The sequence below is a fragment of the Cynocephalus volans genome, chromosome 8, assembly GCF_027409185.1.
Source record: "Cynocephalus volans isolate mCynVol1 chromosome 8, mCynVol1.pri, whole genome shotgun sequence".
NCBI lineage: Eukaryota > Metazoa > Chordata > Mammalia > Dermoptera > Cynocephalidae > Cynocephalus > Cynocephalus volans.
Window position 1 is genome coordinate 124121302 of NC_084467.1, and position 115454 is coordinate 124236755.

General features: G+C 40.2%; 2 protein-coding genes across 3 annotated transcripts; one reads left to right on the plus strand and one right to left on the minus strand.

Moving 5' to 3' along the window:
- Positions 1-236: 236 nt before the first annotated feature.
- On the minus strand, positions 237-56036 carry ILDR2 (immunoglobulin like domain containing receptor 2). The gene is made up of 10 exons (XM_063105902.1): positions 55502-56036; positions 39107-39439; positions 38050-38169; positions 20079-20135; positions 17164-17310; positions 15792-15968; positions 7174-7287; positions 3263-3479; positions 1516-2194; positions 237-272 (listed from the first exon to the last, which is right to left on the minus strand). Exons 1-10 carry the CDS (start codon positions 56034-56036, stop codon positions 237-239), a joined length of 2415 nt encoding a protein of 804 aa, XP_062961972.1.
- A 15813-nt stretch (positions 56037-71849) lies between these two features.
- MAEL (maelstrom spermatogenic transposon silencer) lies at positions 71850-95378 on the plus strand. 2 transcript variants are annotated; one of them, XM_063106903.1, is made up of 12 exons: positions 71850-71981; positions 72230-72322; positions 73613-73712; positions 75097-75249; positions 75769-75810; positions 81520-81644; positions 82414-82468; positions 82593-82734; positions 91278-91340; positions 92078-92210; positions 94618-94693; positions 95260-95378. In XM_063106903.1, exons 1-12 carry the CDS (start codon positions 71850-71852, stop codon positions 95376-95378), a joined length of 1233 nt encoding a protein of 410 aa, XP_062962973.1. The 2 variants fall into 2 exon arrangements, with proteins under 2 accessions (XP_062962973.1, XP_062962974.1); XM_063106904.1 differs by lacking the exon at positions 72230-72322.
- Positions 95379-115454: the final 20076 nt, after the last annotated feature.

The window sequence follows — 115454 nt, forward strand, 5'->3', positions numbered from 1 at the left end:
GGAATATTTTCACATGTTGTTTTCTTGGTAAATTTCTTAAACTAGGTAGATGGGTGCTGAGGTGTGGCATCAGCCTCCCTTAAAGGCTGCCTCCCATCCCTTGCCAAAGCAGAGATCAGCAAATCTTCCAAGGTGGTGTCCAGAGAAGGTCCTGGGCCTGCTGGCTCTTGGGTTTGTGGTTTGTCCCCGTAGTCGGCATCTGATTTCTAGTCATCCAGAGAGACGTCTTGAAAACATCAGACCACAAGGGACATCCTGGTTGGAAAGTCACTCTGGAGAAAAGCAGAAAAAGCCCAACATTAAATCACATGCTGGTTAAGGAAAGCAACCAATAAGCAATGGTCCACTGTGCAGAGTCCACAACCTGTCCAGAGCCAAGCACACCCTGACTCTTAGGACATTTCATTAGACTTATGATGATTGTTTCTAAGCTTAGATTGGTGCTGAAGCCAACACACATCTGATTCCATAGCCACAGAATAACTTCTCACCCCCTTAAGGATAATGACGTTTATGGCTCCACAACAGCAAATGTGGCTGGGGAACCATAAACCTGAAATCATCTGAAACTTTCTTCCCTACTGGTAGTACTTTGGTCATTTCATTTTTCTATTTAAAGAACACTTAATTGTTTCGGAGGGATTAATAATAATGTCAAAACCTGATTTTGTTCATATTGTCTCCCCCTACTACACACTAAAGTAAATATCCAGCTTGGAATCATGAAAATCAAGTAATTGAACAGAGGGCAGAAGCCCTTGTGCTTGGAGAGTAGTCTCCAAAGCATGGGGGTCAGAGGCACTTTGGTACCCCACAATGGTAATCTTCAACTGTCCCCAACATTTCTCTGAGGTCCAGAGATCACATTTGGGAGCTGAAGGATGGAGAGGCTGCTTCTTGCCATCTAGAGAGAAAGCAATAAAGTCTATATAAGGCCTTGTACAAAAGAGATGATGAATGGGAAGGGGCCAAAGGATTTCCTTCACATACACAGGGAAGAGTGCACAGTTTACATTCAATAAAATGCCAAAGGAAGAAAGAAGTCAGCTGTCATTTGTAAATAGCAGTGGCTCCTAACATTCTCTGGGATGAGATTCTTTTGAGAGTTTGAGGCAAATTACAAACCCTCACCCCGAGGGGGGACGGGGAGACATGCTCATATAAGCACGCACAGAACATCCTGCACACAGACCTCAGAAGCCCACCTCAGGGCCTGTGGTGGCGAGGGCGCCTAGAATCCCTGGCGCCAAATGCTTCTCGAAGCTGGTCGTTAATTATCGACCGCCCTCTGTAAAGCCATCTACACACCTACTGCTTTATGCCTTTCTTCCACTCTCTAGGGCCCCACGTTTACTTCCTTCACCCGGCCCTGGACAGAGTGCGGTTGAAAATCGCCCAGCGTAACCTCGCCGACGAATGCCCCGAGGCCGGGCCGCTCGGGCCCCCTCCCCCGGGCCCCACCCGGCCTGTCCGCTCCGCCCTCCTTCGTCGCCGCCTCCCCGGCCGCGGCCTCACAGTTTTCTTGGCGGCCTCCTTTTTCCTCCTCTTCTCGGAGTTGCTGTGGTAGGGCAGGTCGCGGCTGCGGTAGGACGGGCCCCGGCTCAGCTCGCGCTCGCTGTAGGGCGGCAGCGCGTCGTCGGGCGCGTCCTCCTCGTCGCCCTGCGGCGCGCCTGCCTCGTAGGTGGCCGTGGGCGACCAGGCGTAGTAGGAGGCGCTGCGCTGGCTGAGCTGCGCGCTCAGCTTGGACGGCGTCTCCAGGCTGCCGCCGCGGCTGGCGCCCTCGGGCCGCGGCTGGCGCTCGCGCACGCTGCCCAGGTACGAGTGGTCGTACTTGGGCGCGGCTCCGGGCGTCCGGCTCACCAGGCGCGGCAGGTGCGCCTCCTCGGCCGGCCGCCGGCGCGGGGGGCTATAGGACCAGCCGCGGTCGGCGTCGCTCAGCGGCTCGCGGCTGCGGCTGCGGCTGCGCGGCTCGTAGTACTCCTCCAGGGAGCCGTCCTGGTAGAAGGCCCCGTGCGCCCGGGACTCGGCGCGCTCGAAGCGGCTCCCGCCCCGCGCCTCGTGGCTGTTGCCGTCGGCCCGGCGGGGCCGCGGGCCGTAGGAGTCGGCGAAGGCCGCCAGCTCCTCCATGGAGACGGCCGGCACCCCCGTGGCGAAGTTCTTCCGGGACAGCATCTCCGACTTGGAGCGCTGCTGGCTGCGGGCAGAGAAGTCGTTGGTCAGTCGACCGGTGAGCGCGCGGGGCCGAACCCCTGCCGTGCTCGAGGCGGGCAGCTTGAGCTGGGCTATAAGAGCACCCCTCGTTCTGGGGCTACGGTCAGATCCCGGCCCGAACCTCACCTCTGCTCCTGGCTAGATGAATCAGCTTGGGCACCTCTCATGCCCCGGAATCACAGTCAAGTGAGGGCAACCCCGTCTATGTCAAGAGTTGTGTGGCTAAAAACACTTCGTGATCTATAGAGTGCTGAAACACGCCTGGGGCCTTCTGATTATTATGATGTGACCTCTGATTGACAGCCACACATCTCACTCCACCCACTCAAAGCCAGCGCAGGTGGCAATACACACAGCTGTGGCCCCAAGAGCCTCTGTAACATTTGGTGACGCAAGAGAGGACTTTTCTTCCCTCAGAGCCCAGGGACAGGAAGTGAGAGGGACCCCTGAAGTTGGTAAAAGAAAGGCAACATTTACTGTCCTTCAAAAAGGACAGGTTAGTGGTGAAGGTGCTATTCAGGGGTAAGTGGTCACATAAAACTAAGTTCAAATCTTGGCCCCCCACATGACGTGGCCTTATCACCCTGGGTAAGTTCCTTGGCACCTGGAAGTTTCTGTTTCCCCAATTTAATATGGGGACATTAATAGTAGCTGTCTTTTAGAGCTATTTAATGCAAAAGTATAGAGCGTTTGACATTTTACCTTTCACGTACAAATGATCAAAAATGATAAATTTGATGGGTGGGATTTTCTAGAAGTTATAGGATAAAATACAAGCAAAGGGCAGAGATATGTGAGGGTTCATTATGGGGCTTAGCACCCATTTCAAAAGTCCTCAAATGATTACTTCTACACATAGTGTCACAAGTGTTCCTTTGCTTAACAAATGTGAGAAGGAGATGTTCAATAGCTTGAAGAAAGAGAGATGTTATGGGATAACCTAGAATGGCAGGCAGAGATGCTATTGTATAACAATGGCCTTAGATCTACCCTGCCTTCCAGCTCCTGTCCCCTCATGCCCAGCACCAGAGCTGCCCCTCACAGCTGTCACCTGTGCCTGAAGCTCTCCCGATCCTCTTTGTTATACTCCACGGCAGAGGGCCCCCGGCTTGCCCCACTGCTGCCTCCCATGACATCTGACCAGTAGTCAGCATTGCTCTCCAAGTCCCCGGACACGGGGAACTGCTTGCTTCGCATCTGACGGTAAGGCTGGTGGAAATTGCCATCCTCCTCATGCAGGGAGCTCAGTTCTGAGATGGTGTTGTTATCTGCAAGGACAAAACCAGCCATGACAGAGCTTTTTACATGTTAGACAGGAAGGAAACTGTTAAGAGCTGAGACCACAGTGTCCAGGAACTCCTGCCTGAGGGCCTCAATCCTGTCCAGTGTGGGTTGCAGACATGAACTAGTGGTGTTTGTGTTGTTAGCTCAGCAGGAACTGGCCCCAGTTAGAAGCCTAATTGCTTAAAGAGAGGGAGGCTTCCTACATGCTCAGTTCTTGGAAAAGGAGAACAATTGTTACTGTTCCACCTGAGGCAGGCTTCTCAGAACTTGGCCTCTGCAGCTGGCCTCCTCTTAGTACACTATTGTCCCTGCTCAAATGTTTTTCTTTTTCCTGTATAATTAATTCTGTGATGAGCTGTGATGATTCCAAGCCTGTTGAACCAAAGGAGCAAAAAAAAGAAAAGGAGAGAGAGATCAGCATCTTCTCTACTGTTGGCCCAGTTCCAAGATAGGTCTTTTAGAGTCAGTACTGCCACATGCTTTAGAGGCACCCTATCTGGCCTTCTTTGGCTGTGCCTCTCCCACACAGCAAGAAGTGCAATGGGTCAAGGGGAAGTACACACCAATGTCCATACACCCCCTGCTAGACCATGCTCATCTAGGAACCAGGAATATCCTGCCCAGCTGGCACCAGGTCTACTTCCAGGGTAGACCTCTTCCCCTCCCCAAAGAGTATTCCAGATTTATGTGGCCACAGGTGGCCAGGCCAGCTCTTTGGAAGTATGGAAAGAACAGGGGGGTGGGCTGCACTTGTGGCCTGTAAGTGTCCAATTGTACTCTGGCCCCAGCCCCAATGTAAGAGGGGTACCTAGCCACAGCTTTCTCATTTCCTAAGGTGGCCTAAATAGCTTTTGCAAAAGCACTTGTGAGCAAGGACCAGAATTGCAGCCTGGAAAAAAAGAAAAAAAAAAAAAAACCCAACTATTTATTTATAGAATTTTGAAATGTATTGAATTTCTTTGTCCTTAAAAAATAAATTTAGTGTATCTATTTGCAATGTAACTGAATCCATTTGTTTTCTAAAATCTTTTCATTAGAGCTTCAAAATATTATCAAAAACAACATTAACCACATTGAAGGCCTGGCTGTTGAGCAAGAGGTAAGCCAAAATAAGATGTGGGGAGCACAAATGTGTGTCTCATGTTCCCTCAACTTTTTTCTCTCCCTATCCCCAACAGTCCTGGGAGGAGCAGGGAATTTTTGCACAAAAGATGGATGGCTTCCCCATCCATGGCATAAACACAGCCTCCTACTCTTCTTTCACCAGGGACACAGAATTTACCATGAATGCCATTCAGTTTAATCATTAGATCAATTGGTTTTGAATTATAATCTAAGTTTTAAATTTTTTCTTCCTTCTTATGAGAAGGAACTCTGCCTATTTTAAGGAAAATAACTCACATACTGTTGAGTAACAAAATCTAGAACTTTCCCTTTCTCATAAGCCCTGTGAATTCCAATTTCCCAGGAACCACACAGAAGAGAACTTTAAAATGTGCCAAATGAGACTACTGGAGAATAACATTTTTGGCTCAGAATTTTCCTTAAACTTCAGGGAATACTTGATCCTTTTCATTTCTCCATATAATGAGGGCTAGCTCTGTTTCATCATTCAATGATGGATTGTCCAGGTTTTATGTTACACTAAAATTTCTGCCAAGTTGAATGTGAACATCAACATCCCTCACCTCAGGGACATTTAGTAATGTGACTCTAGGGCAGGAGTAGGCAAACTTTTTCTGTAAAGAGCCAGAGAGGAAGTATTTTAGGCTTTGCAAGCCCTACTGGCACAACTATTCAATTTTGCCATTGTAGCATGAATACAGTCCTAGATGATACATAAGTGAATTGGCATGGCTGTAAGTGGAACATATTTGGCCCAGGAGATATAGTTTGCTTACCTCTGCTCTAGGACTTCCCAGATTAAAAACATCCCCCAGAGCAAACCCCATTGACAAGGGCAAGGCAAATGAAGACCATACTGGCTAGCAAATTCATGAGCATGGGTCTCAAATTCCCAGTTTGTGCAGAATCTATTACTCTCCCTCATCCTGAAACCACAAGAGTAATAATAAGATTTTCAAGACTGTCCCACTTCCATGATCCACCCCAGGTTTTATTTTGCTCTTCAGGAACAGAACCTCTCAAAGTAAAGTGAACTATATTCCTACATCATCTCTATGTAGTTAGTGTAATGTCAACCTGCAGGTTCCAGGAGATCTGGGTTCCAGTTCTGACCCATGCTGAGAACTGAGAACTGGCACTGGTTATTTTGCCTCTCTGCCTCACTTTCCTCCTCTGTAAAATGAAGGAGGTGAATTTGACAACTTCAGAGTCCCTTCCAGCTCTAGCATTCTAAGGTCCTACAAGCTAAGAGATTGTGGAATCTGAACAGAAACTGCTGTTACAGCCATGGAGCCATCCACAGCTTGCTCAAAAGTTTCTTGTGTAAACAGCATAGGACTGGGAGAAGTGTTGGGTTCTAGTCCCTGATTCTGTCACAGTACCTCTCTGGACTCTGTTTCCTCATCCATACACTACAAAGATTGACCTAGGCTATCTCCCAGGTCCACTCTGACTCTAAGATTCCATGACCAGCTGGCTCCTGGAGATCATTTTAATCAAGGTAGACAGACAGGAAACATCACCTAAACCAGGATCCATCCTTTAGTTTTAACCTTAGTTGTTAACTCCCGGAGAGGCTCCTCCTTGATCCCGACTCTCTCTGTCCCTGGCCTCTTACAGGAATCCATGACAACACTGTTACAACTAGCTTGTCAAGTACAGTGACATCTGCATTCCTGACATTCCAATCTGGAGATGGTCTTTTTATAGTCAGTGCAGTGGGAGGATGCAGCAATGGATGCAACACAGACAGGATGAATTTAGAATTGCAAACTGGGTGGAATATGTTGTCCTTAATCTGAATAAAGCTCCTCTAGTCTGGGACTGTTTCCCCAACAATTCCATCAAGTCTCTTGTTGGTTCCAAGAAGAGGAGGGTTCAAAAAGAGAGCATAGTGACCTCACTACCACATCTGCCAGCACCCTCTGATAATTATCCCAGCTGTGTCAGTCCTGCACTCCAAAGTATCAGCTGTGTCAGCTGCAAAGTCTCCAAGGACTGTGGGTGAGTTAGAAGTAGGGGCCAAAAAGTTCTTCGGACAAGAGGAGAGGAACAGCCTCTTTGCAATGGCTCCTTAATCTCTGCTGTTGGGCATCTCAGAAGAATGTCAGTCTCTTTTTCCCAAATTCATTTAACATACTTGTTCTTTCCCTTGCATCAAGGCCTCCATGCAGCAAGTCGGCAGCTGGACTGTTCAGTGCTAAGGACTTTTACACTGGAAAAACTGATATTCAAGCTTCCACATCTTAAGTTGTTATTTTAAATATACTTTAAAGGGAGTAGTAGGGAAAGATGGTGTTAATAAAATATTTCAAATCCCAGGGAGACACAACATGAACCAAGGTAGTACACAATTGCTCTGCTTTTCACACGGAAGCCCTTTTTTTCTCCCCTCTGTGCACTCAGGGCTACTTTTTTCACTGGTGTCACCAGCACCCTTACTAGTTCTCACCCTGCAAGCTCAGGGATGCCCAAGTTTGTTAACCCCCCAATTCCTTTGAGCTACTAACTCCTGCATGGAACACAGATCACATAAAACTAACAGATGCTCACATCTGCCTCTCATCCTTCTGGCTGGATCAAACTGAGCCAGCTCCTTCTCCACATAGTACAGGACCTTCATGGAGTCTCTCTCTTTGTCAGCTTGGATCCGGTAACCTTTGCGAACTGTCAAGAAAAGCACAAGAAGGTGAGTTGAAAAAGGAAAATATCAGGAGATAGAGGCCTCCATTTATTTTACCAAATAGAAGACATGGATCCCAATTATAACAACTCTTTTTGGAATCACCCCAAAATAATAATCTATATTTATGTATCTGGGACTATACCTGATATCCCCTTTATCAGATGGTGCCATTGGAATGGAGGACCTAAAGGTCAACAACAAAATCCCATTACAGTACATTTTTAGTCATTTGTTAACCTCCACTTCCTATCTTCTGACCCCCTGAAGTTCCACTTAAAGCTCATCTTCTTAAAGCTTTTGAGCTCATTGGAGGAGAATACTCTCACAAAAAAAAGACCACTTTCTGTTGAGGACACATGTCACTCTACAGTCTGAGGCTTCACATAGTGGAAGCATGATAACTTTAAAACAAAAACCCAACATCAGGGACCTTGACAAAGGTGGCCTGAAAGCTTCTGGTTGCCTGACAGATGGTGCAAAAATTCCTTAAACTGGGTAGTGCATAAGAGCTAATATTAGATTCTTATACATAGCAGTACAAAACAAGACACAAAATACATGGATTTCTAATCAAGGTTCCATTTTATTTCTTTAGCATTTTTCCTTTTAAGAAAAGGAATACCATATTTTAGACATGATTAATTCAACCTGCTGCAATGTAGTTACAAGCAGGTGTTATTTTCAGGGCTTAATAAGAAACAAAACTAAAGGGCCGGCCCGTGGCTCACTCGGGAGAGTACGGTGCTGATAACACCAAGGCCCCGGGTTCGGATCCCATATACGGATGGCCGGTTCGCTCACTGGCTGAGCGTGGTGCTCACAACACCAAGTCAAGGGTTAAGATCCCCTTACCGGTCATCTTTAAAAAAAAAAAAAAAAAAAAAAAAAGAAACAAAACTAAAGCCGAAGAGATTAATACCATCTCCTCCAACCCCATCACTCATATTGTCAGGGACAAAGGCAGTTTAAGCCCCCTATCACTTAGGTATCAGTCTAGCCCAATACCAGCCCCAAGGGTAATCAGACACCATCAGGCCTAATGCATTGATAAGAAAGAGAAAAAAATGAGAGAGAGAAGAGAATGAGGAGATGGGGACAGAACAGTAACAGTAATTAGACAACACTTACTGGGCACCGAAAATGTGCTAGGTACTGTGCTAAATGCCTTACATGGACATTTGTTACTCATACCGCCTAATGAAGAACTGTTACCTGATGAATTTATGGTTGGGAAAACTTTGGCTCAGAGGGGTTTCATAACTTGCCTGGGAAAAATTTGGCAGCATGGAGGCTGGAACCATGTAGTCTTATTAAAGGTTAATTCTCTTAGGTGCTCCATGGGTTAAACCATCTGCGGCATGGTCCTGCCTTCTGGCAGGTCAGGACTATATATGGGATGGAAGAGAGTGACCTAACTAACACTATCTGTTGCCAAAGTGGGGCAAATGCCGTAAAGAAACCACATAACTGCCTGTGCCTCCATGGAAAACCCTGCTTTATACTCCCTGGTCATGTTACCCTGGCTGTGGACAAAGGCTCCCCACCCCCATGAACTATTTTCATGGAAGATTAAAATATAAAATTCCACAGCACTCTAATCACAACCCAGGCACTAAAGACAGAGAAGTTGCCCATACACCCATTTGCAGGTGCACTGATTTCCTATATGAGAACACACTGGGCAGTCCTCATTCATCTCAAATTGTGGACTGACATAAAAAAATTAATGAATCTCAGCACGTGCTTTTTAGTGGCACTTCCTCCCTGAGGTTAGATCCCTAATCCTTACAGGGAAGCAATTATCAGCAGAAATGACTTTATTTATCAAGATACACATTATTCCATCTCTGCAGAGGCGTTTACAGAGTAGTACAGACAGTTCAATTAAAATGCAATTATCCCATGGAACTGCTTTGTCTGTTCTGAGGCAGTTAATGTCTGATGGATGAGGCACAGGCCTTGGAAGTGGGGAACTGGACATCTTGTAGGCATGCTGCTTCTGGTTTATTGAGGGACCATAAATCAATGATAACCTATCTAGAACTCTATTTCCACGTCTATGAAATGCAACAAATACATCTCAGCCTTTAAATAATCTCTTAAAGAAGAGGAGACAACTAAGACCAAATTGTTGAGCACTTTGAGTTCTTTGTTATTATTAGGGACAGCTCAAATGCTGCCTCATCCAAAGGGCTTTCTTTGATTCTCAAAGCTAGAAAAGTTCTGCCTCTGCCTCTCTAATTTACAAATCATTTAGTTTGAACTTTTATGACAGCCCTTTTTGTATTCTGGTTTGTTTCAACTTATTTGTAAAAATGTCTAATCTTCTCAGATTCTTGAAGGAAAAGAATCCCTGTCATTCTGGATCTCCATGTGCCTAGGACTGTGCTTTACACATAGTGGACACTTAAATCTTTGTTGAATTGCTGCCAGTCTGGGGATGGAGGTGGGGTCAATGGCTTCTTTGGAAAGAGTATTTTATTTTTTGGAAAGAGTATTTTCAGTAGAGTTTCCTTTTCTAGACTAAACTTTCTAAGGACAAGGACTAGGCCTCTCTATTCACGTCTGTATCCCTAGCACCTAGCATAGAGCCTGGCACATTGTAGACAGTCAAAAACCTGTGTTTGTATGAATGAATGAGTAAAGGAATGAAAAAAATTGGAAATAAAACATATTACAAGGAATTACAAAGTATGGCAAATGAGACCATGTGGGTGGTTTATTGGAGAACTTTGATCAAAAGGGAAAGGCTTAAATGGTAGCCTGAGGAAGCAGTAAATTTTAGGTAAATTTTGTGATCATTATTATTGATGATTATTTTTTAGGTAAAGAAAACTAGCATGTTTGCAGGCATTAGGGAAGGGACCTACTCTACCTGCAGCTATGGATTGATCTAGGTGTTTTTAATATGCTAAGCACTTTTATGGTAAATAGTAGTATTGAGATAAATGTGATGGGGGGGGTCTGTTGCTATATGGAACCATGTAATCAGTTGTCCCCTGGCAGTGAGAGATGGCTGCTACCCCGAGCAACAGCTGGAGGATCCGTGGTTAATTGCAACTTGAATTGGAGCTTAGATTGTCTTCTGTGTCATTATAACAAATTAGACTCATCATTATGATACAGATTTGATTGTGTATGCATGGGTTATCATGTCCCTGAAAAGTTATAGTAACCATTTACAGCATCAAATGAAGATGATAGTTTTGCCTTTCAATACTGGCATTATAAACAGACTCCACTATACTAAATACTTTCAGCTTTGACTTCTCCATTTCAGCAAGCCCATGACTTCAGAAATCTAAATTCCTCTAATCTGTCAAAAAAAGACAGAGGCAGAATATTGATCTGTAGACTTTAGGGGCATCATCCATTTGGTTTCAGTAGCTAAAAATCTAGGCAATGCTCCCTTTAAAAGGTGTTGGGTTTTTTAAATGGCAAGATACAAGTCTGATTATGCAGCAGACTAAACTATTCTCTCATCCTGGCAGAATGTGGCACTCTGTCATGTATGTGCTCAGGAGCATGTGAAACACCAGGAAACCTTTCTTGATCCCTCCTCTCCAAGGATGAAATTTTCCTCTCTGAGCCTGCATCATAGAACAGCCTTATCATATACTGCTTTGTATTACTTACTCATTTTATTTCCGTGCACGAGCCCCCAGCAACCACCCTGCTAGACTGTAAACTCCTTGAAGGAAGGGAAAATTTATTTTTTGTTTTTGTTTTTATTTTTATTTTTATTTTTTTAAAAGATGACTGGTAAGGGGATCTTAACCCTTGACTTGCTGTTGTCAGCACCACGCTCTCCCAAGTGAGCTAACCGGCATCCCCTAAATAGATATCTGAACCCATGGCCTTGGTGTTATTAGCACCACACTCTCCCGAGTGAGCCATGGGCCGACCCTGGGAAGGGAAAATTTATAGGAGTTCATTAAATTTTTCTTTATTTGAAAACAAACAGAATGGCATCAGATTCTTATCTATAATTTGTCTGAAAAATCAGAGAAGTCTCTGATGTGTGGTGATTTTAATAAGAAATGTCCTAGACTATTGGCCAAAATTTAGCATATTTGGAAACTGACTTTTTTCCTGGTGATGTTTCAATGTAAGGTTGATGGATGATTTATTTCTATTTTCACATTCGGTCTGGTGCAAGTCCTTGGGTTTGTGTGGCTCTTCATACTTCAGCTCCTCTAATTTATTAGCCTTGCCAACTTCGATTTTACTGGAGAAGGAATATTAGGATATTCACTTGGATGCCAAACTATAATTTCAAAAATTCTTATTGTTGAAGGATCTGAGCTGATATTTTTGACACAATTAAAGCTCAACTATTTTTCAGCTAATTTCCCCTTTACAGAAAAAATCCAATTCGTAAAACTTGCAAAAGAAGTCTCTGAGGTAGATACCCACGTATATAGCCTTGTTCCTCCTGTCTTATCTTAATGAGCTAAGTAAGGCTGTTTATGGCTGATGGAACAGCTGCCAGATTCCACCCCCAGGGTGACAGCAGCTCAGTTGTGGGAGAAGTGATTCTTAAAATTTGCATATTCTCTGTATACATACAGAAGGCATATATATAGAGACACACATCCTTATTAATTTGGAAAATGACATTTTAAACCCTACTTGCCTACTCAATTCTCTTGCACAAAGGATGAGTGGAGGCCAGGTAGATGTGAAATAAAATGGATTGCAGCAAAGCAAGAGTAGACATAGAAAGACCAGATAGGAGATAATTGCGTTAAGCAAGATGAGAGGCAGTGAGAATTAGGACAGTTGCAGTAGAGATGGAGAAAAGTAAACCAATTCAAGGTTATTTTGAGGTACAATCTGAAGGTCTTCGTGACCAATCGGATAAAGGAAGGAAGAGAAAAGGAAGAGAGAAGGATGAAGTCCCTGTTTCTGGTTTGGATTACTAGATTGACAGTTACGCCACTCACTGAGATAGGATATGTAGAAGTGAGTTTGAAGCAGGTTAACTAAATTTCTTAGAGGCTGGGTTTGAAATGGCTGCAAGACATCCAAATAGAGATGTCCAGAAGGCAGCTGGATAAATGGGACTGATGAGCAGAAGAGAGTGGAGATAATGTTTGGGAGTCACCAGCATATAGATGATGGTGGAAGCCACGGAAGTGGATAAGATTCCCAGGGAGAAGACCTCAGACAAGACAGGAGCGCCAATATCTGGAGGATGCACTGTGGAAAAACACCCAGTATAGAGGGAGATAGGTAGGAATAATTACAAAGTACAGTGTTGAGAAAGGCGAAGATGAATGGGTCAGGGTGGCAAATATTTCTGGGAAGTCAAGGGAGGTAAGAATTGGAAAGCATCCATTAGATTTAGCAATGAAGTAATCTGGGCAAGAGCTGGTTTCTGGAGTGGTGAAAGCAACAGCAAGATGGAAATTAGTTGAAAAGTTGGTGATAGCAGAGGAAATAGAGACATTGAATATTCAAAACTCTTTCAAGGGGTTTGGCTGTGAAGAGGAGAAAAGGGACAGGGAAGCAATATCAGAGAACTACAGGGTTTTTTTGCAAACTATTTTACTAACGGGAGAGATTTGAGCATGTTTTGAATGCTGATAAGCAGCCATGGGAGAAGGAAAGGTTGGAGATGTGAGGTGGGAACAGGGAGGAGTATGGATATTCAGAAAAGAGGGAACCTTGACAAAGCTAAAAGGGGAGGGATGCAGAGCAGCACAGGAGGAGACAGTCTTCTTTCATTGTAACAGAGATGGTCTCAAGTAGCTGCTATGAAGAATGGGAGAAGGAATCAGGGTGCCTCTTATCTCTCTCCTGTTCAGTAACCGACTGGCTATACTATACATAGCTCATCAAAAATACCTTTTTCAACTACACAGTGTTCAAAAGAGTATTGTGTACAAATGTAATCTGAAAATTACTGTTGCTAGATGATTACCCTAAAACTGAAGTAGCATATAAATATTAAATAGTCTAAATTTTACATTTTTATAAGTCAGCATTTCTTAACATTTTTAACTTTCTTTAAAGAATAATCTACATGGAACATTGGCCTAAGCCACCTTTTTTAAAGGAGGGCAAGCCAAACACTGTATCACTAATGCTGCCGATGGGAACACAAGTACAGAAATGTGCCCAATAGGGATCAGAAAGGACTCTGTCCTGGTTCAGCCAGCCAGATAATGATGACGTGGGCCAGACTAGCTGTGGTCAACACTGGTTGCCACCTTTCCGTTTTTTCCTTGCTAACAGAACCCTGATTTTGTTTGTTTCCAAGGTGAATAATTGTTTAGGCCTAAGAGGAATTTTGATTAGTTCAAGCCAGTCTGGTTCAGGAAAGCACACGGGACACAGTTCTTGCCAATAAGACTGCAATGAGAAGTCTGCTGGGTGGGGACAGCGCTCCTGGAAAAGTTTTCCTCACTCTTGAGAAAAGTGTCACGAGGACGAAGCGCATCTTTTCCTGTCTATGAATGCATTTAACACCTGGAACTATGGCAGTCATCAACGGATCACGAAGGGAGCCAGCCAAGAAGGACAGAGGATGTGCTCAGGATGATGGAACAAAAGATGAAAAGAACTGGATCCTTCAGTGTTGCCACCTGAACTGTTAAATTAACCAACTCTGGAGCTACCTTACCTTGGAATTTCTTGTTATGTGAAATACTACATTTTCCTATTTTAAAAGCCACTTCTAATTGGAGTTGGTTAGTCTGGCAGGAGGGGGCCAAAATGACAACTGCAACAAGCAGGGACTGGAAAAAGGTTGACAACAGGAGAGAAGAAGAATTTGCCTTTCTATGAATAAGAATGACTTTTTTTAAAAATCAGAATCCATTAAATAAAAAGTAAGGGGGAAAGGGTTCTGGTGGGAAGGAAGGAGAAAGAAGATCAGGAAAAAGGGGAATAAAGCAGCAAATAAAGAGTATGAGAGACAAGTTCTGTTAATGTCTCTTTTGCCCACTTCATTCTTCAGGGAAATGGACTACATTGTCTTTATCTCTCTAATTCCCTGTGTGTCCTTGATGATTAACTTTTACTTCTCAGTCTGTGACTCATTCCTAATCTCAGACGTCAGAATTCTACTAATAGTTCCAGGGAGAGAAAAACACAAATACCAATTACTCACTGAGGATATCCACTCCTTCCAGTCAGGCAATGGAAGTTCATTAAGTGGACTATATACCCTCCCTCACCTCCCACTGAAGGCAGTCCAGATATCTCCAGGGAGAAATGTCTGTTTTACCAACACTAGTGGCTCATCCACGCCTAGGGACTTAAAAATCACCTAAATCTACTACACGTACAATCTTAACCTTCACTACCCTGTAATCCTGTCCAAATGCCTCCAGGAAAGCTATATTTTAATGTTCCTCCACCTCTCCACCACATTCTGCCCCTCCATCTCAACCCCCTACCCCTGCCAATAACCACAAATTCATCATGCCCCAAACAGGGCTAATCTTCACCCAAATCAACCCTCCTTACTATTTATTTCATTTCTGTCCATGATCTGTACCACTAGACAGCTTAGAGTCACCTTGAAGACTCCCTTTCCTTCACTCCCTAATAGCTCCTTGCTTCTTTCAAAGTATCTCTCAGATTTACCCATGCCTATCAACTCCCACTGGCTCCATTGTAACCCAGAAGTTCACATATCACACCTGAACCACTCCAATCAGATCTTAGCTCGTGGTCTCTGGCTCCACTCTCTCCCACTCACCACTCACCACCTCTGTACTCAGGAATTTGCTTGCAGTGACTCTCACACAAGCCCCTGCTCTTCTGGACATTTCCAAGGCCTTCCCTAATTTGTCTTCATCATATCACTCCACCTTCTTCCAGTCGGTCTGCCAAATTGGACACTGTCAAACACTTGCACTGGGTTCATCCCAGCTCCAGAATTTCACCATGCTGGCCTTGCATTTGGAGTGCTCAGCATTCCTCACTCTGCTTTGCTAGATTTTACTCATTCCTGTAGGCCCAGCTCAAATCTCAGCTCCTCCCTGAAGACTCTGTAACCATCCCAGTACTTTCTTCTTTGAACTCCAAGTAGTATATTCTTTAGGATCTAATTGTCTTCAAAAAGGTCCATTCTCTCTCCCCAATGAGGCCATACTGCTAGAGAAAACATGCCCTACACTTCTTGCTGCCCCTCAGGGTACCTAGTGCAGATCTGAGTACTAGGTAGGGATTAGGATGAAGTGACTATTTATTAACTGAATAATCAACATTCAAGGAGTACCCTGTCTCTTTTTCTTATAGTTTTAGTTATTGGGATCCTAGGAAGAAAGCAGGGGTCAGCAATGTCCTGTGGCCCTTAGAAAGCCTGACATGTGCTCCAAAAGATATCTAACATAGCTGGAAGGATCCCATTTCTGGAATGCAGATAACCATTTTCCTAAGATGCATCACTGAACTGATTGTACTTGTCAGCATGGGACCAGAGTGGGGGCCCAAGACAAGCACCGGCAGGGCAGTCTGGAACTACATTTACCACTGTGGCTTCCTCCAGTGGAGTCACTTGGTGCCAAGGGAGGTGGATGCGGCTTGTCCGTCAGCATGCCAGATGAGGGGGCTCCTCCCAAAGGGACAGAGGGGATGGAGTAAGGACCGGGGACACCGGAGACAGAGGGAGGGTACCCGGCCTTTGCTGCTTTCCCTGCTTCATACACTGTGGAGGGAGATGAAGAGCAAGAGAGATTATGTTGTCCCACCCACCATAACCCTTGCACCAAAAATCCCTGAGGATGGACTTAAGGGAGCTCCTGGATGTGTGTGTGTGTGCGTGTGCGTGTGCGTGTGTGTGTGTGTGTGTGTGTGTGTGTGTGTGTCTGTGTCTGTGTGTCTGTGTGTGTGTGTGTCTGTGTGTGTGTCTGTGTGTCTGTGTGTGTTCTCCAAGGACTGAATTGATTCATCAGAACCACTCTTCCCCACTCCCTCAGACTCCTCCAGCTTCACTGAAAGGCAACACATAAGGAATTACAGCATTTAGTACCTGGCAACTGAGTAATTAAGCAGTTCTTGGAGCTGTCACAGCAGCATCCTCAGTGACAGAACAGCCCACTCTGAAGCACACCATCTACAGGCTGCCTCAGCCCCTGTGGGGGAGGCCTAGCACAGGAGCTGCCCAGGGCCACTTCCAGGGGGATCCTGAACCTCTTCTAGAGAGGCAAAGCAAGCTATAGGCTTGCACATGCCCCCTCCTTTGTGATTTCAAAGGCAGAGAAAATGATCCAACTTCTAAAAACTGCTTTATTCCTAAGGATTCTAAAGATACATGGCGTGCTTCTTTCAAGATGTATTTGGTTTATGGTTGGGGTGCCATTCTTAATGCCTACATAGGCTTGGCCAGTAAGATTAAATTGTGATGCCCCAAATGAGGACTAGTCTCTATTATGGCCCTTTTCATCATGGGAGTAAATAAAAGTCATCTGTGGCTGGGTGGTGCCCAAAGGCTGCAGTTGGCACACTCTGGTTATAGAACGAGGAGGTTTTCTACATAGGAGGGAATGACCAGAGAAAGTTTCCTCTAGTTTGACTGCCCCAAGGAGAGGGCAAAGCCTTACCCCTCAACTTCACCATCCTGAACCTGCCCTTCCTTTCATCAGCAGTATCGATGAGAATTCCAAATGCATGGGGTGATAGGGCTGGAGGAAAAGCATGAAGAGGTGCATGTAGGTGAGGAGGCAAATGAGAATGGTCATCCCTGAAGCCCGAGCTCCCAGCAGAAGAGAGAGTCTAGGAGGAACAACTTTTTGGGTGGAAGGAAAGGGGGTGGAGGATGAATTCAGGGCACACAGCTGTCAGATGGAAAGGTGATGTTTCTTTTGATCACTCAATGTCTCCCCACTGGTCACTTTACTCACAGGCCTGAGGGCAGCAGCAGGAATCTGGGCAGCACGGACAGCGGACGTAGCAGCAGCAGCTGTGTGGGCAGCACTGGCACCAGCAGATCCCCACCAGGACGAAGAAGAGGAAGACTCCCAGGATCACCAGGCCAACAAATACCCACTCTGGAAGGACGTACAAAGAAATCCACACTCAAAGTGGCCCACCTCCGGCACAGAGTACACTCTGACCAGTATCTCCCTGTGAAAGGAGGTGAGGGGGAGGGACTTGGGGAAGAGAGCATCTCTTAGCAGGGGACAGAGCCCCCAAACTCAGCAGGAACTCTCAGAGGGAGAAGTGCAGACCCCACCAGGGCTGGGGTGTACAGAAAAGGGAAGAAGGTTACCTATGTCATATGGGCAAACATAATGATTGGCACAAAGCAATGGGGAATTTCAGGGTCCCCTACTGGGAAAAGGGTTTACTAAATTGATTGTAGCATCAGAACAGGAATGGGACAAGAGCACAAAGACTCCTGGCTCGGGGGAGGTGGGGACCTTGCCCGCTGGGCTATGAAGTGGTGGGATCTGTGAATATTTATCTTTTGTGGTCAAGTTCATCTTATGTATAAAAGTTTTAAGTCCTGAGAAAAAGGTCTCAATGTCTACAAGGTCTAAATGAAGACCATCTTTAGGTAGTCCAGGCCCCCTACTATGTATTCATATGCTTTCCCTGCTGATTGCCCTATAACACCTTTCTTGTACTCAACACCAGTGCGAAGATCCAAACCTTTTGCTTATACGTGGACAATGCACGGCTAGAGAAAATTACAGACCAATAGAGAAGACACTGTCCCATCCCCAGAAAACGGGTTTGGTTTGATCACACTCACACTGACCATGCTGGACAGCCAGCACAGCCAAGGGCTAAAGCGGCTCAGAGGTTTGATGAATGTCAAGGCTGATGTGTGTATCTGAGTATGTTTGTTAACTTCTGCTACTTTTACAGCTCTGCCAGAGGACATGAATTCTACTTCATCTGCCCATCCAAAAGATTAAGAGAAAGGAAACAAATTCTACGTGGCTTAGGTAAAAGTGACTGTGACCCTCAGGTGACTTGTCTCAATGTCATGCTTTTGGGACTTGGCTATAGGATGTAACTTCTCCCTGGAGGCTTGGACAGTTTGGAGTAAGCCATGCTTTACTTTAAAAACCAAAAAGACTAAAGCAATTCATTTTGGTTGAAAGCCATCTACCAAAAATCCCTTTACAATGAACCTCAAGTACACATCTTTTTTTAATATTTGGGTTATTAAATATTCCTTCAATTAAATTGGCATTCAGTTCATAGCTTGAGAATATGACACTTTTCTTATATAAAGGGTTCTGTGATAATGGTAAGATTATTTGACCTTTGTTTAGAACATAATTTCCAAAGAGAGAAAACAAACCACATATGTTTTCTGAATTTCCCTCCTCACTTATCCATCTAAAATACATTCAAATTAACCAGGGTAACCTCTCTCCAGTGAGGGAATGAGAAGGCCTTGTGCCTGGCTGGGACGGTCTGGAGAGCCTTAATGCTGAGGACAACAGATAGCAGAAGGCTTCGTCCTAGGCCTTAGCAATAACATAATAGGATAACATAGCTGAGACGGATATGAGCCCTGAGGTTTAGATGAGCTGTATACGGTGATGGCTACAACTTGGGTCAGGCAGTCCAGGATAAAAGATCGGCTGGTTATATTTGAGAAACAAAAGAATTATCTGTGAAAGGATTCCTGGAGTTGAAAGGGAGGGAAACTCGGGTGTATAGGCCCAGATATGAACAATACAGTAACTCTTTCTTGGGACTGGGAGATTTAACATCTCATTTGAAGCGTTGAAATGTAACATTGTCTTTTTGTGATGAACAAATGCTTATAAATTGAGGGAACTCTAGATAAGGGAGAGTCACAAAGAGATAGCTCTTTGTGTCCTTAGGAGCAACATCGGTGTTTAAGAAGAATGTCTGTGTTTGGGTTAGCCAGCTAATGGGAAAGGACTAGAAGAATTCACAGAAGAATAATTGGTGAAGCTCAACTGTGAAGACTTTGAATGTTTCTGAAAATGTGAATCAAGCCAAAAGCAATGGCCGGGAATATTTTGAATTTCTCTGTTGCTATTAGGCAGCTCTTAAAATCCTGGAAGAAACCCTCCAAAGCAAGACTGAGTCATACCCTTTCCTATTTCTTGAGTTTGGACATGTTCTCTCCCCTAGTTCATTCTTGCTTCTCTCTGAGCTTCCCTCAGTTATAGACTATAGTGCTGCACCAACTGATATGAGCTTGCCTAGTCTGTTGTGTTCAATTGAAGCTATATAAAAAGACAGAGCTATGTATTTGGGGCAGGTGTCCTTGACATATGGTCCATGGACCCCTACGGACTCAGAGATCCTAATAAGCTCCTAAAATTGTATACAAAGTAATAAAGGTCTGTAAATGTGTATTTTTCAAGGGGGGGTGGGTGAATAGCTTTCCTAAGGTTTGAAAAAAGGTTTTTGATAATGTTGTAAAAGGCAATTCATAGTAACATAGTTGTACAATAATGAATTGGTAAACATATAACTTAAGGAATAAGTAATGCAGATAAATAGTGACTCTGTTAAGGATACTTATAGCTGTCTGGGTACAGTTGAGATGAAATGGGCATGGAGATTGCAAAAGAGGCTGCAGGCCTGACACTGAAGTACTGGATCCTCCTATCTCAGCCTGTTTTTAATTATCATTATTCATTTAGAACATTGTAATAGAAGGCACGCAATTTAAAGACTCTTCCAATGGGCTTAAGTTCATCCTGGAAAAGATCACAGGCATATATAGACAAGTGCGCCAATAAATTAAAGGAGCAATTAGTGACTAACGCAGAAGCAAGGCAGATGGAGGTAGCAAATAAAGAGTTAAATGACTGAATACCTGGCATAATCTCCACAGCAAAACTGGGTAAGAGATCAGCAAGCAGCCCTGTCCTGCCTAGAAGAAGTGGAAGGAAAAGAAGAAGGAAAGAGGTTACTCCAGAGGAAAATACAGCCTGAAGCCTGGCTCCAGTTGGTACTATCTTAACACAGGACCATCAGTCCATGTACTTTGTGGTAGGACAGGCACATCACCACGGCTGGGCACAGTTGAGAGAATGACCTTCTCCATCAGTCTTTGGCAGCCATCTAAATGAACTCTGCCCTCAAGCTAGGTGGAAGCAGAAACTTTCTCTCCAACCTTTTACAGGAGGAGGAAATTCCTGCTTCAGTATGAAAGACTCTGCTTGAGCAGAGTGATATGCACCATCTCCATTCATTTATACATGTTTCTCCATACACTTCAGTGGAAGGTCAAACCCATCTGTATCCAAATGCTCAATCTACATTTTCATGATCCACACACAGTCAATGTCCATATAAAAACACAAGTACATATTTGGTTTTAACTCAGAATTGTCTCACTACATGATTCTATTTATGGCTTAAAGATATTTCAATGATTAAAATGTTCAAAGACAAGGAAAGATAAAGCTAGATCAGTTACACACTCCCCTCCACTCCTTCTGGCTTCAGAAATACTCTGTACATATGTTTGGTATGGCTTTCCCAGATGGCACCCACAGCTGGCATTGTATGGACCCAAGTGCCTTCTGCATAATATGGCACAGAAGCTGAAAAGCTGGTGTCAGGGGTTCTGGGAAGGCAAAGAGCTGTGCAGGAAACAAAATGCTAGAAGATGTGATGGGAGAGATTAATCCTGCTTAAAACTAGCCCGATTTATAGAAAGACAGGCTGAATGTTTTCACCATGTTCTCAAATCAAGGTAAGTGTAAAGGCTCTGTTATGAACTTCTGTCCCTGTACCAGATATTTCTACCACACTGAAGCCTTGCTAACAAACTAGTAAGCTGCACAGGAAACAACCAGTAAACATCCCTCCTTTCAGACTGGTGATGGTAAAAGGTCACTGTGGCACTAAACATGCAACTAAATCCTCCTTCATTTAGGTGCGTGATGTGCACCTCTAGAACAGCACTGTCCAATAGAAACATAATGCAGGCAACATGGGTAATTTTACCTTTTCTTGTAATTACATTAAAAAGTAAAAAGAAACAGATGAATTAATTTAATACTGTTTTTATTTTACTTATTTTTTACGTATCACCAAAATATTATCATGTCAAGGGCTCGGTAACCACATTCAGCTATTGGACGGCACAGCTCTAGGGGTCTTTTCAGGCATATCAATTTGGCTCATTTAGAAAATAACTTTTTTTATTTAGAAAACAACTTTTTGTTGAAGTGCATTAGAGAAAAGCTTACCCACGTGTGCGGTTTATATTTGAGTATAAAAGTCATAGTTGGTTGCTGGTCTCCTCTTCTATCAAGCCACCCCACAGAAACAAAGCTCTGATGAAGGTTAAAGAAAAAGGGATTCCTCCAGGACCATAGGGGAGGGTGCTGTAGCTGGAGTAAAAGGGGTCTTTGTTCACTTTACTTGTCTTGGCTCTTCTCAAGTGTATGAGGCCAGTGTGGTAACATACATCCTTGTCATGTCTCCTGCATGGTGATGGTCCCATGTTTGGAAAGCTAATTGGGACCAGACTATATTCCAAGGGAAAGGAAGCATGGGGTGACAGGCCAGCTCTGGTTTAGGCTTTGGCAAGAAGGGCTACCTTCTTTCTGTCCTCCATCTTATACAGCTGACATGGTAAGATGGGGCATTGGAAAAAGATGTCCTGAAGATTTTTCAGGCTAGCCTTTGGCCTAAGCTTTCAAAAAAGGCTACGAAGTACGCCTGAGGCTTACATTGTTCCCTAAAGTAGGAGACCAGTAAGGGATTTAGGACCAAAGTATGAGAAAGTGATTACGAGCAAACATTGGTCTCATCTGGAGTGTTCTCTGTACAAATGTCTCTTGGAAACTCAACAAGGCAACAGACAACTAGTCAAAGATTTGGGGATTTGGGATCTTGGACACGTCTTAAAGACTGGCAATAGCCAATAATAAAAAAGTCAATATACAGTGTATTTTAGCAATCCAGTTATCAGATACTTACTTAATGGTGGATTTCTGTTGTTTTTTTCCCACAATCTGGACAGTTAGCATTTCTAAATATATCTCTTGCTGTATGTATCTAGTAAAATGAGAAGCATTGCTTGTGTTTACTTTCTAGTTCTCAAGCATACCAATCTTTTAAACATCTCTGGATGTGCTATGGTCCAAATCATTAGGTTCATAATAGAAATGCCAATGATTACATAAGCTACCAATCTGTAGGCTCTCACAGGAAGTTAGTTATGTGATAATTATTAACTATAAAAAATTCATACATTCGAGAAGGACATGGTGTTATGAGGAACATGTTATATTGTAAAAAGCAGTGAACTGGGAGTCAGGGTACTTGAGGCAGCTTTGTCATTAATTCACTTGGTGACGACTATAGGCAAATTACTTCCCCTTTCTAGGTCTTGGTTTTCTCATTAGTAAAATGAAGGAGTTGAATGAAGTGGTCCATCAATAGGAAGACCATATATGTTGATTTGTCTGGACAGAACTGGCTTATGCCTATAGTCCTGCTGTAATTATTTTTTGTTATTGTTGTTTGTTTTTGGTTTTGACCGGTAAGGGGATTGCAACCCTCAGCACAGTGCGGTCTGCACCACACTCAGCCAGTGAGCGCACTGGCCATCCCTATATAGGATCCGAACCCACGGCCTCGGCACTACCAGCACCGCACTCTCCCAAGTGAGCCACTGGGCCGGCCCCTTGTGTAATTATTAATAGTACTCCTTTCTACTCTCAATGTTGTCCTAGTCTCTCATTGTCCTAGTCTGGACAATTAATTATATGGTCACTTTAGCTATATCATTTTTAGTTCTCAAATCTGATACTCAGTGATTGAAGTTGGAAACTGAAATGTCTATGGCACCTGGCCAGATATATACAACAAGGATTAGTCAGAGGTGTGGCAAATGGCAGATTATGTGTTTTTAGGGGGCAGCTACTACTCACCTCTAGCTACTTGTTGCCCCACAGGATGTGTCTTTAGGGTTGCACGTCATCCTATTATTCAAGATTTAACAGAACTCAGATTTTATATGAAATATCCTGATTTTAAAATGTTGGTAACTAATTCACATGTTTTAAAAACACTGGACAAGCCATACAAAATATGTCTGTAGGCTGTATAGAGCCCAGAAATCATGAGTTTGCAAACTCTGAGGGGTATATACACGCAGATATATTTATGGGCAAATAAAACACAAAAGCTGAATTTCCCCACAGGCTATTTGTTACCTTGATGGTGTTCTGACATTGCTTCCACACACAGAATGATAGTGAATATAAGCTTTAGGCACCTACGTTCAAATTAAAAGATGAAAGCAACAGTATTAGACACCAAATTGATAGCCCTTATTTCTGTGGAGCTAGAATGGGCATCACGGAAGAACAATGAAGGGGTTTTCATTATTTACTTTAGACTTTTTTACTTTTGTAATTAAAAAAATTAAAATGAGGACAGGGTGGATGAAAAATATAGACAGGAGATTCACAAAGCCTGTCACTCCAACAGAAAGACATACTTCAAGTTTCTCATTCTCACTGAAGCAAGAGCCAATAGCTGATGTTTCAGAAGGAGAAGCCTTCCCCCAATGCACTTGTGTAGTGTTAGCCCCAGGGTGACGTGTAAAGTGGGTGAAAATAAATGTTTTCTGAACTCGGAACATAGGAGTTTGGGGAGAGCAGACAATATCACTATATTGTATCAATAGCAGAGAGAGTGCAAAACTCTCTGGCTTTTACACCATGACATATTTTATTGGAGCTAAACGCATTTTAAAAAGTGGATTTATACTGGAACCCTATATTTTTGAAAAGCATTTTGCTTTCAGCTTCCTCCTTAACAATTCCTAAGAAATGTTATTGCCAGTTAGAAATGCTTTATCTTTTCTTCTATCACATCCCATGAAGGGCTGATCTTAGAGCATCTAAACAATTGCAGTAAATACATTCCAGATTTCAGCAGCACTTTACCAACACTTGTGAATCACTGTCATTCTTCCAGGATTCAATTTAAGAGTGGCAATTACAAGTCACTTTAATGTCTGAGAAAAGGATGGAAAGCAGACCCTGCAAATAGAAGGCCCCATTTACTCTTCAAACCACAGCTCAAACTATCAGTAGAAAATAGTTTTCATGTAAGCATGCCAACAGTTTTCCCAAACCTTGCAGAATCCATTACTTTTAAGAAATTTCCACATGAATAGACCAAATGAATCAGGCAAACTAATAGTTGGTACGTGCGCACATACAAGTACCAGTTTCATACCATACTGTCACAAACTCCATAGCCAAACACATCCACATACCTTGGGTTGAAAGCTCAAGATAGAAACATTCACTGTGAGTAAAACAATTTGTATATCTTACCTATGAAATTCTCTATTTCAGTTGTTTTCTGCCACTGCCACCTTGAAGTTATCCCCAGCTGAACTCTCTGTACCTATTCCTGGGAATCAGCTCACTTCTGGAATGTCTCCAATTCATTCATTCATAATTCATTCATTCATTCATAATTCATTCATTCATTCATAATTCATTCATTCATTCAACAAAGAAATGTGTATTGTGCCAGGTGGAGACATGGAGAAGAACAAGACCTGATCCCTTGAAATACTTGAGAGGCTCACAGTCTTGCTCCCGCAGCTTGTCCAACAGCATGAGTATAAGAATTCAGTTTAAGTTATCCACTTCTGTGTCACAGAACTTACTAGAGCCAAAGGACTTTCTTCCTGCCAAATCTGTTGTCATCAACCTTCTTTGCATTTTTAACATCAGGTTCCACCTGGTCATAGAGCCTTTCCCCAGAGGCACAGTCCTTGCCTGGTTTCCCACTTCTATTCAGAGCATTATCTTCACACATTTCACAACAAACCATGTCCTAGTGGTATTTCCCCAAGGTTTCATTACCCTTTTCTTCCTAGGCCAACCCCCTTAAGGCAGAATTTACTTACCTTCTTTTACTCAGACAAGCATTTGACCTGCTTTGTTCAAATTCTTACCACGCACAGTCTACAAGACTCTGAGATATGTTCTGACAGAGCCCTTTAAGAATGCTGCACTGAGAAGGTGCTTCCTCCTCCACACTCCCTAAGCCCACTGCACATGTCCTCATTACAGTACTGATCTTGTGGCTGCAATGATTCCCTTACATGGAATGGAAACCCATCCAGCACAGGGACTGTGCTCCATGCTTGGCATCCCCAGCAACCCCACCTCACCCACTATTCAGAACCTTGAAGTGTTTCCAGTAGCAAATACCCACTGTACAGTATGTTGGACTTCTGATCCACTGCTCATTATAGTGCCTTTTATCCACCCCAGATGGAAGTAGGTTCTTAATAAAAATACGATGGAACCATTCATTCATTCTTTCAGCACTATTCTGTGTACTGCAGAATATATAGCATCTGGACTCAAGACTCAATGCCAGAAGCACCCTCCAGTCATTAGAACATCCAAAATGTCATCTTGCTATCTAAACTTATGGAAGCACCACCCCACCCCACACCCAAGAGCTGAGAATCACCAGTCTAGGGTATTTTTAAAGAAGTCATTACAGAGATACAATACACATACAAGTTTTAGCCAAAAAGACTATTTTTGTCTCTATTCTTAAAACTTAAATTCAAGCTCTGATGAGTAGTCCAAGTCTTCAAAGTATGGTAAAAGGCACAGAAGTTCTGGATTTAGGACAAACTCATTTTCAAATCCTAGATCTGGCTACTCAATGACTTGATGACAACAAACAATTTGTTTAACACATTGGAACTTATGAAAAGGAGGGACAACAACACTTCATCCTTATGCCATCACTGTTGACAGCGTAGTTATCTTCATTCATTTCTTTGAACTTATTAACTTGGAGTCTTCCAGGGGGTTTGCCAATACACTACACAATGAAAGGATAATGAGAAATGCCTTTCTTCCTCCTGGTGAATCCCTTCTTCTTCCTTCTGTTTATCACACGTCTCAGCTTCATCCCACTTCCAAGCTTTCCTCAGATGCCCTAGATCCATTTTCAGGGATGCACTGTATCCACCCCCTGTTCTTTCAGCTCCTAACCCTCCAAAATGTTTCTCGCCTATGTCTTTGAGGATAGCAGATGCCTTTCTCTGGCCCTTTTAAGTGTAAAGACATTTCTATGACTATGCTTTTAAGTGTTAAGTTGTTTCTATGGCTATATGGAATCCCAAATAGATTGGAAATTTCCCAAAGGCACACACATCCCTGTTTTTATTCTATATTCCCATGGCAACCATACATTCAATAAATATAGTTTATGACTACCTATCATAAATGTGGTGATAGTTTCTTTCTTTTATATACATTTATAAACTATGTATTTAAGCATTTCATATGTTTACTTTTTCTTTTTGTGTCTTTTACACTTTTGTTCACTTTAAATTGTAGTCTTAAAGGAGAATAATTCTGACAGCCAATTCTCTCCATAAAATGACAAAAATTGCACCATCTGTAATTAACTGTTAATAAGTGCTTCAGGCTTTTTGGTAGTGATTATAAGCTTGGCCTAAGCTACTGACATCTTTTATTCACACAGAATTCTAGAATCAGATTTTACAGCTAGAAAGGATCTCAGAGGTCATCTAGTCTATATCTCACCCTATGTTTTCAGAAACCTGAGGCTCGGAGAGATTAAGAATCTTACCCAAAGTCACACAGCTGACTAAACTGAGGGTGTAAACCTGGGTCTATTCACCCCCATTCCAGTATTTTTCCCCAATATCTCACTACCCCTGAGCATTTGCTTATCCTTAATTTAGAAATGTGCAGCAACTGCTTTCTAGTCTCCAATTATTTGCAGTGAGCGTCCCTGAAATTTGTTTGTGTTTGTAACATTATTACTCTACTTATATTTCTGGATGGAGGAAATGTTGTAGATCACTGAAATTCTCAGCACCTTTTAAAGTTGCAACTGTAACATGATTACTGAATACATCATAACACAGTATGATCTAATTAAAAGACATTCACCATGCTGCTACAAATTAATAAACAATAATAAAAATGATTGCAAAGCATTCTGCCTTTGCAAACTGCTATAGTGACCCAATCCTCTATCCCCAGAGAGTGGATAGAGGCAAAACATTATTAGTAATATAACATGCTCTACTTGGCCTGAGATGAAATGCAGAAGACAGCTAGATTTGACTCAGAAATGATGTGGAAGGGGTGAGATGTCATGGAAGGAGGAAACTGAGTTTCTTGGAGCCCAGTGTGATTTCTTGAACTCACTGTGTTCCATCCATCAGACTACTGTGGATACAAAGATATCAAGAATGGCTACTTTCCTTAATCAAAAAAGGCCCTGGCGGTCTCAAGCAGACAGAGTGGTACAACAGTTTGGTAGGTCTCGGATTGTTAGAGTTCCTGCCCTCTGCTCCGTGGCCAGCCCCCTCTTCGTGTGAGGGGGTTCAGTCATGGAGCCTTTCCCAGATCCCTCTCATGAGAATCCAGTTCAGCCAAGCAGGAGGCACAGCTCCCGTGTGAACGCCAACCTGCACGCTTGAATAGTGGCAGCTGGCTTCGGAGGAAAATGGAACGACTGTCTCCCGCCCGGCTTTCACGGGCTGCCATTCTTTCCTCCCAGGGGCTGAGCCGATTTCTCGGTGCCACCCACCCTCGCGCTCAGCCCGGTTTCCTCCCCCGCGCAGGCCGGCGCGGCGCCAGCCCGAACTACAATGAAGCGCGCGGGCTGACCCAGCTGCTGCAGCGCCTGCGCGGGGTAACCACGGCAACCGCGGCCGGCAGGAATGCGCACTCATTGAAGGCCGAGTTTCCTCCCACAGCGATGAGCAACACGCGAAGCAAAAATAGAGCGGCGGGAGGACGGAGGGGACGAGCGGGCGCAGCGCGGGACTGGGTGGCTGGGGCACTAGAGAAGGGGGATAGCGCCTGCAAGTTCTCGTTCGTTCTCTCAAGCTCGCGGGGCAGTGAACAGCCGCAACCGATGTCCTTTACTTCAGGCAAAATTTTTAGTGAACTATTACGTCAAGACACCATCTCTTTGCTGGACCCCTTTGCCTGGTTCAAGTAGATGAATGGAGATGTATGTGCACATCCGTAGGTCCCCATGAATGAAATGCCAGCTAGCATCAAAGGTTCAGCAGGTGAAAGCGAGCTGACACTAAGTTGCCCTCAAGTTATTTGGATCCACAGTTCTCTTCAGTCAACAGAAGACCCTTCAAGGTGGTCATCATCTAAAGATGGGTGACCATCATGCTAGTTTGCCTGGACAGTCCCAGTTCATACCTGTTGTCGCCGTAAATTATTAAAAGTCCCCCTCTTTCGCTCTCAAGAGTGTCCTGTTTCAAATGATAAATTATAAAGTCGCCCTATCTAAAGTCTTCCCAGATCCTAATCCAAGTCTTAGATGTTCTCCAAACCCCTCTAGGCTTCATCGAATGGCCTGTGTGACCTAATCCTTGTACTTAAATTAGGCAGTAAGCACCATGTAATTAACTAAGGGTCATCCAACGGGAAACAGGGGCTGCCAATAGCAGCCAAAAGATGGCAACCGAAAGATAGCATGGTGGGACAGAATGCCCTCAAATCAACTAACCAGGAAGATTTCCACAGGACTGCTTGGGATTACCACTGGCAAGGCACAGTACAGATGTCTTTGAGAAAATGTGAACCTATTAATAATAGGATTGCCAATTCACAGATGACCCATTAAAGCCTCTGCCTATGGAACAGGCTAATGGAAAATCAACTCTTTAGCAGGCTCCCTGAAGAGGGTTCCCTCAGATCAGGATGACACACTGGCAATGGAAAGGACTGGAATGTAGGGTGGGTTGTGGGGAATGGGAAGGGTTGGAAAAAGGGAACTCATATTTCTGAATTCTTATTATGTGCCATTTAATCTTCACAACAGGTCTTCCATGTAACTTTTATTACCCTTCCCTGATTTTTACAGATAAGGAAACTGAGGCTCACAGACATTGACTTGTCCAAGGTCATATTGCTGCATTGAATCCAGGGCTGTCTGACCACAAAGCCCCCACTGTTCACAGTGGATCTTATCCAGTATCCAGACAGAACTTTGGTCAAGATCAGGATTTCACAACCTCAGCACTACTGACATTTGGAGCCAGATAATTTTTTGTTCAGTATGAGAAGGCTGTCATGTGTATAGTAGGATGCTTATCAACCTCCTTGGCCTCTGCCCACCAGATGCCATAGCACCCCCCCAAATTGTGACAACCAAAATATGTCTCTAAACATTGTCAAATGTCTCCTGGAGGGCAAAATTGCCCCCTTGAGAATCAGTGGCCTAGATACTTAATATTCAAATGCAGTTTTAATCTTTTCTTATATTGTTCTCTAAATGCTCCAGAAACATAACTTTTATCTTTACCAAAAGGTAGTAATCTTTAAAGGGATAAGACTGTCATTTTTTAATTTTATATCTTCACTGTGTTACAGACATAGTGTGCAAAAAATAGTAGTTACATTTAAATCATAATTTAAATATAAATCATATTTGAAGCAAAACTGACTCCACTCCACAGTGCCTATCAAAGAGCAAGATTGAGATTATGCAGTAGAGAAGTCTGAAGGCCAAAGGAGGCTTCTTGCAGAGTAAAAGGCATGACGCCATGTCTTTGGAGGAAAACCCCCACTCTACTCATCATTCAGTACAATGCTTGTTATTGACAGTTTACATTAACTGCAGTCAGATTCTAGTAGATGTCTGGCTAACTTTTCTGGCTCTTCTCTATCCTATCAACACACTTTTCTGGTTCTTTTTAAAAACAAGGCGAACAAAGGCATCTAGGTAAGCTCACAGCAAAGCAGCTCAGGGATAGGAGAGTGCTGGGAGAAAAGGCAATGGGGCTGAGACTTAGAAGATCACTCCTCATTTGTTTTCTGTCTCTCCTTACACAGGAGCCTGTGGAGTCATCTCAGCTCTTCTGGAAACCTGAAGACAAAGGTGTCTGCTGAAGACAGAAAGATGATTCTACCCTCTTAAGGGAATCAACCCCACTTTAAGACTTTCACTTGGGGCCAAGACATTGGAAGCATGATGGAGTGTACAAATGAACACATGGGCACAGCCCAAATCAGAAGATGTTCCAAAGATGTAACTTCCAAATTAATGGCTAGAGTGTGGCTCTAATTAATTTCTTCTCTCCCTTCTGCCAGGTGTAAACTTTTTCTTTCTTCTCCCTCAATTCTCTTTCCCTCTTTCTCTGTTTGTAAATCTTCCAGGGAAACAGCAGCAGCCACTCTCAGAGATCAAAGTTTTAGCAGGCAACAAAGACCTCCAAGGAGGCTGTTACCATGGGAACTCTGGGAGCTGAGGCCCTTTTAATCAGCAAATCTCCTTGGTTAGCCACACCAGGCTGGGGCTGGCAAAGAGGAAGAGAAAGAGGAGAGGGAGTCTTGGCAACAAGTAGCCTTTCTGAACACCCTGAATAAACTCACGGAGGTGGGGGGCGGACAGGATTCAAATTGAAGCTGCAGTACACAGGGCTGGGTGCTAGGGCATTTCTGCACAGCCTTAGGAAACGTGCTCCATCGAACATCCTTAACATCAATTGCAGATTCTAAGATGTCCCTTCCCAAGAAAGAATTCACAGATTTCGTATTAGATTCTTAATGGCTTTTTAATGCTAATGGGCAGAAAAGTTTATTTTAGACCAGAATGACAATTGCAGGCACAGTATTGTGAGTAGCTTGATTTAACAACAACAAAAAAATCCATGCCCACCTGATCTTTCACCGCTTGTCTAATATATGCTGTATTACCAGGTAAGTCACAGGAGGAGAGGCAAGGAAAATAGTAGCATGACAGGAAAAGGAAGGTAAGTCGGTGGCATTACATTCATGGGGAAGAATCAATCCCAAATTAGCGCCTACTCACAAGGACCTGCTGGGAGCATACCTTTTTCTGGTCTGTTGGATTAGCACTGCATTTGGCCCATAAAGAAGCAGAAACTAATAACTTCCACAAAACATTAACAGAGTTTATTTTTGCCTGTCTGGCACTCTTTTCTTCTTCATTTGGAAACAACTACCTGGTTTTCCTTTAGGAAGCTACTCCTTTTCCCTTCCTGTGGTTCAGTTGGGGCTGGTGGTGTACTACATTCCTCCCACAACACACACGCCATTTCCAACAACAGGACTTTTGCTGAAACTATGGAGAAAGAGGCACTGATGGTAGGTGCTAAAGACCAGAGAAGCCTGGACCTCCCGCGGGCCACTTTGCTCCATGTGGAAAGAGCCTGCCTGAAGATGAAGCTAGCACAGAGGAGTGCAGAGCCAGGAGAAAAGGAGACAGAGATTCTGTAACACATAATCTGAACACCAGGACTCAATGCCTGAAGCTAGGAGTAGCCCTGGACTTATCCAATACCTAAGCCAAAAAGTTCCCCTAAGCTAGTTTGAGCCTCTGTCCCTTGCGATCAAAAGAGTTCTGAGAAATACAACAGTTAGCTCTGGATAGTGAGATTTTAGAAGATATTTTCTTCTTTTGTACTTTTCTGTTTGGTTTGTAGTTTTCATAAGAAGCATGTATCATTTGTTCTGAAACGGAAACAATATTAAAACAAAACAGTAATATTTGAAGCATCACCCTCTCTAGAGAATTAATTCTGCAATATCTGGATCTCTTAAATAAAGCTAAAATCATAGAAAGGACTCTGAAAAACCACCTCATTTATCCCAATATCCTAGCCAAGAACTCCTGTTCCATGTTAAAAGATCATCAGAGAAGGAGTTTCTATAATTTTCCTCAACCACCCATAATTTCCAAAACTTGTTATTTACCATTAGGAATGTCTTCCTTAGCTTGAATCTAAACACCCCTTGGCTCATGTCATCTTATTCTATTCTGGGTCTAGAGGCAGGAGTGTTCATCTAGCCACATTTCCACCAGGGCCCTTTCCCCCTTTTTCTAATTAAAGGCCCTTAAAAAATAAGCTACCACATGAGACATCAGAAAGAAGGGGTCAGGTCCTCACATTGTGCATAGAAAGAAGAACAAGGTGAGCTGCTTTTAGATTTTAAAATAATAACTTCTTTGCTTGAGCTTTCCTGAAATGGTGAAGTCCTTTTCCTGCCAGCTGGAGCTGCCCTAGAGAACTTTATTCCTATCCAAACAGTGGCATGGTTCCAGGTTATAAACAGCCTGTCCTTGCCACTGATCCCAGACCAATGTCTAATCTCAGGGTGGCAGATTTCTGGACACTCCCACCTTCTGTGACTATGTGCTGGTATGGCCCTATGATCCCAAACATCTGTCTAAATATTTCTAAGGTACCTGTCACTGTCATCTCAAGACACTCAAAACACTGTGTGCATTTCCAACTTGAGAGTGACTTTATCTTCTGAATCATCAAAAAGACATTAAAGGGTATTTGGTATAGTTTTCATGTTTAATGTTGAATCAGTAGTTGTCCTCCCATTTCTGTGGATCACATGTCTTTGGATATTTCTGAAACCTCTGAAGGAAGCATCCACAGTGATTTGTGGATGGTTTAGACGTATGGGGTGGAAAGAGGGATGAGTCATGCTCAGTGGGGAGATATGCAATCTAGACTACAACAACTATGCCTTTGAAGTGAGGGCCTAGGTCAATGGTTGTCAGCAGTTTCACTGAGAAATAAAGTGAAATACTGAAGCAAACCTAGGGCAAGTAAAAATCATGATCCACGGCCTAAAGCAGCAACCACATTTTTTTTTAAACATAGTTTATAGCTTCTTAATAAAGACAGGTTTTGTGGTGTTGTGAAGGAGATCAGGTTAGGAATCAAAACACTTAGGTTTGGTCATTAACATTGTTTTGTTTTGTTTTGTTTTGTTTCCTTTCTACTTGGGATAAGTCAAAACCTAGACATTAATTTCTTCATTTGGAAAACTAGGAAAATAATGCCTGCCTTCGCACCTTACAAGATTATTACAGAAAAATTTTGTGAACTACAATTTATTATCAGTGTACATTAATGTTCGTGGTAGATGAAGTAATGGCATCACTTTGGTGGACATTTACTGCTTTTTCGGCATTCCACACCTATTCTTCTTTTTTTTGTAATGGTATCCTAATTTACTTTGGGGAATTCTCCATATCATGATGGACTAGCCACTAAGAGCCCCTGATCACCCAAGGCTAAGCGGTGGACCACTAACCAAACTGAGCCAATTGGACTCTCTTCTGAGACTTTCATTCTTGTCTGGGAAAATGCAAGAACAGAAGAAAACAAAAGTTAATTTTTTCTGGCTTTGGAGCCCTAAAGATGTTGTCCACTAATTTCTGCTACATAGAACTTGGAGTATCTCTGGCAGGGCAGAGACTGTGCTATGTTCAAACCATTTTTGTTTTCTTCCTAGGCACATACAAAATGACAGAAGTGATCCATGTCATTACCAGATCTGGCCCCTAAAAAGTCCCACATGACTTTCCTCACTCTGCGCAGCTGGGAGCAAAGGTCTCCAACATGGCAGAGCCAAACAATGGGCAAGTCTAGACCCCCACACCACCAGGTGAAAGAGAGCTACCCAGGTGAGCCTCCCGACCCACATCTGACTTTGATAAATGACATAATACACTTTTAGCGTAGTAAGTCACTGAGATTTGGGGGTTGTTTGTACGGAAGCTAACAAGTGTTACCTTCATATACTGTCCTTTTCTGAGACTCATTCTCCAGGCTTCCTTTCAATTTTGATATCCTTCCAATGAATTCCTTTTCTGTTTAAGTTAGCCAGAGCCCATTTCTGTTGCTCTCAACCATAGTCCCTGATAGATCTATCCCTGATAATAATTTAAATAAGCAGATAAGGCATTATGACCAATGAGATTAAACCACATTATGTCACTTGACACTGTAATGCTGATTGTGTTGACACTTTACAAGTCAACAAATATATACTACTCAGCATTGACTAACACTTAAGAGGCACAAGGTAAGCATAAGTCACAGATTCTGCTCATTTGTCATTTAAAAAACATTCACTGAAGCTTCTTTATTCTAGACACTCTGCTAAGCACTGCAGATAATAAGATAAATGGGAGGAGCTCACAGTCCAGTGCCATTAAGAAGCTCCCAATTTTGTAGGGGAAACCAAGACAAGTACACACGCAGTGCCGATGTTATCCCTCACAAGAAGTGAAACTAGAACATAAGACCAGTGGGTTCTGTCCTTGGCCTTCTTAACTTTATATAATCTTCCTGGGTGACTCATCTACTCTTTCATGGTTCTGACTATCACTCATGATTCTTAAGTCTTTTGATCTCTAATCCTCACTTCTCTACTGAGTGCCAGACCTATATTTCTAATTGTCAGCAAGACATCTCCACCTTGGTGTCCAACAGACACCTTATATTCAATGTGTCCCAAATCAAACTCATTCTCCTGCCTCCCCAACCTGTTTTCCCACCTGTGTCCTCTCAGTTGATGGGAGAGCAGTCTACTCAGCTGGCTAGAAATCACGCTGTCCTCTTTTGACTCACTCTTCTCTCATTGTCTTTTAGACATTAGTCATCAAGATCCATTGCTTCCATCTCAGAAATGTTTCTGCATTGTCTCTTCTCAACTGCCTCCTCTGGTTCAGAATCTACCCCTTCACCCATGCTGCTGCAGCAGCCCCATAGGTGACCCCTCTGCTCTGGCTTTTCTCTCTCTGATGTGTCACCCACCCTCATGCTAATTATTGTTTTAACCCTGAGAGCTAATCTCGTTCCTCTGTTAGCGTTTCTTCCCTGGCTCCCTCCCCTAAGTCTTCAGGATGCAGTCTAACCTTCCCAGTCTTACATGTAAGACGCTTTACAATCTTGTCCCATAAGCTTTTCCACCCTTACCTCTGTGAGTATCATGAGGAAACTAAATGCTTCTTAACTTTGCCTCTTATTTATCTCTTTAACTTAAATTTCCTTACTAATTCATCATCTCAAATTCCAAACAGTTTTCTGCTCTCCATTTTGTGATCATCTCCAAGAAGAGCTAAGGTAGTCAACTCTTTCAAGCCACCCTCAATAATTTCTTTTCTTCACTCTGGTGGGGTTAGTCAGATTAGCCCTGACCTACTGCAAAAGACCACAGTTTATTCCTTCTGCCTTCCTTGTGAATGAGCATCAGCCTCTATGTTCCTGTAACCAATCTGCAACCCTGTTTATCTCTGTCATGAGGACTGAACACCTGGGAGGTCATTTTCTAATTCATCAAGTTAGTCACATCACTTATGTTCATCTACTTTTTAATCTAAAAATTTTTGAATCTTAGTAAAGCTCAAAAGTAACTTAGTTGAGTATCTTTTCCTATGCTTAAGTGCTTGATATAGTAACTCTGATAAGACATTTTCCACCCTCTTAAATACTTCCAGGGACATAGAACTCACTACTCCTGAGAACACTTATTCCATCTTTAGATGTCTCCAGTTGTTAACAGTTCTTCCTCTACACTGATATAGACTGCCTCCCCCGTAACTTCCAATCCTGGTTCAGTTTTACCTAGGCAGGCAGAATTTGTTTCCAATACCTCTTCTACACAATTACACTTCAAATATTTAGAAACACTTTCCATTCTCCCTATCCCAAATCCTCTTTCACTAGACCAAATCCTCCAACTGTTTCTCATATAAAATTCAATGACTGAACCAGGGGCTTGTGGATGCTGTAATTAGCAAAGTGTGGACCCCAGTTATCTTCCCTCTGAGGTCTTCATCTTCTTGGGGGTGGACCTTAGAAATCAGGTTGCTCCCCTGGTCTGACATAACAACAATACCTAACAAATAGGCCTGCCGGATATAACAACCAAACAATTAGAAGTTTTTAAACTGTGGCAGTATATTGAAAAATTTTATAAGGGGGTGTCAAGGCAAAGAAGACTCATAATATTGCTTTTGGAAAGTAAATACAGTACTTTGTGCACCCAGAAAATGTTCATAGATTTCAAATTAACCTCTTTAAATAAGTAACATAACTAGTGTTGCCCTTAAAAGTTGCCATGACAAATTGATCATGCTTCGAACATTTCTAACTAATGTGTGATATAGCTAATTAGGTGCTCTTCTTCCCCAAGAACCCTAGCATGTATCTGTTTATCTCATAGATATGCTGCTTCTACTGTGAGGAGTTTTGATTTGCAGCCTCCCCAGTTTTCCTTTATGATACTTTTCAGAGTAAAACTGATTTCTGTTCTTCATGTTTCTTCCCATCATTGGTGACCATTGTCATCTGAGCTTTCCTTTCACCCACCTCTCAAGTGCTGACCCCTTTTTGTCCTGAGGGTAGCATCTTCACCCAAATTGCTTTGTATGTTTGAGTCAGAGGAATGCCCTTTATACACTTCAGCACATGCTCAGATGACAAAGCTCTCACTCTATTCATTTCCCCACAGTTGCAAAACAACTAGAACCAAATTATTTAAAGTGGTTTTTACCTGGCCTCCTTTCCTGCACAAGCAATTACTTCTGTGCAAATGGCTGCCCCAGCCAAATAACTGTGTTCACAATTAGCTAATTGCAGGCTCAATGAGCCACTTGTTCCTTCAGACTTGGCTATCAGAGTTGTGTGATTAAGCAAAAATCTATCTTTTTATTCCCTTCTGATTTACAGGGTCACAGCAGATCCCAAATCTGATCTCCCTGTGCTCTTGTACAATATCAATATAAATAAGCTTTTTACTTCTTTATTTCCTTTTGAATATGTCATATTTCCTTTCTTTTACAAGTCACAGCAGTTATACTTTATATACTGGACTCAAGGATTATGTTTGAATCAAGTCGGCCTCCTAATAAGATAGACCATTATCACCTTAGTCCAATTTGTAAAATATGACTCCAAGGCATCACAATGGTTGTTTTGCCAAAGTTGCACGATCATGTTAAAGACTAAAAGCCCTAAATAGCAAACGCCACTTTTTCCCCAGGGATTTTCTCACAGGGGGTAAAAATCAACCTTCAACCTCATTTGCCCTTGTATATTCCCCCAAATTGCTGTCACCTGGTTTCTTGGAAGCTACAAAAATGTAATTTCTTTTGAAAAATGGCTTCAAGTATATATCCTGAACTACCTTTTCTCCTACAATTGTTGCAGTGTCTTTTCTTAATTTCTGTGTTTTATTCTAATTTTATTGTTCAACCAACACATGTAGAGTATAAAATATATGCTCAATTTTCAGTTTCATACAAGAAAGTCAGCACCCACTGACATTCCTGCAAATCTACGAAAGAGGAAAAGTAGCCAAAAGTAATGAGTTTTCATTTATGAAGAAATTAATATTAATAAGGATTAGCTATACTTGCTTTGAGAACTTGGACACTTTTAGGTTTCAAGAAATTGCTTCCAGTTAAACACTAGCACATCTTCCAAACAGCTCTTTCCACTGGGCACCTTCTACCACTAAACTCTCCAGTGTACAGCCGTCTTTCCTTATGATTGTCTAAGTGGAGGTAATTGAGTGGGAAAAGATTCCTGCTGTCTCTGGAGATCCTGACACACGAGTGAATTCTTATCTCTCAGTAGTCTCTACCCTGCTTCAAAGCCCTCTGGCATTTTCCTCAACAATTAGCATATAAAAGGACAAGTAAAGAATAACTGAAGAGAGAAATAAGGGTTAAAGGTGAAAGTGGAAAGGAGTGGGAAAAAACTAAGAAAGCAGAAGAAACATTCAGGACAACGCTTAAAAAGGGGGTCACAGCCTTCAAGAAATAGACATAATAAATGCAGCTGCTGCTTATAAAGAGCATATTCTAAAACAGGCTCATCTGTGCACAAAAGATAAAAACTGTATGCAACCTGCTGATACACACAGGGAGGAGAGGCAAGAAGGACACCATGCAAGCAGACGAAGATGAAAACGCTGCCTACAGTTTTCACTTACCCAACACCAGCAGTTCCACTGAGTCCTCATTTTTGCCCTCCAGGTCATCAGGAGTAGTGATAATGCAGTAATAGAGTCCACTGTCTCCCCACATGAGTTTTCCAATTTGAAGATCTGCATCTATTATGACACACACACACACACACACAAAAAAAAAAAAAAAAAAAAAAAAAACGGAAGAAGGAAAAAGGATCCAGTCCTAAAACGCTGTCCTCTGAAAGAAAAACATTGAACAGTGGGGGGTTGGGGAGGACAGACCCCTTCTGGAGTGTCTGCAGTGTTCTATTTCTTTACTTGGATGGTGGCTGAAAGATGTTTGCTTTATTTAAAACAAACAAACAAAACAATAACAAAAACTATCATCCCTCATGTGAGAGAATTAAAGCACAGCCAGAAACCAGTCTAGTTCTTGTTCAGTTTTAGGAGTAGAAGATGGCTTTGACCAGATAAATTACACAATTATTCTGGACTCCTGGAAATAAGCTGACTTCACAGGAGTTCCTCAAAATTTGAATAATGAAATAGGTTATATCAGACTCTTGGGTCCTCTTTTCCAAAGCTTTAGGGAACAGGAGAAAGAGTAGAAGTAATACAAATCTACCTGGGGCTATAGGCATGGCATCTACCTGGCTCTGTAACTTGTATTCATATATCCCTTCTCCCAGCAGAGGAACTTCTCAGGAAAATCTGCTTTCCACATTTAGGAAAGGGCCATGAGGCTGATGTCAAGGTATAGGAGGTTTGACTGAAGAAGTTCTTCAACTAGAACCCACTTCAATCCAGTTCTGAAAACAAGCTCCTCAGACTCTAGGTCAGGCTCTGAAAAGACTGTTTCCAAAGCTCATCTCTGTGTGTTCTCTAGATAAAAACAATATCCGTTTTTCCTCCCCTCACCATCCCATCAAAGCAATTTTGTAGGTCTCTTGATGCTCCCATCTCCTATAAAATGACAGCCTTGAGAAGCTGAAAGGGTGAAAGGCTGACCTCCCCATGTGTCTGGGAAGAATGGAACTAACCTCCCTCCCATTCCCTAGAATCAAAACAGGGTCATCATTACCATGAACAATCGTGATCTCTCTGCCCCTGTAGAAATCTCCCAGGGTGACAGTTGAGCCCTGTTTTGAAGCTACTACTCGAACCGTCCTCCTGCTGTCTAAACAATCCAAGTAGGGGTCCCATTCCAGGTTTCTCTTGCTGAGAGATTGGGCCCGGGGAGAGGACATGCCCAAGGATTCCCCCATGCGATCCTGGCAGTAGGACTTAAACTTCCACTGCACGACAGCAGGCTGATGAGAGGACGTGGAGAAGTGGCAGCGAAGCACAGTAGGCTGGAAGAGCATGGCCACCTTCTTCTTGTCAGGTACTGTGACCTGAAGGCCTTCCACCACGGCTGCAAAACAGAATGAACGTGTCTAAGTGGCATCCATATTCTGATCTCACCTCCTACCATGCCTTTCCACCTCACTTCCCCAGCCGTTCCTTCCCCGTTTTTGCCATTACAATTAGAGATATCAATAGCCATCTGGTTGCATTATCCAGAAAGCTGCCCTCATTCCCTATATCCAACCAGTCACTAACTCATGTAAACTTGGTCTCTTAACATCTTTAATATTTCTTCCCTCTTCTTTAACCCCACTACATCATTTTTGTTTAGATTCTCTTCATTTCTTGCTTATAATATTACAATAATCTCTTGTCTCGTCTCCCTGCCTTCAGTCTGTCAATATCCAGCACATTCTCCTTGCTATAGTTCAGGTAATCTTTCTAATCTGTTATGGCTCTTTCTTAAAAACCTTCACTCATCCTCCATGGGCTTCAGGATGAAACTCAAGGCACCTGGGAAGGTGCTCTGTCATCTAGCTCCTCTTACCTCCTCAACCTCACCACTTGAAGCATCTCTACTTGAGCACTGAGCTCCAAGAATATCAAACAACTAACAGTTTCCCTAAGTGGGACATGCTATCTCGTACCTCTAGGTTTTTGCACATGATGTCCCCTATTTCTGGAATGCTTTTTCCTTATGTCTTTCCTTGGGAAAATCTTCTCCATCTTTTGAAACCCAGTTCAAAGGCTCCTTGTAAAGCCTTCTCTGAACAACCAATCAGTTCGTCACTTCCTCCTCTGTGCCATCAGTACACCCAGTATTCTCTTCTAGACATTTATTATAAGTTTACAGGTATTTATTTTCATGCCTGTCACCATTGTCAGACTTGTCAGGTAAGGAATGTGTCTCATCTTGCTGCCCTAGCTTGTGAAGCCCATAGGTACTCAACAAATACTTGATAAATAACGACAATGAAGGCAGGAAGCATGACTTCAGGAGGAAGTGACTTTCCCTTCCAGCTGGTGACCAAGCAAAGGGGGCAGAGATGAAGGGGGAAAGAAGTCTTTGAGAGAAACGGAGGATTTCAGATGAAAAGCAGTAGACTAAGTTCAAAAGCTTTGAAGGGTAATCAAAAAAGGGGGGGGGAGTCTAAAAAGCAGATGAGGAGTTTAAGTAGTAAAAATATCCAACATGAGGCTTGGTGACCAAGGAAGTGAGGGATATTTCAGTGAATGAGAGGGGAGTGTCTGAGAGGCAAAGGGCCTATATGAGTTCAATGGTAAGATCTAGAAATTCCAAGTAAAGAAAACATAACTTTCTTGGTTAAATGGGAAAGTCAAGACTTTCTAGCTTATTATCTAAGGTTAGAAGTAGAAATAGAATTGCGATGAGAGGCAGAAAAAGGAATACGAAAACATGATAAAGAGGTTCTAAACTGAATACAGGAACCTGCCAAGGCAGTTTCAGGTAGCTTGGGGAGACAGTTTCAACCTAGAACCACAGCGTAGACTTCGGACATGTAAGAACTGACTTCTTTCCCTGGGATACTTCCTGTCCTTTATTAGTGCCAATGTTCACAATGACATCCTGTAATGCAAACTAACTTTCACAGCTCAAACATACATTTATTTATGAATATGCCTCTTTACTGACACATCCTTGACAAGAGCAAGATACCATATTTGTATTCATGTCTTCTGATATCCAGACCAATGAAAAACTAGGTTCCAATTCCTGTTAGGAGAAAAAGGGTTCTGCACTCTGTGGAATTTGGAAGTGAATGCAGCAGTGTGTTTGAGATTTATCAAATCTCAGAGTGTTTTGGACCTATCACATGCTCAATAACTACTTATGGAAAAGATGAAGAAATAGATGAGCAAATGAATGACAATGTGGGAATTTCTAGCACTGTGCAGAGGAAACTGGTTAAATGAGTCATAGACAGCATGGCGTAGTAAAATAGTGTTGGCATCAAGTAGGCAGGGCTTTGAATGTCATCTGGTCATATACGAGGGATCTTCAAAAAGTTCATGGAAAGATTCATACTATCTTTTATTTTTAATTCTATTTTTCCATGAACTTTTTGAAGTTTACTAGTGGTGAGGCCTTAATGAAGTTTCTTAAACAACCTGAGACTCATTTTCCTCACTTATAAAATGAGCATCATAATGTTGACTCCCAGGGGCATTAACACGTGTTATCTCATTGGGTACCTTCCAAGAACGGACTCAGTAGAAGAGCACCATGACAGGTAAAGAGCAGATCTCAAATACTAATCTTCCCTCACTTTTCCTGCCTTTCCCTCACCTACCATTCTGAATCCTGATGACCATCCACCACCAGCTTTGATTACATCCAGATTATGTACATCAACCCCATCAAGGGGCAAATAATTCCATCTGGAAGTTCACTGAAGAACGACAGTTCCCACACTTCCCTTCACCACCTCCAGATGTTGATATGGCTAATTCCATTCTCCCTGCCTCATGCAGCTGAATTAGGAAAATAAACTTCTTTACAGTTTTTATTTAAATTCTATTGCATTAATTTTTTAACTTGGTAATTCTTTTTCAAATCCTTATTTGCACCTTAATTTTTCAGGTAACAAAAATGGGACAGAGATGTAAAGTAAATTCAGTTAGCAAGGGTTGAGGCTGGATAACCAATCACAGGCACTGTTCCCAGTACAATGCTGTGTGCTTGACCACACCGTTCTCTGTTCTGCTACCTATTCAGGCTGTACTTGGGACATCACAATTCCTAGCCCTTCTATGATAAATAAAACCAGCAAAGGAGACAGGTGCTATACAAAAGTGCTGTGGGGTTTCTTTTTTATTTGGATTTTTTTTTCAGGGAGAGAATTAAGTTATGAACTTAATTAATTATGAACTCAGAGTTTTGTTCATTAGATAATTACAAAGAATAACCACTTTCCCGGCTCTGTTCTCTGTTAAAGAGAGTAGCCACTTGACCAAGCCATTATACCAATTATCAATTATTAATAGAGGTTAGTCAATTCTCAGCTTCTTCCATGATATACACATAAACTCATGCTCCAAAGAATAAGGAATACACTGTCAGAAACATCCCTTTTCATAACATGGATTTTGGAGACAGTCCTAAATTACCTCTTCCTAGCTACATGACTTCAGGCACATTACTCAACTCTTATGAATTTGTGTTTCCTCATGGGTACAAACAGAATAACAGTAACTACCTTATGGAGTTGTTGGAGGGTTAAATGAGATTTTATACTCATAAAGTATTATATACTCAAAAAGTATTTATACTCATAAAGTACTATAAACCTGGTATATAGTAAGCACTCAATAAATGTAACTGCTGCTGTTGTTGCTGTGGCTGTCAAAAATATTCTGTTGACTTTTGTGACACTACAAACCTAGAGCTGGGTGAGCACAGATATCAAGGTGTAAGATACTAAGTATATACAGGGCAGAATGGGCAGAAACTGCACAAGAATGCTAGAATATGTCATTAGGAATTCAACAGTGACAGTGCCTGGGTGTGCTCATCACTGCACATCACTTGTGACCTTCTGGAAGTCAAGTGGAGAGTAACCCTGTGTGTGTGTGCACACATGCATAGGCATGTATACAGGGGCAGGTATGGTGGGGATCCTGAGACTCTAAGCTAAGGATAGATCTGGACAGCTGGAGAGGACAGGCCTAAGAATTCCAAGTAAATGTCAGTTTATTGGATCTTTGAGGAAAATAAGAGTGACGAGTTAGGATAAAGCTAAAAATGCCAATCTCTGCTTCAACTCTATAGGTTTCAAACTGTAAGATGAATGCCACCCAATTCCCAAACCTGCCTCAAGCAAGCTTATCAGGAACCACATTCCCACTGGAGGGTGGGTCTAGAATTTCTCTTCTGGCCATAGCCCTGGACCCTGGGTGGAAGCTTAGGTTCCCTCTGCTCACTGAGCAGCATGTCTTTCTTTCAACCTGTGTCTGCCTTATACTGATACTGTTTCCACCTTAGTGTCTTGATTTGCAATCCAGTCGTTCCACTGGATTCAGGGCAAGAATGAAGCCTTGCCCTGAACTCTAGCCTGCTTGCTTGGGGCTCTAACATCATCCCCTTCTCCTGAGGGTTGGATATTATTTCCGATACCCTTCATGCATGGCTTATCCAAATCTGAATCTGTAATGCTGCTATCCACCCAACTTCAAAAGTTACCTCTCATGGGACCCAAACTCCTACCCACAGATCAGGCCCCTCAGAGATGGTAGCTAACTGGGGTGGAGACCAGGACTGTCAGTCCCTCACTGACACTAATGGTTGACCTGGAGACATTCTCCCTCTGACTCCCATTCACACAAGATCTGACTGGGGCTAGGACAGTATAATGAGCTGGGGTCCTACTTCTTAGGGTTTTTGTTTTGTTTTTCTATTTTACTATTTGTCAGATGCCAAAAACCTAGTGTTTCTTATGCTGGAGCCTATATAGGCTAATAAGAATATACAACTATAATTTGAAATGCCATATAAGTAAATTAATACTTCTCAGCTCCTTTGTAGTTTTAAGCAGTCATTTGATCTCACAAATCTTATTCACTGTCATGGTTTCAACTACCAGTTATGTCTCAGACCCTCAACTCCTCTAAGTCTCATCTGCGTGTTTAACAAACACTTCGAATTAAAGATGTCTAAGACTCATTCATCATCTCTTCTCCCACCCAATTCTTGCTTATAAACCCGTCCTTCCTCCATCCCTAGCTCATTTACCAGTATACCACCTGTCCTATTGCCCCAAACAGAAATTTTAGCTTTAATGATTTCGTCTGTGACCCTAAACATATTCGGCTGATGACTGCTGTGGATTAATTGAATTGTTTCCCCCAAAGTCCATATATTAGAAGCATCATTCCCACTGTAACTGTTGAGGGTAGGAAATTCTATTATGGTAATTGAAAGGTGGGGTCTTGAAGAGGTGATTAAGTAGATGGTTTAATGGCAATGTTGGGTGTGGTTCTGAGGACTTTAAAAGGAGAGCACGTGAGAATCTCTCTCTCTCTCTGCTCTGCTATTTTCTGCCATATGAGACCCCTGCGTTGTGGTAAAGCCACCACCAAACAAGACCTTCAAGAGATGTGTTCCCTGGACTTTGGACTCCCCAGCCTCTGAAACTGTAAGCAATAAATATTGTTTCTTTATAAATTATTCAGTTTCAACTATTTTGTTATAAGCAACAGAAATGGACTAATATAACCACTAAATCTAAATATCTCTCAAATCCGATTCTCTTCTATTCCCACTGTCACTCCCTTAAATTAGGTTTCCATTCCTGCTACTAGATAATAGTTGTAAAATGCTTTCTATGTGTCAGAGATTGTGCTAAGCACTTTTCATATAGCATCTTAACAAGTTCTCTCAAAAATCCTATAAAGTAGGCATTATTATTACACTCATTTTACATGTAAAGAAACTGATGCTCAGAGAATGTACATACCCTGCTAACATCTCTGGGTTAGCAGGTGACAATCAGGTCACTGATACAGGTTCTCATTATCATCTGGGTTTTAGAATAGTCTCCTATGTGGTCTCCTTACTTCCAGCCCAATCTACTCTCCACATTTTTTGAGAGTGGTCTTTTTAAAACACATATCCAATCATGTCAGTTCCCTACTTTAAGGTTTCCATTGATTCCCTATCCCCACCAGGATAAAATTCAAATGCCTTGAAATGGCCTATAAGGCCTTCTCTGTGACTTGGCCCCAAGCATGCTCCAGCCATACTACAATATTTTCCATAGTTTGATTATAAGTATGTTATTCCCTCTACCTGGGGAAATATTAGGGCGTGTAACTGAAGACATTTCTGGGAGTCAGACAGAGAAGCACTAAGAGTGGGTCATGCACACACGAACAGGCATGGGCTGGCATAGTGGGAAGGTTGGGACTCTGAGTCCAGGAACTGGTAACATCATATGGAACTTGAGTTTCAAAGCTCTTATAAAGAAATGTATAGAGGTGCAGAAAGAATCTGTGCTTCATCCTATAAACTAAAGCACGTATTCCAGAAAATTGGAGAGAAGCAGCTTAGGGAAGAGAGCAAAAGAGTAAAAAAAGTGAAATTAGGTAAGAGATTATATTATATAGAACACACCTGTAAAAATTAGACCTCTTAAATAAAGATAAAATAAAAATAAAAATAAAGGATTCCTGACTGAAAGGAGCACTGGATGGAATACTGAAGATCATTACTGTTTTCTACATTTGCAGAGGAGGGAGTAATCATTTCTAGAAAAGCAGACTATTCTCTCAATATTTTTTGTGCCCTGATTGCCAGGAAATCTGCCCTTGACTATCTAATTTTAATTCAATCAAAAACATATTTTAAAACACTATGCTAAGTCCTGGCAAAACAGATTTAAAAAACCAGTCTCTGATCTTGGGATATTCAATATAAACTTGGTTTCTAACAATAAGATCCCTGAAGCCAGGGACCAGGATTTGGTTGACTTTGGATCCCTAATATAAGTAAAGGCATAGAATATAGCTGAAGCTCAAAAAATGTGGAATAAATCAATGAATGGATGGACAATTGAACCTGCAAGTCTGAGGGGCCTTTCTTAGCAGGTAGGTCCCAGTTCAAAGAATGGGTTCTGGCCAATAACTAGAAAAGCTGCCTAAAGGTAGAGTGACGAGTGGCAGCTCAGAGCAGCAGCCCCCATCTCAGCTAGTCACCAGGGGTAGGTACCTAGTCACCAGGTGCTATCGTTTAAACGTCCCCTCCAAAACTCAATTTGAAATTTATTTGCCATTGTGGCAGTATTGAGAGGTGGCGCTGTTAAGACATGATTAGGTTACAAAGGCTACACCCCAGTGAATAGATTAATGTCGTTATGGCAAGAATGGGTTCACTATCACAAAAGTGGGCTATTATAAAAGCAAGTTTGGCCCTCTCTTGCTCTCCCTCTAAAGCATACTCCTTTGCCCTCTTGTCTTCCACCATGGGATGACGCAGCAAGAAGGCCCTCACCAAATGCGGGCCCCTTGAGTTTGGACTTCCCAGCCTCCAGAACTGTAAGAAATGAGTCTCTGTTCTTTATAAATTATCCAGTTTGTGGTATTCTGTTATAGCAGCATGAAGCAGACTAAGACACCAGGCTAGGGAAGATCTGCTCCAAGTAGAGACAATGTCTCTCTGCATGTGGCAAAATAAGGTCCTGCCCCAATTCTTATGTAAAGAAAAGGATTCTATATATGACAAACTGTGTTCTTGTGAGAATAACAAAAGCACACTTTAAAGCAATGCTATTCTTATTTTTAGCACTTTCATTTTTTTCAAAGCAAGTTCCTTTTCCCTACTAGTTGTAAGCTATTCCTGCCAGCATCATTGTGAGGCAGATCTATAAGCACAACCCCATTTTAGAGAAACAAAGATTGCTGCTAAAGGTCATGGAAAATTATCATCATTAGAGACAGTCATCTTTAGAAATTTTGTACAAAGCTTACCCATCTCTTAACTCTTTAAGTCCCTAAAGGAGGATTTAACTTCAGAATTGCCCATTCCACGTTATAGCTTGGCCTTCAGACTCCTGAGGTTTTTCTTCATTCACTATGACAATACAAATCTTTCTTTTCCTGCCTTCAAGTTAGGTTTTCCTGAAGAAATTCATCTTTTCTTTTCACATTTTTAACATGTTGTCCCAATTTCCTAAGATACTTTTTAAAGACTAGTTGGCAGTTTTTCTAAGTATAGAAGATAAATAGAGGTGTTCAAATATCTCATCTACGTTTGGTGCATAGTCCAGACAAGGAAAGAAAACTTGTCCATCCCTTAGCAGCATTATCAGGATAGCAGCAAAGCATTTTTGGAAATGATCACCTACAGGCAAAAGGCTTAAAGACAAAGAAAATGCACCTTGAATCTTTTTTTTTTCTTCCAGAAATAGGAACCATTCATCTTCTTGATACACTTGGCTTAAAAAATAAAATGAGAAGGCTTTACCAGGAATAGTAGACATTACCTTGGTATCTGCCTATTTTCTGAGCCTTGTTCTCCAGCTTTCCCATTGATTCTATGAGTTAATCAACTTCCTTCCAATAAATTCCTTTCTTACTTAAATTGGCCAGAATCAGTTTCTCTTGTTTGCTACCATGGTACTTGATCGCTTGATCCACTTTAGGGTTAGGGTGACCAGATATTCCATTTTGAGATTTAAAAAAAATTATAGCATTCTTGTATGTTTTTCCCCCAAGAGTCCCAAAAGGCAGCAATATGTCCCCCTTTCCGACAGGGCTATGGTAAATGCCAGTGCTGCACTTGCCCAAGTGGGCTTTGCTCACAGCCTAGTTATTATTTGCTGCCAATAACTCCAGTGCTTGTGCACACAGCACTTGCCATTCTTTAAGCATATTTTCTGTGTCCAACTGTGCCATGCTTTCCTATTCTCTGCTGGATAAAAGCCAGAAACATAGCTTCTTTATCTGATTTGTCTCATCTTCCACAGATCTGAAATGAACTCATGGGTGATGTCTAGCTGGCTTACATGCTGTTCCAATAGGACCAAAGTGGTGCTAAAGGAAGTCAGTATTTACCCTGCAGTGTTGAGGTATTTTGGAAACTCTTGGTTCATTCGGGTGGGTCAGATTTCTGTGATGGACCAGCCATTTGGATAGAATAAACTCTAAAAGAGCTCTTGTCAAACTTTAGCAATTTGTTGTCTGTGTTTCCTGTCTATATCTCTCTCCTGAGCCTGAGACCCAAGTACTTAACTTCACTCTCCTCAAACTCATCCCTCTGTAGATGGAGACACTAACCATTTCACTCTTCCTTTTAGTGATAGAACTTCCCAGGTTTTAATTTGGCCAGCCAAGCCAGCCAAGTACAGTCCTAGCCTCTCTTGCAGATAAGTGTGGGCATGTCACTAAGTTCAGGACAAAGGGATGTGAGAAGAAGAGATGTGTGCAACTTCTGGGTCACCTCTCTAAAGACAAGATGCTGGCCCTGGAACTCTACTATCCTTGCTCCTCCTAGCTGAGAAATAGCTGTGACTAGAGCATTCTTGGGATCCACATGTTAGAAATGGTAGACTTATCTCCACAGATCTGGATTGTTACAGGAGAGAGAAATAAATTATTTTGTGTGAGTTATTATATTTTAGGGTCTCTTAGTTATAGCAGCTTAGGTTATACTTTAACTAATATAATGAAAAAAAAAAAGAAAGAAGAAAGGAAGGAAGGTTGGTTCATCTCCCTCCCTTAACATGTTTCTCCTTTGGGTTAGTTCATGTCCATGAATGGTATCCCTAGCAACCCCAAGCCAGAAACCTGGAGGCACTTTGATATTCCTTACCCTTCAACTTTCATATCCAACCAAGCCAGTCCTACTTCCTCCATTTCTGGCCACTTGGTCATCTTCTCTCATCCCCATTATACTGTATGAGTTCAGGATCTCACTGCATCTTGCCTCACTTTCTGCAAGGGCCTCCTAGTTGGTTTCTGCTGCAAGTCATGCCCACATCTAAGCTACTCTCCAAACTGAGGTCCAAATGATATTTCTAAAACACATATCTGATCATGGCACTCTCTTGATCTCACTTTAAAGACTCTCTCTCGCCTTCAGGAGCACAGTCTCCTTTCAGATGAGGCCACTCCCTTCCATTCCTTCTACAGCCCTAAATGCTCCAACCATACTAAAGTATTTGTAGATTTCAGAAAACATCATGTCCTCCCTTTATTCTTGGCCTTTACACATGCTGTTCCCTATGCAAATTTCCTTTCCCCCATCCTACTCTTCCGCCACCTCCTACTCATCCTTCAGGACTTGGGCAGCCATCACTGCCTCTGGAAGCTTCTTCCTGCTCTTACTGCAGTCAGAGTACCCCAGGGAATCACATCACATATTCTAAGAATTCCCTATTTAGTCATCTCTCCTCCATTAATAACAAGCCCCCTTCTGCAGACTATTAAAGACTCTGCTACCTAGTAGGTACTCTTGTTGAATGATTCAACCCAGTTTATAGATTGTATTATTTGTTACCAATTATTTGTTTACTTCCTACCCTTGCATTGGTCCCTGTAGGCAGAGTATACTTACTGCTCCATAGACTACGGGCTTAGCCACATGACTTGCTTCAGTCAATGGAATGTGGGCAGATATGACATAAGACATGTCTAATCAGCAGCTTTAAAGGCATAAGACATGTCTAAGCAGCACTTGTGTAGTTTGACTCTGTGCCTTCTCCTTGCCCCCCATGTGTGTTTTCCCTCCACCATGAGAACAACGTGCTGAGGAGTGGCTACTCCCTCACCTGGGTCTTGGAGTAAGAAGACAATTGGAACTCAGCCAAGTCCACCAAGCCTAGCCAATCCACAGCTACCTACAGCTGACTGCATCTCTCATGTAACATGAGCAAGAACTAACTGTATGTTGTTGTGAGCTATCGAGATTTGGGGGCCGTTTGTTGCAGCATCAAAATGCTGACTAATATACCTAGTTTGGGTTCATAATAAGTATTGAGCACCTACTATGTGCCAAACATTGTGCTAGGAGTTTTACATAATTTCAATTATCACAACAACCCTGTAAGGTAGGTTAGCTTTCCATTTTCAGCCCAAATAAAATAAAACAAAATATTAAGCTAGCATTCAAATCCAGGTCAGTTTGAGTTTAACCCCCTCCCCCACTGCCTCTGAGTCTGCCTCCTGATGAACCAAGGACATGGAAGAAGTGATGATACAGGGTCTTAGCTGAATGTGAGCCCTACTTCTAACTCAGCGCCGCTTCCTGTAGGGCTCCAGACGCTGAAGGAGAACAGAGGAAGCAGCATGTTCTTCTGAGTTCTTCGCTGTTTCTTGGCCCATAAAGAACTCTAGACATCCAAAATGCCTTCTTTCATTTTCAGAGAGCCAAAAACTATCTGGAGGACCAAGATATTCAAGCATGCATATGTCACAGCTACATCCTGTGTGGTTCCTGGGTGCACAGCACCAGCCCCTCAGCCCAGATGGGCTCTGACATGCCAGCAGTATCTGCTCTGTCACCGGGGCACATGCCCTGCTCTCCTGGGCCCTGCTGGAGAACTCCTCATTCATTCCTTTTCCATATGTCTTGGGATTTAATCAGGAAAAACTAACTGTCATTCTTTCTCACTTTTTTTGCAGTATTTCCCTGAGTTCTAAGAACTCTGAGCCTCAATATCCAATGTCTCATAATAGATACCATGTATGTCCACCTAAATTAGGAGTTCTAGTTTGATCCACCTTAACCAGAAAAGACTGTTTCCCTTGGATTCAGACAAATGAAACAACTGAGGCAGTGACACTATGTCTTATTCTTCTGCTCAATATGACATGGAGTTGAACAAGTCACTTATTTCCTTGATCTTCCTATTTATAGGTTAGGTAGTACCAGCTTTACCTGCTTAGAAAGATCAAATGGAATAATGTATACAAAAGTCATTTAACACATGGAAAAGCATTATAGCATGGAAATAAGCAAGAACAGCAACAATAACCACATCATTTCTTTCTTTATGTTCCTGATTGTGGAAAGGAGGCGTAAGAGCTAGAATACTAGTTGGAAGGAGTGAAGAGGTAAGTGGGTCCTGGAACAAAAATTTGAGACTGTAAGGACCATTATGGGTCCATATTGACTAGGGTAGGAATAACCTCATCTGGTCCAAAGTATTTGCCTCGCTTTACCAATCCCCAATTTAACTGCATTTACTGTTCAGAATGGACCCCACCCTGCCCACCAAGCACTGGACACCACTCCATTTGTTCTTCTGAAAATCCTAACAAGAACTCTCCCTGCCCAGCTGATGTTTTTCATTCCAATCATTAATGGTCTGGGAAAGGCTGAAGAAAATCGAGACTCCCTGATGGCTCTTTGCTGGGTGAATTATAAAGGGAAGAATGGGTCTGTCCTCTTTAGCTGTGATTTCCAACTCATTAAAATTAAATGGAGAAAAGTTCAAAACCAGAGGATCTCAGAGCTGAAAGTAACCTTAGAAATCACCTCATTCAACAGCTATGAAACCAAGATCCAAGCCTGCCCATGATTATACATTATTTATGGAGGAGCTGGGACTAGAACCCAACCCTCAACTCCCAGGCCAGGGTTCTTTCCACTAACCAAGTCCTGGTACTAACCTTACTAAGACTGTACTAAGCTCTAAGTACTTGCACTGAGACTATTAGCATAGTATTAGCATAGTGCTTACACTAAGACTACTAGTACTGACACTCAAGTCTGTATAAAGTAGCCTTCCATCAGAATCGTGTGTCTAAAATGTAAAGAGTGATCAGGCTGCTGAAACAACCTCCCTCTCCTAATCCAGAGAGAAGCATCCAGACTGGGGGATGGAAGGGAGAGTGGAGGGCTGTGATAAAGTGTTGAAAGGAGACACTCTGGTGTGAGCAAGGCCACTTCCACTGAGAAAAGTAGAACAGAGGGAGAGAAAGTGGAAGGTATATAGGACAGGTAAGGAAGTACAGAAGTCAAGATCTCAGCAATCTCTAAAAGTGCCTCTTCCTTCTCCAGGACTAATAACACTTTAATTCTCCATACCCAAGCCTATCCTCACAGTCACCAGGTGTCTACCCGGATTCAAACCGGATCAGGTAATAAATAGTTTCAGATACCTCCCTTCCCACAGCAGGCTGGGTTAGGCACTCTTTCAAGGCACCCCACAATACTTAGCGCAGATCTCTATTATTGCTTTTGCACAATGCTACTCAATAACTGGTGTCTCCACCACCAGACTGAGCTCCTTAAAGGCAAGGAGGTTGTGTCTTATCCATCTTAATAGCCCTAGCACAATATCTGGGACATGGTGGTAGTTGACTAGCTGACCATGCATGAATATGTATCTTAACTCAGCTATCACCTCTTCTAGGAATTCCTTTCAAAGCTGCTCCACCTCCACCCATTTGGACCAGGTGTGCCTCCTCCTCATAGCATCGATGTGGCTCTTGTCATAGGAACTTCAACCAGCATATCAATACTACCCGAAAACTTGTTTGACTCACTGACTAGACTGACAATTGTTTGAGGGCAAGGACCATGTCTTTTAGTGCTCTATTCTCAGCACCTATCATGATACTTAGAAATCACAGGAATTTAATATGTGCTTGTAGAATGGATGAATAAATAAATGAATGAAACCAAAAGGGTACCACATGAAATGCTAATAGAGCAAGCAGTCTTCATCACAGATACCCAAAAGAGTCTCCAGGAAACACATCACTCGCTCTGGGAGGGTGTTTCCAGAGTGTCGACACAGCTCCAGTGTCTCCAACAGCCTCTGCTGCCAGGAAATGATGAAAAAACACCCATACTCGGGAACAAAGACAGAGTGAACCCTCCTTCAAGTCTTATTGCTAGATGGCACCTGTTGCTAAAATAGCAGCTGGTAAGCATTTTGTTTTGTTCAAAACAACAACAACTACAACAAAACCAATCTATTACAGGAAGCAGCATCACAATGACAATAAGAAATCATGAGGCTAAATATACAGCAGAAAGAACGATGGAATTTTAGCAATGAAAGACAAGGAAGGAGCGAGCTGCTAGAGCCTGAGGAAAAAAACAGAAGTGTTGATTAGAAATTGCTCAGCCTGCATTAAAAAAGAAACAGGGGGAGGGGAGAGGAGGAGAAAAAGAGAGAGGAGAGAGATGGGGAGGGGGCAGAAAAAGAGAGAAAAAGCGAGGGAGAGGGGGAATGAATGTGTTTTTTTCCTGGCTCTCTGTCTCATTTTTAATCTGTCCTTTCCTGTCTCCCTCCCTCTCTACCACCCCCTCAAGAGAGAATTCATTGATTGGGCTGGACTAAAATTTCTCACCTTTCCTCAGATGATTTCTCTGTGAAGACTGCGTCTGAATCCATCTCACCCTTGACTGCTCCTCCCCCCACCTCCAGCCGCCATTGTTAGCTCTCTACTTGGCTCAGGCTGACAGGCAGCTTGTTCACCGGCACCTCTGACAGCAGTGACGGGATGAGGAGGAAGCAGGAGCTGGGAGCAGAGGATGCCAGTGGGTGATCACTGGGATCTCAGGAATCAGCCTCACTTGTGGAGCAGAGCAGCCCTGCCATCTGACAGCTGAGATGCCGTGATAACTAACCTGTTGCCTGCTTCTAGGTGCAGATGGCAGAAGTCACAAAGCATCACCTCCTTCAAAACAAAAAGCCCTCCAACAAAAAACCCACAGGGGCAGCTTAGTGGAGTATACATAGGACTGGTCCAGGGTTTGAGGGAACACTGGGATCTAATCCCTGCTCGATCACAAATGTGCTGTGTCCATACTGCCTCTCTGGGTCTCCGTTTCTACAAACTGAGAGAGTTGAACTTCACTTTCTGTGGTGCCCTCAGTGATATGACTCCATTTCATAAAAAGCTGGTAGCCATCTAGAGAGGGCCATATGTGCCCCTTCTACTCCTACTCCCTGCAGATCCTCAGAGACCCGGGGGTGTCTGAAGGAGCAACTCTGACTCAGGGACCCCTCCCCAGATGGCTGGCTGACTTCAGGGAGGCAGCAGTACAGGTTCACAGCCTAAGTTCCCCTGGAAGATGACAACTGAGCAGTAGAGGCAAATTCAGGACGTTCAGAATCAGTGAGGGTGGAAGTGGAAGGCACTGGGAGGCCAGGGGAGGGGGGAAGGCATGGATCAGCCAAACCCTGAAATTAGAGATGATTCATATTTGAATAACGTGGGAGGGATGAACTCAAAGCAGCCAAGAGAAGAGGCTAGCTGAGGGGGTCTCCCCCCAACCTAAATCCAGCAGGTACACAAGAACAATGTTAGGGGCCTTTCATTTGAAATAGGAAAAAAATTAGGCAATCAATAATCTTAGTCTGAAGCTAAGAGAAGTGGGGTATCTGCCTTTCCTCCTAAATGTATTTTACCCTCTTTCAATGACTTGCCTTGGATATTTTAAGCTTGTTCCCCTTTTCCAAGTGACTTGACTTTTCCCCCAGATCTTCTGGTTGGTGCCCCCAGAGGGGACAAAACTTCTTCCTTGTGGTGCTCTCTTCCCTTTTCTCTCCCGCCTTTCGCTGCCCTCATCCTGCCCTCACCTTTCTGAGCCCTGGTTCTAGGGCCTCCACCTCTATCTCTACCTTGCTTTGAATGGTTGCCTCTGACCCTGTCCAAGCTATCCAAACCTTCCTCACCCCATCCCACTGCCCTCAGCGGGGCTGCATTGTGAATCTGTCAGGGCCAGCCACCCCTGGGGCCACCTGTCCCTTAACCTCGAAGAATTGTGGAGTGGGGCAACCTGTTAAGAACAAGAGCCTTTCTTTCCTGACCTCAGGAGGATGAGGAGAAAGTTCACAAGAAGGGAGGGTAGGACACAGAGCTAGACCAGTGACTCAGGTCTGGGGAGATGCCCAATGCCTCTGAATCTCTTTGCAAATTATCTTTGTTGGAGGAAAGGAAGTGCATCTATTAGAAAGGTTCTTCTCCTTCCTAATATCGTTTGGGACCACTCCCCAAACGATATCAAGAGAGAGAGCCAGGCCCTAAACTCCACGACCAATCAAGCCTCCGCCCCCATCCCAACCCCTCCGCCCCCGCACCCCCCGAGGGAGCCACAGAGAGAATGCCCCTGGGTCTCCCTCCTTCCCTAGGGAAGGAATTAAGCAGACTCTCCCCCACCTCCACCTCCAGAAAACCAGTTCTTTATTAATCAGCCCCCTCCGAGTTTTCGTGTTTTCCAGCCAGGCTTTTCCCAGGACTCACAGCTTTACAAACTCAGGGTAAGACGGAGGAAGAACCGTTGTATGGAGGGGGAAAGGCACATTCCAAAGAACAACCTCATAGCGCCAATGAGTCAAACACCTGCATTTGGATCCGTCTGACTTGTAATCGGGCTTCTTCCCCCGCCACCCCCGTCATCCTCACACGCACACGCACCCGCACACACACACACACACACACACACACACGAGCGCACACACACGCGCGCGCACACACACACGAGCGCACACGCGCACACACACACACACGCATGGTGCCCCCTCCCCCACTTACCACCAGCCCGCTAAGCAGCTTTAAACACAGTCAATAAGGAGGAAAATGGGGGTGGGGTGAGAACAGTGCCACTACGGAAATATACACAAAGTTATTCGTCTCCGTAGAAAATGACACCTACCTGTCAGCCAGAAGACAGCAATCCACCCCAGCACGACCCTGTCCATTTTCCCCAACTTCCCATCCAGAGTACGGAGTGGGGAAAGTGGGAAAGGGCTGGAATGCAAGGATCCTTCTAACCCCGTGGCCGCAGGCGGCGGCGAAGCGGCGGCCGCGGGTGTGAGCCGGCACCGGGCGTCCCTGGGGCCGCCGCCCGCCGGGCCGGCCGCGCAGGCGGGGCCGGGGGCTGGACGGCGCCGCCAGCGATCGCGCGCTGCCGCGGCTCCCGGGGTCGGCGCGGCGCTCGGCGGCGCATTCCCCGCCGCCGCGGCGCACCCGCACGCCCAGGCAGCGCGGCGCGGGGCGAGCGCCTCCCCGCCGCAGAGCCCGCCGCGCGGGGGAGCTCGGCCGCCGCGCCGCCTCCCCGCGCCTCCGCCCGCAGCCCGCCGCCCCGGCTGCCAAAGTTTCCCCATCACGCGCCGCCCCTGGCGGCCCGAGGTCAGCGGCGAGGACCAAAGTACACCGGGGGAGGGGGAGAGGGGCAGCGGGGCGGTCATCACGGAGAGGCTCCCCGCTATGCCGGCCATCGGGAACCCAAGTGAGAACGTGGGCGGGGAACTCGAGGAGGGGCCGTCTTGTATGCATGTGGCAACAGCCAACCTGCTCTGGGAGGGAGGGAGGGACAGAGCGACAAGGGTGGGGGACCTGCGGGGACATGGCATAACTTCTTATGGGACATGTACTGGCGAGTCCTCGAAGCGAGGGTGTTCTTTTTGCAACACTGCAAGGAACCAGGAGGCTCAGCAGAACTGAAAAAGGTAGGCAGGAATCCCGCGTCCTAACTTTTTTTCTGTTAAAATATTATGAGGTGCAATAAAGGAATCCAGCCCTTTAACGGAAAATGTGTAAAACTAGAATGAAATAAACAATTATAATGGTTTAAGTCTGTCCACCGCTTTATAGTTTGCAGGGCACATCCACATGGATTATTCCTATTTTTTACACAGATTTGTTTCATGTCTGTAGGAAAGGAGTCAAAATGTGCATGTTGAGAACTGAGAAATGTAGGCTTTGCTTAACAAATATATATTAAGCATCTACTAAGTGCTTAAGAACCCAGGCTACAAAGATGAATAAGACAGACTTCCTGCCCTTAAAGAGCCTCATCGTGTGTCCAGGAGAGGGAGGGAGGTGAGACCACTAAAGACATAATATATATTCATAGTAAAGTGGGGCAGATGCTACAATAGGGACAGAAAAAGTGCCTCGGGAACACAGAGGAAGGAGCAAGTTAGTATTGAACGGGGAGAGGACACCACAGTAAAGGAGAGGTAACATCTGAATTGGCATTTGCAGAATGGGCAAGATTTGAGCTTGTTCAGGGATTGGTGGTGGAAAGGGGGTGGAGGGAGGCATTCTCCACACAGGAAAGAGAGACAAAGCAGAAAGGTCTAAAATAGCCTCTGAAAACAGAGTGGTGCTAGGCTTGAGGAAGTTCCTGAAGCAGAAAGACTCCACACCTAAGAGTGAAAGTAAATGTAAGCAGGGGTGATATGTGAAAGCGTGAGAAGTGGTGAGACTAGATCCTGGACAGTGGTCCTTTATGGATACCTGACATCTAAATTCTGTTGTTACTTTTGAGGCATTCCAACTACAGAAGCCAGAAAGTCTAGAGCCACCTCCCTGACCACCCCTGGCTGCAGTGCAGGCCTGGGCCCCAGGCATGGACAGGCTGACCTCTCAGAGCTTTTTGAATCTGGCGCTAGTGATGCAAGAAGCAGGGACAGTGGAGAATGGGTTTTGCCACTGAGGTGGCAGTGGTGTCCAGTGTCCAGGATTAGCCGTGGCAGAGGCCAAGCCACCAGACTGCTCTGAGGTGTGATTTTGGCTGTGGTCTTGGCTGTTTAGCCTCTCTGGGCTCCAGCCCATCTTCTGCACCTGGCTCTTCAGCTTTCTTTTCATAAACTCCCTCTTTGCTTATTTTGGCCAGGATAAGTTCTAATACTTGCAGTTAAGAACCCTGACTAATATGCTGTGTGAGAGAAATTTGAGGACTATTTCCTTTCCTACACAAGAAAAAGAAAGAAGATTCCTAACATTTGTGTTTCCTATCAGGCTCTAGATGTTTTACAAGTTTTCTCATTTAATCTTAATGAGGAAACTTAGGCCCAGAAAATTTAATTAACTGCTCTGAGATCAGATAGCTAATATTGGCAGAGCTAGGATTTGAATTCAGATCTTATAGACTCCAAAGCATATGTCTTTTGCACCATAAAAGGGACACCTATACCAGAGGGTTGAGATGATGATGTATTATGCTCTGCCATTTACTACATGAACGTGTGTGTGTACAAACAGCACACAAAAGTTTAAATATTGTTTAGTATCTAAGCATACATTATAACGGTATTTCGCGCAAAACTTGGAAATAAGAGCAAGTTTATATAGGTGAAAAATGGGAGATGGACCGAGTGAAGAGAGCCTGGATGTGCAAATAAAGTGGAAAGTGAATGCCCACAGTAGTGAACTCTGAATGCATGCTCAGAGTGTGTGCCCGTGTGCACTTCAGTAGGAATCAGGAGACTTGCAGAAGAGCTTGTGCCAGGGTGTATCAGAATGCAAGTGCCTTGTCCACCATACCAGGAATTCGTTCTCTGTGTAGCACCGTGCATATCTACTTTATAGCTAGAGAGGCCCAGTTGGTCTATCCTGAATTCTCCTTGGGGCGAGGGCGGGGGGGGGTGCCACCGGGCCATTCCTAAGGAGATGCTAAACTGGAGTAAATCACAGTGTGTGCCCCTCCCAAACGCACATGTTATTACCAAGGTGCCAGAGGGTTAATATAAACTTAAGCGTACACCTAATGATTCAAAACATGCCGCCTAAGGGATGGAGGTGGAAGGAGGATGGGGCAATGGTATTATTTCGTTGAATTGGTAGTGGGTAGTGGGGTGTGACACCCAGAATCCTGGTGTTCTTCAAAGTGTTATTTTTGAACTTCCGGTATCACAATCACGTTATGGTGTTTGCTTAAAATACAGATTCCCAGGCTGTACTAACAAAGATGGGATCAGAAACTCCAGGTGGAGAATGGAAATCTGCACTTTAACTGCCTTCCCCAAGTGCTTCCCATTCATGTTAATGTTTAAGAAGTAATACCTAACTATCTTTTCTCCTGGAAAGCTGTTGAGTTGATGTTTGCGAATGAACCTCGGATCCAGTTAAGCTCCAGCTGTCCATTTATCCTGTCCAAATAGGACAGGACCCCAAGTAGAGATTGCTTCATTACAGCCATGGAGGGTGTCAGGATCCCCAACACTTCAAGCTTTCTCCTGCAACCAGAGACAAACACGTCAGAACAAGGACCTGTGTGGGACCAGAGCAGGATTCTCAGGATGCCACAGCTGGGACTGTATGCGGTGGGGAAGTGGGTGGACTAACAGGCTGCTTCATCAAAGCTGTACACTTTAGAACAGAATTAGGACACAGAAAAAGAGGAATGAACCACCACAAGGAGACATGCTGGTAGCTGGTAGCAACCACATGGTTATAAATATAATGCAGCTGAATCCTCTTTAAAACATGATTTCATTGCAGACACACAGGCATGCATGTACACGAATGCTGCTTAACATGGGTCTTTATAAAGCACACAGATAAAATCATATTTCTAATTCTCCTCTCTGATCTTGTGTTCCAGGAGGAATATATGAGGTATGACTTTAAAAAACAGATACCATGTTTCTTATCTAAGTTTGGTTCATCTTTTTTTCCCCTGTGTTATCTTTTAGGTTTGTTATCTTCCCCACCCTCCATACCTTCAAAACCACCCTCAATGAATTATAAGTTTTAAAAAATCTAAATTAAACCAAGGAACTAAAAAAACTGAACACTCTAAGCACCTTCTACTGAAAACTGGAAACATTTTCAATCTGGAAGCCCTTTCATATTGAGGAATAAATTGTTTCATTAAGAAAATGCTTTTTAAAGAAAGGAAATGCAAATATAAAGTGCATGATGCCAAAACACACACACACACACACACACACACACACACACACACACACTCACACACACACAAAACTGAACTGCCAAGAACAGTGGTAAGTATATAATAAGTAAAAGATTGGAGAGTGTGCTGAAAATTCCATGTATTTGCGGCAGATTTAACCCAAGAGCCTGCTGTCTCAGGCTTCAAATCTGACTGCAGTGGTGCTGAGTGCTGAATGAGGTGATGCCTTCTGTATCCCATCCTGAGGCCAGCCCCCACTCAACAGTGGAGCAACTTCTGCCTGAATTAGCTCTCTAACGACCTTTCCCCAAAAAGGTCCATCCAAGGATAATGTGTGGAAGAGCAGCACATAAAAGTATATTTAAAGCATGGTCTCAAATATGGAAAATGCATTGAAGAGACAAAGGAAACAACAGAAGAATAATAATGGTTATCTCTGGGTGAGAGGGTCATTCATTTATATTTTCTTCTTTATATTTTGTATACACTCTAATATTTCTACAATGTAGAAAAAGTTGTTGTACAAAAGATATTCCTGTCTCTGGGACATCCCTGGAGGAAGAAAGAGGCAGAGGGAAGGGGTGACAGGTGTTTTGTCAGGCCTGTATTTTGGCAAGATACAAAGTCCCCAAATGTACAACTGCTCTCATTATGTCTCATTTGTGAGAAGTTAATAAAGTCAGTGATGAGCAGTTGAAGCCCTGGGAGGCCTCACTGACCGATAGTTCAACCTATAATTTCTTTGTAAGTTACAGAGCCAAAGATGATATATGGCTGCTTCTCTCTGATGAGCCCTGTCTCTGGTTTTTGCTGTTGTTTCTCTTTTTGTTTCAATGTTAGCATCCTTTGTAGACCAGAACAGTATTGACAACACCAAAATGAGCAGCAGAGCAATTCTGATTCCAGCGTCCTACAGCCCAAAGGGAAAGAGGACAGGGGCCTCTCTGCCTGTATTTCACAAGACCAAGCTGCCTTGGCCACTGGGTCTTGGTGATTAAGCCAGAAGATTGTTTCTTGGAGCCCTAAGCATTCTCTCCTAGAGGCCTTTTTCCCTGGCACAGGTCAAAGACAGAACCTAAGGGAGGGAAGTCAGCCAAAACAAGTATGTCATCCGATGACCTCACCCTCAGAAAACGGGCAGGGAAGGGAGCTGGAATGAGAAGGCCAGAACACTGAGCATCATGAAAAGAAGTGGCACAAACAAGAGAAGGGTCATGTGGGCTCTCAAAGGCCAGTGTCCAAGAATAACAGCCTTGACCTTTGTGTTGGAATTGTGGGGTGAGGATCTCTCAAAGAAGTGTTGATTCTGTACCTCTTCCCCAATTGTGACTGGGTGCCTTACACAGAGAGATGATCAATATGTGTTTGTCTAATTAATTACATACTGCTCCAGGGTATTCACTTTCCCTTTCCTCCATCTTCTCTTCCTTTGAATTCCTTCATTTATGAAACACACATTTATTGAGTGTCTACTATATTCTAGACACGATGCTATATAGAAATTCAAAGATGAATGAATGAGTCACAGCCCCTACATCAAAGAGCTGACAGATGAGTTGTAGCCATATGCATGGAGAGGAAGGGATGGAGGCAAATGTGGTCTTTAAGTATGACAGTGTGACATGGCCTATGTTAGGACATGTACCATGTATAGTAGGGGAACAAAAGAGGAAGGGTCAATTATTTACATGGGGTGCTGGTCAGAGATGTCTTTATGAAAAGGTGGCCCCTGAGCTAAGTCTTAATCATCATCTGGACAGAATTTCTAAGGGCAAAAAGGGAGCAGGAGGTAGTGCAGATGCACAAGCAACAGGCAGAGGTGGCAGTGGGACCTGCTGTCCAGAGCAGGAGTTCACAAAAGGTGGAGTCAGCAACAAGGCTGGAAAGGCAGGCTGAGGTCAGATCAAGGGAAACTAGCCTACCAGGCCTGGACTTAATTCCATAGGCAATGGACCACCCATGAGAATTTCTAAGCAGAAGAAAAGATCAGACCTGAGTTTTAGCAAAGTTATTCTGGCCACAGGATGTAGGATGAATTGGTGGAGAGGCAGATGCCTCTTCCAGGGGAGAGCTCACTACGAGATCCCAGGAAGGGGCAAGCACCCAAACTATGCTATGGGGAAGCATGAATAGGAAGCAAATGTGAATCGAGAGAGAGATTATAGAGAGACCTAAGAGGTAGAATCCACATGACCTGAAAAGAGGTTGCATGTATATAGAGTGAGCAAGCAGGAGGAATCAAGCAGACTTCAGGTTGCGTTACTCAAGAATGTGGTAGCACATTCAGGCGATGTCTAGAAGGTGCTCGGAAATTCCTCTTTTTAATTTGGCAAAGCACCAGTTAATAAACATCCTTGAGCATCTGTGATGAACAGGTTGGAATAAGAGTATTAAACAAGCAGGGATCTCACAGAGCTCAGAATCACTCACAGACTATGTGGCCTGGGGAAGTCACTTCATCACTCTATGCTTCAATTTCCTGTTCTACAAAATGGGGATAAACATGGAACCTATTTCATAGAGTTGTTATGAGAGGCAGATGAGATAACCCTGTGGAGTGTTTAGCAGAGCGTTTGACACAGTAGCTTCCAATGAATGTTACCTATTATTACTATCAGTAGTACTAGTACAGGGTAGAGTATGCACTCCGAACAAGGTCAAGGCTTTAACTTAAACTAGCACCAGGAAAAAACTCAGCCACATTTTCCAAGAACATGCTGTAGTGTTCTGAGGTGGTTTTCATAGCACTTACTCAGCTGAAAATCACACCTCATATTTCATATTTTTTTTTAAAAAAAGCAGAAGCCATCCAAATCTCCAATGGCTTCCCCCCATTTAGACTAAAATCTAAAGTCCATAGGGTAGCTTTATAAGTCCTACATAATTTGGCCCTAGCTCCCTCTCTAATACCCTCTCTACCTTCCCCTCACTCACTTCGTTCCAGCCACAAGACTGGCTTTGCTGTTCCTCAAACACACCTGACTGCTCCCACCTCAGAGCCTTTGCACTGGCTATTCCCTCTGTCCGGAGTGCTCTTACCCCATATCATCATAGTTTACTTCCTCACTTCCTTCCAGTCTGTGTTCAAATTTCATTTCTTCCTTAAGTGCCTTTTCTGACCTCCCTAAAATTGCACCCTCCACCAGTCACTATTTCCTTACCCTGCATTATTTTTCTTCATCGGACTTACTGTCCGATAAGATCTTCTAGCAACTTATGATTTACAATAATTATTCATTTCTTTATTGTCTGTTTTCCTCATTATAAGCTTTGTTCTATCCAACCTACTCTTGTGCCTAAACTGGAGGCTAGTACTCCACAGGCTCTTAAAAAAATATGTATTGAATACGTGAAGCACTACCTACTGGAATCACTCTCCTCTCTTGGTTTTTCTGCTTTTCTTCCTACTTCTTCATATATTCCTTCTTAGGTACCTTTACTATATCTTCCTTCTGTGACTTCTAAATGCTAGTGTTCCTCAGGACTCCATCTTGGGTCCTTTTTCTTTCTTTTTACTCTCTCCTTAGGTGATCTCATCCATTTCCATGAATTTAAATACCATTTTTAGTGGCTTACTTCCAAACTCTATCTCAAGCCCAGAACTCCAGACCTATATGGCCAGTTGCCTGCTTGACATCTCCACTTGAATGTATAATAAGTATCTCAAAATTAACATGTACATAATAAAAGTCTTGATCCCCTGCTCCCCCAGCCCCACACAAACATTCCCCAACCGAAACCTGCCACCCTTTAGAATTTCTGAATAGGAAAATCAATCTGTTTAGAAAGTGAGAAAAGCTGTTCTTTCTCAATTGTATCAGAGAAGGAGAGGAGCAGATAATATAAACTATAAGGGAGCTTTGGACCCTGAATGGCACTGACACTGCCTCCCTCTGCCCCCCAGTCCTCCCTATTTTGTAAAAGCACTAGTTGCCACTGGGTTATTCAAGTCAAAACCCCAGGATAACTCCCTTTCTCTCACTTCCACATCCAATCCATTAGCTAGTCATATTTTCCCCTAAAATACAATTTGAGCCTATCCTTTCCTCTCCATGTCTGCTGCTGCTCTCTGTTCTAGGTTCCCACCTTCTCTCACATGGACTTCTACAGGAGTGTCCTACCTGGTCTCGCCATGCCCATTCTCACTGCTGTGAACCCATTCTCCAGATATCAGCAAGACTGATCTTAAACTGTAAACCATGTCATGACATGCTTTTTAAAACCCTTAAATAGAGTAGATTTTAAGTGTTCTCACCACTAAAAATATGTGAAGTAATGCATATGTTAATTAGCTCAATTTAGCCATTCTACAATGTATACATATTTCAAAACAACATGTATATAATAAATATACACAGTTTTTATTTTCTTTTTTTTTTTTGTGACCGGCACTCAGCCAGTGAGTGCACCGGCCATTCCTATATAGGATCCGAACCCGCGGCAGCAGCGGCGGGAGCGTCGCCGCCCTCCCAGCGCTGCACTCTCCCGAGTGCGCCACGGGCTCGGCCCCCACAGTTTTTATTTTCAATTTAAAATAAATAACACCCTAAAATGACCACCCATTGTGCTTACAGCAATACTTGAACCCTGTACAATGGCCATGTCCAAATCCCTGTTGATCACTCCAACCCCAGCACGCCCCATTCTCCACCTGACTGGATACACTACAGCAACATCAAAAAGTCTTCCATCTGTTCTGAGGACATGCCCAGCTCTTTATCACCTGAGGCTTTTACATAAACTGTTCCCTCTGTCTGGAATGCTCTTCTTTCAATTCTTCACATGAATAGCTCTATTCTTTTCCATCCTTTCTCATTCTTTTAAAAGTCACCTGCTCTTCAAAGATGTTTCCCCTGATCACCTATCTAAAACTTTAGTGGTTAAATCTAAATATTGTTTACAAATGTTAAAATAAGAATAAGCCATTTGACCAAGATGAAATAACAGGGAACAGATTTACCCAGCAGCCTGAAACAACTAAAAAACCTGGTCAAAATACATAAAACAATGTTTTCAGACACTGGACATCATGGAGCAGAGGTGAGTAATCTTTCAAAGAACAGAAACAAACAATGTGAGCTCTGTGATTGCTGCCTGGAAAGAGTATCCAGAATGCAGTATCAAGACAGGTGTATTATTAGTCCATTTCTATTGCTTATAACAGAATACCTGACACTAGGTAATTTATAGAGAAATTAAATTTATTTCTTACAGTTTCTGAGGCTGGGAAGTACAAAGTCCAGGGAACACATCTGGTGAGGGCCTTGTTCTTGGTGGTGACTCTCAACAGCAATGCAGGGTCTCACATGGCAAGAATGGACTAGGCAAGAGAATTAACCTGATCACTCACTCTCCTTATAAAGCCATCAGAACAACACCCACGACCACGCATTAAACCATCAACTCATTACTCCATGAATGGATCAATGCATTCACTAGGGCAACGTCCTCACAATCTAATCATCTCTTAAAGACCCCACCTTTCAAAGAAGACATAGAAAACCCGAACAGACCAATAACAAGCAACAAGATTGAAGCAGTAATCAGCAGTCACCCAACAAAGATAAGCCCAGGACTGGATGGCTTTACTGCTGAATTATACCAAGCCCTTAAAGAGGAATTAATACCAATTCTCTTCAAACTATTCCAAAAAAATTGAAACAGAGGCCATTCTTCCAAACTCATTCTATGAAGCCAGCATCACCTTGATACCAAAACCAGACAAAGATACAATTATAAAAGAAAACTACAGGCCAATATCTTTGGTGGACATAGACGCAAAAATCCTCAACAAAATATTAGCAATCAGAATACAGCAACACATCAAAGAAATTATACACCATGGTCAAGCAGGATTCATCCCAGAGATGCAAGGATGTTTCAACATACACAAGTCAATCAATGTGATACACTGCATCAACAAATGAAGGAGGAAAACCATATGATTATCTCAATAGACACAGAAAAAACATTTGACAAAATTCAACATCCCTTCATGATAAAGACTCTTAGCAAATTAGGTATAGAAGAAAAGTATCTCAACACAATAAAAGCCATATATAACAAACCCACTGCCAATATCATCCTGAATGGTGAAAAGCCAAGAGCTTTTCCCTTAAGAACAGGAACAAGACAAGCATGCCGACTCTCACCACTCCTATTTAGCATAGTATTGGAAGTACTAGCCAGAGCAATCAGGCAAGAGAAAGAAAGGGCATCCAGATTGGAAAAGATGAAGTCGAATTGTCCCTGTTTGCAGATGTGATCCTATATATAGAAAAACCTAAAGACTCTACAAAAACTTTTAGAACTGATAAATGATTTCCATAAAGTTTTAGGATACAAATCAACACGCAAAAATCAGTAGTGTGTATATACTCTAATAATGAACTAGCAGAAAAAGAAATTAAGAAAGCAGACCCATTTACAATAGTCACCAAAAAAATAAAATACCTAGGAATCAATTTAACTAAGGAGGTGAAAGATCTTTACAATGAGAACTACAAATCACTGCTGAAAGAAATTAAAGAGAACACAAAAAGATGGAAAAACATTCCATGCTCTTAGACTGAAAGAATTAACATTGTGAAAATGTACATACTATCCAGAGCAATCTACAGGTTCAATGTAATCCCCATCAAAATACCAATGACATTCTTCACAGAAATAGAAAAAAAAAATCCTAACATTCATATGGAACAACAAAAGACCCCAAATAGCCAAAAAATAAAGCAAAAAAATAAAGCCGGAGGCATAACACTACCTGACTTCAAATTATACTACAAAGTTATAGCAACCAAAACAGCATGGTATTGGCATAAAAACAATGGAACAGAATAGAGAACCCAGAAATCAATGCACATACTTACAGCCAACTGATCTTTAACAAAGGCAACAAGAACATACATTGGGGAAAAGACTGCCTCTTCAATAAATGGTGCTGGGAAAACTGGATATCCATATGTAGAAGAAGGAAACTAGATCCAAACCTCTTGCCCTGTACTAAAATCAACTCAAAATGGATTAAAGACTTAGATATAAGACTTGAAACTATAAAACTCCTAAAAGAAAACATAGGAGAAACACTTCAGGTGTAGGACTGGGCAAAGACTTTATGAGTAAGACCTCAAAAGCACAAGCAACAAAAGAAAATATAAACAAATGGGATTATATCAAACTAAAAAGTTTCTGCTCAGCAAAAGACACAATTTAATACAGCAAAAAGAAAACCTACAGAATGGGAGAAAATATTTTCAAACTATGCATGGATTAATACCCAGAATATACAAAGAACGCAAACGACTTAACAGTAAAAAAAAAGTAACCTGATTAAAAAACGGGCAAAGGAGCTGAATAGGCATTTCTCAAAGGAAGATATACAAATAGCCAACAGATACATGAAAAAATGCTGAGCATCAGGGAAATGCAAATCAAAACTACACTGAGATATCATCTCACCCAAGTAAACTGACAATTATCAAAGAGAGAATAACAAAGGGTGGCAAGGATACAGAGAAAGGAGACCTCTCCTACACTGTTGGTGGGACTGTAAATCAGTGCAGCCATCATAGAAAACAGTATGTAAGTTCCTCAAACAACTACAGATAGAACTACCATATGATCCAACAATCTCACTGCTGGGTATACACCCAAAGGAATGGAAATCGTTATGTCAAAGGGATACCTGTACTCCCATGTTTATCGCAGCTCTATTTACAGTAGCCAAGAGTTGGAATCAACCTAAAAGTCCATCATCAGATGACTGGATAAGAAAAATGTGAGATATATATACTCAGTGGAATACTACTTGGCCATAAAAAAAATGAAATTCTGCCATTTGCAGCAACATGGATGAACGTAGAGAAAATTATGTTAAGTGAAATAAGCCAGGCACAGAAAGAGAAATAACACATGTCCTCACTCATAAGTGGGAGCTGAAAAATAAATAAGTAAATAGAAAGAAAGAAACAACAATTACAATATACATTGAACTTTCAAAAAAAAAAAAGAACCATGGTTATTAGAGATGGGAAAGGGGGAGGAAGGAGGGGTTAGTGAGAAATTTGTTAAGGGTCACAAGGATTGACTATGTTTTATAAATATGAGTATATGAACCATCCTGATTTGATCACAACATATTGTACACAGGTATTAATATTCAAATCTGTACCCCACAAATATGTATAATCAATTGTTTCAATAAAAAAACTCTCAAAAAAAAAAGAGATGCATTGAAAGTGGCATGAGTATACAGAAGAAAACAGATTGATTGTTTTCCTATATACTCAAAAAAAATCCCAAAATTGGATTTTCCACCCTGTTAACACTGTTACAATGGAGATTAAGTTTCCGATACATGAACTTTTGGAAGACATATTTGATCTATAGCTACAGGTAACCTAGGGAGACGCACGGTCTCCCTGGGTTGAGGAGATGGAGTTGAGCATCAAGTTAAGCCGTAGTTGTTACAGCTTGCAGGGCAGAGTGCCAGGAAAGAGGGAGCAGCACAAAGAAAAAAAATCAAAAAACAAACAGCTCTGAAGATCTGGTTAGAATCATCTCCCTTGAAGCTTGAGCTGAATACTGACTAGTGCGTGTAGGGGAGGGAACCACACAGCAGCAGGGAAAATACAACCTGAAAAGATTAGAAGGGGCAATCCCTGGAATTCACACAGGGCTAGAAATAGTTTGTGTTCTCATCAGTCAAAGTGGAAAAACCTCCAAACTCATGGGCTATCAGGTAGAGTGCTCAGAAGGATGTTATATCAGGAGAAGAGAAAATTAGTCCTAAAGGTTGCTCTGATCCTCAATAACAAAGCATAAAAGCAAGTATCAAAAAGATCAAAAACCAGCCTCAAACTGTTTCCAAGTAACAGAATTGTGTCTAGAACAAAGCACAAGAATATTTATAAGAATACAAAAATATGTAGCATTCAACAACATTGTAAAATTTACAATAAATAGCATCCAATCAAATATTACCAAGTGCACAAAGAAGCAGGATAACACAACCCAATAAGAAGAAAAATCAATGAGTAGAAACAGACCCAGAAATGACACAGATGATAGAATGAGTAGATAGGGACAATTAATAGTTTTTATAACTATATTACATATCATAACTATAGTCCATGTTAAAGAAGGTAGAAGAAAGATGGATCATATCAAGTAAAGATATAGAAGATACAACTTCTAGAGATGAAAACTAAATGATCTGATATGAAAAATACACTGGATAGGATTAATAGCAGATTAGACATTATAAAAGAAAATATTAGTAAAAATAAAGACATAGCAATGGAAACTACACAAAATGAAACCAAAAAAACTGAAAAAAAAATGAGTAGAGCATCAGTGAAATTGGGCACCTTAGCAATGTAACGGGGTGATGAGGAAACCTTCAGGGACAGATGTGTTCATTATTTTGATGGCAGTGATGGTTTCACAGTTGTACACATACTCATTTGTCAAAACTTATCAAATTGCATATTTTAGATATATTCAATTTATTGCACTGCAATCTATCTCAACATTGGTATAAAAAAAAAATCTTGGGCTAAAATCCCAGGTGACATCAATGTGGGAGGTAGAAGTGAGAAGGTGGAGGGGTGGAGTGCGGTGAGTGAGAAGAAATAATTTTCTAAGCTTCTTGTCTATTTGGAACGAGGGGATATGGATACCTACTAACTGTAAAAGTTGTTATAAAAATATAAATTTTAAGACAAGAACTGTAGAACTTAAAATCTTTGGGTATCTATGGAACAAAGAAAAATAGAACGTATAGCTTTGAAACCAGTGGAAAATAAAGGAGAGCAAAAAATACTGATCAATCCAACTAATGCAGAAAAGGTAAAAATAAGAATACTAGAAACATGACTAGTATTCCTGAATTAAAGCTGACTTCCATTTTCACTCAAAAAAAAAAAAAAACACCTAGAAACATAGTACATAGACATTAAAAAGAAATGAATGAAGCTTTTTATTCAACAAATTGGAAAAAGGAACAAAAAACAGCCTGAAGTAGAAAGAATGAATTAGTAAACTAAAAGCAGAAATGAATGAAAAAACAAACACTGTAAAGTTGATCAATAAAACCAAAACTTAGTTTTTTTAAAAGATCAGTAAGAAATAAAGTTTGGCAAGTATTAAGAAAAAAACCCAGTAGGCATAAATAACATTACGAATGAAAAGAATGGGGACAATATATATTTTTTTAATTACAAGCAAATATTACATTTTTAATGCCAATAATTCTAAAACCAACTTTAAGCTATAAGTTACACAATAAAATGCACATATTTTAAGAGTACAGTTTGATGAACTTTGACAAATACATACTGCTTGTAACCACCAACACAACAATCAAGGTATAGAAGAATATTTCTGCCAACTCAGAAGGTTCCTTGTGTCAGTTCTCAGTCAGTCCCCTCCGCCTACCTCCTGGCCCCAGGTAACTAACTGCTGATCTGATTTCTGTCACTATAGTTTTGCCTTTACTGAGTTTTGTATAAATTGAATCATGTAATATGTACACTTTTATGCATGCTTTCTTTCACTGAACAAAGTATCAAAATTCATCCATGTTGAATATCAATAGTTCAATTATCTTCATTCCTGAATAATAGTTAACTGTATGGAAATACCACAATTTGATTATCAATTCATCTGTTTATTAACACTTGGATTGTCTAGTTTGGGGCACTTATGAATAGAACTAGTATGAAAATTCATCTACAAGTCTTTGTATGAATATATATTTTCGTTTCTCCTAAAAGAGTGGAATTGTTGGGTCTAATGAGTATAAGAACTGTCAAGCAGTTGTCCCACCAATAACATACAAAACGTCCGGTTGCTTCATATCTTCACTAAATTTTATACCAATATACTTGAAAACCCAAATGAAAAAGACAATTTTCTAGGAAAGTATAAATTACAAAAACTGGCAGAAGAAAACTAGGAAAACTGAAAAGATAAATAACAAGATATTGAAATAGTAGTCAAAGGTCAACTCCACCCCACCCTCCAAAGATATAGCAGGATCAGAGAGTTTTACTAATAAGTACTACCAAACTGTCAAGGAATGGGTAATTCCCATTTATTATTCAATCTGAACAGAGGAAATGATAGCAATTCATTTTATAAGACTATCACAACCCTGACTCAGTAAGGAAAGCCCCACGAAAATCTATAATTCAATATCACTACAATCAAGGAAGCAAACATACTAGATTAAGGATATTTTTAAAAAATAAGCAATGCCTCACGATCAAGAAGAGTTTATACTAGAATGGTAGGATGCTTCAACATTAGAAATATCTAGCAATATTGTTTATTATATTAACAAAAGATAAAACCATGTGATTATCTTTAAAAAGGCAGAAAAATAATAAATTTTCAACTGTCATTCTTGATTTTAAAACATATACATATCCCACATATACACATACACAGTCTACCGAACAGAGAAGGGAATTTCCCGTGGGAAACATATCTAACTAGAAAATCCAGGAGAATCAACTGGCACTATTTGAACTAATATGACAGTTCAGCAGTGTGACTAAATACAGAGGACCAACACTAAAATAAATACCTTCTCTACACATCGGCAATAACCAACCAGAAAATATAACAGAAAAAAGAAATCCCTTACATAGCTCCAAAAACATTGTTACCTAGGAATGAAGCTGACAAAATTAACCAGACCTTTATGTGGAGATCTATAAAACTTTATTCAAGGACATTATTTTAAATCTCAACCTCTTGCTGTATGTATATGTTTCCTTCCTAACACTTATTTTAAAATGCATTAAAAAAAATTTTTTTTTGGTTGGTTCACTTGTTTTTGTCATCCTTTTCCTCCATTCAACTGTAAACTTCTTGAGGGTAAGGACCTTATTTCTTATGTTCCTCACTCTGTCCCCACCCAATACCTTTCACAGTGCTCGGCACAAACTTGGCCCTTTAAAACTGTAAAAGACGGAAGTCCCGGGTACTCCGGAAGTCCCGGTTACCCCTCTTTTCCTCTACCTACTCTGCCTCCTACTACGCAATAATGTCCAGAAATTGCCCCAAGCCTTCCACGTGACCACACCCTCACCTAGACTCACCGCAGCCAATCAGAAGGCTTCGCATCTGTGACTCTGCCTCGCCCCCACGAGCGCACGAGGTGGAACCTTCCCGTCTCAGTCTGGTATTTCCCCAGCGAGGCCAATGCGGCTGCGCGTCACGCCCTGATTGGCCGAGAGCTGCGCGCCTGAGCGCGCAGGCGCTCTCCTCAGTTACTAAGGGCGAGAGTCGGGTGAGGGGGCCGGCGGCTTGTGCAGGCTCAGGCTCACGTCGAAGCCTGGCAACGCTCACCATGCCGAACCGCAGGGCCAGCCGTAATGCCTACTACTTCTTCGTGCGGGAGAAGATCCCTGAGCTACGGCGGCGAGGCCTGCCCGTGGCTCGCATAGCTGATGCTATGCCCTATTGCTCCGCAGACTGGGCGGTAAGGCAGGAGTGGAGTGAGCCGGGCCGAGCCGGGCAGGGCAGTTGGGCAAGTGGTAGGGCGACAGGCCTCTAGGAGCTCAGTGACCGCTTGGCCCATACAGGAGGGAGAGTGAGACCCCTGTACTTGGCCCTGGGAAAACCGACGCAGGAGCCGCCTCCCTGTAATGCCGAGGCATCTGTCTGCGGGGTCCGGGGCACCTGGTTCTCACCGCTGCTTCTCTTGTCTCTTCCTTTAATCTCCCAAAGCTCTTGAGGGAGGAAGAAAAGGAGAAATACACAGAAATGGCTCGAGAGTGGAGGGCCGTCCAGGGAAAGGACTCCGGGCCTTCAGAGAAGCAGGTAAAGTTAGTTAGAGAAGAGCAGCCACCTGCCTGGCACATAGGCACGTTCAGTAAGTGCTGGATGAGTGAATGGGTGAATGTCAGGGGTGGACTAGCGGGGGATTTGGGTTAGTGCAAAGAAGAGGTTTGTTTGTTTGTTTGTTTGTTTGTTTGTTTGTTTGGTGTGTGTGTTGGTTTTTCGGGTTTTTTTGTTTTTGTTTTTTTCCTGGTGTCGGAATGCCTGTTAAAAAACCAACAGGCTCGGTAACTAAAGCACACGTTGGTAGGAAACCTTTAGACAATAAACTTGATCAGGAATGGGAGTTGGTATTTAAGGGCCATACTAGATGACCTCTGAATGTCCCTTTCAAATCTTTTATGATCAAAGAGTCTTTCTTTGGATGCTTAAAAGAAAGTAGTTTGGACTTATCTTTTAAAAAGGCATCTGGAACCGAGCCAGTTGCTGCATTTAAAATGTTGGAATAACAAGACTTGGAGATGTTGGTGTTTGTATGGCTTACAGTGAAAGAGATGAATAAATTTAATTTGGGTAAATTTCTGAGTAGTAGAGTGTTAAAGTACTAAATAAAACTTGTTTTCTTGCTAATTTGCGTCAGGAAAGTGCAAGGTAATTGGGGTTTTTCTCCTCCTCGGTGTTCTCTTCATTCTTACATGTAAAATTCCATTCTTAAGTTGTCAACATTGGATTGAAATTCAAGAGAGTTATGCTTGCTTTAGGTTTGAGAGATCTTTACTTTGTGTATTTACGTTTGAGTGGAAGAGCTAGTCAGTTGGATTTGTGCTTTAGTTATACTTGCAAGCCTTGATTTTTCTTCTTACTGTAATTTCTTAAAGACATTTTCCCCCCCAAATTTAGGCTATGTTATGTGTATACTTCATGTGAGACTCGAAATACCTCATGTGAGACTTGAAGTCAACATGATCTGGTTTTTACTTTAAGTGAGAAGAAAACAGAATATCAGAGCACTTTGGGTCATGGCGTTCTTTTGGCCACAGGCCTGGCACATAGTAGGTGGCTCAGGAAGATTAGCTTAGATAATCAGTAGTGGGCAAATAGCTTTCAGTAGTAGTTGAATTGGTTATTTACCACTCACCTGATTCAGAGTATTTATAGTTTTTTCTGTTGTCTGCCTTTGGGTGTTGATTTTATTGACAGGCATTTATTTATTCATTGGTTTTGTTGCCCTTGAGAAGTTACTGAAATAACTGTTTTGTTGAATGTAATTATATGGTCTAAAGTGCCCAGCAAGAGTTTAAGTATGCGGTCAATCATTCTCTTCCTCTTCAGAAACCTGTTTCCACACCACTGACGAGGCCTGGCATGCTTGTACCAAAGCAGAATGTTTCACCCCCAGATATGTCAAGTTTGTCTCTAAAAAGTGATCAAGGTAGAGTAATACTGAAATACTTTGCTTAGATAAATTTGGTTTTTTTGTTTTTTTGTTTGTTTTTTTAAAGATGACCGGTAAGGGGATCTCAACCCTTGGCTTGGTGGTGTCAGCACCACGCTCAGCCAGTGAGCGAACCGGCCATACCTATATAGGATCCGAACCCATGGCCTTGGTGATATCAGCACCACACTCTCCCAAGTGAGCCACAGGTCGGCCCTGCTTAGATAAATTTGGATGCTCAAAACACTATATTGATTAGTAAAAATATTTTCTGTCCATTTTGATCCTCCATTTCGAAGTACTGACCACACATGTTTAAGTATTATGCCACCAAAGTTATGAAAGATCAGGTAATTTGCATTTGTTGAAATAATACTGCAGAGGCTTTTTTTTTCTTTATGACAAAAATCTGGTCTGTTGGTTTCTACTTCTTCGTATGTCATATATGCTTCTTAGACTCATTTATACCTCAACACTTACATACACTTGTTATAAAGGTAGACAGGAAGAATAAGTTTTTGAGATCTGTTGTATAGCATGGTGACAATAGTTAATAATAATGTATGTTTCAAAATCAAAAGAGATTTTAAATGTTTGCACCATAGAAAATAAGTATGTGAAGTGAGAGATGTTAAATTGATTTAATCATTCTGTAAAGTATACATACATAAAAACTGCATTGTACCCCATAAATATATACAATTATTATTTGTCAATTAAAAATAAAATTTTAAAAATATCCTGGGGGTGGGTAGAGTAAGAGTAAAGATGAATTATTGAGCTAGCTTAGAAGAGCTAATAAAGGTCCTTGCTGTTCCTTCGGGCTGTTTTTATTAATTATGTTCTGCCTTTGTTGAACACTAATAAACTTTTAATTGTCTTATATGTGGCCAATCCCGATAAATAAGAACACTTCACACATTCTCACATTTATTTCTTTCTTTAGTGAATTTATAGATGTTCTTGTTTGTATTGGAAAAATAAAAAAGGTAAAAATTGTCCATTGTTTATATTAATTTTTCTACACTAATTCTGCTTAGCTTTATTTCCCAAACCTTTGTATTTGTTGGATATAAGTCACAACTTTTCCTATATCATTCCATATAGCTGAATTACGTAGAGCTGGCTGCAAGTTTGAATAGTTTGTTGCTTCATGCCAAGAGTGTTTACTACTTGAGTACTTGATAAGTGTAATTATAAAAATTTTGATTTATCTGGTACAGCTAAGTTTTCTCTTTTCCAGCTCATTTAAGAATATAGGAATACAAAGAAAATGGTTCTAAAATTTGTTTTTCTCCTTGAACTAAAGAGTCACTTGTGGAAGGGGTAAATATGAGACACTCATTTGTTCATTTTCTTTTATTTATTTATTTTTTTTTAGCTCTCTTTGGAGGTGTTTTTTATTTTTTGGACATTTTTAGCCATGGCGAGCTACCTCATTGTGAACAGCATTTCCTCCCTTGTGAAATTGGCTGTGTTAAATATTCTCTTCAAGAAGGTATTATGGCAGATTTTCACAGTTTTATAAATCCTGGTAAGTAGCCAGTTAAAGTAGATGCTAGATTTTAAAGTGCATATTTTTTATCTTAACTTCATTTGATAATAGTATTTGTGACTATTGCTGCCTTGGACAAGTCAAATAGCTTTTTTTCATATGGTTGTAAAATATTAAAAAGTTAAAATTTGGAGAATTTTTTCCCTCTAAGAAATGCATATACACCTTGGTGCGTCAAAGGCCTCATGACTCCCTAAGGCCTATTCGTGGACCCCTGCCTAAAACTCCTTTGGTACAAGCTTTCTTTGTCTAGTCTTTCCTTCTCTGTAAGGAGTAACTTGCTTTTAAAAGTAGCTTAGACAACATACCAACATTTTTTGATAGTCATCATACTTTTGGTTTTAAAAAAGAAAACCACAATGGAAGTTTTATCTTTTGTATCTTCACATAATAAAAATTATCTATGTTATGACTTGGTTATCTTATGGAATGTTATTGTAGCACAACTAGAGAACTTCCAGATTTCTGCGTCTCTCAACAAAATATTTTATGTTATAGGTGAAATTCCACGAGGGTTTCGGTTTCATTGTCAGGCCGCAAGTAAGTATAAAGGAAATGGAGTAGAATATAGGAATTGAATATATGTACACCTGGTTAAGACTTATTCCATTAACACATAAAATGTGAGTTGGGGGAAGAATAATCTTATGTTATTGTTGGCCAATCATTATAGATTTGGTGGATGGTGTCTGTGATCTTTAAAAACTTTAAAACTTTTATAGACTTAGTGTATAATTTCTCTTTTCCTTTCAGGGGATTGTGGTTTGGTTTTCTGCATGTCTTTTGGCCTCAAGGTCAGCTGCTTTTAGTGGCCAGGTATTTAGAAAAGTCTTTTAAGAGGTCTCAGATTATCTAGATTTAGAACCATTTACAGGGATGTCCATTCAAAAAGTTTTTTTAAAAAAGTCAGTGCTTGAAAACTAATAGTGGTAAGCAGACAAAACAGCTCTGACTTTTTTAGATGAGGAAAACAAGTATTTTGCAACTAAAGGGCATGAGTATATATACCTAAGCTCTTGAAGTCCTTTCTAGAAACTGGGTTTTAAGCAGTTTCCTGTTTGACTAGAATGAAAATCATGGTACCAGGTTTTGTTTTTTTAAAAATTTATATTCGAAAGTGTCCTTGTTTGGAGACCATTTAATGATTCCTGTATCTAAAGTATTTTTTTCTTTAAAAATGTGGACAACTAGTCTGTAGAAGTATTTAAAATTAGAAACTTTTCAAATATGCCATAACAAGTAGCTGTACTTTAATACTTACACTGTTCTTTATAAGTGAGAATATTTTGGGACTCATTTTTGGTTACGTATTTTAAATTTTTTCCAGTCTTAGCGAAAAATATATACTAATCCATTTTTTATTTGTCTGGAATTGGGGCTGTGGGCTGTGAAATAAGGAGTTTAAGGGAAAACTTTTTAATAGGTCCCCTTATATAATTTGGAATTATATTGTAAAAAAAGTAATAAAACAATATAAAAGAAAAATTCTTAGTTGCTTTGAAGTGTGAACATACCTTATCTCCCCAAGCACTACATTGTCTGAGGTTATTGAACCAAGTAGATAGTAGTAAAAAGCTATTAATAGAAACTTAGCTAGTGAGTTAATTTTCACATTTTTACTTAAGCTCTATTTCTGGTTTGTTCACGTATTGAATGCATTGGAATTCCTACTATGTGCCAGACATTTATGAGAGTGTCACTGTCTTACCGTTTCTTTGCTATTTTGATTCTGATAAATCCTTTTTTAAAAAGACTATTTTTAAAAGCTTATTTTTGCAACTTTTTCAAACTAACCAGATTAACAGAAAGTATGGTTCGTTTTTTTTTTTTTTTTTTTTTGTCTTTTTCGTGACCGGCACTCAGCCAGTGAGCGCACCGGCCATTCCTATATAGGATCCGAACCCGCGGCGGGAGCATCGCTGTGCTCCCAGCGCGACACTCTCCCAAGTGCGCCACGGGCTCTGCCCAGAAAGTATGGTTCTTTAAAACAAAAAAATTTAAAGATTCTAGGAATGTTTTCTTAGTTTATTATTCAAACTAATTGAAACTGAGCACAATGTTTCTCTTTCAAGGAAACTTAACATGTTTGGAACTTACCAATTTAAACATGTCTTAAATTGCCAATTTGATAACCCTGGGAAATGTTCCAGTTAAATAAGATAAATGACTATTAGAGTGACAGCTGCGTCAACATAATAACTTTAAATGCATGTGCTAATGTAATCGAGCTGATTTGAAGACCATGTTTCATACAGTAACACACTGGAGTGTATTTACATGTGGTTGTGATCAATTTGAGTAGTAGCTAAGATCTTTCAGATGCTTCTGTGCTGTCTGATCTTTTATGAAGTAACTGTAAGTGGCATCAAGTCAATGCTTCATGGGCATTGTAGTTTAGCATATTAGAATTTCAGGATTGGAAGGAATGTCTGCGTGGAGTCCAGTGATTACGCTCTCCCACCTCCCCCAATTCTGTTCCTCTGAAGAGGTGCTTCAGATTCTGTATGAGGGTGGAGGTAAAAGGTCTTGGTTTCTCTTCTCCACTTCAACTAAAGGAGCTATGCTTCCATCTGTTTTACTGGTTAATGAATTTCTTCAGAGAAGTTCTGCTTTAAAACAAGCAAAACTTTGAAAACTGCTCTCAGCTTCCTATACAAAAGGCCCATCAACTTTTCAGATGAAACTCATACACACAAAAAAAGACTGTAACATTCATTTTAGATAGAAAGAATATTAATGATCAGCAATGACAACCACCAGTCAGCTGAAAAAAATAGCACATTGCCAGTGCAACTGAAGTTCTCTATATTTCTCCCTGATTGTGTCCCCCTCTTTATAAGGGAACCACTATTCTGAATTTTGTGTTAATCATTTCCTTTCTTTTCTGAATACTTTTACCACATGTATGTACATATTTATTTAAATAATATGTTTCATTTTTCTTGTTTGAACTTTTATTTACTTAACATATAATTAACATATTGTGTATATATTTCTGTACCTGTATTTGTTTAACTTGATATCTTTTATCCATTTTTCTGTTGCATTGTTTGTTTTTTTACTGGTTTGTGGACTTTTATATCTTGTCTGCTTATTGATTTTGTGTGTGTGCAGATACCTGTTTTTACTTTTTGCCTTGTATTTTTTATGGTGTCTTTTGATGAACAGATGTGTTTATTTTTAATTTAGCAAATGTATCAGTCTTTTATATTTTGTGGGTTTTATATCTTGCTTAAGAATTATCCTCAACTTGAAGGTCATAAATGACTATTTTATTCCAAAGAGTATACTTTTATTTTTTTGTACCCAAGTCCTTTTTCTACCCGGAATTGATTTATGTATGGTATGAGGTTCAGTTTCATTTTTTTACTGTCTTTCATTTTTTTCAGTTTCATTTTTTTCTCAGTACCATTTATTGAATAATCTGTTCTCCAATATGCAATGCTATCTGAGTCATATCATGTTTCTATTTGTGTGGCTCTTTTTGTTCTTTGTTCTATTGGTCTACTTGGTTTTTTGTGTCAATATCATTTTCTTAAACATAATAGTTTGATAATATTTTTAGTTAGATAACTCCCCTGACATTGTTCTTTTGGAATATCATGGCTACCTTTTGATATCATGGCTTTGTTTTTCCATATACAATTTAGAATCAGTTTTCCATGTTTCACAAAAAGACTTGTTGGGATGTAGATGGAAATCTCCTTTAAAATTTTAGATCATTTTGGAGAAAACTAGTGTCTTCATGATATTGAGTCTTTCCATCTTGAGTGTAGGCCTACCTTCTTATTTTGTAGGTCTGTGATGTTTTTCAATAATGTTTTATAATTGTCTTCATAATGATCTTAATGATCTTTTAAGTTTATAGTTTATCATACTGATTTTTGCTCCTATTGTAAGTGATATCTCTTGAAATTATATTTTCTAATGGTTTACTTTTATATTTTGATTTTATCTCACTCATTGTTAAACTGAGTTTTCAGTAAATTACTTATATAGTCATATCTGCAAAACTACTTATTTTTTCTAATCTACATATCTTAAAATTTTTAAAATTTGTTTTGCCTTAGTATGGTGACTAGAATTTCTGGTTTCTAATGTTTCACTAGTGAGCATGCTGTTTGCTGTAGGTTTCTTTTTATTTATTTATTTATTTGGGGGGGGGTATGCAGTCTTTATCAGGATAAAGAAGTTTTTTTCTACTTCCACTTTGGCTAGGAAGTTATCAGGTACAAGTTTTTAATGAATGCTCTTTCTGCATTTCAGGTGATTTGTGTCTTTTTTCATATGGTGATTTATTAATGTTAAACCAACCTTGCATTCTAGGAACCAACCTGACATTGTCACAATATATCTCTTAAATAAATTACTAAGTTTGTTTGCTACTATTTTCCTTTAGGATTTGTGCGTTTATATTAAAAACTGAGATTAACCTTTTCTAATTTTGTTGGCAAGGTTGTTTTGCCATCATAAAATGGGTTGGGGAATATGTTTTCAGTTTTTGAATTTACATTTGGCTCTTTCTTATGGTTCTGCAGAAATTATTAGTATTTTTTATTTCCCTGAACATAATGAGCCTAGTTAAAGTTTTATGTCTGATAATCCTGTTATAGGGATCTTCTTTCGGGGCTGTTCTTATAGTCTGTTGGTTATCTGGATGTCCAACCAAGTTATCAGATCTCTTCATATGTCTCGTTAATTTTAGTTGAGTACTTAACAGTATATGTGAAAACGTGTTATTCCTCTCCAAAGAAGATTGATGATTGCTTTTGGCAGAAAGCTGGAGTCACTAGCCATCTCAGATTACTTTAACGCAATTTCAGAGATATGGAGGCAATTCAGAATTGGGCTTCAGACCTAATGAGGGTCAGTCTATTTCTAGTTGACCCTTACTAGAAAAAATTTACATGTAACTTCACAGCATGAGTAAATGGAAGCCAGAAGACAATGGAATTTTCTTATTTTTATTTGCACAAGTAATACTGAAATATTTTTAATTCTTACTAGCCCTAGGTCTGTTAAAACTCTTTCTCAGCCTCTAAATCTTTTCTTCCATAGTTTGTTAATGCCCCTGGGGAGAAACAAACCCAAATATCAGATTCAGCTCTCCAGGATTTTTTTTCCTCAAGATTTTGTGCCTATAGTTCTCACTGCATTTTTATCTCTACAGTCCTGTCAAGCAGGTGTTTCATTTGTTGAGATTTTCCCTTGTCTGTCATTATCAGAAGTTGAACTACTCCTACGTCTTTGTTATAGTTTCCAATTTTATGTTGAAATTCATAATTTAATCTCCTCAAATACAAACATGATCATTTAAAAATCCATGTCTAATTAACTTCGGTATCTGAAGTACCTGTGGGTCTTTTTCTATCAACTTTGGTTTGGTTCTCATTCTTGTTTTATTTGTGTACCTAATTATTTATATAGAGTATTTGAAAAAAATGATCTCATAGTAATTTGAGGCTTATAATGATGTTGCCTGCCTCCAGAGAGCATTTATGTTTGCATCTTTCAGACACCTGGGGGCATAGAAAGCCAGGCTCCAAAAGCTGTCAAAAGTACATTCAGCTGCTGCTTCTGGAATTGGCAAATGACACAGGGAAAGAACTCCCCCCAAAGCTAGTCTCACCTCTGGATTTCTGTCTTCTCTTGCATCTTGACCCAATAATTCCTTACTGCTGTGTATGCTGTTAATATCCTTAAGCCTTTTTTTTTTTTTTTTGTGGGAGGGTTGGTCTGAATTACTTGGTCCATTTTTGTTCCCCTTGGAAGTAGAAATCATTATACAACCTTTCAAAAAGCAGTCATTACTATTAAGTTCTCCAGCTTTGTTAATAAAACACTCATGAAAGGCAACATGGGAATATTGGAAGCGCTGTGGGCTTGGTCACTTAAACTTGGGTTTGAGTACTCACTTTATTAACGTCTAACTTCCATAATTCTCAATTGTCTCTTCTTTTATTTGAGGGTACTTCAGAAACTTCATGGAAAGATTTTTGTATTATCTTTTACTTCCATTTTCTACCAACTTTTTGAAGTACCCTCATATGTGTATATCATCTATCTCTTAGAGTGGCTGTAAGATTATGAAATAAAATATGTAAAATACCTAACCATAACCAGGCTTGTTACAAGTGCTTAAATATGAGTTACCCACTACTCTCTTCTTGTATCTCAACTTCTGTAACTACCCTATAATATTTGTCTTGGTCAAAATTTGAACTTCTACTTCCATTTTATTTCCTTCAGGTGATTGTAGTCACAAGATTCCTATTTCAAACTTTGAATCTGGGCATGACCAAGCAACTGTGTTACAAAACCTTTATAGATTTATTCATCCAAACCCAGGGAACTGGCCACCTATCTACTGCAAGGTAATTTCAAATTCTTTTAAGGTATTTACTTAGATACCAAAAGATCCACAAAAGGTCCCAACAGAAAGGATTTTTGCCTGTGTACTAGCTGTGTGTGTTAGAAACATGTTCGTTCTGAATTGTTTTGAATTTAATTATGGTATAATGCCTTTTTTAAATTTCTCTGGTTTTGGAGGGATTTTGAAGACTATAAAAACTGAACGTATTTCTGCTTTGGTAAATCTGATGTTTTGAGTTCTTATGAAATATCTGAATTGTCTTTTTAGTGAAGAATGGATGAAGAATGTTTGTACATGTGTTCTCCAAGCAAGATTACCTTTTATTCAAAATTTTCTTTGCTCCTCTTTTTGTAATATTTTGTTTGTTTGTTTTCATTCTTTTTGCAATTTTTAGAGAGACTATATTCTTTATTTTGTCTGAAGTCTTCTGTCTAGGAATCATTGCAAGAATTGGGTTTTAACCTTGCTAACTATTAGTATAACCAAGAACAGATGACCAAATCTTTTTCTGAACATTGGTTTCTTCATTTACTTACCCTAAGTCTCACTTGCTTTTCATAAAGTATGTTAACAAGGCTATGTAAATGTAACTGGTTAATAATAGTAGTAATCTTTTCTGATATATGTTGCTCTTTCTTTATAGTTCTCATTTAATTGTCACAAACTCCTCATTCTCTCTCTCCTACACCCCATCCTTCAGTTTGAAAGGACAGCAGTAATTAAAAGTAATTCAAAAATAGGAGAAAATAAGTTTTTTTTTTCTTTTCCAGTCTGATGATCGAGCCAGAGTCAACTGGTGTTTGAAGCATATGGCGAAGACATCAGGTAAGTAAAACTCTGGGTCACTGCAGAAGTGTACTATAATATCTACATTTGTTTCTATTTTGATATATATGTTCTGAGTACCTAAATGCAACAGTTTATGTGTTTTTCTATTTACCAATGGAAGAAATCAGGAAAAATCTGGAACTTCGCACTGTAGAGGACCTTATAGTGGGGATCTACCAGGAAAAATTTCTCAAGGAGCCCTCCAAGACCTGGGTTCGAAGCCTCCTAGATGTGTCCATGTGGGATTATTCTAGCAACACAAGGTAGTGATAATGTTTTTGTAGTGTAGTGATTTTTAACTTGGTAGGACTAGTTGTTTTTGCCCTTCTATGTGATATTTTTCTATGAAACCTTGGAAGCATTGTATTTCCTTAAATATAGTAAAAGATTCCATTGATTGTAAGATATATTGCTACTTTGTGTACCTCTGAAAAACAAAAAAAAGCCTGCCAAATAAACTTACACATTCTTAGTACTTAGAATTTCTGTATGATATAAAAATCTTTTTTTTATTATACAAAACTCTTATATGTGAATATGTAAGTGAAATAAACTGGGAAAAGTTGTTTTTTGTTTTTAAATAATGTCAGACTTACAGAAAATTTGGAGGAAGAGTACACTGAAGTCCTGCATACCATTTTCTCGGATTACCTAATTGTTAACATTTTAATATATTATTTTTATAATTTTTTCTTTAAATATATACACAGTTTCTTTTTCTAAACTACTTGAGGGTAAGTTGCCGATATTATGTCTCTTTGCCTCTAAATACTTTGATGTGTATTTCTTAGGAATAAGGACACTTCTCTTATAACCATGGTATAATTATTAAAGTCAGGATATTGCCATTAATACAATACTATTATCTAATATCAAGACTATATTTATATTTTGCTAGTTGTTCCAATATCTTCTATAGCAAAAAACAAAACAAAACAAAAAATCTAGAGTCCAATCCAGGACGTCATGTTACATTTAGTTATGTCTCCTAGGCTCCTTTAATCTGGAACAGTTCTTACTTTGACTTTCATAATCTTGGCATTTTTGAAAAGTACAGGCCAGTTATTTTATAGAAATTTTTTCAGTTTTAGTTGGTCTGTAGTTCCTCATGATTAGATTGAGGTTATGTATTTTTGGCAGGAATACCACAAAAGTGATGATGTGTCTTCTCAGTTTGTTATATCTGGAGGCATAAGATGACAGTCTGTCTCTTTACTGATGATGATAACTTTGATTAGTTGCTTAAGATAGTGTCTGCCAGATTTCTCCCTTGAAAAGTTAGTGTTTTTCACCTTATACTTAATAAATATTTTATGGGCAAATACTTTGAGATTAGGTAGATATTCTGTTCCTCAAACTTTCATATTCTAGTTTTAGAACTCATTGATGATTTTTGCCTGACTTAGTTATTACTGTGTTTGCAAAATGGTGATTTTCCTAATCCTATTATTTCTTCTGCCTTTATTGTTTGGCCTTCTACTGTGAGAAAGAGCTTTTCCTTTTTACCGATTTATTTTTTTTTTTCCATTTATTTATATGATTATGGATTCATGGATTTCTGTTTCACTCAGCAGACTATAACCTGTTATTATCATAATTTATTTTTAAGCTCAGATTGTTCCATATATGGCCAGTTGGGAATCCCTTCAAGCACTGGTTTCTGTATTCTTTTGACATTGCTTCATTTTTTTTTGTACAGTTTGTTGTTTCAGTACACACATATGTTATATAAAAATCTAATCAGAATAGTTAGCATATCTGTCACCTAAATGTTTATCATTTCCTTGTGGTTATAACATTCTTTTCCTTTTTATTTTTATTTTTTCTACTTTAATTGGCTGGCTGGTACAGGGTTCCAAATCCTTGACCTTCATGTTGCAAGGCTGTGCTCTAACCAGCTGAGCTGACTGGCCAGCCCTGTGGTTATAACATTTGAGATCCAGTTTTCTCGCTGTCTCGAAATACACAATACAGTATTAGTAGCTATTATCACCCTAGAGCACCAGGATTTATTCTTCCTCTTTAACTGTAACTTTGTACCAGTCTATAATCTTTTCCACAGCCTCCCTCTCCCCTCCCTTTCTCTGCCTCTGGTAACCACTATTCTACCACCTATTTCTCTTTTTCTCTCTCTCTTTAATTTTTCTTAATTGACTCATCATAATTGTATGTATTTATGGAGTACAGTATGATAATGGGGTACATTCATACTGTGTGCAATGATCATATCTGGGTGCTTAGTATTCCATCACCTGTAAACACATTGTATCATCATTCTTTGAGTGTTTTTTTGCTTTCTGTACAGTATGTTCTAAGCCCATTTTGTACTTTCTCTGCTCCAGCCTTGGATTAGCCATTTCTCCAATGATCCCTGGTTCCTTTTAGTGGAGGACAGTATTTAGGAGATAGGATCTGGGTACTTACCCAAAGTGTGCTCATTTCTACTAGAGTGTCATTGATTCTGGGTCCCCTCAGTGGAGAGAGCTAAGAAATATATGTATGTATATGTACATATCCTCCATACACATTTTTTTTGTAGCTAGGCATCTGTCTCTATATCACTATTTTAGCTCACCATGAGTTCATACTGAACCTACAATTTCAATTCAATACCATAGAGTTTAGTTTTCCACTTCTATTTTTGTATTTTCTTTCTCTGAGAGTGAGAAACCTGGCTCTCAATATTTTTACTTTGTTCAATCCTAGAATACGTTCAAAGTAGTTTCAGAATTGATACCACTGCAAAAATAAAAAAGAAGACATACAGCAGTTCAGAATTTGTTTACAGTTGTTTTTCTTTAGAGTAGTCAGAAAGTATATAGTCAAAAATACTTTTACTTTTTTCTTTTTATATTCAATTGAGTTTTGTAGACTGTCTTCTAGTTATGCTGTAGGTGTAGGTTTTGTCTGCTTTTTTTTGTTTTTTTTTTTTTTCATTCTTGTTAATCTGCAAAGTTCATGGATGATGTCTTAGGATATTTGGATTTATGTATCAGTACCTCAGTACTCACTAAAGTATTTCTAAAACTTCACATTTGGAATCATTTATTGTCCATGTTTTTATACATTATTGTCCTCAGTGCTGTCAAGAGTGTTGGTGATACAGCACTTCCTAAATGACAGTTAATTCCACTACTCTCTCTGGGGTTTTTCCCCAAGCCACTGACACTCTTTCTGCAACTATTGATGCTGGCTCTTTCTTGATCTTATCAGAAGAGGTCAATAGAAAGTTTCTAGAGACAAACCAGTACTTCCTCAAATAATCTTTAAATGGTTTGTTGACTAAAACATTGAAGGATTGCAATTGTCTGGTTACCATCAAGAATAATAATCTAATTTGTACATGCTCAGGCCATGTCAACTATTTCTGGACTGTCAAATAGCAATTGTAGAATACTTTCAGTTGTAAGATGCATTCCAATTTTGGTTAAGATGTGAAAAAAAGCTTGTTTAAGATTGAATAATTTAAAGTATTGAGTTCAGTAGAATAAATATACGCTGCAACAAAACTAGAGTAGCTTTGGTGTAAGACATTCTTTGAGGCTTGTGCCATGGGATTTTGTCAAGGGTGAAACTATTACATAGTACTTTAGGCACTTTAGTAGTAAAGTGCTTTGGACAGGATGGATCTACCTTTTCCTGAGCTTCATAATGTAAGAAGATACTAATATATAGTATTTTACAAAGGTGTTTGGATTGTAGTGGACAATAGAAACTGTTGTTCAGATATGTTAATATAAGCAAATGGGACTCATTTCAAACACTGATTTTAACCACCTATTAAAAATTAAAAATTTTGGTCAATGTCTCTAGCTCTAGGAGAAATGGATAGGTTTTATATTGGTGAAATTGAGTTAGACAAAGTGAATATTAGAATCTTAAGTAAGCAGACTGTTAGTAACGATCATGTTAATTTGGAAGCTAGGCCGGCTGGTTAGCTCAGTTGTTTAGAGCGTGACGCTGATAACAGCCGGGTCCAGGGTTTGATTCCTGTACCAACCAGTCATGCACGAGGAAAAAAAAAATGTGGAGGCTAGAATATTTATAATTTTTATAGATCTGCCATTCTTTCCTGATGCTTCTTGTCGTAATTATCCTTGGATTAATTCACTGTCAGTGTCCTGCTAACTAAAATATGGCAGCCTTTATTTAATCTACAGATACTTATTAAGAAATCCTATCATTTGCAGCAAAATGGATAGAACTGGAGACCATCAGTTAAGTGAAGTAAGCCAGCCACAGAAAAACAAATATCACATGATCTCACTCATACGTAGTATCTTAAGGAAAAAAAAAAGTGTTTCTCACAGAATAATCATTACGAGAAGGCGAGAAGGGGGTGGGGGCGAACTGGTGGTTTAACTGGCACAAAACTGCCATCTACCCTAAGTGAATCATTGTACAGCATATGTGTGTATTGAGACAACACACTGTACTGCACAAATATGTACAATTGTTAAAAAATGTATATGTTGAACATCTCTTCTGCAAGGCACTGTGCTATGCACTGTACGGAAGGTACAACCGTGAGCAAAATTAATGTGGTCCCTGCCTTCATGAAGCTAAACACTTAAGTAGGAAAGAGATATATGGTAAATAATAAAGAAAATGGTAATTTCAGTTTGTGGTAAGTGCTAAGAGGGAAATTATTAACAGGATACTGTCGTAGAGAACAGTGTGCAGGAAGGTAGGCTACTTTTTAGAATGGTCAAGAAGACTTTTTTTGAGAACATAACCTTTAAGCTAAGATCTGAAGGCAGGGGAAAGATGCAGCCATGCAAAAAATGCAAGAGCTTCCTGGGCAGAGAGATACAAAGGCCTTGAAGATAAAAGCTTGGTGTTTGCTGGAGATTGTTAGTCAGTGTGTGACTGGGGAGTAGTGGGCAAAGAGAAAAATGCACAAGATGAGGTTGAAGAAATAAGGAGGGGCCAGAAACATAAGGCCTTTGTGGCAATCAGAAGGAATTTTATCAAGTAGGGAAGTGACATATTAGGTTTCTAAAAGATCTCTGAGTTTTTAATGGATCTATTGGAAGGAGGCCAGAAAGGAAGTATAGAGTCTGTGATTACTAGATGATTTCTATAGGCAAGAAATGGCTCAGACTAGAGTAGTGACAAAGATTGAGAAGAATAGCTAGATTTTGGATTGGTAAAAAACAGTGGACTTTGCCAATGGAGTGGACACAGGGAGACGATGGAAAGAAATGACGAAAGACGATGAGTAGGTTTGTGGTGCATACTACTGGATGGAAAGGGAAGAGAGGAGCAAGTTTAGAACATTCAGAGGCACTGGTGAGGCCTCAGATCTGAGGATAAAAAGCAAGCCCCTGGTCTTCCAGGCCTAGAGCTCGGTGGAGAGATTTAGGTCAGCATTCTTTTCACTGTGTGCTGGGAACTCTTCTGGACACTAAAGATACAATGAAGAGAGGCAAGTCCTCTTCCTTGATGAACCTTACAGAGTATAAATAAGATCACCTAGGCAGACAGCAGAAAGAAAAGAGGACTCAGCATAGAGCCCTAACAAGCTCTGACATTTTAAAACTTGGGCAGACTTTTTGAGGTCTCAGTACCTCTCAGCCTACAGTTGCTGTCATGTTACACAAATCATCGTAGCTATCATCAGTGTTGATAAGGGTTGAAGAGATAAGGAGAAAAACTGGGATGCCAGGTGCAACGATTTTGCAAATCTCCTTGAGGTGCTTAGTGAATCAAGGCTTTTAGTTTGCCTTTGTTCCTCAGATTATCTCATTCTTTTGGGTTGAGAGTTTTAGTCTTCCTGTTTTGGTCTTTTTCATGTTGCAGGCTTTCCTTGAATGTCTCATTGTCCTTGGTTAGTGTTCATATTTAGAAATAAGGCTGCAAATCGGAGTAGTGTTTAGTATTGTTCAGTGGAGATTATCAACTGATTTGGCTTTGCTGTGTAGGTAAAGCAGACAAGGGAGCTAGATGTTAAGCTGGAGACAGAATCCTAAATTCCAGAATACAGAGGGCTTTGCTTTAGGGTACCAGCATCCATTCTTGCTGCCTGGTTCTCCAAGAACAGTTTACTTCTTTGCATGGGGTCAGAGAAGTTGACTGTTCTTTGTACAGAAGTTCAGCTTCATGTCACTTCTGCTATCTGGGTAGTAATGTGTCCACAGGTACAGAGCCTCTCCAGAATTCTGATAGGCAGATCTACTGATACAGCCACTTCTGTGAGCACTGAAGGCTGTGACTTCTCTCCAAATTCATCAGTTACTATGCCTTCATTTACTATATTTTCCACAAATTCTCAAAAATGGAGGCCGCTTCCTGTTTTCTTGTTTATTATGGATATCTACCATTTTTGTTCTTTGACTAAGGTCTTGGGAGCAAGCGGAGATCAATGTATGTATGTGTTTAATTCACTACTTTGGACCAGAAGCCCCAGCAATAGTAATTATTAAGAGATGCAGTTTTGTATTTTGACATCATTTTAGAATAGTTTTTCTTAGTCCAATTTAATGAGCTTTTTATATTTAACAAAAATTTGAGCAGCTCTCGTACATAAGACACTAGACTAGGTTCTGTGGGAAATATGGAATCGTCCTTGCCCTCAGAGTCTCCTGTCTGATAATAGCAGTAAAGCATGTGAAGACATTAGAGTCATGTAAGGTAATTTCTGGTAACTCTTAAAAGAGTTGCAAAAGATTATGGTAAACCGGATGAGAATCACTTCAGTGTAAGGTTTAAAAACTGTGAAATACTTTATGGAATAAATGTTTCAATTGGTTCTTTTGGATAGATGGATAGAATTTCTGTGAGAAGAGCTTTGGGTTGAAGGGAGAACCCACCCCATAGAAAATGGCCTGAACAAACCGGCGGGGTGGGGAGAGAAGATATAACAACCACAATTACTTGAAGTTGATACGACAAGCAAACAGAAAGAACATTGTTGGGGGGAGGGAGGAGAGTGAGGAGGGAGGGAGGTTTTGGTAAGGGGCAACAATAATCAACCACAATGTATATCGACAAAATAAAATTTTTTTAAAAATAATTAATTAATTAATTAATTAATTAATTAATTAATTAATTAATTAATTAATTAATTTTTAAAAAAGAAAAGAAAATGGCCTGAACAGTGACTCAGGAATGAAAGCATGGAGAGTGTCTAAGAAAAACCAGTGAGTCAGTTTGACTAGAGCACATATGTAGCTATAGGATGACAGTGGTTCATAAGGCAGGGTTATCTTTGAAAAGAAAGAGGAATCTTAACCCTGAAATAGGAGGAAGGGAGACCATTGGGACCTTTTGAGATAAAGAAGAGAAGAGGCCTTTTATGCTGCACACACTTCATTTGAGTGAGTGAGAGAGAGTGATGGATCTTTGGGAGTAAGCTGTGAATTTAACAAAGTTTATAAAGAAGTACTGATTTTTGACAGATTTATAAATGAATCTTCCTTTACTAGAAAATATACTCATATTTGTAATGCGATCGGTGAGGTGGTTTGGAGGAAGAGGATCAAGAAACATTAGTAAAAACAGATCAAAATAATGTCATTTTCAATAATGTAACTTAGATTTGGAGGCATTTTTCCCTGGGACCAAATTTTTGTAAGGTTTTTTTGTTTGGTTTTTATTGTTGTTGGCTGATGTTAATAGTGGAGCGTATTGTTAGTTTTTCGATTGCTTTCATTTTAAATCTGATCTCCAATGGAAAATGTGTACATGAGGTAGTTGCTCTTGGGATTTAGGTTCTAGACAAGGAGCAAAACTAACTAGAAACTACTTGATTCCATGTGGTGGTAAAAGAACTTAGGTTTAGTTTTAACCTAAGTATCATTTTAGAGTTAGAGTTTTATGAATCACATTTATTGGATCACTTTTCTTTGGAAAAATGGTGGGAAATTCTTAATCTCATTTTTAGATAGTCTTTCATTCAGTTAAATAACTTCTATTCAGTGCAAATAACTGACTTAGTACTTGCTGTTTAGCATGTTTGTAATTTTGAATGAAGGTTCTTGCCAAGTTTAGGCATGCTTCGTGTTATGCAAGTAGTGCTGTTCTGAGTCTTAATAGACTGTGTACTCAATGGAAAGATATACACAAGTCTGTAGTAGCTCTTGTCATGAAAGTATATTATTTCAGTGTATGTAACTGTTTGTTGAATCATAAAATTAATTTGGTCATTTCCTCTCCACTCAAACACCACCAGTGATTCCCTTCCTGGCCGCCTTATCTAAAATTTTGCCCCTCCACAGTATTTCATATTGTCTTTTTCTTCTTTATTTTTTCTTTAGAACTTATTATCTAACTTACTATGTATTATGCTTGCATATCTTTTTTTGGTCTGTTTTCCCTACTAGAAAGTAAGTTTTGTGTGGACAGTAATTTGTTTCATTCATTACTAATAGCTCTAGTGCTTAGAACAATGCCTGGCAAATAGTGTGCATTCAGTAAATGTTTGTCGAATGAGTACATGTTAACCATAGTCATTAATGCGTTTCTAGAACACTGATTTTATTTCAAGGTAAAATTTAACTATTACAGTTATGTGTAGTTTACATAGTGTCATTAATTTCCATCAGAGGAGATAACATAAAAATCTGTTTTTAAAAAATCTATTTTGGGCTGGCTGGTTAGCCCAGTTGATTAGAGCACAGCCTTGTAACACCAAGGTCAAGGGTTTGGATCCCTGTAATGGCCAGATGACAAAAAACAAAAAAGTATTTTGTGTGTGTTATGTTAGAAACTTTAACAGTGTTAGTTTCTCTTAAGTAAGTTAGAAATATGGCAACTTAAGCCGTGCTACTTCATTTAGGACATTAAAATCCATTTTTTTGTACAGGTGCAAGTGGCATGAAGAAAATGATATTCTCTTCTGTGCTTTAGCTGTTTGCAAGAAAATTGCGTAAGTTGGGGAAAGGGTTTCTTCATAATTCTGTGTTCTGCACTGAATTCTTCTGTGCCATTTTGCTTGCATTGCTTTTGGCACCCCTGTTTCCACAGTTCTGTTTAAAAACAAAGTAGGTTTTTTATTTCATGTTACTTTTACTCCTCTGTCCGTGTCACTACTCACCTGAGCAATTTAGGTGAGCCTTCAAAGGCACTCACTGAAAATTTCCTCCTGGGACTTCTGTGGGAGAGTGAAATTCCCTACTATTATTAAGGACAGCACTTCCTTGTGAAGGTGCTCCAAAAACATAGACCTGTTTCTTCTCTATTTGTAGTGATAGCACCTGGAGCCCCAGATCTCTGGGTGCTCTGGTACTCCGTTCACACAACAAGTAATTGTTGGTTCCAAGAATAGATAAGTATTTATGGTTGCTGTCTTATTTCTGCTGCTGCCCTCTCCTTGCTTTAAATATTTGAGAATCCTGGTAATCTTCACTCTCATTCCCATTCGCTTAGAATGAACTTAAAGTTTTATCTGGTAATCAGAAGATTGCTTATTAGTAATAACCTGTTCTATAATATGTATTGCTACCTATTCCCATCTCTTCTCTGAATCTCTAAATTTATTTTTTTCCCGATTTAGAACAGTATCTCTCGGATGCTTTCTTTATATTAGATTTTGTAAAATGTGAATGCTTTTAGAGTGCATCACATGAGACTCTGATATAAGCTTTTTCTTGTTTTCTTTTAAAGGTACTGCATTAGTAATTCTCTGGTCACTCTTTTTGGAGTCCAGCTCACAGAGGCTCATGTACCATTACAGGATTATGAGGCCAGCAGTAGTGTGACACCCAAAATGGTTGTTTTGGATGCAGGGCGTTACCAGGTAAGGAGCTGACTTTTGGGAGCTGTTGATTTCTGGGAGTCCTACTTGATGTGGTCCTGACCAACAGCAGCTAAAGATCAAGCCTTTGTTTCTTTCCCTTCCCTTAAACATTTTTTTGAAATCCTTCATGGAATGTCAAACAGTTCTTAATCCAGTTGGATCTTGCATAAAATCCTTTTCTTTGCTGGTATATTTTCCCACTATATTTAACAAAGTTTCAAGAAAATTAAAATTGGCATTTAGTCTTTATGCTGAACACATCTAAACATTTACAAAAATTAAATCTAAATACTTTAAATATTTACTTTAAAAATGTTTAAGACCTAATTCAGAATTTAATCAAAAGCTATCTAATTTCTCTAATACTTTTCTTTCCTTCTTGGTATTTACTTAGTAGGCCTCTCTACACTGCTAAAAGCATAGTGGTTAAGAGTATGGGCTCTTTCTTAAAAAAAAAAAAAAAGTATGGGCTGTAGAGTCAGAATTCTTGAGTTTTATTTCAGGCTCTGCCACATACAGGCTATATGACCCTATACAAGTTACTTGAAATTTCTGTGCTGATTTCTTTTCTGTAAAACAAGAACAATAATAGGGGCTAGTAGCTATTAGGATTAAATGCAGCAATATATGAAAGTGCCAAGACCTCTACTTTGGAACACAGTAGATAATAACTAAATGTTATTCTTTACATACAGCAACTAGGATGAATCTCAAAGGCATTAATTACGCTGAGAGAAAGCAGCAGTATACAAAGATTTTATACTGTACAGTATACTGTATGATTCCATTTATGTGATGCTCTTGAAAAGACAAAACTGTAGTCATGAAGAGCAGATCAGTGGTTCTAGGGGTTGGGGGTTGGGGGAGGGTGTAGCATGAGAAAGGTTTTTGAGGTGATAGAATGACTCTGTATCCTGATTTTGGTTGTTAGACAAATCTATACATGTGTTAAAACTCATAGAAGTATACACCAAATAACCATTTTACTAGATAATTTAAAAATAAGAAAGGAGGGATTCTGGAGCCCTCCATATGTGCTCTGGGCAAGACCTTTCTCTCCCTTTTCCCTTAACTGTTTGCCCAGTTGCTCTCAACTCAATTTTGTATCTCCCAGGGGACATTTTGGTAATTTCTGGAGACATTTTTTGGTTGTCACAACTAGGGGACAAAGTCCTGGAATGCTGCCAAGCATCCTACACAGCACAGCCTCCCATAACAAAGCATTATCCAGACTAAAATGTCATTAGTGCACAGGTTTAGAAACCTTGCCATAACCCCATAATAACCATCTGTGCGGACATCACCAAAATTAATTTCATTAATGTAACTTTTTATTGTTTACATCAGTCATCACAGGAAGCCCAGGACTTATAGATTTTCTCTCACCTCTCAGAGTGGCACCTCCTTCATAACCTCAATTTCAAGCATCCTCCTTTCTAACTACCACCATCTTCCTCTACCACCCTGATGTGAACAATTCTTTTGCCTCAATTCATTTACGCCTCCACTGTTCTACACTCCCTTCCAGGGCCACTGCACTGCACAATTGCAGGGGCATCATTCCCATGAGTACTATTGCAGCTTTGTGTCCCCTTCTTATAAACACCTCCATCCCCACTCCTCACCTTCCTTCCCAGCTTGGATTCCCTGTCTGTCATTTCCACTGCCTTGCACTTACCGTCAACTCCATTGGCCCTCTTTTCTTCGTCATACTTGACAAATACTAATCCTGATTAAATCTAACTCTCCTGTACCTGTGAAGCTAAATGAGGCTAAAGAAGCAACCATGCTGTCTGGTCTTACTGAATATTCATCACCACCAACTTTATGTGGGCCCTTAGTGTTGCCTGACGATTATCCATTTCTCTAGTCTCATTAATCTCACTCTCCTAAACAGTTAGTTCTCATCTTCTTCCCTTCAAACTTCATCACCTCTTCCTTTACCCTTGCTCTAGCTGATGCCCTCGTCTCCTACTTCTCTGAGGAAATAGAAACAATCAGGAGAGATTTTCCACATGTTCCACCTCATCTGCCATATGCTCTGCTTTTACTCCTGTTTTAGTGAATGAAATATCAATGTTCTTATCTTAGATCCCGTTCTCTTGCCACTCAAGGACATGGCTCCAGTAATGTTTCCCTCTTTTTTGCATCATCAGGGGTGGGGGGGGTTTTCTTTGTTTTGAATCATTTTTATCGGCAAACATGCTATAATTTTATCTTTAAAAAAAATATTTTTTTGACCCAGTCTACCCTATTTCTCTCCTCCCCTTTGCAGCAAATGCAGATCAGAAATTGGAAAAGTGGGTGTTAGTTTGCATGTTTTAAAGAGTAATTTGAAATTGAAATAGACCATCCAATAACTAATAAGAAATAAACTTTTTTTTTCTGGTTTTCCTGTTACTTACAGAAGCTAAGAGGGGAGAGTCCAGGATTCTCTCATTTCAACTCTTCTAGTCAGGAACAAAGATCAAACATATCCTTTGGTAAGCATCTTATATTTTATAAAAATGCATTTTAAGGAGGTGAGGGCTTTAAAGCTTACTGAGATCACTAGGTGTTGTACTTAAACAGATGTTTCTAAATTAGCTTTAGGATATAAGGAGCTTGTTGAATTGGGGTTTTACTTGGCACCTTAAACAATTTGGATTTGTACGTTTTTGTGTCACTTTGATAAAGTGTAACTTATTCCTTAGACTTTTGTTCCAGGCACTTTAAAGATACCTGTTTTTCTTGTTGCAGCTGTAGTTTTATAGTTTTGATGTGATGATGTCTTTTGAAAGATGAGATACTTTAAAATTTTTAATTAATTTAAATTTCATTTAGAATGAAATTTCAAGTGGTGCCTAAAGAACTTCAGTTAAGGTTTCCTGCCCTAAAAATAAACATTCATGTTCAGTCTTTTGCCTTTACTGTAAGAATCTTTCCTATTCTTGATCCATTTAACTATGGCTCAGTGAGAGGCCTGTAGTAGGATGAGTCAGTTAATTGACTCATCTCTTTATAATAACATTATAAAATTGCTACATTTTTCATGTTTTCAATATTGTAGGTGACTACCCATCTGGAGTGAAAACTGGCCAAAACAGCAGCATTCGGGGAAGAGGGATTACCCGCTTAATAGAAAGCATCTCCAATTCCTCCAGCAATATCCATAAGTTCTCCAACTGAGAGACTTCACTCTCACCTTATATGTCCCAGAACAGATGGAATACAAATCTTTCTCTTCCTTATCTTAATGATGGTACTTTTTTCAATTTTTGCAAAATAATAGGCCCTACTTCCCTTCTGACTACATTAAACAAACAGATCACATCAATGATAAGTGTCACTACTGCAAAAGCCACTTAATTTGTAAGGAAATTCTGTTTCATAGATTAAAAATAATTGTGGTTGGAGAAGATCTTGGTGTTTTTGGTTTTTTTCTTGAGGGATTGTTTTACTTTCTGACTGTATGATGGGTATACCATTAAAGTTTTGAGTCCTAAAGAACCAAACTGGCATTTTCAGAATTGTACTTTTGGGAATGTTATAAACTGATAATTCTTTTCCCCTACAGTAAAGGTATTGAGTATCTCTTATGGAAGGTTCTAAAGTAGTAGTACTCATCTATTTCTTCCCATTATAAAATGGAAATCGTACTCTAGAGACTTACAGGATATTTTCATTGCAAATAACTAGGAAATTAGTCTTTAACAAAAATAAAGTATTGCTACTTAAAGTCATTGAAATATGTACTTACTGTGGCAAAAGGAGTCATTTGAACAATGTAAAGCTAAAATGAGAATGATTATCTAATTTACCCCAAATCTCATGGCTAATGACCAAATTTCAGGTCCAGTGGACCACAAAGCTCTTTGCATATACCGGGCAGATGTCATAATGAATCATGTGTTAGCCGAGTTTGTGACTGGCTTAAACTAGTTCATGTTCTCTACCTGAGCTATTATATAACACTGGAGGAGGGAAACAGATGTAGTCCCCCCTTTTACTTGGAATCACAAGCCAAGACCATACGTGGCAGTGGCAGAGACATCATTCTAACTTGTCTGACCCGAAACCTGGTCCCTCTGATTACAGAGAATTACTTACTTTCTGTTATGGGACTCTGGTTTTTCTTTACACCCATATCCTCCTTTACTAACTATTGAGTACCTAGTTTATAGCCATTTTATATATATCATCTTGTGAAATCCTTATCACCACTCTAAAAGAGGAGTTACCCTCACTTTACATACCAAAAAGGACTCAGGACACATAGCTACTAAGTGAAGGAAATGTTTTATAAACTAGGTCTTTGACTTCAAAGACCATGTTCCTAATACACCACACTGCCCTCTATCTCCCTTTCATCTATTTCTGATACCAGATCTTTGAACAAGAAACAATTCACAGTCTGTAAGTTTATATATTTTCTAATAGATTTTTCTTTAAAAACCTCTTATCCAAGCTTTGAAACCATTTTCTTTCTTAAAAATCAGCATAATAGTAATTGGGTTAGCCAGGAAAGAGGAGGGAAGGCCTAAAATTATAATTCAAACTCATGGCTTCAGATGCCTACGTTCTGCTTTTTGTTCTTTATCTGAATTCAATCCTGTGTTAATCGCTTTAAGTTACATTTTTAAAATTTTAGTGATAGTATAGGTTGTACTTCTGAGGTATATGTCCAAAACAATTCAGTAGGCCTCAGGGACTTATTTTAAAGAATAGCTGGTCTTTCCCTTCAGAGACGATCAGAATTCTCAGACCATATAACTGGTAAAATTCAAACCCTGTCTGTTCTTTTTTTAAAAACAATTATTTTGGCATTGAATTGAAAATGTTAATTACCCTTCAAGAAGACTAGATGTAGTGATTTGGGATGCTCATAGATATCCCGGCTGACAGTGATTTCTGTTCTCTCTAACTCCAGTAATACTTTGTTTGTGTTATCTTACAACACTTCCTGCTTTTAACTGTAGCTATTTGGGTTCGTGATATATCTTCTTTCCTCACTCGCAAACTTTTAGGTGCCAATGTTTCTGTATGAGGTGTTCAGTAAATGTTAGAATGAATGATTGCCATTGCAAGCAATGGATAAGGGATTCCAGAATTTCAAAGCCTCCTCCTAAGGTAAAGTACTCCATGGGGAATGGCGACCACCTTTCTTGTGGACTCCATCCCCATTCTCCTCAAAACTAAGTGGTTAACTTCATTTGTTCAGTGAACATCTTTTGAGAGTCTATTAAATGCTAGGTTAAAAATACTATGATGAATAAAGATGTGATTCCTGAACTCAAGGAACTCACATATGTTTAATGGGAATAATAAACAATTACAGTGCATTAAGTGCCCTTAAGCGTAAGGAGAGACACCTGCAGATTAACAGAATAAAATTGGAGTGCCCAGAAATAAACTCTTATATTATGGTCAGTTGATTTTTTCAGTAAGGGTGCCAACACCATTTAATGAGGGAAAGAATAGTATTTCAACAAATGGTGTGAAGACAACTGGATATCCACATACTAAAGAATGAATTTGGACCTATTATGGTTTGAATTATGGTGTCCTCTTTAAAATTGGTGTTCAAACTAATCGCCAATGCAATAGTATTAAGAGGTGTGGCCCTTAGGAGGTGATGGCCTTTGGGAGGAACCCTTATGAATAGGATTAGCACCCTTTTAAAAAAGCTCAAGACGAGCTGGTTAGCTCAGTCTTGGTTAGAGTGGGGCCTTGTAACACCACGGTCAAGGGTTTGGTTCCCCTTACTGGCCAGCTGCCAAAAAAGCAACAAAAAGAAGTGAAAAGCTTCAGACTGAAGGGAGAACTCTCTTCCCCTTCCGTCCCTTCTGCCATATGAGGACACAGCATTCTTCCCTCTGGAGGATGCAGCAACAAGGTGTCATCTTGAAAGTCACGAGCAGAGCAGCCCTTAGCAGATGCCAATCCTGCTGGTCTTGGACTTCCAAGCCTCCAGAACCTTGAGAAATAAGTTTCTGTTCTTTATAAATTACTGTCTCAGGTTATTTTGTTATAGCAGCACAAATGGACTAAGACAGGAATCTACCTCACACCATACATAAAAATGAAATTAAAATGTAAGAGCTAAAAGTATACAACTCTTAGAAGAAAATATGTGTGAATCTTCATGACCTTGGGTGAGGCAATGGTTTCTTAAAAGGATATCAAAATCACGAACAACAAAAAAAGTAGATAAACTGGAATTCATCAAAATTGAGTCTGAAGAGGTGTCCTTATAAATTAAAAGACACTAGCAAGAAAATCAAAGAACAACTCACAGAATGAGAGAAAAATTTCACAAATCATTTATCCAATAAGGTTCTAGTATCCAGAATATATAAAGGGGAAGGGGAGGAGAGTAAGAAAGGAATTGGTAAAGGGCCACAAAAAATGATTACATTGTATGATGGTGAATATGCTAATTATCCTGATTTGAGCATCACATATTGCACACAGGTATTGATATTCAATGCTGTACCCCACAGATATGTATAATCAACTATGTTACAATTAAATATATATATATATATATATACACACACATATATATATACATAAAGAACTCTTGCAACTCAACAATAAAAAGTCAACCAACTTAAAAATGGGCAATTTGAACAGACTTTTCTCCAAAGAAGTACAACACTTGATCTTAGCCAAAAGTGATTCCAAAGAAGAAATACAAATGGTGAATGAGCACATGAAAATGTGCTTGCCATCATCAGCTTTTAGCAAATGCAAATGAAAAGCACAAAGACACTATCTCACACCCACTAGGATGGCTATCATCAAAAAAAATAGAAAATAAACGTGGGTGAAGATATGGAGGAGTTGGAACCCTAATGAATTGCTGATGGGAATGTAAAATGGTACAGCCACTGTGGGAAACGATTTGGCAGTTCCTCAAGAGTGATCTAGCAATTCCACTCCTGGGTTTATACCCAAGAAAATTGAGAGCATGTTCCTACAGATACTTGTACACTAATGTTCATACCAGCATTATTTGTAATAGCCCCAAAATGGAAACAACTCAGATGTCCAACAACTGATAGATGGGTAAATAAAATGTGATGTATCTACACAGTGGAACATCACTCAGCCTTAAAAAAGGAATGAAGTGCTGATAAAACAACACAGATGAACCTTGAAAGCATTATGCTCAGTGAAAGAAGCCAAAAGTGAAAGGCCATATATTGTATGCTTCCATTTATATTTGAAATGCCCAGAAAAGATGAATCCATAGAGACAGTAGATCGGTGGTTGCCAGGGGCTGTGGTGGGGGGTGGGGGGGTGGAGGCGGGATGAAGGGAGTGGGGAGTGCCTGGGTACAGGGTGTGATTTAAGTACTTAAAAAGGTGAATTTTATGGTGCATGAATTATTTCTAAATAATAAATAAAGAGTGCTATTTAAGTATGCACAAGGAGCCGTAGGATAAAGGGAATAACTGTGGGGAGAGCAGAATATAAGGGAAGTCTGGGATGATTTTATAGGAGGAGATGTTGGAGCTATGAAGACTTGAGAAAATTTCAAAATAGATGAAGTAGAGAAGGAAATTTAAAGAATAGCATTTGCTAAAGCATAGGTATTTGAAATGAGGTGGCGCATTTGCAGCATCTTAAGATTTTCATGATTAAAACCTGGGATGCTTGTGAGGGAGAGATGGAAAAGAAGGTAGTATGTCATGCCAAAGTAGTTTGCTTTTGTGCTGATACAAAAAATCCCAGAAACCAGGTTTCAAGACAGTATTAAGCACCTGCCTACCTCACCTCCTGCAGAATAGCTGAAAAATAAATGTAAGTGACAATACAGGCCACACTAAATAATGATAAATTCTGAGAAGAAAAGAAATTGAGGAATTGCTAATAAAACTGCGTACTAAGGGCCAATTGGCATAAATAAGGGAAAAAGTATACCAAGACTTGCTGTCTGTAGCTTTTTCCTCTTAAGGATAAAGAGAAGATCCTGAAAATTGTTAGAGACAGGAAAAAATTACCTAAAAAATAGGATTGATAATCAGATTGACCTCAGACTTCTTGCCAGGAATGCTGGTTGCAAGAAGATAGTGGAGTAATATCTTCAAAGTATTTAAGAAATTTAGAAGTCTATATCCAGCCAAACAATCATTTAAACATGAGAGTAAAATAAACACCATTTTTACCATACAGGGATTCAAAGTTTATTACTTATAGGCTCTTTTTGCAAAGAACTACTAGAGGATGTTCTCCAATAGGAAGAAAAATGAAATTGAATGGAACAAATATAAAAGTAACTAGTTAGCAAATAAATTAGTAAAACTTGCTGTCTAAATCAACCTCCTCTACTTGGCCTCCTCTACTTATTCTATTTTATGGAATAATGTGTTGCCCAATTCTGTAGTCATAATAAAGATGATTGATATCTTTTTTTTAGAAAAGTTTAATGTATTATTTAACACTTAGATCTTATTAAGTCAAATAGGTATGGCAAAATTTCAAGGGTAATCATTCAGAGAATAGAAATAAAGTGAATAATTCCAAACCAATAGAAAGAAAACAATTGAAATAAGGAAAAATGTGATGAACAGAAACAAAAAATAAAGTCAACTCCCTGGGGGCAAAGGAGAGAAAAAGAAAAAAGAAAAGGAAAGCATGGCATCAGGGGACAGGGAAAACAAGAATAAAGTGAAATGGTAGAATCAAGTGTTGTATGTCAATACTTAAATGTAAATAGACTAAACTCACCAGTTAAAAGTTTGCCAGATTAGTTTCTTTTTAATTCAGTTATATTCTGTTTATAGGAAACTGAAGCAAATTGACATGAAAAGATGAAAAACAAAAGGATAAAATATATATATACTAAAGAAATATCAATCCCCCCAAATTTGTCATAATTATATTAATATCAAACAAAAGAGTGTTTAAGATAAAACTTAACCATTTATATTTCCTGGTTAACTCAGTCAATTAACCAGGAAATATAAGTTTTTCAACATTTTTATATTTTCTGGTTAAGTCAATGATTTTTCCTTTTATTCACCTAATATAGTTTTTAAAATGCAAAATTAAGAGTTATAGAATATAAGGAGAAATAGACAAATTCACCTTCATGCTGAAAGATTTTTGTGGGGTGTGGGGGAGATGGTGGCTGGCCAGTGCCGAGAACCAAACCCTTGGCCTTGGTGTTACAAGGCTGTGCTCTAATCAACTGAGCCAACCAGCCAGCCTCTGTGCTGAAAGATTTAAACACAAGTCTATTAAAGGCCAAGAATACTGAAAAATCTGTAAATAAACAGAATATTTGAAAAATTTAATTAACAATTTTGATCTAATGAACAATTTGTTAATCACATACATTTCACTCAAGGAACTTTTTCAAAAAATGATAATGGACCAAACCATAAAACAAAGCTCAATAAATTTCAAGGGATTGGCATGCAGTCATGTTCTTTCTCCACTATTTATTTACCAATATACAAGAATACTTCCAAAAGTTCATAGAAAGATTTGTATTATCTTTCAATTCTATTTTTCAACGAACTTTTGAAGCACCCTTATAAATATATATATATATATACATATAAAAAATTTTTTAAAACCCCATATATCTGAAAGTCATAATGGAATCCAAAACCTACTTATGACTAAATGATGGCAAACATTCTGCATAACAATTGAACAATAGTGCAAACACTACATATTACATTAGTATTGAGAATATACTTACATTACATGAAAAGAAGGGCTGAAAACTAGGCAGCTAAATATCCAACTTAAGAAGTTAAAAAAAGAACAAAGAATAAACCTATGAAAGTGGAAGGTGATAATAAAGAGTAAACATCGATGAAATAGGAAAAAAAAGACATAAATAGTGAGGTTCAACAAAGCCCAAACTGGCTCTTTGAAAAGACTGTTAAAATAGATAAAACTCTGGTGAGATGAACCAAGCAAAAAAGAGAAGGCACAAACAGCATCAGGAATGCAAAAGGCAAAAGTTCAGACCAGCAGGAGCTAAAGAGATAAAATGAAGCTACGAACATTTCATACCAATAAATGTGAAAACTTAGATGAATAGTGACTTAGCATTAGAAAAATCTATAAATCTCATTCATCACATTAATAGATTCAAGGGAGAAAAGCATGTTATCATTAGAATAGATGGAGAAAGAAGCATTTGACAAAATTTAACACCTACTCATAATAAAAACCGTAAGCAAACTAGAAATAGATTTGAAACTTCCTTACTTTAATGAAAGGCATCTACAAATATTCTATAGCAAATATTATTCTTAATGGGGAAACTTTAAAAGCATTTCCTTTAAAATCAGGAACAAAACCAAAAAATGCTTTCTGTTTTGCTGCTTCCATTCAATGTACTGGAGTTTCTAGCAACGATAATATAACCAGAAAGAAAATGAAAGCATGACATTTGGAAAGGAATAAATAAGATGATCATTATTCACAGATATAGTTGACTACATAAAATTCAACAGAATCTACAGATATTAATTACAAATAGGAGAGTTTGGCTGGCTATAAGATGAGTATAAAAAAAATCCAATGCATTTCTATGCACCAGCAACAAGCAGTTTAGAAAATGTTTTTTCAAGACAGCATTTATAACAGCAGAACTATGAGGTACCTAGGAATAAATCTGAGCAAAAAAATGTATAAGACCTGCACGCAGGCAATTATAAAACTTTAGTGAAAATCATTAATAAAGACCTAAATGATTAGAGATTCCTATGATTATGGATAGGATCACGATTATAAAGATTTCAGTTCTCTCTGTACTGATCTGATGATTCAATGCAGTGTCAATCAAAATGCCAACCTTGTTTCTGTGGGACTTGCAAGCTAACTCTATCAAGGATAGAGGTGAAGAAAAGCCAGGGCGCTCCACTAGAAGAATAAAATGGTAAGGGGGAAGGGACTTGCCCCACCAGATCTTCAATTTATAATAAAACTTATAATGATAATTAAGGTGGTGAGGCACTATAGTACAGATGGACAAATCAACCAATGTAACAGAATCAAATGGTCCACACATTTATGGAACTGTGATATATGACAGAGGGGACATTTCAGGACAATGGGATTACTCAGAAAATTGTCCAGGAACGATTATTAAATCCGTAAAAGGAAAAAATTGAATTGAACTCCTTTCCCACCCTATTCACAAAAAAAAATTTTTTTTTAAATCTACTTGGGTTAAGCATGTAAATTTGAAAAGGAAGTCTTTAAAACTTTTAGAAGAAACCATAGAATAATATCTTTCTGACTTTCAGGTCATAAGGATTTTTCTAAACACATAATATAAAAAGAGCTCACTATAAAAGAAACTATTGATACATGTGACTACATTAAATTTATGAACTTCTGTTCATTTAAAAAAAGCAGCAGAGAATGTGAAAAGACAAACCACAAAATGGAAATTATAAGCACAGAATTTAAGACAGCAAATGCCCCAGGGGTGTTGAAGCAAGAAAGAAGGGGAATATATATATCAAATATAACATTTGTCAGAAAAACAAAGAGAAATTTTAATAGAGGATTTTTTTGTGATTCGGGCAATAGATAGTGAAATATAGAGTTTTTTTCTCTCAAGTTATAGTATCTTAATCTTCATATAAAATGGTTTCTACTAGTCAATATGGAAAAGCTAGAATTAATGAGTTACTTCAGGCTTTTCTTCTATTTTAGAAAATAAAGGAGGAAGAATTCTGTGTGCTTTATCAGTAAATTAGATGTCTTTATCATCTGCTGAGCTGAAACTTTTTGTCCTTACTTAGCTTTGAAAAAAAAAATCCAGCCCCAGTTGGATGCCACGTTGGGATTTTATTCACCCACTACATCACAGTTTGAGGTATCTAAAAGTCCATTTCACCATTCGAGATGACAGAGGAGATGGCAATTTAAATAAATTTAGCTTCCCTGGAGCTGAGAGGCAAGTCTGCCAGCAGAATCCAAAGAGACTCTACCATTTGTACTAGAATTTGCTAAAAATAACATGCATTTTCTTTCTCCTGCTGGCATATAATGATGTTAAGCACAGCTCCTTTAACATTGGAACAGGTCACAAAGGAGGGTGATGAGTGCTTGAAAACCTTTTACTGGTAACATTAGACCCTTGACTTTTACCAGATTTTATCAGCACTCTTTTGGAACTCTTCAAATTTTCTGGCACCCGCTTTTAACTTAAAAACTTGTTGGATGCAAAAGCGCTGTTGAACAGGACCTGAACTTGGAGACTAGAACACTCATTCCAGTTCCACTGAAGTATATTTAAACAAAATGCAAGCTCACACTCCTGCCTAAGTTCCCACCAGCCCCGTCTTTCCAGCCAAGCTCAGAACACGATCTCATCTCTGCCTTTCCCAGGGCACTTAACACTTTGCACCTCATAGAAAAGCAGTGTATGTATATTTTACCTCCCTAACTTGAGGACAAAAAGATATTCCTTTTAATTAGTATCACTACAATTATTTGGAATAGGTACTATATTTACATGGTTTAAATTAAAAAGCTACAGAGGGTACACAGTAACCCTTAAGCATAACATCATTATCCCCATGTACTCAATTCCTGTCCCCAGGCAACTAATGTGGCCAAGCTCTTGGGTATCCTTCCAAAGTATTTCATACCTATAGAACCATACCAAACATGCATACTTCATATAGTCTTTATCACCTTTCAGAAACTAGAAGTGGTAATGAGGGGGAGGAAAAAAATCTTTCCTCTACCATCTAAGGTTCATGGCTAACATCCTTATAACAAAAGAACAAGAGAAAAGCATACAAATTTATTTAATATAAGTTCTATACAACATAGGAGACTTCATTAAAAAAATGAAGACTTAAACAGTTAAACAGTGTTTTTCATAGTAGGTTTGATGAAAAAATGGAAAGTCGTAGAGAAATATGATAGGGCAAAAAGGGTTTGTTCTAATGTATAAATGGGGGGAAATTTAGCAAGTCCTATTTATTTACATTTTTCTTGTTGTCACTTCATCTTTGTAGATAAGGATTTCCTTTCCTTCATGTACTAGTCTGTTTCTGCTGCTTATAACAAAATACACAGGAACTGGGTTTCTGAGACTGGGAATTCCAGAGTCTGGGGAACACAACTGGTGAAGGTCTTGGTGGTGGTGACAGTGATAGCAGGGTATCACATTGTGAAAATGGTGGAGCAGAGAGAGATACTAACCTATTTATTCACTCTCATTTTAAAGCCCTCCAAACCATGCCTACAAGGACCATTTTTAATCCATTCACTATGGCACGGTCCTGCAATCTAATCACCTCTTCAAGGCCCCACCTTTCAATGACCATAAATAGGGTTTCTCACTCTCAGCAGTTACAGTGGGGATTAAATTTGGGGGGGACATTCAACCCAAGGCATTCTTCCCCTGACCCCCCAAAACTCATGTCTTTTCACATGCAAATACATTCATTTCATCCCCAAAGTCTTAACTTTTTTCAACTCAAAAGTCCAAAGTTCAAAGTCCCATCTGTGAACTCAAAACAAGTTATCTACTTCCAAGATACAATGGTGGAACAAACATAGGGTACATATTCCCATTCCAAAAGGGAGAAATAGGCCAAAAGAAAGGTGTAATAGGTCCCAAACAAGTCCAAAACCCAGCAAAGCAGGCATTAAATCTTACAGCTGGCAAATCATGTATTTGGACTCCACGTTTGGTGTTTTCTACGTGCTGGTGAGTGGGTTGGGTCCCCAAGTCCTCAGCTCTGCTCCTGGTCTCTGGTGATGCTTTAGCTCTTGCAGGTTGGTGTTGCACGCTGGTAGCTCCACAATTCTGGGGTCTCCATGGCGGTCCCACTGTCACAGCTCCACTAGGCATAGAGCTGTTGGGGTTTTTCTGCTGCAACTCCGACCCCACATTTCTGCTAGGCATTGCTCTAGGAAGGCTCTGTGTGGTGACTCCACTCCTGTGACAGCTCTCATCCTCAAGCTTTTCCATACATCCTTTGAAATCTGGGTGGAGGCTCCCAAGCCTTCACAGCTCTGGCCTTCTGTTAGCCTGCAGACCTAACACCACGTGGATACCACCAAGGCTTCTGGCTTGTATCTTTCAAAGCTGTGGGTCCAGCCATGCCAGGGGCCAATTTAGTTAAGGCTGGAGCAGCCGGGGTGTGGGAAGCAGCATCCCAAGGTGGAGGTGGCCCTGGGCAGCGAGGGCGTGGAGGGCGCCTCAGGCCTGTTCCTCAGGGCCATTCTGTCTCCCTAGGCCTTTGGCCTGAAATGGAAGCGTTGGCCCCAGAGACTTCTGCAATGCCTTCGGGGACTTTTCTTTTACCCCTCCTCTTGATAATCCCTTTCTTTTGCACTAATCTTCTTAGCACCATTGCATTTTTCTTCTGAAAATGCTCTCTGCTTCTCTACCACATGGCCAAGCTGCAATTTTCCAAAACTTTACACTCTGCTCTCCTTTTAAATTCTGGCTTTACATCATGCCTTTTCTGCCATAACTCAGCATAGGCTGTTACAAGTAGCAATGCAGCTTTCTGAATGCTTTGCTGCTTAGAAATTTCTTCCACCAAATATTCTGGTTCACAACTCTTAAGTTCCAACATCCACAAAGTCCTAGGGCAATGGAAAAATGCAGCCAAGTTCCTTGCCCGTTCATAGCAAGGCTGATCTTTGCCCTAGTTTCCAATAAACTTCTTATTTCTATCTGAGACCTCCTTAGGATGGCCTTTACTGTCCATATTTCTATCAGCATTCTGCTCACCACCATTTAACCAGTCTCTAAAACATTTCAAACTTTCCCTGGTTTTCTTGTCTTCTAAATTTTCACCAGCATCTAGGCTTTTTCTAGCTTGTTCCTCCAAATTCCTGCAGTCTCTCCTCAACACCCAGTTCCAAAGCTGCTTCCCCATTTTTGAGTACTTGTTATAAGCAACACCCCACTGCTCTGGCACCAATTTTCTGTGTTAGCCCATTTCTGTTGCTTATAACAAAATACCTGAAACTGGGTGATTTATAAATAAAATGAAATTTATTGCTTACAGTTTTGGAGGTTGAGAAGTCCAAAGTCCAGGGAACACATCTGGTGAGGGTCCTGGTGGTGGCAACAGTAACCCAAGGGGCTCACATTATGAGATGGTGGAAGCAGAGAGAGACTAACCTCCCATGCACTCTCTTTTTAAAGCCCTCCAAACCATGCCCATGACCACCATTTTTAATCCATTCACTATGGCAGTCCGGCAATCTAATCACCTCTTCAAGGCCCCATCTTTCAATTGCCATAACAGGATTTCCCACTCTCAACAGTTACAGTGGATATTAAGTTTGGGCGGAGGGGGGGAATTCAACCCAAGGCTCTCCAGGAACAGGGAGGGCAGCTCTCAAATGAGGGTCTTGTGATCTGCTTCAAGAAAAGGTCAGAAAATCCTTCCTAGGTTTTATGACCTGCTTCAGGAGGGGAAAAGGTCAGAGTGACCTTCCTGCTTCTGCCCTTTTCTTAAATTCTTTCAGCTTAAAATATTCAATATGCCAAGGTACCATATTTTGGATTAGTATGTCCTGAAACCCATAAGTAGCCTACTACACACTGTTGCCTTTTTTTACCTGATGCATCCGGGAGCTCATTCCATGTCATTCTTTTAAAATATGTTTAAACTCCACATTCTTTTAACAGGTTCATGTGCATGAAGCAGTAGATCATGTAACATACCATACCTTGTGACCAATATTCCTGTCTTTTGCTGTTACCAAAGCTGCAAAGAATATCTTTGTACGTCACTAATTTTGCACATGTGGGAGTACATAAGTGGGTCTGTTTCTGCACACTCTCACCATACACCATGTTATTAAACTTTTGGATTTTTGCCAATGTGATAGGTTAAAATAGTATTAGAGTATAATTTTAATTGCAATCGATCTTATTATAAGCGAGGCTGAGGATATTTCATATGCTTTAGAGCAATTTATATTTCTTTTTTGGTTAACTAAGTTTTCTACCCTTTGTCCATTGTGCTACTGAGTTGTTTATTTTTATCCTGACTTATAGAAGTGCCTTATGTATGATATGAGTTGCAAGTATCTTATCCCAGCTTATCGTATGTCTTTTATCTTTGCTAATTGCGGTTTTTGCCATGCTAAAATTTTTATTTTTATGTTGGTCAGATTTACCAATCTAGTATAGTTTGGGATTTTTTTTGTTATATTTGGAAAGCTCTTTCCCAATTTGAGAGATGAGAAAAATGTATGTACCATGTTTGCCTCTTGAACTTTTAGAATTTCATTGCTTTATATTTTAATTTTTGATTCAGTTGAATTGTATCCTGGTCACAGTGGAAGATATGGATTCAAGTTGTATTTTTTTTCCCCAGATGGTTAACCAGTTTCCCCATATCACTTTTTAAATAATTCATATTTCCATATTAATTTCAAAATGCTGCTTTTTAATGTAATAAATTCCTATGTATATTTAGGTCTAATTCCTGCCTTTCTGTTCTACTTGATTCATGGGTTCTTATGCCACTTTATATATCAAAGCTTTACAACAAGTTTTTAGTATCTTGTATGGCAAAGGATTGATTACACTCAATTTTTAACCCAACCTCTACCTTTCCCCAAGATCAAATTTATCTGTTTCATATGTCTGTTTATTTATTCAATTCATTCATTCAAACATTTATTAAACACCTTCTAAATACCAGGCATTATGCCCAATGCAGGAGAGAAAAAGAGGAGCAGCAGTTCCTATTCTTAGGGAGTTCATAGAGAAGTGATTGGGTAACATCATGTAGCATCAACATGATGTTACCCAGTCAGTGTTCAGTGGATGTCAAATATTGGTAGAGTTTAGTGGTCAAGAGTATGGGCTCTGAGGCAGATGGTCTCCATTCAAATCTGGGCTCCACTGCAAGGCTGAATGGCCTTGGGCAAATTATTTAAACTTTCTGTGCTGCTTCTCATCTAAAAGTGATAATAATATCACCTACCTTACAGGGTTGTTATGAGGATTAAAAGATTTAATGCACTGAGAATATTGCTTGGCACCAGGTAAGCTCTAGGTAAGATGACCTCACCTGACCCTCATGCCTCCAGGGATCTCTGAATGCTTGGGCAAGACAGGATGCCCCAGCTTCCTAATCCCTGGTTGGCAGAAGTGTCACTATAGCCACAGGCCCACCACTCCCTTGTATCTAACAAGCAGTGGCTTCAACAACATCTGCCTAGAGACTATTGGGACCAAACTCATAATGCCATTTATTCCTTTTAACGTCACCTGGCCCCCACCCCCTGTCCCGAAACACCAGACTCCAAGTCATCCCTCTTCTCCACATTAGAATGCCCACACAGCTCTACACATTTCTTTTCTGGCACCATCTCCCAGCCCTCCCCATCTCCTAAACCCCTTCCACTGTGCCCTCTGGAGCTCAGGGCAGTTGTGGGCACGTCCTCCTGTCAGAATATTCTTGTTAGAATATTGTCTGACACCCGCTCTTGTCAGAATATTCCCCTCACCTTTTGCTCTTCAGTCCTCTCCACTGCTGGCTGGTCCCCGCCCCCTCATCCTGGTCCCCACAAGCCTAGAGGTGAGGTAAGTGTTCCCTGGCTCCTCACTGCTGCTTACATACCATTTTCCCTTCCTCCTCCCCCAAAACATCCAGGTTTCAGTGTCCTGTTGACAGGTTATGTCACCCACGATCCCTCATTGTTGCTGTCATCTATGCCACCAGATCACTCCACTCACTCTTTGATGGTTTTAGCTCTGGGCTTACTGTTGCACTCTCCGATACAGCATCTGCCATGGCTCTTGGTGATTTCAGACTCCATGGAGACGATCTTTTCAAATCCTCGTGTCTCAGTTCTTTGACTTCCTCTCCTCAGTGAACTTGTTCTTCCTGCCTCTACTATCCACTTTCCTAGGCATGTCCTAGTCCTTCTGATTACTAATAACACAATGAGCCAAACATTCCATTTCTAGCATTACGCTCTCACTCTCCACCTCTGTTTTTTAGCTCAGACCTTCTGGCGCTCCAAGTTCAACAATTCCATAGCGCATTGGACCTACAACCCACTGACTTAATCATCATTTTCCCCTGTCTCTTACCACCCTTGTGGTCTCATTTGATTCTTACCAAGTTAAAAGTCCATTATCAAGTGTTTTAAACACTTCCTTGCATGTATCCCCACCTCCCTGAGTCTTTTCCTTTCTTTAATTTTTGGCACAGTCCAAAGACTTGCTAAACCCAACTGTCTGCCTACTCTATGTCAACACCCACACACCTGAATATAGTTGGAGAAAAACACACAGCCATGCTGCCTGGTCTCACTATAAATTCACAACCTCCACCCTCAAAGGGTCCCTTAACGCTGCTGTATTTCCCTAGTCCACTCGTGCTCCCACTCCTCTAGATGACTCTTGCATACTTTCTCCTCTTTCCTTAGAACTCCAACACCTGCTTCCCATCTCACTCCTAACTTCGTACTTCACAGAGAAAGAAGTATTCAGATGAAAACGTCTACAAGCTCCCACCACCACACCTATGGCCCCAGCACCTGTCCCCCAGCATACCCTGTTAGAATAGATGACCTGTTCATGCTCCTTGTAAGGCCAGTGACACCCTCTGCTGCACGTCTCCTCTTACATACTCAGAGCATTGCCCCTGCAACTCTCTGCTTTCCCTGGCATCGTTAATGTTCCCTCCCCCCCCACCCACTGGATCCCTCCCATCACTGTATAAACTTGCTGTTTGTTTTTCCCATTAAAAATAAAAACAAACAGTCCTTGTACCCCTGTCTCTACTCCTCTATTATTGGCTTCCTTTTAGAGCAAAGCTTCTCTTAAGAATTGTCTTTTCTTCCTGTCCTCAATTCTTCTCCTCCCATGGTCTCTTTAACCCAGTCAGTCGGTTTGTCCCCATCACTCAACTCTAATTACTCTTATCAAAGTCACCAGTGACTTCCACATTGCCAAACTGAATGGTCAAAGTCACAGTTTTCATGTTAATTAACCTATTAGCAACATTTCTTAGACATGATTGACACAGTTTCTTCACTTAGCTTCTAGGACACCCATTTTCTCTCTTTTTTTTTTTCATCTTACTTATTTATGGGGTAGTTTATTGTTTCAATACATGCATGTATTGTATAATGATCCAATCAGAATAGTTAGCATATCTATCACCTACGCATTCATCATTTCTTTGTGGTTATAACATTCAAGATCTTCTTTCTGGCTATCTTGAAATATACAATATAACATTATCAGCTATTGTCACCCCCAGAGCACCAGAACTTATTCTTCCTACTAACTGTAACTTTGTAACTTTGTATCCATCTACCATCCTTTCCCTGTTCCCCCACCCCTTCCACTCCCTGTCTCTGATAACCACTATTGCCCTCTATTTCTCTTCTTTCTCTCTCTCTCTTTTAAATTTATTTTTCTTAATTGACTCGTGATAATTGTATGTTTATGGAGGACAATATATCTAGGTACACTCATATTATGTGCAATAATCATAACAGGGTGCTTAGTATATACACCACCTCAAATATTTGTCACCTCTTTCTGTTGGGAACATTCAACATCATCTTGACTAGCTATTCAAAGACGCACAGTACTTTGTTGTTGACTGTAGTCTCCCTGTACTGCTATAAAATGCTACATAACATTCTTCCTATCTCTGTACAGTTTTGTAGCCACTGACCGCCTTCTCTCCGTTCTCTCCGCTTCACCTCCCCACCAGTCTTTAGTAACTGCTATTCTAATCTCTACTTCTATGAGATGAACTTTTTTAGCTTCCACATATGAGTGAGAACATGTGGTATTTCTCTCTCTGTGGCTGGCTTATTTTAGCTTAATTTTCTCCAAGCTCATCCATGTTGCTGCAAATGGCAGAAATTCTTTCTTTTTTACAGCTGAGTAGTATTCCATTGTGTATATATACACCACATTTTCTTTATCCAATCATCTGTTAAGGACATTTAGGTTGGTTCCGCCTCTTGGCTATTGTGAATAGAGCTACAATAAACTTGGGAGTGCAGGAATCCCTTCTACTTGTTTTCCATTCCTTTGGGTATATACCCAGTAGTGGAATTGCTGGGTCATATGGTATTTCTATCTGTAGTTGTTTGAGAAATCTCCATACTGTTTTCCACAATGGCTGTACTAATTTACATTCCAATCTATGATGTATAAGAGGTCCCCTTTCTCCACATCCTAACCAGCATTTGTTATTTTCTGCCTTTTTGATAATAGCCATTTTAACTGGGGTGAGATGATATCTCATTGTGGTTTTGATTTACATTTCTTTGATGATTAGTGACTTTGAGCATTTTTTCATACACTTGGCCATTTGTATGTCTTCTTTTGAAAAACGTCTATACAGTTCCTTTGCTCATTTTTTAATCAGTTTTTTTTTAACTATTGAGTTATTTGAGTTCTTTATATATTCTGGATATTAATCTCTCATCAGATGTATAGTTTGCAAATATTTTCTCTCATTCTGTAAGTTGTTTTTTGCTCTGTTGATTGTTTCTTTTGCTGTGCAGAAGCTTTGTAGTTTGATATAATCCCATTTGTTAATTTTTGCTTTTTTTTCCCTGTACTTCAGAATGATTATTCATAAAATCTTTGCCCAGTTGTACGTCCTAAAGTGTTTTCTTCTAAAAGTTTTATAGTGTTGGGATTTACATTTAAGTCTTTAATCCATTTTGAGTTGATGTTGGTATATGGTAAGAGGTAGGGGTCTAGTATCATTCTGCATATGGATCTCCAATTTTCCCAGCACCATTTATTGAAGAGACTGTCCTTTCCCCAGAGTATATTCTTGGCTTCTTTATCAAAAATCAGTTGGTGGTAGATACATGCATTTATTTCTGAATTCTCTATTCTGTTCCATTGGTCTATTTTTGTGCCAGAACCATATAGTTTTGATTACTATAGCTTCGTAGCATATTTTGAAGTCAGGGAGTGTGATATCTCCACTTTGTTCTTTTCACTCAGGATTGCTTTGGCTATTTGGGGTCTCTTGTTGTTCCATATAAATATTTGAATTCTTTTTTCTACTTCTGTGAAGTATGTCATTGGTAGTTTGATGGGGATTGCACTGGATCTGTAGATCGATTGGGGTAGTATGGTCATTTTGATGATATTGATTCTTCCAATTCATGACCATGGGATGTCTTTCCAATTTTTTGTGTTCTCTTTCTTTTCTTTAATCAGTATTTTATAGTTTGGATTGTAGAGATCTTTCACCTCCTTGGTTAAATTTATTCCTAGGTACTCTATTTTGTTGTTGTTGTTGTTGTTGTTGCTATTGTAAATGGGAAAGATTTCCTGATATCTTTTTCTGCACATTCATTGTTGGTGTATAGAAATGCTACAGATTTTTGCATGGTAATTTTGCATCCTATATCTTTACTGAATTTGTTTATTAGGTCTACAAGGTTTTTGGTAGAGTGTTTGGTTTCTTTCTGTATAAAGTCATTTCATCTGCAAATAGGGACAACTTGACTTCTTCCTTTCCAGTTTGGATGCCCTTTCTTTTTCTTTCTTGCCTAATTGCTCTAGCTACAACTTCCAGTACTATGTTGAATAAAAGTGGTAAAAGTGGGCATCCTTATCTTATTCCAGGTCTTAGGGAAAAAGCTTTCAGCTTTTCCCTATTCAGTATGATGTCAGCTGTGGGTTTGTCATATATACCTCTCGTTGTATTAAGATACATTCCTTCTATACCTAATTTCTTGAGGGCCTTTCTTATGAAGGGATGTTGAATTTTATCAAATGCTTTTTTTGCATCTATCAGCATGATCGTATGTTTTTTTTTTTCTTTTCATTCTGTTGATGTGACCTATTACGTTTATTGATTTGCATATGTTGAACCATCCTTTCATCCCTGGGATAAATCCCACTTGATTGTGGTGTATAATCTTTTCTTTTTATTGGTTATTCATATTCATGGAATACAAAGCTGTACCCAAGATATGATGGCCAGACCAATACTCAATACTATCAGCATGCCCATTACCACAAATTGCAATTATTTTCTGTGTCCCACGCCCAGTTAATCCCTGACCTCTCTCCCCCTCCCTCTCCCTCCACCCCACTCCACAACCTTAGGTATGCTCTCTCCCTCTGCAAGTCCAACACACCACTGTGGTCTTTCTTTTCTTCCTTCCTTCTCTCTTAGCTCCCACTCATGAGTGAGGGTATTTTTCCCTCTGTGTCTGGCTTATTTCACTCAACATAGTTTTCTCCAAGCTTATTCATGTTGCTGCAAATGGCAGAATTTCATTCTTTTTTATGGCAGAGTAGTATTCCATGGTGTATATATACCACATTTTCCTTATCCAGTCATCCAAAGATGGACATTTGGGTTGGTACCATATCTTGGCTATTGTGAACAGAGCTACGATGAACATGGGAGTGCAGGTATCCCTTTGAAGTGATGATTTCCACTCAATTAGATATATACCTAGAAGTGGGATTGCTGGATTGTATGGTAGATCTATCTGTAGTTGTTTGAGAAACCTCCATACTGTTTTCCGTAGTGGTTATATACTCTTTTTGATGTGCTGTTGGATTCAGTTTACTAGTATTTTGTTGAGGATTTTTGTATCTATGTTCATCAGGGATGTTGGCCTGTAGTTTTCTTTTTTTTGTTGTGTCCTTGCCTGGTTTTGGTTCAGGGTACCAAATGGAAGTAAATAGTTTAAGAAGTATTGGTATTAGTTCTTCAAATGTTTGGTAGAATTCAGCAGTAAGGCCATCTGGTCCTGGGCTTTTCTTTGTTGGGAGACTTTATTATGATTCAGTCTCATTATTGGTCTATTCAGGTTTTCTATTTATTCTTGGTTAAGTCTCGGTAGGGCGTATGTGCCCAGGAATTTATCTGTTTCCTCTAGGTTTTCATATTTATTTCTGTATAGTTGTTCATAGTAGTCTCTGATGATCCTTTGTATTTTGGTGGTATCTGTTGTAATGTCTCCATGTGCATTTCTGATTTTATTTATTTGGGTCTTTTCTCTTTGTTTCTTGGTTAGTCTGGCTAATGGTTTGTTGATCTCATTTATCTTTTCAAAGAACCAGCTTTTCATTTGATTGATCTTTTGTATTGTATGTTTAGTCTCTGTTTCATCTATTTCTGCTGTGATTTTTATTATTTGTTTTCTTCTGCTTATTTTGGGTTTAGCTTGTCCTTGCTTTTCTAGTTCTTTGAGGTGCATTGTTAGGCTATTTATCTGAAATCTTTCTATTTTTTTTGGATGTAGGTGTTTATTGCTATAAACTTTCCT

Excerpts from the sequence above, each read along its gene's own strand:
- ILDR2 (XM_063105902.1), bottom strand. The coding sequence starts at position 56,036 with ATGACCGCCCCGCTGCCCCTCTCCCCCTCCCCCGGTGTACTTTGGTCC. Across the intron at positions 2,195-3,262 it reads CGGGAGAGCTTCAGGCACAG|CCAGCAGCGCTCCAAGTCGG; the intron begins GTGACAGCTGTG and ends CTCTGCCCGCAG. Across the intron at positions 273-1,515 it reads AGGAGGCCGCCAAGAAAACT|AGTGACTTTCCAACCAGGAT; the intron begins GTGAGGCCGCGG and ends GCTTTTCTCCAG.
- MAEL (XM_063106903.1), top strand. The coding sequence starts at position 71,850 with ATGCCGAACCGCAGGGCCAGCCGTAATGCCTACTACTTCTTCGTGCGG. Across the intron at positions 73,713-75,096 it reads GTCTCTAAAAAGTGATCAAG|CTCTCTTTGGAGGTGTTTTT; the intron begins GTAGAGTAATAC and ends ATTTTTTTTTAG. Across the intron at positions 81,645-82,413 it reads GGCCACCTATCTACTGCAAG|TCTGATGATCGAGCCAGAGT; the intron begins GTAATTTCAAAT and ends TTTCTTTTCCAG.